At 51.9% G+C, this 140,915-nt stretch overlaps 2 protein-coding genes across 4 annotated transcripts; both read left to right on the forward strand.

Moving 5' to 3' along the window:
- The first annotated feature begins 69,658 nt into the window (after window positions 1-69,658).
- Window positions 69,659-118,845, forward strand: NFAM1 (NFAT activating protein with ITAM motif 1). 3 transcript variants are annotated; one of them, XM_031656233.1, is made up of 7 exons: window positions 69,712-69,862; window positions 74,109-74,178; window positions 90,141-90,470; window positions 92,331-92,443; window positions 104,382-104,480; window positions 114,725-114,814; window positions 116,595-118,845. In XM_031656233.1, the coding sequence occupies exons 3-7, from the start codon at window positions 90,176-90,178 to the stop codon at window positions 116,652-116,654; spliced, it is 657 nt and encodes a 218-aa protein (XP_031512093.1). In that variant the 5' UTR covers window positions 69,712-69,862; window positions 74,109-74,178; window positions 90,141-90,175; the 3' UTR covers window positions 116,655-118,845. The 3 variants fall into 3 exon arrangements, with proteins under 3 accessions (XP_031512092.1, XP_017800841.2, XP_031512093.1); XM_017945352.3 differs by lacking the exon at window positions 74,109-74,178 and having other exon boundaries at window positions 69,664-69,862; XM_031656232.1 differs by lacking the exons at window positions 74,109-74,178; window positions 104,382-104,480 and having other exon boundaries at window positions 69,659-69,862.
- A 14,407-nt stretch (window positions 118,846-133,252) lies between these two features.
- LOC110740583 (collagen alpha-2(IX) chain-like) lies at window positions 133,253-138,727 on the forward strand. The gene is made up of 3 exons (XM_031656122.1): window positions 133,253-133,286; window positions 133,994-134,434; window positions 136,558-138,727. The coding sequence occupies exons 1-3, from the start codon at window positions 133,253-133,255 to the stop codon at window positions 136,713-136,715; spliced, it is 633 nt and encodes a 210-aa protein (XP_031511982.1). The 3' UTR covers window positions 136,716-138,727.
- Window positions 138,728-140,915: the final 2,188 nt, after the last annotated feature.

Here is a 140,915-nt window from a genome sequence, read left to right on the forward strand (position 1 = left end):
GAGACCCGCGCGGCCCCGACACCCACGCGCACGCTCGGCTAACTCAGGGGCTCCTGGAACCCTGCGAGGCCACGTGCGGCCGCGTCCCGGGGCCCCTATCTCCCGGCTGGTCGCGCTCTCACGCCCCGGGACTGCCGAGGAAGGAGCTTCGACACCCAGGAGGGCGACGCGGTCGGCGAACCCTCCACTCCATCCCGCCCTCCTCCACAGTCCCAATCAGGTGGGTGGGCAGCAGGGCGCTCGCGCGAGGCCTCCCCGTGCCAGAGGAGTCTAAGGAGACCTGTTGCGGCGTTCTCACCCATCGCTCTTGTCTGGCAAATGCGCTGCCTTCACTCCCTCACGCCGGGCTAGGTCGCTGGAGAGGAGGGACGCCCGCACTTCCATGCGCTGCCTCTAGGCTGTCCCGCCGCGCCGCGCCCCGCCCCAGGCAGGCCACGCCTCCACGTCGCAGGCCCCGCCTTCCCACCGCCCTCCCTGCTCCCTCACAGGCGCCGCTCCAACAGCCACCGGCCCCACCCCCTAGGCTGCCCCGCCCCACCTCAGGCAGGCCCCGCAACTCCGGCAGTCCCCGTCCCCATTCAGAAAGCAGAGCCTTCCCACCGCCCTGCCAGCGCTCCCCGCGGGCCCTGCTCCCAAGGCCGCGGGCTCCTCCCCAGTAAGGCCCCGGCTCCTCCCCAGGAAGGCCCGGACTCCACCCCAGAAAGGCCCCCACCACCCGCCAGGCCCCGCCATCCCACCCACCTGTCCGCGCCCACCGGCTGGAACCCAGTAGGGCCCCGACCCCCGGGCAGTCCTGGAATTACAGGCACGCGCCACCAAGCCAAGCTAATTTTGTAGTTTTGGTAGAGACATGGGTTCTCCATGTTGGTCAGGCTGGTCTCGAACTCTCGACCTCAGGTGGTCAGCCCGCCTCGGCCTCCCGAAGTGCTGGAGATTACAGGCGTGAGCCACCGCACCCGGCCTGGTCAAACTAACTTTTAAGTATGAAAATAGCAGATTGTCAGGCCGGACTCAGTGGCTCACACCTGTAATTCCAGCAACTCGGGAGGCCAAGGCAGGTGGATCACTTGAGGTCAGGAGTTCAAGACCAGTTTGGCCAACATGGCTAAACCACGTCTCTACTAAAAATACAAAAACAGCTGGGCGTGGTGGCACACTATTGTAATTTCAGCTACTCAGGGGGCTGAGGCAGAATTGCTTGAACTTGGGGGGCGGAGGTTGCAGTGAGCCCAGATCTCGCCACTGCATTGCAGCCTGGGTGACAGAGTGAGTTAAGAAGAGAAAAAAAAAAAAAGCAGATTGTCACCAATGTGCAGGAACCCGGAGAATATTGTTCCCAAAGCCTTTCCTGAGGACTGACTAGAAAATAAGCTTCAGACAACCAAAGAGACTAAAAAGACATTGTCATTAGCCTGGTGTAAACATTAAAGATACATTTACATGGAGAACCAAGAGAAGATGAGGAGTAAAAGAGAAGATGTGTGTAATGGTGATGTTTGCCAACAATATAGATAAAGTAGAGCTATAAATAGGGGGAGAAAATGGTGTGGGCTTATCTTTAAAATGTTTTTTTGTTTGTTTGTTTGCTTGTTTTTTGGCCAGGCACGGTGGCTCAGGCCTGTAATGTCAGCACTTTGGGAGGCCAAGGCAGGTGGATGGCTTGAGGTGAGGAGTTCGAGATCAGCCTGGCCAACGTGGCGCAACTTCATCTCTCCTAAAATACAAAAATTAGCTGGCTGTGGTGGTGGGCGCCTGTAATCCCAGCTACTTGGGAGGCTGGGGCAGGAGAATCACTTGAACCCAGGAGGTGGAGGTTGCAGTGAGCTGAGATCACACCATTGCACTCCAGTCTGGGTGACAGAGCAAGACTCCGTCTCAAAAAATAATAATAATAAAATAAAATAAAATAAAATAATTTGAAACTGTTTTTAGTGATCATATGGAGTGGTAATGTTACATTTTTATTCTAAGAAGGTTTTCAAACATGGGACAAAGCAATTAGTAATTATGTGATATTCAAATTCTATCATCCCCAGTGGCCAGAGAACTGAATTCTTGGTGTAGGGAAAAGGAGTCACAGATGTGAAATAGAAGAGAATGAGTAACATTTTCTCTCTTGAATTTCAATCAGAAGTATCAGTATGTTTCATGAGGCATCTTAAAAGAACACACAAGACCGGGCGCGGTGGCTCACGCCTGTAATCCCAGCACTTTGGGAGGCCGAGGCAGGCAGATCGCGAGGTCAGGAGATCAAGACCATCCTGGCTAACACTGTGAAACCGTGTCTCTACTAAAAATACAAAAAATTTAGCCGGGCACGGTGGCGGGCGCCTGTAGTCCCAGCTACTCCGGAGGCTGAGGCAGGAGAATGATGTGAACCTGGGAGGCGGAGCTTGCAGTAAGCCGAGATCATGCCACTGCACTCCAGCCTGGGAGACAGAGCCAGACTCCGTCTCAAAAAAAAAAAAAAAAAAAAAAAAAAGAATACACAAATTCACATATACACACACATATACAAACACCTTGTAGCTGTGTGCTTTGAAAGAGGCTGTGTGCTTTGAAAGAGTCTTAACAAAAACATAAAAGCTTAATCTGATTAACACTCTATGCAATGATCAATTTACAGGAAAAAAAAAAGAAACTTCTTAACCTATAGGACAGGAATGTAACCAGCAAAATCCAGACTATGGGAAGTGATACAAATTAACCATCCCAAATTTTTCAATAAAAAATTGCAAGACAGAAAAAAGAGATTCTGGGGGAATCTACAGATTTAAAGAGGGCAGTACTACACATTTAGCAGCTTTTGTTTTTTCTTTTTTTTTTTTTAGACAGAGCCTCACTCTGGCCAGGCTGGAGTTCAGTAGTGCAATCCTGGCTCACTTCAACTTCCGCCTCCCGGGTTCAAGCGATTGTCCTGCCTCAGCCTCCCGAGTAGCTTGGGATGACAGGCATGCACCACCATATCCAGCTAATTTGTATGTTTAGTAGAGATGGGGTTTCACCATATTAGCCAGGCTCATCTCGAACTCCCGACCTTAGGTGATCCTCCTGTCTTGGTCTCCCAAAGTGCTGGGATTACAGGCATGAGCCGCCATGCCCGGCCCTTTTTTTTTTTTTTTGAGACAGAAGTTTCACTTTTGTTGCCCAGGCTGGAGTGCAGTGGCGCGATCTCGGCCCACTGCTACCTCCACCATCTGGTTTTCAAGCGATTCTCCTGCCTCAGCCTCCCAGTTAGTTGGGATTACAGGCGCCGGCCACCATGCCCAGCTAATTTTTTTTGTATTTTTTAGTAGAGACGGGGCTTCACCATGTTGGCCAGGCTGGTCTCAAACTCCTGACCTTGTGATCCGCCTGCCTCGGTCTCCAAAGTGCTGGAATTACAGGCGTGAGTCATTGCGCCCAGCTGTTTTTTTTGTTTTGTTTTGTTTTGTTTTTGTTGCTGTTGTTTGAGAGACAAGATCACCCAGGCTAGGCTGCCGTGGAGCAGTCATAGCTCACTGCAGCCTTGAACTCCTGGGCTCAAGTCATTCTCTTGCCTCAGCCTTCTGAGTAGCTGGGACTACAGGCCCACACCATTCATTACACCAAATTCAGTAGCTTAAAATAACACCCATTGTTAGCTCACAATTGGATAGGACTGTAATGGATTGAACTGTGTGTGACTCGTTCTCCCCACCAAATTCACATGTTGAAGTTCCGACTCCTACTACCTCAGAATGTCATCTTATTTGGGGATAGTTTCTTCTCAGAGGTGAACAAGTCATAATTAAGACATCAGGCTGGACCATATTCCAATATGACGGGTATCCTTAGGAAAATGGGAAATTTGCATGTACACATCCAGAGAAAACATCAAATAGAAATGATGTGGTTATTTATTTACTGAGTCGGAGTTTCGCTCTTGTTGCCCAGAGTGGAGTGCAATGGCATGATCTCGGCTGACTGCAACCTCCATCTCCCGGGTTCAAGCCATTCTCCTGCCTCAGCTTCCCGAGTAGCTGGGATTACAGGCGCCCACCATCACACTCAGCTAATTTTTTGTATTTTTGGTAGAGACAGGGTTTCATCATGTTGGCCAGGCTGGTTTCAAACTCCTGACCTCAAGTCATCCACCCTCCTCAGCCCCTCAAAGTACTGGGATTACAGGGGAGAACCACAGCGCCAGGCCCAGAATCCTTGTTGAAGTGGAGCCAACAGGATTTGCTGCTGGGTGTTGTGAGGGTGGGAGGAGTCAGGGATGACCCACGGATGTTGGCCCGAGTAGCTGGAGGAAGTGACTTGCCATGAGCTATGGGCACAGCCAGAGCTGGCTTTGTTGACTGTTTTATCTAATGCTGACCAGCCACTGGCCTACTCTTCCTACAGATACATTGAGACTATCACACCGAGGGTCCACGGGCTTCGCTGGTCTGAGACCAAGTGCCCTTTCTCTTGAAGTGTTTGCATAATGTCTGCTTCAATGCACTGTAGCTGGTGTTCACTGTAGAGTTTCACTCTCAGGAGGAAATTTATTCCACAGCTGTAGCTGCACATGTCTACCCAAAGATATTCACTTGCTGTGTTACTGACTCCTGGCATTCCTTATGACTGTATGGCTTTGAACTTCATCTGAGGCTTCTACACTCTGTGGCTTTGACTTGGCCCTCCTCTGCTACCTTTGGTGATTCTCAGGAGCTGGTACAATTCTTTTTTTTTTTTTTTGAGATGGAGTCTTGCTCTGTCACCCAGGCTGGAGTGCAATGGCATGTGATCTTGGCTCACTGCAACCTCTGCCTGCCGGGTTCAAGCGAGTCACATGCCTCAGCCTTCCATCAGAGTAGCTGGGATGACAGGCACCTGCCACCATGCCCAGCTAATTTATTTTGCATTTTTAATAGAGATGGGGTTTCACCACGTTGGCCAGGCTGGTCTCTTACTCCTGACCTCAGGTGATCTGCCTGCCTCGGCCTCCCGAAGTGCTATGATTATAAGTGTGAGCCACTGCACCTGGCCTCTCTCTGTGTTTTCACATTATCTTTCCTCTGTGTGTATCTCTGTGTCCAAATTTCTCCTTTTTGTAAGGACACCAGTCATACTGGATTAAGGCCCACCCTAACAACTTCATTTCAACTTGATGACCTCTGTCAAACTTCCGTTTCCAGGCTGGGCATGGTGGCTCACGCCTGTAATCCCAACATTTTGGGAGGCCTAGGCAGGTGGATCACCTGAGGTCAGGAGTTCAAGACCAGCCTGGCCACCACGGCAAAACCCCGTCTCTACTAAAAATACAAAAATGAGCCGGGCATGGTGGCTGGCACCTGTAATCGAGCTACTCAGGAGGCTGAGGGAGGAGAATCGCTTGAACCCAGGAAGCGGAGGTTGCAGTGAGCTGAGATCTTACCATGGCATTACAGCCTGAGAGACAAAAGTGAGGCTCAAAAAAAAAAAAAAAAAAAAAAATGAAAATAAAAATAAAAATAAAGCACCCCTCCAACAGAACCCAGCAGCAGTCACATTCATTCACCCAACACCACTGTTTTTTTTTTTTTTCGAGACAGGTCTCGCTCTGTCGCCCAGGCTGGAGGGCAGTGGTGCGATCTCGGCTCACTGCACGCTCCGCCTCCTGAGTTCATGCCATTCTCCTGCCTCAGCCTCCTGAGTAGCTGGGACTACAGGCACCTGCCACCATGCCCAGCTAATTTTTGGTACTTTTAGTAGAGACGGGGTTTCACCGTGTTACCCCAGGATGGTCTCGATCTCCTGACCTCGTGATCTGCCCGCCTCGGCCGCCCAAAGTGCTGGGATTACAGGCGCGAGCCACCGCGCCTGGCCTCATTCACCTAACACATCTTAACAGGCTCCCAGTGAACAAAACAGACAAGCCCCTACCGTCACGGAGCCTACACTGCAGTGATGGGACATAGACCAGTAGAAAAGACAAGGGAACTCCCGAGTGTGTTCCTTGGTGCTGTTTTGGAGAAAAATGGGAGACAAAGTGGCTAACAGGGTGCTGGGTGAGGAACTGCAATTGTTAGATAGTGGGGGTCAGGGAAGGTCTCACCAACTGGATGACATTCACATGTGATAAAAGACAAGAGGGGCTGGGCATGCTGGTTCATGCCTATAATCTCAGCGCTTTGGGAGGCCTAAACAGGACGGTTGCTTGAGGCCAGGAGTTTGAGACCAGTCTAGGCAACACAGTGAGACCACATCTCTACACAAAATTTAAAAATGAGCGGGCATGCTGATGTGTGCTTGTAGTCCTAGCATACTGTATTCAGGGGGCTGAGTCAGGAGGATTACATGTACTCAGGGGTTTGAGACTGTGGTGAACTATGATCACACCACTGCACCAGCTGTTTGACAGAGCAAGGCGCCATCCCCCCTACCGCACCCCCCCAACACACGCACAAAAAGGGCTGGGCGTGGTGGCTCACGCCTGTAATCCCAGCACTTTGGGAGGCCGAGGCAGGTGGATCATCTGAGGTCAGGGATTTGAGACCAGGCTGGACAACATAGTGAAACCCCTTCTCTACTAAAAATATAAAATTTAGCTGGGTGTGGTGGTGTGTGCCTATAATCCCAGCTACTCAGGGGGCTGATGCAGGAGAATCGCTTGAACCCGGGTGGCTGAGGTTGCAGTGAGCTGAGTTTGCACCACTGCACTCCAGCCTGGGTGACAGAGCAAGTCTGCATCTCAAAAAGGAAAAAAAAAAGGAAAGAAATCTGCGGACAGGATGTTCCAGGCCAAGGGAGTAGCAAGTGCTAAAGCCCCAGGGGAAGGTGCCTGGTGTGCCCAAAACACACGTAGCCGCCAGGGTTCTGGGGCAGAGCCAGCCATGGGAGGTCCGGGAGATGGTCAGGACCGCTATGCCAAATCAGGCACAGGCCACAAAGAGACTTGAAGGCCATCAGGACATGACCTTCACCCTGTGTGAGGTGGAAGCCATTGGCTGGGTTTGAGCAGAAAAATGGTGTGAACATTGTTCTAACTGGATCCCCGTGGCTATCAGGAGGAAAGTGGGCTGAGGGGAATCAGAGCAGGGAGGCCCGGCTAGGGGTGTCACTTCGACCGGTGTAGTAGGAGTGGAGGTGCCAAGAGTGGCCAGGTTCAGGATCTTTTTTTTTTTTTTTTTTTTTTTTAGAAAGGGTCTTCCTCTGTTGCCAAGGCTGGAGTGCAGTGGCATGACCTTGGCTCACTGCAACCTCCGCCTCCCGGATTCGAGCCTCAGCCTCTCGAGCAGCTGGGATTACAGGTGCATGCCACCAAGCCTGGCTAATTTTTTTGTATTTTTAGTAGAGACGGGCTTTCATCATGTTGGCCAGCCTGGTTTCAAACTCCTGACCTCAAGTGATCCACCTCAACTGATCCACCCTCAAAGTACTCAAAGTCCTTGGATTACAGGGGTGAACCACAGCGCCGGGCCCAGAATCCGTTTTGAAGTGGAGCCAACAGGATTTGCTGCTGGGTGTTGTGAGGGTGGGAGGAGTCAGGGGTGACCCACGGATGTTGGCCCGAGCAGCTGGAGGAAGTGACTTGCCATGAGCTATGGGCACAGCCAGAGCTGGCTTTGTTGACTGTTTTTTCTAATGCTGACCAGCCACTGACCTACTCTTCCCACAGATACATTGAGACTATCACAGTGAGGACCCACCGGCTTCGCTGGTCTGAGACCAAGTGCCCTTTCTCTTGAAGTGTTTGCATAATGTCTGCTTCAATGCACTGTAGCTGGTGTTCACTGTAGAGTTTCACTCTCAGGAGGAATCTTATTCCACAGCTGTAGCTGCGCATGTCTACCCAAAGATGTTCACTTGCTGTGTTACCAACTCCTAGGATTCCTTACGACTGTATGGCTTTGAACTTCATCTGAGGCTTCTATAGTCTGTGACTTTGACTTGGCCCTCCTTCTCTCTGCTACCTTTGGTGACTCTTAGGGGCTGGTACTTTTTTTTTTGAGATGGAGTCTTGTTGCTCTGTTGCCTAGGCTGGAGTGCAATGGCGCATGACCTTGGCTCAATGCAACCTCTGCTTCTCGGGTTCAAGCGACTCTCATGCCTCAGCCTCCCGAGTAGCTGGGATTACAGGTGCCCACCACCACCCCTGGCTAATTTTTGTATCTTTAGTAGAGATGGGGTTTCACCATGTTGGCCAGGCTGGTCTCGAACTCCTGACCTTGCGATCCACCCGCCACGGCCTCCCAAAGTGCTAGGATTACAGGTGTGAGCCACTGCACTCGGCTGGTACAATTCTTTACCTCTTTCTTCATAACCCCCCGTTTTTGTTGAGACAGAGTCTTGCTCTTTTATCCAGGCTGGAGTGCAGTGGCGCAGTCTCAGCTCCCTGTGGCCTCTGTCTCCTGGTCTCAGATCAGCAAAGCCCATGAGCCCTTGGTATGATAGTTCCCAGGTTCAAACGAGTCTGCTGCCTCATCCTCTCAAGTTGCTGGGATTACAGGCGTGTGCCACTACGCCTGGCTAATTTTTTTTGGTATTTTTTGTAGAGATGGGTTTTTGCCATGTTGGCTAGGCTGGCCTCAAACTCCTGGCCTCGAGTGATCTGCCTGCCTTGGTCTCCCAAAGTGCTGGGATTACAGGCGTGAGCCCCCATGTCTGGCCCATACCCTGTTTTATCACACAAGCATTCCCGTGCATGCACGTCCACACACACACACACACACACACACATAGCAGGTCACCAGAGTCCTCTGTCCTCCAAAGTCTGGCTCCTGGCCCCATCAATCTGTTAATACACTCCTATTAATACCACCTGTCCTGGCAAATGCCATCTCCAAACTTACAGCTGCAATAATGGTGGGGGCCAGATTCTTCCTAGACAGTCTCAGTTTCTAATATTCTGCAGCAGCTCTGTTCAACAGAAATACAATATAAGCCACAAATGCAATTAAAAATTTTCTAGGACCCTCATTTAAAAACATAAAAAGAAACAGGTGAAAGTAATTTTAATAATGTATGTATTTTATTTTACCCAACCTACCCAAAACTTTTTTTTTTTTTTTTTTTTTGAGACAGAGTCTCTCTCAGCCACCCAGGCTGGAGTGCAGTAGCGCGATCTCCACTCACTGCAACCACCGTCTCCCAGGTTCAAGTGATTCTCCCATCTCAGCCTCCTGAGTAGCTGTAATTACAGGCACCTGCCATCATGTCTGGCTAATTTTTGTATGTTAGTAGAGACGGGGTTTTGCCATGTTGGCCAGGTTACTGTTGAACTCCTGACCTCAGGTGATCCAACCGCCTCAAAAACATTATCTTTTTTTTTCCTTTTTTTCAGACGGAGTCTCACTCTGTTGCCAGTCTGGAATGCAGTGGCAGGATCTCAGCTCACTATAACCTCTGCCTCCTGGGTTCAAGTGATTCTCCTGCCTCAGCCTCCCAAGTAACTGGGACCACAGGTGCAAGCCACCACACCTAGCTAAGTTTTGTATTTTTAGGAGAGACGGGGTTTCACCATGTTGGCCAGGATGGTCTCATTCTCTTGACCTCGTGATCCACCCACGTTGGCCTCCCAAAGTGCTGAGATTACAGATATGAGCCACTGCACCCAGCAAAAAACATTATCTTTTAAACATGCAATCAATATAAAAAGTATTGGAATGCTTTACATCGTTTTTTTCCCCTTCATGTCAAGTCCTTGAAATCTGGTATTTTACACTTACAGCACATCTCCATTCAGACCAAACACATTTCACAGCTTAATGGCCACACGTGGCTAACTGCCACTGTTTTGCACAGTGCAGTTCCAGGTACTTAACTATCCCCACAGTGGTCAGGCAGGATCAGCATCCGTCTCAGCTGGAAGCTTGTTTGTAATGCAGAATCCCAGACCCACTCAGTGCAATCTGCCTTTTAACGAGATGCTCAAGTAATTTACACACACATTCCAATGTGAGACGCATGGGTGGATGGCCATTGTTTTGGTTTGTTCTGGAAAGTATACTTGCATTTTTCAGACTACATGTCTTAATTTTGGCTCTGAAAGCACAATCACTTCACCTATGATGGCATCTGTATTAGGGTCCTCCAGAGAAACAGAACCAATAGAATATATATAGAGAGATACAGACAGAGATTTATTTATTTATTGAGACATGGTCTTGCTCTGTTGCCCAGGCTGGAGTGCAGTGGGGCAATCATGGCTCACTCCAGCCTCGACCTCCCAGGCTCAGGCAATTCTCCTGCCTCAGCCTGATGAGTAGCTGGGACCACAGCGTGTGCCACCATGCCCAGCCAATTTAAAAAAATTATTTGTGGAAACAGGGTTTTCTTATGTTACCCAGGCTGGTCCAAACTCCTGAGCTCAAGCGATCCTCCTGCCTTGGCCTCCTGGGATTATAGGCATGAGCCACCGGCCCGGTCACCTAAATGATACGCAAATAAAGTTTAAAGACAAGGCAAAGAACTCCCCAGAATATGCACCCTATGTTCCAAAAACAACTCCCAAAAGTTTGGTCAGTGGCATTGCCGCTGACATCACCGCAAAGCCTCCTGGGACTACTTGGAAAGACCAGGCCTGTGCGGATGTGCACGCCGGCACCTCTTGGTAGGTGGCCCACGGCCTGTGGTGTCCACTGTTCTGCGAGCCTGGGAGAGTTGTGGTGCCCTCGGTCTTGAGCACAGATACACCTGTGTTTAGGGCCGCTTCGTCCTTCGACAAATGGTGATGAGAGATGCTCAGGGGAGGTGGGTTGGGGGTGAGCATGAGTCCCATCGCACCCCCGCCCCTTCACCCAGCTTCCCACACATTGGGACTCCTACTGTGGCCAATGCCACTGCCACCACCACTGCCCATTAGCTCGAGTGTGTGGCGCCGTCACCCCTTCTCTGATTTCCTTCATCTGCTTCCGGCTGGAGAGCTTTCTCGGACTCCATGGGGAGGTTTCCGGAAAGGCAACAGACCAGCTCTGTCCACTGAGATGGCAGCATGGGTGAGCACCAGGCCTGCCACGGCCAGAGCTTCAGGAGGACAAGAGGCAGGATGGGCTGGGGCATTTCGGCTGTGTGGGAGAAAGAGACTTGCTGACACCAGGACTGGTGCCCATCTGGGACACTGGCTGCCAGCCAGGGAATGGGCAGTGCTGAGATGTGAGTCTTCGTGTCAGCAATCAATTGCAAGGCGGTAGCATCCTACCTAAGTGCCACTTCTAGAACACCTGGACCAACCTTGCTGTTGGTTATTTTTATTTATTTATTTATTTTTGTAGAGATGGTATCTTGCTGTGTTGCCCAGGCTGGTCTTGAACTCCTGGCCTCAAGCAATCCTCTCACCTTGGCCTCCCAAAGTGCCAGGATTACTGACATGAGTCACCACACCTGGGCTGTTATTGTTGTTATTTATTATTTTATTTTATTTTACTTTTTTGAAATGGAGTCTCACTCTGTCACCCAGGCTGGCATGCAGTGGTGTGATCTCAGCTCACAACAACCTCCGCCTCCCAGGTTCAAGCGATCCTCCTGCCTCAGTAACTGCCTCAGTTACTCCTCCTGAATAACTGGGATCATAGGCATGTGCCACCACATCCAGCTAATTTTTGTATTTTTAGTAGAGACAGGGTTTTGCCATGTTGGCCAGGCTGGTCTCGAACTCCTGACCACGGGTGATCTTCCCGCCTCGGCCTCCCAAAGTGGTGGGATTAAGGGCATGAGCCACCACGCCCGGCCTGTTATTGCAATTTTTTTAAGTGGTGGTTGTCCATATAAAGTTTTTTTTTTTTTTTTTGAGATGGAGTTTTGCTCTGTCGTCCAGGCTAGAATGCAGTGGCGTGATCTCGGCTCACTGCAACCTCCACCTCCCGGATTCATGCCATTCTCCTGCCTCAGCTTCCCAGTAGCTGGGACTACAGGCTCCCGCCACTATGCCCAGTTAATTTTTTGTATTTTTAGTAGAGACAGGGTTTCACAGTGTTAGCCAGGATGGTCTCGATCTCCTGACCTCGTGATCTGCCCAGCTCGGCCTCCCAAAGTGTTGGGATTACAGGCGTGAGCCACCATGCCCAGCCCATATGAAGTTTTAGAAGGAAGGTTGATAGCATCTGTTTGAGCCTAAATAGATCATCCTGCTCCCCTACTGCTGTCCCTGTGGAGGGTTTGTGACTCTGCTTTCAACATAATTAATTCCTTTCCCGCTTTACAGCTTTTGAACGGTCACAGTGGAGGCTGCTAGTATGTTCTTCTCCTAAAAGACACCTACAAACTCAGACGCAGACCAGAAACAATGGGGAGGGAACTTTTATTTAAGGCTTGCTCAGTGGTTGGCATACCTCCTTTTCCTATTAAGGACAGCTCCTCATGTGCCTCCCTTAGGCAGCCAGTGCAAGTGCTGACTTTACAATCCCTGTGGCCAGCCAAGGTTGGACCCAGGGTGCTGGTTTCACAACAAGCCTAGGTGTCAGTAGAGGCACGTACATAGATAGCAGGATGGGCTTTTTCCTGTCTCCTTTGCTCCTAGAAAACTCTGCCTCAGCTCCAAATAGGATATTACAAACTATGTTAATGAGTAAATAAAAGATAGGAAAGCTGAGTGCGGTGGCTCACGCCTGTAATCCCAGCACTTTGAGAGGCTGAGGCAGGTGGATCACTTCAGGTCAGGAATTTGCGACCAGCCTGGCCAATGTAGTGAAACGCTGTGTCTACTGAAAATACAAAAATTAGCTAGACATGGTGGTGGGCACCTGTAACTCCACCTACTCGTGAGGCTGAGGCAGGAGAATCGCTTGAACCTGGGAGGTGGAGGTTGCAGTGAGCTAAGATCACGCCACTGTACTCCTGCCTGGGCGACAGAGCGAGACTCTGTCTCAAAAAAAATAAAAATAAAAATAAGGAAAGATGAACCACTGTCAACATGTGACAAACGTTCTTTTTAATAGCGGAGCCGGTCAGGCGCAGTGGTTCACAGCCGTCATCTAGCGCTTTGGGAGACTGAGGGGGAAGATCGCTTGAGCCCAGGATTTTGAGGCTGCAGTGACCCATGATTGCACCACTGTACTCCAGTCTGGGTGACAAAACCAGACCCTATCTCTAAAAAAGAAAGAAAGAAAGAACAGGTAGATGCCTATTCAGGATGATGCCTGTTGATGGCACCTGCCCAGGAGGCCCATGGCATAAGACTGAGTCTAAACAGAAAAGGAGAGTAATTTCATGGACTTTTATGAAGTGAGTCCCAAGGTTTGAACAGAATGCCCTGGTGAAAGGTTAGATCATAGACCCTGGTGTAAGTTGAACTCTTAACCTTGTGGAGCAATAATTGAAGGCCTCCAGATATGAAATGATTTGCTTGGTGTCTCCTGCCTGCAACCTGTACATTCTTCTTCTAGACCATGCCTATTGTATTCTTGATTTTTTACAAAAGACTATTTGGGGAAACAGTTTTAGGTTCACAGCATAATTGAGAGGAAGGTACATTTATATGATTTTTCAACCTTGGAGGAAGAGGAAATTTTTTTTTTTTTTTTTTTAAAGAGAGTCTCACTCTGTCACACAGGCTGGAGTGCACTGGCACAATCCCAGCTTACTGCAACCTCTGCCTCCCGGGCTCCAGTGATTCTCCTGCCTTAGCCTCCCAAGTAGCTGGGACTGCAGGTGCACACCACCACACCTGGCTAATTTTTAGTAGAGACAGGGTTTCACCATGTTGGCCACACTGGTCTCAAACTCCTAACCTCAAGTGATCCTCCCGCCTCAGCCTCCCAAAGTTCTGGGATTACAGGCGTGAGTGCGGCCTAAATTTTTTGTATTTTTAGTAGAGATGGGGTTTCACCATGTTGGCCAGGCTGGTCTCAAACTCCTGACCTCAAGTGATCCACCCACCTTGACCTCCCAAAGTGCTGGGATTACAGACATGAGCCACCGTGCCAGGCCTCAAAGGTAATAATTTTATTTATTTATTTATTTACTTACTTACTTACTTTGGGACAGAGTCTTGCTCTGTCGCCCAGGCTGGAGTGCGATGGCACCATCTCGGCTCACTGCAACCTCCGCCTCCCAGGTTCAAGCGATTGTCCTGCCTCAGCTTCCCAAGTAGCTGAGATTACAGGCGCGTGCCACTATGCCTGGCTAATTTTCGTGTTTTTAGTAGAGACGGGGTTTCACCATGTTGGTCAGGCTGGTCTTGAGCTCCTGACTTCGTGATCCACCCACCTCGGCTTCCCAAAGTGCTGGGATTACAGGCGTGAGCCACCACGCCCGGCCAAAGGTAATAATTTTAAATTATTACCAGTTGCCCCACATTTTCTGTAATTACAGTTATTAGGCACAAGGATTCTTTATTAGGCACAAAGATTTTGCATCTGAACATTAAAAAGAAATGAAACCACATATGCCTTGTATAGGTTGTCTACTGTGCATGACATCAGTGGGCTTAATGGTTTTCTCTCAAAGGTACTTAGCAAATATTTCACAACTCATAGTGGGAAGCTCGGCCTTGGTGAGGGTCCTGGTCTTAATTCAGGCCTGACTCCACCCTGACAAACCTGCAGAACTCTGAATCATACAAGTTAGGTCCAGATTTAAACAATCTCAGAAAGTTGTAGCTGCAAAGGGGATTAGGAAGACATGATTACGGTGATTTTTCTGGAGTTAGGAACCTTATATTCTGGTTTTGGAAGGACACTTCTAAATAGTTTTCTTTACCACTGGACATCTTTTCGTAGATCTTACTATTTTAAAAGTTTAGTTAATAGAAGAAAAGCTTTTCTTTTTCTTTCTTCTTCTTCTTTTTTTTTTTCTTTTTCTTTTGTGAGACGGAGTCTGGCTCTATCTCCCAGGCTAGAGTGCAATGGCATGACCTCAGCTGACTGCAACCTTCGCCTCCCAGGTTCAAGCGACTCTCCTGACAGCCTCCTGAGTAGTTGGGATTACAGATGCCCACCACCACGCCCGGCTAATGTTTGTATTTTCAGTAGAGACAGGATTTCGCCATATTGGCCAGGCTGGTCTTGAACTCCTGACCTCAGGTGATCCACCTTGGCCTCCCAAAGTGCTGGGATTACAGGTGTGAGCCACCATGCCCAGCCTCGCTTTCTTTTTTTTTTTTTTTTGAGACGGAGTCTCGCTCTGTCACCCAGGCTGGAGTGCAGTGGCCGGATCTCAGCTCACTGCAAGCTCTGTCTCCCGGGTTTACGCCATTCTCCTGCCTCAGCCTCCCGAGTAGCTGGGACTACAGGCACCCGCCACCTCGCCCGGCTAGTTTTTTGTATTTTTTAGTAGAGACGGGGTTTCATCGTGTTAGCCAGGATGGTCTCGATCTCCTGACCTCATGATCCACCCGCCTCGGCCTCCCAAAGTGCTGGGATTACAGGCTTGAGCCACCGCGCCCGGCCTTTTTTTTTTTTTCCTTTTTTTTGAGACGGAGTTTCACTCTTGTTACCCACACTGGTGTGCAATGATGCGATCTCGGCTCACTGCAACCTCCGCCTCCCAGGTTTGAGCAATTCTCCTGCCTCAGCCTCCCATCCTGCCTCAGCCTCCCAAGTAGCTGGGATTACAGGCATGTGCCACCACGCCCAGCTAATTTTGTATTTTTAGTAGAGACGGGGTTTCACTATGTTGGTCAGGCTGGTCTCAAACTCCTGACCTCAGGTGATCCACCCACCTCAGCCTCCCAAAGTGCTGGGATTACTGGTGTGAGCCACCGTGCCCGGCCACATTTTTTTTTTGAGACACCGTCTTGGTTTGTTGCCTAGGCTGAAGTGCAATGGTGTGATCACAGCTCACTGCTGCCTCTACCTCTTGGGCTCAAGTGATCCTCCTGCCTCAGCCTCCTGAGTAGCTAATTCTACAGGCACTGCCACCACACTAGGCTAATTTTTCAAAATTTTAAAAATCAATACAATATTTTTACATAGAGACATAGTCTCACTCTGTTGCCCAGGCTGTTCTTGAACTCCTGGGCTCAATCAATCCACCTGCCTTAGCCTCCCAAAGTGCTAGGATTACAGGTGTGAGTCACTGCACCCGGCCTTTTTTTTTTTTTTTTTTTTTTTTTAAAACAGTGTCTCACCTTGTCACTCAGGCTGGAATGCAGTGCTGTGATCACAGTTCACTGCAGCCTCGACCGCCCAGGCTCAGGTGATCCTCCCATCTCAGTCTCCCAAGCAGCTGTGACTATAGGCACATACCACCATGCCTGGCTAATTTTTTGTGTTTTTTGTAGAGACAGGTTCTTGACATGTTGCCCAGGCTGGTCTCTAACTCCTGGACTCACGTGATCCACCCACCTCGGACTCCCAAAGTGCTGGGATTATAAGCATGAGCTATCGTGCCCGGCCAAAAAGTTTTTCTTCACTTGAGTGTCTGATAATAAATACTTCATCTTTATTCCTCCTGGGTAGTGATAGAAGTAGAAATTATTGGCCGGGCGCGGTGGCTCAAGCCTGTAATCCCAGCACTTTGGGAGGCCGAGACGGGTGGATCACGAGGTTAGGAGATCGAGACCATCCTGGCTAACATGGTGAAACCCTGTCTCTACTAAAAAATACAAAAAACAAAACAAAACAAAACTAGCTGGGCAAAGTGGCGGGCGCCTGTAGTCCCAGCTACTAGGGAGGCTGAGGCAGGAGAATGGCGTAAACTCGGGAGGCAGAGCTTGCAGTGAGCTGAGATCCAGCCACTGCAGTCCAACCTGGGCGACAGCGCGAGACTCTGTCTCAAAAAAAAAAAAAGAAATTCTTGGGCCAGGCGTGATGGCTCACGCCTGTAATCCCAGCACTTTGGGAGGCCGAGGTGGGTGGATCACGAGATCAGGGGTTTGAGACCAGCCTGACCAACATGGTGAAACCCCATCTCTACTAAAAATACAAAAATTAGCTGGGTGTGGTGTGGGTGCCTGTAATCCCAGCTACTCAGGAGGCTGAGGCAGGAGAATTGCTTGAACCCGGGAGGTGGAGGTTGCAGTGAGCCGAGATTGCGCCACTGCACTCCAGCCTGGGCTGAGACAGAGTGAGACTCCGTCTCAAAAAAAAAAAAAAAATTTATTTACTTTGGTCTCCAATTATATACATACGTGTGTGTGTGTGTGTATATATATATTTTTTATTTTTTTTTAATTTTTTTTATTTTTTTTGAGACGGAGTCTTGCTCTGTCACCCAGGCTGGAGTGCAGTGGCAAGATCTCGGCTCACTGCAAGCTCCACCTCCCAGGTTCACACCATTCTCCTGCCTCAGCCTCTTGAGTAGCTGGGACTACAGGTGAGTGCCACCATGCCCAACTAACTTTTGCATTTTTAGTATAGACGGGGTTCACCATGTTAGCCAGGATGGTCTCGCTCTCCTGACCTCGTGATCTGCCCGCCTCGGCCTCCCAAAGTGCTGGGATTACAGGCGTGAGCCACCACGCCCGGCCAGTCTCCAATTATATTTATAGTAAAAGTCAAAAAAACATTTCATTCAAATCAGGTAGACAAGGACCTGCCCCAATTTTTTTGTTTGTTTGTTTGTTTGTTTGTTTTGAGACGGAGTCTTGCTTCTTTGCCCTGGCAGGAGGGCAATGGCACGATCTCAGTTCACTGCCACCTCTGCCTCTCAGGTTCAAGCAATTCTCCTGCCTCAGCCTCCCAAGTAGCTGGGATGACAGGCACGTGCTAGCACACCTGGCTAATTTTTGTATTTTTGGTAGAGACAGGGTTTCACCATGTTGGCCAGGCTGGTCTTGAACTTCTGACCTCAAGTGATCCTCCTGCCTTGACTTCCCAAAGTGCTGGGATTACAGGTGTGAGTCATCGCGCCTGGCCCCAAATTTATCTTAAGAAAAGCTTTTCTTTATAGTATGCAGTAGTTTAAAAGAACATTGTAAAAATATTTTGAAGTTATATTTTATTACAGTTTCTTTAATTCAGGCTTGTCACTGACTCAGTCTAGCTTCCCCGCCAAATGGCCACCTGACCCAATTCTTTCTGTCATCACTGTTGTCACCTGCCCAAAATGGCCAGGCATTGACTCCTGATCCAGTTAAGCGTAGATCAGTGATCCAATGACCCTGCTGCCTAGCAAGAAGTTCAGAGCTGGGCGCCGTGGCCTGCCTGTAATCCCAGCACTTTGGGAAGCCGACGGGTGGATCACGCAGGTCAGGAGACGAGACTCATCCTGGCTAACACGGGTGAACCTCCTTCGCCTCCTACTAAAAAATACAAAAACTAGCCGGGCGAGGTGGCGATGCCTGTGGTCCCAGCCATCACTGAGGCTGAGGCAGGAGAATGCATGAAGTCTCGAGGCATGAGAGCTTGCAGTGAGCCGAGATCGCCCACTGCACTCCAGCCTGGGCGACAGAGCCGGTGACTCCGTCTCAATAAAAAAAAAAAAAAAAAAAAAAAGAAGCCCAGAGCAAGTAATTCAAGCTCTCCACCTCTGTAATCTCTGCTGATTGGACCCTTTGGTGACTTCTGTTCCCTTGGGAACTTCATGCTGGAGACAGTGTAGGTATCCACCCCTCAAGCACTGGTGGGGGTTGCCAATGCTGTGCCCTAAAGGTACGACAGAGCCTTAAGGACCAACCCAGTGAGGACAAAAGAGGAGTGAGGGACAGAGCTCTCAGAACTTTGTAATTGTGTCCATCCTCTCTGCAAAGGGCAGGTTCAATGGAAATAAACAGAGGCGCCTTTAAAAGAGAAAGGGAGGCCAGACATGGTGGCACATGCCTGTAATCCCAGCACTTTGGGAAGCTGAGGCAGGGGGATCACCCCGAGGTCAGGCGTTCGAGACCAGCCCGGGCAACATGGCAAAACCCCATCTCTACTAAAAAAATACATAATCCTACCTGGAGGCGGTGCGTGGTCACCTGTAATCCCAGCTACTCGGGAGGCTGAGGCATGAGAATTGCTTGAACCTGGGAGACGGAGGTTCCAATGAGACTAGATTGTGCCATTGCACTCCAGCCTGGGCTATGGAGCAAGACCCTGTCTCCCAAAACAAACAAAACCCTAAAAACTACAAAAAAAAAATGTACAAACCCAGAAAGGAAATGAGCTATTGCAGAGAACAACTGTGTTTTGTGAGCAGGTCCCAACAATGCCATCACCGGGAACAGGTGCCACCCGCTCGGTCCCTGCAGAGCTGGGGAGCTCAGATGAAGGGGTGCACGTGGTGGGGAGGGACAGGCTGCAGACGTGGTGCCTCATTTTCTTTCCTTGTAAAGTGAATTCCCCAAAGGGTTCTGATGCTTTTGCTTGGCAGAGCAAGGGATAATAAGATATTTTAAATGGATTCCATTGTCTTTCCTGGTGACAGAGCAGCCTCCCCAGCGTGTTTCCGTGTCTCTGTAGCCCTGTGAGAGCAGTTGCTCCTTCTCCTCTGAAAACGCTGCAATAATGAGTAGGGAGAAAAAGTGCTTGTTGCCAAAGGCTGATTATTATAGGTCTCCGAGCATTCTGCATCCACCTGCTGAGGAAATCATGGCTTTTAGTGTGCAGAGATTTATTGCCATGCAAGTTCATTTGCAAGTTTAGAAGATAGGAACAGACTAATACTGAACGACAGAGGCAAAGATGCTAGAGTGTTTGAAGGGGTGCAACATAATTTTAAGATCCAGCCAATTCTTCCCCTCATCTCTGCTTCCCATCCCAAGGGCAATAGCATCCCACATGCCTCTGGCCACGCCCTGCATAGCTCTATGTAGCTGGCACGTTTCCTAGGACTTGAGCTAACTGGAGCCTGGGGTCCTTGGCTATGACAAGCATGATATGCAGGGCAGCTCTCATCTCACAAGACCAGCTGGTAGGAAGCCCTTCCAAGACGTGGGTGGCCCCGAGCTTGAGCTTAGCTCAGGCGAAGTGGTAGATTGGAAAGAGAAGTGGAGGCAGGCTGGCCATCTTCCTTTTCTCACATACCTGCTGTGGCCTTGAGGAAGTCCTGTAAACTTTCAGGGTCCCAGCTACCTCTTTTTCCAAATGTGCCCCTAGTGGCCTCCTTGGGCTCTTTGAATAGGGCCACAGGCCACAGCAACGAGGGTCCTCTGGGGAGGATGAAGTTTTAGGGAGCCCCAGGCAAAGCAGCACACAGTGTGAAATACCATTTCATAGCATGAGCTTGTATGTGGGTCAGTTGGTTGGTATAAAGATCAAGGCCAGGCATGGTGGCTCATGCCTTAATCCCAGCACTTTGGGAGTCTGAGGAGGGTTGGATCTCTTGAGCCCAAACTTGGCCAACATGGTGAAACACCGTCTCTACAAAAAGAGAAAAAAAAATTAGCTGAGCATGGTGGTGCATGCCTGTAGCCCCAGCTATTTAGGAGGCTGAGGCGGGAGGATCAGTTGAGTCAAGGAGGTCAAGGCTGTAGTGAGCCATGATCACACCACTGCACTCCAGCCTGGGTATCAGAGTGAGACTCTGTGTCAAAAAAAAAAAAAGATCAAACTCACATTCTACCCAGGGTTTCTAAGACGAGCACTTACAGAGGGACGTGGACCTGAAAGGAAGTATCTGGAGGATTTGAACGGCATTCGGTCTGCTTTGAAATTCTGTATGGGTAAAAATGGCTCCAGTTGCCATCACAGGTTGTGGGAGGGCTGGCAGGCAATGGGGAGGAGGGCAGCTCGCATGCAGAACCACGGTCAAGCAAAGCGGGTCTGAGAAGTTGGGTCCGGGTTCATGGAGCTCAAAGAGAGCGGGTGAGGGTGGGTGGGGGAGGCTGGGCCAGGGAGGAGACCTAGGGAACAGCAGGTGCTCTGAGTTGGAAAGTGCCCCCAAGAAATTCCTGGCTACCTGGTACCCGTGAATGTGACCTTATCTGGGAATACGGTCTTTGCAGTGTAATCAAGTTCAGATGAGGTCACACCCTCATTCAATGACTGGCATCTTTAGAAGAGGAACATTTGGACACAGAGACACTGTCCCAAAGGGGCGATGACCACATGAAGACAGAAGCAGAGGTCAGAGCGACGCTCCCACAAGCCTGGCACTGGCAATGACTGCAGTTGTCTTTGCTGTGGCTGCTAAAGAAGATACGGTAGACTGGGAGGCTCAAACAACAGACATTCATTTCTCACAGTTCTGGAAACTGGGAAGTTCGAGATCAAGGTGCTGGAAGATTCGGGTCAATCTAGTGAGGGCCTCTTCCTGGTTTTAAGGATGGCTGCCTTCCTACTTCAGACCTCACATGGCATAGGGGGTGAAGAGAGAGAGAGGAGAGAGCAGGGAGAGAGAGAGAGCAGAAAGAGAGAGAGAGAGAGAGAGAGATCCCCTGTCTCTTTTTTCTTTTTTTTGGAGATAGAGTCTCACTCTGGCTGGAGTGCAGTGATACGATCTCAGCTCACTGCAGCCTTTGGCTCCCAGGTTCACATGATTCTCCTGTCTCAACCTCCTGAGTAGCTGGGATTACAGGCACCCCCCCACCATGCCTGGTTCATTTTTATATTTTTAGTAGAGATGGGGTTTTGCCATGTTGGCCAGGCTGGTCTCGAACTCCTGACCTCAAGTTATCCACCTGCCTTGGCCTCCCACAGTGCTGGGATCACAGGTGTGAGCCACCACACCCGGTGTCCCCCGTCTCTTCTTATAAAGGCACTCATCCCATCATGGCATCAGGGGGCTCTACCCACATGACCTCATCTAACCCTAGTTACCTCCCAAAGATCTCACCTCCTAATACCATACCTAACTGGGGGTTAGGGTTTCAACAGATGAATTTTATGGGGACACAAACACTCGGTTCATAACAGCCAGGAACCACCAGAAGCTAGAAGAGGCGAGGAAGGATCCCTTCCTTGATGTGACACCTTCATTTTAGGCTTCTGGTCTCTGGAACTGTGAGAGGATAAAGTCTTGTTTTAAGCCACCCAGTTCATGGTCTTTTTACTTTAGCTGTGGTAGAAAGCACAGGAAGAAGTCTCCAGAGTGAGCTGGGGGACACACCTGCCCCTCGCACCCTTGGCTGTGGTCACCTAAGGGTTTCCTTTCCTCCTCGTGCCTCCTCCCTCTTCCACCAGGGACACGGGCACCATCCCCGTGCAGCCTCTGCAGGCGGGGGAGACTCCTGCACGGACTTCCTGCAGAGTCAGTTCTGTGATAGATACCACCTTTGCTTCCACTCAGTCCCAACACTGTCTACCTGGAGATGTCCTCAGGTCCCACAGGTTGAGGACTTGGTCCTACAAGACCTGAGCCCCACTCCCAAAACTGATCCCAAGCCCAGGTTATTTTGAGTCTTCTTCTTCTCCTTCTCCTTCTCCTCCTCCTCCTCCTCCTCCTCCTCCTCCTTCTTCTTCTTCTTCCTTCTTCCTTCTTTCTTCCTCCTCCTCTTCCTCTTTCTCTTCCTCCTCCTCCTCTTCCCCTTCCTCCTCTTCCTCTTCTTCCTCTTCCTCCTTTTTTTTTTTCTTTGAGACAGGGTCTCACTGTGTTGCCCAGGCTGGAGTGTAGTGGTATGATCTTGGCTCACTGCAGCCTCCACCTCCCGGGTTCAAGCGAATCTTCTGCCTCAGCCTCCCCAGCAGCTGGGACTACAGGCCTGTGCCACCATGCCACACCAATTTTTGCATTTTTAGTAGAGATGGTGTTTCACCATGTTGGCCAGGCTTGTTTTGAACTCCTGACCTCAAGGGATCCACCCACCTCAACCTCCCAAAGTACTGGGATTACAGGAGTGAGCCACCGTGCCTGGCCTATTTTGTGTTTGCTTCTGACCAACCAGCCGTAAATTGGGGTTCCCACAGCCCTCTCTTTGGGTTCAATTCACTTGCTAGAGAGGCTCAGAACTCGGGGGAGCACTTACTCAGGTTTACCGTGCAGGGGTGCAGGGAAAACTTCCCCTTTGCCCTCTGAAGGTTCACGAAAAATCAACTCACAAAAGGTAGATGAATAGGAGAAAATCATGTGCATTTATTTGATTATAGTTTTACCTGTCACAGAAGCCTTCGGAATGAAGACCCAAAGATACAGGGGAAATTGTCCATTTTCATGCTGAGGTTCAACACAGCATGGGCAGCTGTGGAGACAGGATTGGACAAAAGCGATCTGATCCAATGCTAGCAGATGGAGTGGGGAACCCAGCAGGGCCTGTCTGGCTAGATTCCTCCTGGCCGAGTTCCTTCCTTCTGGGTGTGGGGAGGACCCTCTCTGGAATGGGGTCTTATTATTATTTTTTTGAGACGGAATCTTGCTCTGTCGCCCAGACTGGAGTGCAGTGGCGCGATCTTGGCTTATTGCAACCTCTGCCGCCTGGATTCAGGTGATTCTCCTGCCTCAGCCTCCTGAGTAGCTGGGATTACAGGTGCACACCACCACGCCTGGCTAGTTTTTGTGTTTCTAGTAGAGATGGGGTTTCACCATGTTGGCCTGGCTGGTCTCGAACTCCTGACCTCAGGTGATCTACCCACCTCAGCCTCCCAAAGTGCTGGGATTAGAGGCGTGAGCCACGGTGCCTGGCCTGGAACGGGGGGGTCTTATGGCCTACAGTCAAACAAAGTAGGCCAGAGAATTTCTTTATGGCCAGTTTTTACACAGCTTTTACACAGATAGGGCACAGGGGGAAGTTAGAGTCGTTGTTGACTGAGATTGCGCTACTGCACTCCAGTCTGGGCGACAGAGTGAGACTCCTTCGCAAAAAAACTAAAATATAATGAAACAAAGTCTGTTAATTAGCAAACTTCATTTCATCTTTGACTTCATTCCCTCTTGCCATGTAACATAACATATTCACAGGTTCCAGGGATTAGGACATGGACATCTTGGGGGAGGCATCATCCTGCTACCACAGTGAGGATGCTACTTTGAACAGGGTGGTCAGGGAGAGCTTCTCTGAGTAGCTGGCATTGAAAGGAAGATCTGAAGCATAAGAAGGAGCTGACCACATCAAGTGGCAGAAGAGCTTCTCAGGCAGAGGGAGTGCCACGTGCAAAGGCCCCAGGGCAGAGAAGAGATAGGTGTGTTTAGGAGCAGGTGGGATCTAGAGTGGCTACAGTGCACTAAGGGGAAGAGTGACCCCAGGTGAGGCTCAGAGGGAGGCTGGGCTCAGACACTGCAGGTGCGCTGGTTTTCTCTCCCAGCCTAGGTCATCGTAATTAGTGTGATTTCCATGCCATTGTCAAACACAAGCTTGATTCTGTGTGTGAGGTGGCTGTGTTTTAACAATGTGTGATTCTTGTAGATTTTTTCATGAAGCTGTTTGGGATCTGGCTCTAAGACACAGGCAATTGCTACTCATTCATAAGGTCACTTTTTTTTTTTTTTTTTGAGACAGAGTCTCACTCTGTTGGAGTGACTGGTGCGATCTCGGCTCACTGCAACCTCCACTTCCAGGGTTCAAGCGATTCTCCTGTGTCAGCCTCCAGAGTAGCTGGGATTACAGTTGTGCACCACCACATCTGGCTAATTTTTGTATTATTAGTAGAGATGGGGTTTCACCATGTTGGTCATACTAGTCTCGAACTCCTGACCTCAGGTGATCCACCTGCCTCAGCCTCTCACAGTGCTGGAATTACAGATGTGAGCCACCATGGCCAGCCCCAGTCACCTTTTAAATTTACTGAATGGACTGATTCTTCTTTCACAGAGAAGGGATAGCCAGGTGCAGTGGCTCACACCTGTAATCCCAGCACTTTGGGAGTCTGAAGTGGGTGGATCTCTTGAGCCCAGGAGTTTGAGACCAGCGTGGGCAACCTGGTGAAATCCTGTCTCTACAAAAAATACAAAAAAATTAGCTGGACGTGGTGGTGCACACCTTTAGTCCCAGCTTCTCAGGATGCTGAGGCAGGAGGATCACTTAAACCCGGGAGGCAGAGGTTGCAGTGAGCTGAGATCGTGTCACTAAACTCCAGTCTGGGTGACAGAGCACGACTCTGTCTCAAAAATAAATAAATAGGCCAGGTGCAGTGGCTCACGCCTGTAATCCCAGCACTTCGGGAGGCCAAGGTGGGAGGATCACAAGGTCAGGAGTTTGAAATCAGCCTGGTCAATATGGTGAAACCCTGTCTCTACCAAAAAATACAAAAATTAGCTGGGCATGGTGGTGGGTGCCTGTAGTACCAGTTACTCGGGAGACTGAGGCAGGAGAATCGCTTGAACCCAGGAGGCGAGGGTTGCAGTGAGCCGAGATCATGCCACTGCACTCCAGCCTGGGCGACAGAATGAGGCTCCGTCTCAAAAAATAAAAATAAAAATAAATAAATAAATAAATAAATAAATAAATAAATAAATGGTAATATAACCCTCGTTTGCATAATGGTTTTGAGCTATGAACCTAGACTTAAAGGGAATACATTGAATAAATCAAATGACCATGGAGAACTAGATGAGACCTGTCGTAACCAAGTGGCTTGTTTTCTTATTTTGTGTATTTGGGTCTCAACTTCCCCAAATAAATTTACCCAGGTATGGCATGTAGTATTAGCAATAGCGCAGACATTTCCTTATCCAACCAATAAATAATATAGAGCAAATTCATCATCTAGTATCCCATGACTGGGATGAATTAAAGCCGAGTGAACACCAGTTCTATTAGGGATGTTGCCAAAGTCATCCACTAGGTGGCCTAAAGGATCTCTTAGGTCAGGTTCTGTCAAGTTATCAGCAGAAGCTGATTGTGAAGTTTCACTTGCATCATCATCCTGCCAAGTGGAAAAAATTGGCATAAGCAGGGACAAATTAAGAGGGACAAGAGGCTCTTGATGGGGACTCTTGTTCTGTTGTCTTGGGAAAAGCCACCCACAGCATGAAGCCATCAACTTCTTGTCCTGGTTTGCAGTTACAATGTCTCTGCTCATGGCATGGGGCAGTCCAGTGAGCGTTCTATGTGGTTCATATATCTATGTGGTTCGTATATCACACACAAGACTCATCCCTTTAAATTCATTTAGTTTCAACTTACAGTGCCTTAGAAACAGAGCAATTCCCATTCTTAGTATTCTATGGAAGAAAGTTGGATTGGAGGAACCAAAAAGAATTTAGGGTCAGCTGGGCACGATGGCTCATGCCTGTAATCCCAGCATCCTGTGCATGCCTCAACCGAGGTAAAAATCTTTATGCTATATGCAGGCAGATGTGCGCAGAAATAGAACTAAAAATGGTCTATAACTGATTCCCTTGAGCTTGCAAGTCCCCACTCTTGCTAATGGCAAAAGAGAGAAAGGAAATAACGCCAGGAACATGCTCATCAGAGCTAACTCAGCCTCTTCAGTCTTCAAAAACTCCCTTCCTCGTTAACGCGTCAAGATTGAAGTTCAAGTTCAGGTTCAAGTTCCCATCAAGTGTCTCTCCCTGCTCCTTTCTGAGATGCTGCTGAGGTGCGGGGGAACTAAGGCACCCTCCTGGCTCCTGCCTCTCAGCCATGGCCAGGGCGGTTCCTGGGCCTTCCATCCTGGTGCCCACAAGGTGATACCATCATGCATTATTCTCAAGCTCCAGCCCAGGGCTCCCAGCCTGGTCTCTGTACCCTAACCTCAGTCTTCTGATTCATCAGGGCCTGGGCTGCTTTTCTCACTCCACGCTGGAGACTGTAGGATCTGTGAGGCTACCTTCCAGGCCACCCGCCTAGACCCTTTCCTGGCCATTTCCAAACCATGCCCGAGCAACCTGTGTCGTTCTGCTGCCATGCTCACCACGGGCCTTGCCACCACTGTGTTAACCTCGAGGAGGGAATCGGGATACTGACATCTGATCTCCTGTGTCTTCCTACTGATGGGAACTTCCCTAAGTCACACCTTCTGACCCTGTGCACTGCTTATAATCCAAGTCCAGAATTCTGTTCTTTACGTATTAAAGCAGAGCTTTTGAAATTTAGAAAATCTGTTTCTTCTCTGAAAGCTCGGTTTCAAGACTATCGAATCACATGCACTTGGAGTCAGTCTTAATACTTAAGACCCCTTCTTTCTCATCACATTCCTACTATGAAAATCATAATTATCCTTGAGGCCAACGGAAGCTTCTGATTGAATAAGAGAAGGAAAAAATATTAATAGTTTAAGATAGTATCTGGCCGGGTGCGGTGGCTCATGCCTGTAATCCCAGCACTTTGGGAGGCTGAGGTGGGTGGATCATTTGAGGTCAGGAGTTCAAGACCAGCCTGGCCAACATGGTGAAACTCTGTCTCTACTAAAAATACCAAAAAAAAAAAAAAAAAAAAAGAGCCAGGCGTGGTGCATGGTGGCGCACGCCCATAATCCCAGCTACTCAGGACGCTGAGGCTCGAGAATCGCTTGAACCCAGGAGATGGAGGTTGCAGTGAGCCAAGTTCGCACCACTGCACTCCTGCCTGGTTACAGAGTGAGACCTTGTCTTGAAATTAAAAAAAAAAAAGATAGTATCCCTTTTTTACCTGTAGCATAGCACTTGTCACAAACGTACTAGAATTGTTCCATATCTGTCTTCCTAAATAGAGAGGAATTACTCGAAGGAAGGGCACAAATCTTACTCACTTTTTATGTCAAGTGCCTAAATATTGTGCCTGGCACTTTATATGCTCTCAGAAACTATTGGATAGATGGATAAATGGATGGATAGGTGGATGAGCGGGAAGAAGGGTGGGTGGATGGTGGATGGATGGATGGATATGTGAGTGGGTGGCTGGATGGGTGGAAGGATGGGTGAATGGGTGAATGGATGGGTGGATGGGTAAGTGGATAGGTGGGTAGGTGGGTGAATGGTTGGTTGATGAGTGGATGGGTGGATGAGTGAGTTGTTGTCTGGATGGATGAGTGGATGGATGGATGGGTGGGTGGATGGATGGGTGGGTGGGTAGATGGGTGTTGGATGGGTATCTGGGTGGACAGATGGAAAATAAAATGGGGATAAAAGGGATTGGAGACAGGCAAAGGAAGAGGTCATATTTTTTTCCTTGATGCCAACAATAAAAACTCTTAAAGCATCTTACGTGTACCATGACTTGCATCCAGACCACAGGAGACTTCTTGCCAACAGCCATGTGAGTAAACCTCCTTGGAAGAAGATCCTCCAGACCTAGTCAAGCCTTCGGATGACTGCAGCCCCAGTGGACACCTTGACTACAACCTCATTAAGATCCTGAACCAGAACCACCCAGATAAGCCACTCCCAAATTCCTGACCCACAAAAATTGTGAGATAATAAAAACATCTACTGCTTTAAACCACTAAGTTTTGGGATACTTTGATATGCATCAATAGATAACTAATAAATCTAGCAAACTTCTACCTGTATCTCATTGCCCAAAACTGTGTCACTTGGCCGCCCTGAGATACAGAGGGAGCTGGGAATATAATGCAATAGTTGTAGTCATTTTAAAAGGACCATATTAGAACAAAATCGTGGTTCTATTCTTAAGGAAGTGGGGGCAGAATGGATACTGGCTATGCTCTTGGCAGTAACAGCCAAAGGAGGTTGCATTTTAACCAAACCTCACAGGGTGCAAAGGAGAGGAAGGGCATTTGGAGCTGAAAAAACAGCCTAATCAAAGGTATGGAGGCAAGAGAGTTCCTAACAGGAGCAGGGAATGGCTCCTAGTAAATTCTGGGTAAATGCTAGCCCATTACTATTAACATACATAAGCAGAGGATTCTGTGGAAAGGATTTGTATTTTAACCTAAACTGTAAATAAATATTGCATTATAGAATGAGGCATGAAACTGACTCATAAATGTGAGCTATCGTTATTTCTGAATCTCTACTTTAGCTGTGTTCAGTTCCTTCTGTTCTTTCCTAACAAGCCCATACTCTCTTGCATTTGCTCTGCTGCTCTTGTCAGAGGTCTGCCTATTTCATGAGTCTTAAAGATCCAGCTGCAGTTTTGTGTATCCTCTATTCATTTTTTTCTTTGATTAATTTCTGTTTTTATCTTTATGATTTTCTTGTTTCCTTCCTTCTACTTTTGTTTTTGTTGTTTTATTCTGCTCTTTTTCTTACTTTTAGAGTTGGACACTTAGCTCATGAACTGGGAATCTTCTTATTCTTTTTTTTTTTTTTTTTGAGATACAGTTTCACTCTGTCACCCAGGCTGGAGTGCAGTGGCATGATCTCAGTTCACTGCAACCTCTGCCTCCCAGGTTCAAGTCATTCTCCTGCCTCAGCCTCCCGAGTAGCTGGGATTACAGGCACCACACCTGGCAAATTTTTGTATTTTTAGTAGAGATGGGCTTTCACCATGTTGGCCAGGCTGGTCTTGAACTCCTGACCTCAAGTGATCCACCCACTTCGGCCTCCCCAAGTGCTGGAATTACAGGCGTGAGCCACCATGCCCAGCCTTTTTTTTTTTTTTTTGAGACAGGGTCTCACTCTGTCGTGTCACCCAAGCTAGAGTGCAGTGGCACAAACACAGTGCACTGCAGCCTCCACCTCCTGGGCTCAAATGATCCTCCTGCCTCAGCCTCCCAAGTAGCTGGGACTACAGGTGTCCACCACCATGCCCAGCTAATTTTTGTAAAGATGGGGTTTCGCCATGTTGTTCAGGCTGGCCTCGACCTCCCCAGCTCAAGCAATCTACCTATCTTGGCCTCCCAAAGTGTTGGGATCACAGGCGTGAGCCACCATGCCTAGCTGAATCTTCTTATTTTCCGATGTGCGCAGTTAAGGCTATAAATTTCCCTCTGTATACTCCTTTAGTGGTATCCTTCGAGATTTATCACACAGTGACTTAATTATCTTTCAGTTCTAAATATTTTCTGATTTCCCGTATGATATCTTCTTTAACTTTTATGTTAGGCAATCCACTAATTTAAATTCTAAAATATATGGGTTTAAAAAATCGTTTTGTAATTTATTTCTAACCTGACTGCATTGTAGCCAACTACCAATTTATTGTACGTGTTGAGTGTGACACTGCAACCTGCTACACATGCAGTCTAAAAAAACTTTTTTAAAAATTTCAGTCTTAAAATTATTTCTTCAAAGACAATTTTGTAAAAGTACTATGTGTGCTTGGAAAGATACAGTCTCTAATTCTTGGGTATAGGAGTCTCTTATTGCCCATTCATATTTAGGAGAATATCTCCATTTTTGCCTGCTTGGTCTATCAATTCCTGAGAGATGGATAGGATGCAGATTATGGCTTTCTACTGTAATATTACATGTGGTGGCCATGGATTTACGCTGCTCGGATTCCCCTTCAAAGGGACCTGCTGCAGGGAGTGTGATCGGCCAACAGCCTTCAGACCACTGTGGTATTCAAGCCAAAACCACATTCCTGTCCCTCTGACCCCAGTTGCTCCCAGTCAATGACTAATCACCAAGGGAGTGCTGGAGCCTGACCACATTTGCCTGGTGTGAGACTCTGATGAGGAGTCGTTGCTCAGAGACTCACCATCTGCCTGGCCAAGTTGCTCAGAGTCCTGAGGTTTCCTTCTTCCCTCCCTCCCTCCCTCCTTTTGTATATGAACACCATGTTCTATGCATAAGAACGTTTACAGCAGGCTGGGCGCTGTGGCTCATGCCTGTAATCCCAGCACTTCGGGAGGCCGAGGCGGGCGCATCACCTGAGGTCGGGAGTTCATGACCAGCCTGACCAACATGGAGAAACCCTGTCTCTACTAAAAATACAAAATTAGCAGGACACATGTGGAAGGTGATCATGCGGGTGGGGGAGTCTGCCTGTAATCCCAGCTACTCGGGAGGCCTGCTGTTGTGGGCTGAAGGCTCTCCCAGCCTGCTACTTCTTTGCTTCTTTTTTTTTTTTGAGACAGAGTGAGACTCTGTCTCCCAGGCTGGAGGGCAGTGGCATGATCACTGCTCACTGCAGCCTCAACTTCCAGGGCTCAATGTGATCCTCCTGCCTCAGCCTCCCAAGTGGCTGGGACTACAGGCATGTGCCTCGATGCCTAATTATTTTATTTTTCATAGAGATGGGGTCTCCCTATGTTGCCCAGGCTGGTTTCAACCCCCTGCCTCAAGCAATCCTCCTGTCTTGGCCTCCCAAAGTGCTGGGATTACAGGTGTGAACCACCATGCCCAGCCCCTAGCCTGCTTCTGCACTCTCTCCCCTTCATCCCTCGCCAAATCTCTTGTGTATCTAATGCCGTCTTGGTGTTTATTTCTTGAAATCCAAACTAACACAGGGAATTTGTCCATTTCTCCTTGCAATTCTGACAATTCTTGACATATTTTGGGGTACATAAAAGCTCTACTTCTTATATATTCTTGATGAATTGTTTCTATTATTGTATATAATAATCCTCCTAATTCTTAATAGCACACTTTATTAAGTGTCTATGCCCCTGAACAATACATAGCTTGTTCTATATTTTTTCACCTTTAAAGTTGTTTTGAAGTATTCCTCTCCAATTTATGTTTTTGAGGTTTATTCATGTAGATATATGTAGTTGCAGTTTACTTTTACTGCTTTATATTAATCTGTTATGTGAACAAAATACAATCTATTTATCTGCTCTGTCACTGAAGGACACTTCACTTATTTCCAAATTTTCTCTATTGCATATAATGCTGCTGTAGACTATGCTTTCTTTTCTTTTTTTTTTTTTTTTTTTTTTTGAGACGGAGTTTCACTCTTGTTGCCCAGGCTGGAGTGCAATGGCGTGATCTCGGCTCACTGCAACCTCCGCCCCCCGGGTTCAAGCGATTCTCCTGCCTCAGCCTCCCGAGTAGCTGGGATTACAGGCAGGCACCCCCACCTGCATGCTCACCCTCCACATGTGTCCTGCTAATTTTGTATTTTTAGTAGAGACAGGGTTTCTCCATGTTGGTCAGGCTGGTCACGAACTCCCGACCTCAGGTGATGCGCCCGCCTCGGCCTCCCGAAGTGCTGAGATTACAGGCATGAGCCACCGCGCCCAGCCTGCTGTAAACGTTCTTACGCATAGAACATGGTGTTCATATACAAAAGTTTCTTTAAGATACTTGCCTGGCAATAAAACTCCTAGGTCCTAGCACATGTACATCTTCAATACAAAAAATGTCCAATTGCTCTCTACAGTGGTTGTCCTTATTTACACACAACTAGCATAGATATGGGTTTTCTTGTCTCCATATCTTTGCCTATACTTGGTAATATTAGGCTCTGATATTTTTGACAATCTGATACTATCTTATTGTGGCTTTTAATGTAGGTATGTATGTATGTTTTTGAGATGGAGTTTTGCTCTTGTCACCCAGGCTGGAGTGCAATGGCGCGATCTCAGCTCACTACAACCTCCGTCTCCCAGGTTCAAGTGGTTCTTCTGCCTCAGCCTCCCAAGCAGCTGGGATTACAGGCATGCACCACCATGCCTAGCTAATTTTTGTATTTTTAGTAGAGATGGGGTTTCACCATGTTGGCCAGCTGGTCTTGAACTCCTGACCTCAGGTAATCTGCCTGCCTTGACCTTCCAAAGTGCTGGGATTACAGGTGTGAGCCACTGCATCAGGCCAGCTTATTATTATTATTATTGGAGACAGAGTCTCACTGTATCACTCAGGCTGGAGTGCAATGGCGTGATCATGGCTCATTGCAGCCTTGACATCCCAGGCTCAAGCAATCCTCCCACCTTAGCCTCCCGAGTAGCTGCGACTACAGGCATGCACCATGCCCAGGAAACTTTATTCTATTTTTGTAGAGACTGGGTCTCACCATATTGCCCAGGCTGGTCTCAAACTCGTGAGCTCAAGCAATCTGCCTGCCTCCATCTCCTAAAGTGCTGGGATTACATGTGTGAGCCATGGTGCCCAGCCTGTTTGTGGTAGCTTAAATGTTCATTTCCTCTAATATCAGTGCAGTTGATGGCACCAGTGCCCTGTCTAGAGCAGCCACTGCCATGACGCCAGCCACAGTGGGGGAAGCATGGCCAGGGCTGCATGCTCAACGGAACTGGCAGGAGCTGGGAATGGGTGGAAGCCCCACCCCCTTCTGAATGGGCAGGCCGGGAGCCTTGGGCTCCCTGGGCACAGTTGCAGCTGTCCAAGCCACAGCTGCGGACCTGGGCATCCCTGTGCTCTTGGGGGCTGAAAGCAGGCAGGAGTCCCACCCTCCCAGGCACAGCAGAGGCCACCCAGCTCTGGCTGCAGACCCAGGCGTCTCTGCACTCTTGGGGCTCAGGAAAGCCTCCCCTGTCCCTGCAGGCTTGGAGGTGTCTGCTGCCACTGCCTGGCCTCTCCCTGCTCCCAGCACCCGCTCAAGTCTTAGAGCGGAATTGAGGCCAAGCCCAGAGGCTGTCACAACCAGCCAGGTGTACGCATGCTTGGGGCAGCACTTACACACCAGCCCCCTGCCACCTGGGCCCCTTCCAGACTTTGGACACCAACAAGCATGAGAGGGAGGCCAAGCGGGGTGCTAAGGGCAGCAGGGTGCTGAGATGTGTCTCATCACAAAAAGCCTGGGCGATGGCAGGAGGCAGACAGGCTTCTAGGCAGAAAGGGGAGGGTCCCTGGTGAAGCCCCACCTTCAAGCCAGGGATGGCCTGAACCCTCTGGGCTGGGCTGATGGACCAGAATGGGAACTTATGATGCTTTTTCCAGGCCCGCCTATAGTCGCCCATGGACCAATCAGCATGCAATTCCTCCCCTCTGAAGCCCATGAAAACCCCAGACTCAGCCAGACTCCAGGAGACAACAGGAAGACCTACCTGCAGAGAGGGGTTACCCACTCCAGGGTTTCCTCTCTGCTGAGAGCTGAATGCTCATTAGGACACCCTGGATGTGGAGAGGAGCTACCCACCGCAAGCCTCCTCTGAGCTGTTCTATTCCTCAGTAAATCTCCTGTTCATCTTGCTCACCCTCCACTTGTCTGCATACCTCATTCTTCCTGGGCACAGGACAAGAACTTGGGACCTGCCAAATGGCGGGGCTGAAAGAGCTATAACACAAAACAGGGCAGAAACATGCCCCTTGCTCATCATGTTGTGGATGACAAGAAAGAGAGAAGAGCTGCAGTGCTTCAGGGATCCCAGACCTAGGAGCTCCCCAGGCCAGGGCTGTGACACTCTCTTTGGGGCTCTGTGGTTCTTGACATCTCCAAGCTTCCAGGTGCCACTGTGTTCCCCAGTGTCAGCTGTGGAAGCTGCTTGAGGTATGCCTGATCCAGCCGCAGCCTCACAGGAAGTTGGCACCCATGCCAACCCTTGGAACTGCCTGCCCCACCACAGCCAGAATGCCTAGCTGTGTGCAGTGGCTGGACTCCACACTTGTTCGCTCCCACACCCCTTGGCAAGCATGGGATCCAGGCCAGTAGCGCCAGCTTAGTGCAGCCTGCCAGGCCAAGTGCGCCCAGCAGGCCAGAGCAAAACTTGGCCAGAGGCACCACTGGCCATGGAGATTTCCAGCTGGTGAAGTGACCCTCCTGGGTTCCCGTAACACAGTGGAACATCTTTTCATCTTCTCATTAGCCACGTAAGATTTCCTTCCTGTAATTTGGCTTTTGTTATCCCGTGCCAATTTTTCTAATAAACTGTTTGACTTTTTATTTCTGTGAATTATTTGTGTATATTGAAAATGAATTCCTTGTCTGTTACATATGTGTTCTATCTTCTCCTAATCAATGGTTTGTTAAATTTATCTTGTAATTGAGGCAGAAAGGTTTTTTTTTAAATGTAAATATAGTCAGATTTTTCACTCATTTAATTTACAACTTGTGCTTTTAGTGTCTTCTTTAAGAAATCTTTTGCTCCTCCAAAGTTGTAAAAATTTATCCTGGCCAGGCATGGTGGCTCTTGCCTGTAATCCCAGCAATTTGAGTGGTTGAGGATCACTTAAGCCTAGGAGTTCAAGACCAGCCTGGGCAACATAGCGAGACCCCATCTCCACAAAAATAGAATAAAATTACCTGGGCATGGTGGTGCATACCTGTAGTCCCAGCTACTCAGGAGGCTGACACAGGAGGATCGCTTGAGCCCAGAAGGTTGAAGTAGCAGTGAGCTTTGATTGTGCCACTGTGCTCCAGCCTGGGCAACAGAGCAAGACCCTGTCTCAAAAAGAAAAAAAAGATGGATCACAGTTGAGCCTCTGATATTTTTATGTATATGGTATGAAGCAGAAATCCAATTTTATTTTCTCCCATTTGTAAAACAAATAGTCCCAATATCATGTACTGAATACTGCCATTGTTTTTATACCCTAATTGTTGCTGTTAGTATTGTTTGATGGGGTCAGCGGTTGTTTGGGTCCATTCACTTTTTTTTCAGTGTCTTTGCTCACTACTATTTTCATTTGGGAATTCCTTCTCAACATTTTTTCACAAATTTATATTTTTTTTCAAATGCTGAAACCCAAGAAAAATAAGTTGAGAAATTGGGGAAAAGGATTACAAAACCCTATGAGAATTGAAGCTTAATCAAAATAGAAATGTTTCTGGTTCAGGCTGGGCACAGTGGCTCACGCCTGTAATCCCAGCACTTTGGAAGGCTGAGGCGGGAGGATCACCTGAGGTCAGGAGTTCAAGACCAGCCTGGTGAATATGGTGAAACCCTATCTCTACTAAAAATACTAAAATTAGCTGGGTGTGGTGGCTGGCACCTGTAATACCAGCCACTCAGGAGGTTGAGGCAGGAGAATTGCTTGAATCCAGGAGGTGGAGGTTGTAGTGAGCCAAGATCACATCACTGCACTCCAGCTTGGGCAACAGAGTGACTCTGTCTCGAAAAACAAAAACAAAACAAATTGCCCAGGTGCAGTGGCTCACACCTGTAATCCCAGCACTTTGGGAGGCCGAGGTGGGTAGATCACCTGTGGTCAAGAGTTCAAGACCAGCCTGGCCAACATGGCGAAACCCCGTCTCTATTAAAAATACATAAAAATTAGACAGGTATGGTGGCGCGCGCCTGTAGTCCCAGCTACTTGGGAAGTTAAGGCAGGAGAATCGCTTGAACCTGGGAGGTGGCGATTGCAGTGAGCCAAGATTGTGCCATTGCACTCAAGCCTGGGTGACAGAGTGAGAATCTGTCTCAGGAAAAAAAAAAAAGAAGTCATCTTTCTCACAACTGTTCCCGTGTTGTGAACATGGATGGCCCTGTCTGCTGCTGTAAGTCATTCTTGCAAATAAAATAATTATTAACTTGTCTATATGCATAATATACTTTATATAAACTCTATCATATCAATAGTGTTCCAAGAACAAGTTTGGGAATCAAAATAAGTCTTAGAATTGAAAATTTTGACATATGAAGTGTTATTTGCAGTGACTCATGAAGTACTATTAACCTTGCTAGGAAATCCAAATATTACATTATTTGAATCTCGCTCAATAATAGTCACTGGTGTTTCCTGCGTTGTAATATGCCCTATAGGCTACAGTTCTTTATAAATAGTATTAAGTTTAATGTTTTTTATTTGTTAAATATATTTTTAGGTGATTGGGTTAAGAGTATGAATCATGTTGGAAGCATTTTAGGAATAACTTATGATTTGGGGAATTCCCAAGAATTCCTGGGAATTCTGATTTCTTATTCCTGAATCCTAAAGTTTAGTATCTGTCAGAATTTGGAAACAGTTTTATCCACTTGAGGCAATATTGCTTACTTGAAAAGCACACTATTGCTTCTATTAAATTTTTTTTTTTTTTCTGTCAAAAGAGAGCTGCAGTAATGTCATAATGTTTTGAGACAGGGTCTCACTCTGTCGACCAGGCTGCAGTGCAGTGGCACAATGCATGGCTCACTGCATCCTCAACCTCCCAGGCTCAGGGGAGCCTCCTGACTCAGCCTCCTGAGTAGCTGGGACTACAGGCGCACATCACCATGCTCAGCTAATTTTCAAATTTTTGTAGAGATGGGGGTCTCACTATGCAATGCAGGCTAGTCTTGGAACTCCTGGCCTCAAACGATCCTCCTGCCTCAGCCTCCCAAAGTGCCGGGATTACAGCCATGAGCCACTACACCTGGCTCTCCACTACTGCTTCTCCAGTTGGTATAGCATAGTGTTTAAGAAAGTGGGCTTTTGGGATGGGCGTGGTGGCTCAAGCCTGTAATCCCAGCACTTTGGGAGGCCGAGACAGGCGGATCACGAGGTCAGGAGATCGAGACCATCCTGGCTAACACGGTGAAAACCCGTCTCTACTAAAAATACAAAAAAAAAAAAAAAAAAAAAATTAGCCGGGCGTAGTGGCGGGCGCCTGTAGTCCCAGCTACTCGGGAGGCTGAGGCAGGAGAATGGCGTAAACCGGGGAGGCGGAGCTTGCAGTGAGCTGAGATGTGGCCACTGCACTCCAGCCCGGGCGACAGAGCGAGACTCTGTCTCAAAAAAAAAAAAAAAAAAGAAAGTGGGCTTTTGTAGCCAAACCTTGACCTGTGACCAGGGCAAGTTTTAACCCCTCTGTCACTCAGTTTCCCCATCTGTAAAGGGAGTATGATAGTAATTGCACCCAGTTCTAAGGGTTAACATGAGAATTAAATAAATAAGAGGCTGGGCGTGGCGGCTCACACCTGTAATCCCAGCATTTTGGGAGGCCAAGGCGGACAGATCACCTGAGATCAAGAGTTCAAGACCAGCCTGGCCAACATGGTGAAACCCAGTCTCTACTAAAAATACAAAAATTAGCTGGGTGTAGTGGTGAGTACCTATAATCCCAGCTACTCAGGGGGCTGAGGCAGAAGAATCACTTGAATCTGGGAGGCAGATGTTGCAGTGAGCTGAGATTGCTCCATTGCACTCCAGCCTGGGCGACAGAGCAAGACTCTGTCTCGAAAAAAAAAAAAAAAAAAAAGAAAGAATTAAGGAAAGGTGCATACCACCACTACTCGTGGCTAATTTTCAAATTTTTTGTAGAGAAAACCTTAGAACAGTGCCTGGTATACAACAACCACTCAATAAATGAGACTTATTATTATTGTTTCCAAGTCTTTTCTTCCTCTGGGTTGACTCTTCTCTTTCATAAAGTACATTTTTACTAGTACAGCACTTCCAGTGAGCATGGCAAACAGCCTCTGTGTTCATTCTAAAATATATATATTTTTGCCCTCATCCTAGAACAATAATTAAGCTAAGCATAGGATTCTAGGTCGACAATTCCTTTGAAAACACTGCTTAGCTGCCTTCGGAGATTTTGGTTGCTGTTGAAAAATCTTCTGTCAGCAGAATTGTTACCCGTAGGTGAGGTGCCTTTTTTTTCTAGTTGTTCCTATGGTTGTCTTTTTTTCTTTTTTTCTTTTTCTTTTTTTTTTGAGACAGAGTCTCACTTTGTCGCCCAGGCTGGAGCGCAGTGGTGCAATCTCGGCTCACTTCAAGCTCCGCCTCCCAGGTTCAGGCCATTCTCCTGCCTCAGGCACCTGCCACTACGCCTGGCTCATTTTAAAAAATATTTTTAGTACAGATGGGGCATCACCATGTTAGCCAGGATGGTCTTGATCTCCTGTCCTGGTGATCCGCCCGTCTGAGACTCCCAAAGTGCTGGGATTACAGGCATGAGCCACCGCGCCCGGCCCATCTTTTTGTCTTTTGTAGTTTACAGTTTCTCTATAGCGAGCTGAGGTGTAAATTTATTCTTACTTATTGCTCAGAGCCGTTTCTGTTTCTTGAACTGGACGAATTAGGTCTTCCACCAATTCTCAAAAAACTGTCCGTTATGATTTCTTTGAATCTCACCTCTCCCTTTTCTTTTTTCTTGTTTTCTTTTCTTTTCTTTTCTTTTTTTAATTTTTTGAGACAGAGTTTGGCTCTTGTTGCCCAGGCTGGAGTGCAATGGTGTGGTCCTGGCTTACCGCAACCTCTGCCTCCCCAGTTCAAGCAATTCTCCTGCCTCAGCCTCAAGAGTAGCTGGGATTACAGGCATGTGCCACCACGCTTGGCTAATTTTTTTGTATTTTTAGTAGAGATGAGGTTTCACCATGCTGGCCAGGCTGATCTTGAACTCCTGACCTGAGGTAATCCTCCTGCCTTAGCCTCCCAAAGTGCTGGGATTACAGGTGTGAGCCACTGCGCCTATCCCCTTTTCTTTTAGAATTCCTATTAAATGAGCAGCATGCCTTTCGATTTATTCCCTGTGTCTCTTAATCTCTCTTGACTTTTTTTTTTTTTTTTTTTTTTTTGGTATATTTCTGTCTCCACTCTGCGTTCTGGATATTTTTTTTTTCTTTTTCTTTTTTGAAACAGAGTTTCACTCTTGTTGCCCAGGCTGGAGTGCAATGGCACAGTCTCGGATCTCGGCTCACCACAACCTCCGCCTCCCAGGTTCAAGTGATTCTCCTGCCTCAGCCTCCCAAATAGCTGGGACTACAGGCAGGCACCACCACGCCCGGCTAATTTTGTATTTTTAGTAGAGACAGGGTTTCTCCATGTTAGGCTGGTCTCGAACTCCCGACCTCAGGTGATCCACCCACCTCGGCCTCCCAAAATGCTGGGATTACAGGCATTGAGCCACTGTGCCTGGCCTAGATATTTTTTTTCATATCTTCTAGTTTATCAATTCTCTCTTCATTTGTGTCCAATCTGCCATTAAGCCTGTCCTAAGTGTTAAATTTCATTATTGATATTGTTCATTTCTAGAAGCTCTGTTTGGAGCTTTATGTTTTGTTTCATAATTTTTATTATAGAAAATTCAAATGTATATAAAATTAGAGACAATGGAATAAACTTCTGTATTTATTAACCTTTTTTACTTATTTATTCATTTATTTTTTATAGAGATGACATCTCTATAAAAAAGAGTTTGGCAGTCTCGAACTGATGGCCTCAAACAATATTCCCACCTTGACCTTCCAAAGCACTGGGATTATAGGTGTGAGCCATGGTGCCTGGCCCTGTGTAGTTATTATTCACCTTCAACTAGTATCGACCCATATCTCATCTTGTTTCATCCATGATCCTTCCTACAGCTCCCCACTCTGAGATTGTTTTGAGGCAAATCTCAGACACCACATCATTTCATCCATAAGTATTTTTCAAATCCGTCTATTCCAGCCGGGTGTGGTGGCTCACGCCTGTAATTCCAGCATTTTGGGAGGCTGAGGTGGGTGGACTGCTTGAGCTCAGGAGTTCAAGACCACCCTGGGCAACATGGAGAAACTCTGTCTCTAGAAAAAATACAAAAATTATCCAGGTGTTGGTAGCTTGCACCTGCAGTCCCAACTACTTGGGAGGCTGAGGTGGGAGGGTCGCTTGAGCCCAGGAGGCAGAGGTTACAGTGAGTTGAGATCGCACCACTGTACTCCAGCCTGGGTGACGGATTGAGACTTTATCTCAAAAATAAATCTATAAAATTAGCTGGGCGGCTGGGCGCAGTGGCTCACACCTATGCTTCCAGCACTTTGGGAGACGGAGGCGGGTGAATCACGAGGTCAGGAGTTCAAGAGCAGGCTGGCCAACACAATGAAACCCGGTCTCTACTAAAAATACAAAAAATTAGCTGTGCATAATGGCAGGCGCCTGTAATCCCAGCTACTCGGGAGGGTGAGGCGGGAGAATCACTTGAACTCAGGAGGCAGAGGTTGCAATGAGCCAAGATCATGCCACTGCACTCCAGCTCTGGTGACAGAGTGAGACTCTGTCTCAAAAAAAAAAAAAAAAAAATTAGCTGGGCATGGTGGCATGCGCCTGTAGTCCCAACTGCTAGGGAAGCTGAGGTAGGAGGATCGCTTGAGCCCAGGAGGCAGAGGTTACAGTGAGTCGAGATTGCACCACTACACTCCAGCCTGGGTGACAGAGCAAGTCCCCACCTCAAAAAAAGAAAAAAAAATGGTCTATTCTTGGTGTCATGATGTCTATCTTGAGAGTTTGAGTCTTTTATTTTGGCCTTTAATCATCACAAACATTCTTATTCGATATTCTCTTTTGGCCTGCTATTCTGTTATCTCAGAGTCTTGGCCTCTATTCCCTCTGTATGTACCGTCTGTCCATATGCTCCAGGTGACCCCTTTCCTTGTGTGTACTGAGATTTGATTGTGAGCTCATCTTCAGTGGAGCATGTTTTTCGCCTGGGAATTTCCTGCTGCTGGAGTTGTAAAAATGCCCCTCCAGAGCCATTTTGCAGCTGCTTCATCAGGTGGCCCAGGGTTATCGCCAGCCTGGTACCAATTTTCTTCTGGGATAGGAATCCCAGACCATGCATGAAGTACAAATTTGGACCTCAAACCCTCTCAAAGCACAGATATGAGGCTTGGATTTTTCAAGGGATCCTTTTGTAGCATGTCCCCCAGGCTTCCACTGCTCTATGCCCCTGCTATGATAAACAAGCTTTCTTGTTATCTCCCTGTGCCAGAGGGTAGGTTTTTTTCTAGCCCATCTTTCACTGAGAGATCTGCCCTCAGAGGAGTCTGGCTTTTGCAAGGAGGCATAGTTTCAACTCTGTACTCCTGTCAGCTGAAGATCTTATCTCCAGCCTCAACACAGCCACCAGAACCAAGGTCCCTGGTTGCTGGCTCTGATAACCCTTGCCTTCTCTTACGTGCCTCCTGGAGGCAGCTGTGGGACAGAACCCTGTGCTTACCATTCTGGCTTTTCTCTCTTTGTTTCGGGCCCCTGGGGATATTCCTTCCTTTCTTGCTAACTCATCCACGCACTGGCACTTTATTTATTTACTGAGATTTTATCATGAATTTCTATGTTTTTGTAGGGAGAGGTTTCTCCCATGACCCTAGTCAAATACGGTGTCAGACTGGAGTTCCTTTCATTGGTAAAGCCAGTTTAATTTGGTTTTATTTCTTCCTTGCAATTTAAAAAACCTAACTGATCAGTGATCACAGCAACAGGCTCAGATCAGACCCACCAGACAGCAAAACTGCTGCAGAGTTGCACCTGTCTCTCTGAGCCTTTCCTCGCTAAGGAGCCTGCGCTTGCACTGGACAGAGGCAGGCCTGCTCACAACCCAGGATTCACAGGTGACTCAGCACTTCAGTCTGAATGCAGCCTTTGAGGACGGAGCCTGTGCCCTTTATTTGGTCCAGACCAGCTGCGGTTTTGGCTGCAGGAAACTTGCTAGACAGTGCTCTGTCTTGCTCCCATTTTGCAGAAACTTCAGCATTCTGGATTTCGCTGTGATATGGCCGCTCTGTCATTTTTTTCTTTGTAAATAAGCAATATCATCCATAATACTGATTTGTAGAACTGCCACTAAATAGCCAGCCAGCAAAAAATGACCTGCGTCTTCATAACCTAGTTCTTTTCCTGGCAAAGAAGAATCTAAGAGATGGAGTATATTTCCCCCATCACTGCTATAAATCTTTAGCCCTTGTGCACAATCACTGCTGTGCAATTGCTCATGTTCTTGGCTCGATGAGGGCCCACACTTGTCCCCTCCAAGCCCGTCTCTGCTGTGCTGCCAAACTGGTGAGAGACGTAATTTGGGCAGGCCATGACCCTGTCAAAAACCCTCCTCAGAAGGGCTTTTCTGTGGGATGTCCTAAAGTTAGTCATGGTGACACAACTCTGTCAATATACTAAAACGCATTGACTTGCATACTTTAAGCAGGTGCATTTTACAGTATGTAAATTAAATCTAAATAAAGCTGTTTATTGGTTTTGAGACGGAGTCTCACTCTGTCAACCAGGCTGGAGTGCAATGGCACAATCTCGGCTCACTGCAACCTCCGCCTCCCGGGTTCAAGCAGTTCTCGTGCCTTGGCCTCCCAAGTAGCTGGGATTACAGGTGCACGCCACTACACCCAGCTGATTTTTGTATTTTTAGTAGAGCCAAGATTTCATCATGGCCTGTCTGGTCTCGAACTCCTCATCTCAGGTGATCTTCCCACCTCGGCCTCCCAAAGTGCTGGGATTACAGGTGTGAGCCACCATGCTTGGTCTGTTTGTTTGCTTTTTAAGTGCATGAGAATTACAGGGAGAAAACCTGCAGGGCACCCAAGCCCTGCTGAAGCTGGTCCTCCATGTGACCCTAATCGCTAGCCATAGCAAACTTCTTTCTGCTCCTCTCAGGCACCACCATGCTCCACGGCGCCCATGACCTTCCACAGGCTGTCTCATCTACCTGGGATGTTACTGCCGCCACCATCTCCCAGCCAACTCCTAGCTATCGTGCAAAGCCTAGCTCCAACTTCGCTTTCTCCAGGAAGTTTGTGACCCTCAGTGAGTTCCACAGTATCCTGGCTTACCTCTGCCACTGCTCCCATCACATCAAATTGACAGTTTGTCCCCTAGGACTGTCAAAGGGTCTTAGTCACCTCTGCCTCTCTAGGACCTGTCTTGGTGCCTGGTACCTCCAAGATGTCCATGTTTGCTCGACTGGCCCCAGCTGATCTCATGGGTCTCTCTATTGAACATTGAGCCTGCAGGTGCTGCATCCGAGGAGCGTTTAGGCAGCGCCAGCTCACCTGGAGCTACAGAAACATGTGGTCCTAATTCTTTCCTCGCCCTCCTCTTTAGCTTTTTCTTAACCTCTGATTTCGCAGTTACCAATTAGCAATTTATCAAGAACCACCTTCCTTGTCTTTCCAAAATGCGTCTCTGCTAAGGTACCTTTCCCTTGGGGTAAAAAACTAGGGGACTGTATGTACTAAGTGAATGGGGGAGGGGAGCCAATTAACATTCAGCTAAGAAAGAAAATGATTTCTCCTATCAGCAGTAAAAACTGACAGCTCTATCAGAAAATGAGCTGGGGGAGCCACAAAGCCTGGTAAGGCAGGGTAGGGAGGGAAGGCGTCTGCAGCCCTAATCAGGAGTGATAAAGATGGCTGAGGGCACAGTCCGCTGCTGGGAGCCAGGGAATCGCTCAGGCGTCCAAAGGAATCACCTCGGCAGGTGGAACCGTTGCCTTCCACCTTGTCCCTCCTGTCTGATCCGGCCCCAGGCAAGAGGACTGGTACTATTCAGGTTTTATACCTGAAACTTAGAGCTCCGACTCTCCTAACGGCCTCTCCCTATGCACTCGTTTCCTCTGACCTTATCATAAAAGGAGGCCACGTGACGTCTATTTATGGTAGCAGGATGGTCTGGGGAGAGGAGGCTCCGGGCGCGAATTCCAGGGCTGATGAAATTGCTCCGGCCCTCTGGATCTCTCCCCGCCATGAATGAATAAACAGGTTTGGGGGCAGGGCGGTGAAATCAAACTCCAGTGTTATCTGACATGCAAGTTCCTTCTTGAGTGCCACATAGGTAATTTGTTATAAATCAGAGCTTAAAAACCAGATCGGATTTCACAGAGCTCAATTCCATCGCTTTAAGATGACAAGACGTGCAAAGAGGAAGGATGGGAGAAACACCCCCATTCGGCCGTGCAGAGAAGATACTTAGCGTTTTAAAATGTAACCATTGATCTTCTGCTTGAAACGTAAGTGCGTTTTGCTAAAAAAGAGGATGTCAGTGAGATTGAGACAGGAAGTGGTGGAGAGAGACCAAAGGCTCGAGCAGGTTGTTTAATTGGAAACAGCGAGAGGCAGTTTACAGTCACGTTTCGTGTACAGTTCCAGGCCATGCGCCCTCTCTCATATACGATCGTGAAACATAAAGACACGGGAGCAAGTTCAGTGCCTGAGAGCGTGGACGCCTCAGGCATCTGCGCGCCCATCACCAGTATGTAGGGAAAAGGAACAGTCTCAGTGAGCCCGGCCCGTGTATAGATTGCGATTTCTCCAGATGCTTGTCTTCAGCAGACACTGATGGGGGAATGCAGAGAGGTCCAGGCCTTGCATCTTCAGAGAGGATAGCTCCGGAGCTGTGGTTTTCTGAATCACTCCCAAATGCTTTGGAACTGTTTTTTTTTTTTTTTTTTTTTAATTAGGTTTCTTGTCTTAAATGTTCTACCTTTTTAGTGTTCTTAGTATAGGAAGGATAACAAGGCAGTTAAGCATTTAATACTCAAGAATTGGGCTGGGCACGGTGGCTCTAGCCTGTCATCTCAGCACGTTGGGAGGCCGAGGCGGGTGGATCACCTGAGATCAAGAGTTCGAGACCAGCCTGGCCAACATGGCAAAACCCTGTCTCTACTAAAAATACAAAAAATCTCTGCCGTTAAATTTAGACCTTTTCTTTGCTTTTTTTTAAGAAAGGGTCTCACTGTCACCCAGGCTGGAGTGTAGTAGTGCGGAATTGTGGCTCACTGCAGCCTCCACTTCCTGGGCTCAAGTGATCCTCCTGCCTCAGCCTCCCCAGTAGCTGGTACTACAGGTGCACACCATCACACTTGGCTAAATATTGTTTTTTTTTTTTTTTGGAAATAGAGTCTCACTGTATAGCCCAGGCTGGAGTGCAATGGTGCGATCTTGGCTCACTGCAACCTCTGCCTCCCGGGTTCAAGTGATTCTCCTGCCTCAGCCTCCCAAGTAGCTGGGACTACAGGCGCCTGCCACCACGCCTAGCTAATTTTTGGTATTTTTAGTAGAGATGGGGTTCCGCCACGTTAGCCAGGATGGTCTCGATCTCCTGACCTGGTGATCCACCCGCCTTGGCCTCCCAAAGTGCTGGGATTATAGGTGTGAGCCACCGCGCCTGGCTAAATATTATATTTTTTGTAGAGATAGGGTTTCACTATGTTGGTCAGGCCTAGACCATTTACTTTTTATTTTGTTATTTATTTATTTATTTTTTTTGAGACAGAGTCTTGCTCTGTCGCCCAGGCTGGAGTGCAGTGGCACGATCCACCAGCCTCCACCTCCCAAAGTGCTGGGATTACAAAGTCATGAGCCACCGTGTCCAGCCTGAACTCATTGTATTTATTGTAGTTTTTTTAAAATAGATGGTGGAGTGTGTGTGTGGAGAATCAGAAATACACTACTTTTAGGCTCTTTTTTGTGGGGAGAAGTGGGGATAGGGTCTTGCTCTATTGCCCAGGCTGGAGTGAAGTGGCACAATCATGGCTCACTGCAGCCTTGACTTCCTGGGCTCAAGCGATCCCAAGTAGCTGGGACTATAGGCATGTACCACCATACCCAGCTAATTTTTTACATTTTTTGTAGAGATGGGGTGTCACTGGTCTCAAAATTGTGGGCTCAAGCAATCTACCCTCCTCAGCCTCCCAAAGTGCTAGGATTACAGGGATAAGCCACCGCATCTGGCCAAGGTTCTTATGCTTTATATTAAGCAGTATATTGGGGTGGGCACAGTGGCTCACCCTGTAATCCCAGCACTTTGGGAGGCTGAGGTGGGCAGATCACAAGGTCAGGAGATCGAGACCGTCCTGGCTAACACAGTGAAACCCCATCTCTACTAAAAATACAAAACATTAGCCGGGTGTGGTGCGGGCACCTGTAGTCCCAGCTACTTGAGAGGCTGAGACAGGAGAATGGCGTGAACGTGGGAGGCAGAGGTTGCAGTGAGCTGAGATTGTGCCACTGCACTCCAGCCTGGGGGACAGAGTGAGACTCTGTCTAAAAAAAAAAAAAAAAAAAAAAAAAGGACTATATTATCACTTAAAGGTAGACTGTGATTGGTGGGGCACAGTGGCTCACGCCTGTAATCCCAGCATTTTGGGAGCCCGAGGTGGGTGGATCACAAGGTCAGGAGTTCGAGACCAGCCTGACCAACATGGTGAAACCCTGTCTGTACTAAAAGTACAAAATTTAGCCAGGTGTAGTGGTGCATACCTGTAATCCCAACTACTCAGGAGGCTGAGGCAGGAGAATTGCTTGAACCCAGGAGACAGAGGTTGCAGTTTGCACCATTGCACTCCATCCTGGGCAACAGAGGAGACTGTCTCGAAAGGAAGGAAGGAAGGGAGGGAGGGAGGGAGGGAGGGAGGGAAAGAAAGAAGGTAAATTATGATTAATTGAAATACTTTTTTTTTTTTTTTTTTTTTTTTGAGACAGGGCCTCACTCTGTCACCCAGCTGGAGTGCAGTGCTGCAGTATCGACTCACTGCTCACTGCAAACTCCACCCTTCAGGCCCAGGTAATCCTCCCACCTCAGCCTCCCAAGTAGCGTCCAAGCACCTGTACACCACAGGTGCACACCACCACATCTGGCTAATTTTATATTTTTTGTAGAGATGGGGTTTTTCATGTTGCCCAGGCTGGTCTCAAATTCTTGGGCTTAGTTGACCTGCCCACCTCAGCCTCCCAAAGTGCTGGGATTGCAGGCGTGAGCCGCTGCCCTGGCCTGGGAATTTTTTTTTTTTTTCAATTTAAATTTGACTTAGAACGAAATAAAGCATTTACATGATGGCAAAGTCAAAACTGAAGAACAAGGTGTATTAAAGAGGTCTGCTTCTATCCCCTCTACACTGTACTGATTTTTTCCCTTGGTGTGGTCTTATTTTTTAGATTTTAGGTTCAAGAGATTCTCCTGCCTCAGTCTCCTGAGTAGCTGGGATTACAGGCACATGCCACCATGCCTGGCTAATTTTTTGTATTTTTTAGTAGACACAAAGTTTCACCATGTTGGCCAGGCTGGTCTCAAACTCTTGACCTCAGGGAGCCACCCGCCTCGGACTCCCAAAGTGCTGGGATTACAGGTGTGAGCCACAGCACCCAGTCCCTCCTCCAGACTCTTAACATTGATGCTGCTCTTCCTCTATGATGTCATGAGGTGGCAAAAGACACAGGTTCATTGTGAAGGGTCATGTTGACAGCCTGGTGACTAGGTTTATATACTTAGATTTCCTGAGTATTTTGAGTCCCCCTGATGTATACAGAAGGGTCACCATGGTCAGTAACTGAGTGCTTGCCATGTGCCAGCACCGTGCTGAGTATTTTATAGATGTCTATGACTGCGTAACAGGCCGGGCACGATGGCTCATGCCTGTAATCTCAGCACTTTGGGAGGCCAAGGTGGGCAGATCTCTTGAGATCAGGAGTTTGAGACCAGCTGGCCAACATGGTGAAACCCTGGCTTTCCTAAAAATACAAAAAAATTAGCCAGGCATGGTGGCAGATGCCTGTAATCCCAGCTACTCAGGAGGCTGAGATACGAGAATTGCTTGAACCTGGGAGGTGGAGCGTGCAGTGAGCCGAGATCGTGCCACTGCACTCCAGCCTGGGCGACAGAGTGAGACTCCGTCTCAAAAAACAACAACAACAAAAAATGATGTCTATGACTGTATAATAAATTAGCCTAAATCTCAGCTTACGCAGTACATATTTATCATCTCACAGTTTCTGTGGGTCAGGAGCCTGGGTGCAGCTTAGCAGGGTCCTCTGGCTGCGGTCTCTCACCAGGCTGCAATCGAGGTGTCAGCCAGGGCTGTGGTCACTGCGAGGCTGGACTGGGGAAAGAGCCACTTCCACCCTCACTCGTGTTGCTGGGTGCCCTTGGTTCTTTGCCACGGGGCCTCTCTCTAGGGCAGCTCTTGATATAGTATTAGGGTGAGCAAGTGAGCAGGAGAGAGAGGAGGAAAGAGTCAGAGACAGAGAGACCCAGCAAGCCCCAATCTTGATCACTTAGTCTCAGAAGCAACCCCCATCAACTGTGCCCTGTTCTCGGGTGGAAGCAGCCAGTGAGTCCAGCCCACACACAGGGCAGGGGGTTCCACAAAGCTATGAAGGCCAGAAGGCACGCGATCTTGGAGAGCCATTTTGGAAGCTGCCTAACACCGAGACGTTACCTCATTTCACAGCCCTAGCCACCCCGTGAGGGAGGTATTACCATCCCCACCTCACAAGTGAAGAAATTAAAGCACAGAGAGGGTGGGCATCTCCCCAGGGCCCCAGAGCTGGCCAACTGTAGAGCTGGGAGTCCACCCAGCAGCCTGGCTCCAGGCCCCACTCTCAACCCCAGCCTGGGAGGAGGAGGAGGAGTGGCAGGCGGCACTGGGGCCTGGGCAGGTGCAGCTGAGCCCTGCCACCTGGTGAAGCACCATAGGATTCCCTAGGCCGTGCATCAGCTCAGGCAGAGGTGGCCATGTCAGGACCATACTTGACTTCCATGAAAACCAAAATCCAAACCTAAGCAGCGTCAAGATGACATTCGAAAAAGCAGTCTGAGAGCAGGGGCCCCATCTGCCTCCCTCAGCCCTGTCCACCCCGCCCAGGCAAAGCCTGGCCACAGAAGGTAAACATTCACTAGCAGCTAGTCAGGAGAGTCCCCAACCCTGTCCTAGGCAGCCCCAGAGCTGGATTCCTTCCTTCCTTCCTTCCTTCCTTCCTTCCTTCCTTCCTTCCTTCCTTCCTTCCTTCCTTCCTTCCTTCCTTCCTTTCTCTCTCTCTCTCTCTCTCTCTCTCTTTCTTTCTTTCTTTCTCTTTTTCTTTCTTTCTTTCTTTCTTTCTTTCTTTCTTTCTTTTCTCTTTCTTTCTTTCTTTTTCTTTCTTTCTTTCTTTCTCTTTCTTTCTTTCTTTCTTTCTCTCTCTTTCTCTCTCTCTCTCTTTCTCTCTCTCTCTCTCTCTCTTTCTCTCTCTCTCTCTTTCTCTCTTTCTTTCTCTCTTCCTTTTTTTTGAGACAGGGTCTCGCTTTGTTGTTCAGGCTGGAGTGCAGCGGCACGATCATGGCTCACTGCAGCCTCGACCTCCGGAGCTAGAGTGATCCCTCCACTTGGGATCCTCAGCTTCCTGAGTAGCTGGGACTACCAGCATGTGGCATCACACTCCGTTAATTTTTTTAAGTTTTTTGTGGAGACGAGGTCTCACTATATTGCCTAGGCTAGAGAGCTGGATTTCTAAAGCCCAGATCTGACCACATCCATCCTTGCTCTGCAATGGTGACTCCCCCTGCCTAGGACCCAGTCTGAGCTCTGCCTGTCTGCCCCACCTTGTCACCCAGGGCCCCATCCTTGCCCGTTTTGTGCCTCCACTGCACCCCAGCTCACCTTTACATCAGCGCCACTCTGTTTACTCTGCCGCCATGGCCAACAGTGGCCCCTTTAGCCTAGGGACTCTGTCTTACTCAGCTTTATGTTTCGGGGACTGGGGTCCTGAGTGTGGAAACTGAAGCTCCCATAGCATCTGTGCAGAGTGGGGAATAAAGGGAAGAGGGGCTTCTGCTGCAGGGGATGGTGTGGGGAAGCCACTGCTCATCCTCTGTACATAGAAGAGGAAGGGGGGGATGAGGAGGAGGGAGGAGGGAGGAGGAGGAGGAAGGAGAGGAGGAGGAGGCCTTGCTAAGGCTACCAGGCCATGAGGGGGCTGCAGTGAGGGGATCTAAATCTTGGAATTTTTTTTTTTTTTTTTTGAGATGGAGTTTTGCTCTTGTCGCCCAGGCTGGAGTGTAATGGCACGATCTCGGCTCACTGCAACCTCTTCCTCCCAGGTTCAAGTGATTCTCCTGCCTCAGTCTCCTGAGTAGCTGGGATTACAGGCATGCACCACCACACCCGGCTAAATTTTTTTTGTATTTTTAGTAGAGACAGGGTTTCACCATGTTGGCCGGGCTGGTCTCAGACTCCTGACCTCAAGTGATCCACCCGCCTTGACCTCCCAAAATGCTGGGAACACAGGCGTGAGCCACCGTGCCAGCCCTAAATCCTGGGTTTTTCTCGAAATCTGGAAATCAGCTCTGGGGTAAGATGCCTGGAACCCTGGAAGGAAACACTGCAGATTATGAGTAATGACCTTAGAAATGCCCTCAGCACAGGCTCTGCTGTGTGCAAAAGCCACTGAACGCAAATATCTTGGAATCCCTCTGCTCCCCACTCAGATTATAGATCTCCAAATACCTGACTCAGCTTAGCTCTAACTCAAGTCTGCATTTTTCTGTGACTTATGTTCAGGTCTAGATTTCCATCAGGAAGCATCAGTCCCCACCAGCAGCATCAAGAGTGTAGAGAATCAGAGCTGATGGTGTTTCTGAAGGTCTAATTTCTGAGTTAACCCAAAAAGACAAAGCCCCACGCTTCCAGAGGTAACCTGCAGAGATGCAAGGTATTGAAAAATTTCTAGTTGTTTACATTAAATTCTATTTATTTTATTTTATTTATTTATTTATTTATTTAGAGACAGAGTCTCACTCTGTCGCCCAGACTGGAGTGCAATGGTGCAATCTCAGTTCACTGCAACCTCCGCCTCTCGTGTTCAAGCAAGGGGTCGCTCTGGCTTTCCCCATGGCAAAGAAACTTCCCAGGGGCACCTGCACACACCCCAGGCCTCCTCCCTGCCAAGGCAGGGATTCCTGTGCCACCTTCTGAGGAGGGCAGCCCAGCAAATGAGCCAGCCGCTTGGGTGGGAGTTGGTGACTGTTTTTTGTTTTCCACAATGGTTCATTGTTTGCATCAACTTGTTGGAGCCATGAGGTGCCCAGTATTTGGTTCAACATTATTCTGGGTCTGTCTTTTCGTGAAGGTGTTTCCAGAAGAGATAAGCATTTGCATCAGTTGACTGAGTAGAACAGGTGGCCCTCTCCAGTGTGGATGCGCCTAGTCCAATCCATCGAAAGCCTGAAGAGAACAAAAGACAGAGTAAGCTGAGTGCGGTGATGCACGCTGGTAGTCCCGACTACACAGCAGGCTGAGGCAGGAGGATTGCTTGAACCCAGGAGTTCGAGACCAGCCTGGGCAACACGGCGAGACTTCATCTCTACAAAAAAATTTAAAAAAAAAAATTAGCTAGGCGTGGCACACTTGTAGCCCCAGCTACTCAGGAGGCTGAGGCAAGAGGATCATTTGAGCCCAGGAAATCAAGGCTACAGTGAGTCACATTCACACCACTGCACCCTAGCCTGGACAACAGGGCAAGAGCCTGTCTCTAGGGAAAAAAAAAAAAAAAAAGGCCGGGTGCAGTGGCTCACTCCTGTAATCCCAACACTTTGGGAGGCCAAGACTGGTGGATCACCTGAGGTCAGGTGTTCGAGACCAGCCTGGCCAACACGGTGAAACTCTGTCTCTATTAAAAATACAAAAATTAGCTGGGCATGGTGGCGCGTGCCTGTAATTCCAGCTACTCAGGAGGCTGAGGCAGGAGAATTGCTTGAACCCGGGAGGTGGAGGTTGGAGTGAGTTGAGATTGCACCACTGCACTCCAGCCTGGGTGACACAGCGAGACTCCATCTTAAAAAAAAGAAAAAGAAAAAGTAAGATAGAATTCGCTCTGTCTGCCTGACTATGAGCTGAGCTGGGACACTGGTCTTCTCCTCCTTTTGAACTTGGAGTTGGACTGCAATGACACTGTTGGCTCTCCTGGTTTTCTTTTGCTTGCTGACTGCAGATCCTGGGATTTCTCAGCCTGAGCTGAGTCAGGGCTGCATTTAGGTAGAAGCAGGGCTCAGGGTAATTAGATGGGGCAGATGGGGCTCGCTCCCCATCTATTTTGGGGCAAGTCAAGCTAAGACATCTCCTTGATAATTGCTCTGCAGAGAACTACCCAACCCCAGGCAGTAAGAGGTGAAGCTGCCACGCCTTCACCTAATTCAGGAACAGTCTTTGCCTTTAGAAATTCCCTCTGCTGCCGGGCACAGTGGTTCACATCTGTAATCCCAGCACTTTGGGAGGCCGAGGCGGGTGGATCACGAGGTCATGAGATCAAGACCATCCTGGCTAACACGGTGAAACTCGATCTCTACTAAAAATACACAAAAATTAGCCAGTTGTGGTAGCGTGAGCCTGTAGTCCCAGCTACTCAGGAGGCTGAGGCGGGAGAATGGTGTGAACCCAGGAGGCGGAGCTTGCAGTGAGCAGAGATCGCGCCACTGCACTCCAGCCTGGGAGACAGACTCTGTCTCAAAAAAAAAAAAAAAAAAAAAAAAAAAGAAGCAGCAGCAGCAGAGGAGACACAGAGGAAAGAGGGCTGTAGGAAGATGGAGGCAGAGATGGCAGTGGTGAGGCTACAAGCCAAGAAAAGGATGCCTGTGGCCACTGGACGCCAGAAGAAGTGAGGGAGGATTCTTCCCTGGAACCTTCAGAGGGAGCACAGCCCTGCCGACACCCTCGTGTTGGACTTCTCACCTTCAGAACTGGGAGGAAGTCAATTTCTGTTGTCTTAAGTTACTCAGTTTATGTTATTTTGTTACAGCAACCTGGGAAAATGAATACACTGAATAAAACCCAAGTGAGCTTATTAGAAAGAATATTGAGGCCTGGCACAGTGGCTCACACTTGTAATCTCAGCACTTTGGGAGGCTGAAGTGGGTGGATTGTTTGAGTCCAGGAGTTTAAGACCAGCCTGGGCAGCAAAAATACAAAAATTGGCTGGGTGTGGTGACGCACACCTGTAATGCCAGCTACTCGGGAGACTGAGGCAAGAGAATCCCTTGAACCTGGGAGGTGAAGGTGTGAGTGAGCCGAGATCGTGCCATTGCACTCCAGCCTGGGTGACAGAGCAAGACTGTCTCAAAAAAAAAAAAAAAAAGAAACAATGTTGAACCTCCTCAAGAAGAGGTAAGCAATTTTAAACACTCTGAAGCCACACAGGGGCAACCATTTTACAAGCCAAGAGGAGGAGGAGGAAAAATTGAAGTAACTTTTTTTTGAGACTTGTCACACAGGCTGGAGTGCAGTGGCGCAATCTCGGCTCACTGCAACCTCCACCTCCCAGGTTCATTCTCCTGCCTCAGTTTCCTGAGTAGCTGGGATTACAGGTGCCAGCTGCCACACCCAGCTACTTTTTGTATTTTTAGTAGAGATAGGGTTTCACCATCTTGGCCAGGCTGGTCTCGAACTCCTGACCTCAGGTGATCTGCCCGCCTCAGCCTCCCAAAGTGCTGGTATTACAGGCATAAGCCACCGCACCCGGCCTCCATTTTTTCTTTTTTAATGGTTAAAAAATACTTTCAAATGTACACACAGTAAAATTCACTTTTTTTTTTTTTTGGTATATAGTTCAAATGCATAGAGTCCTATCACCATGACCACAGCCAAGATAGGGAACATCCCATCACTCCCAGAACGCCCCGTGCTGCCCCGGCAACCACTGCTCTGTTCTCCCATTGCTTTTCCAGCGAGTCCTGGAAGTGGAATCCTGCGAGTCCAGGTTCTTTCGCTGAGCATCATGATTTGAGGTTCACCCACATTGTCGTACGGTTCCTTTTCATTGCTGAGTAGTGTTCCACTGTCTGGATGGACTGTGGTCTATTTATCTATTCACCAGGTAAAGGATGTGGGTGATTTCCAGGTTTTTGATGATTATGAATAAGCTGCTGTAACATTCATGCACAGGTGTTTGTGTGAATAGAAGTTTTCACTTCTCTTGGGTGAATATGTGGGAGTGGGGTTTCTGGGTGCCGATTGGGTTTCTAGTGGTCTGTAAGTCAGACTTGCTGAGAGGTTTGGCTGGGGAGACGTTCACAGGCATGCTCAGCTCTCACGGTCCTTTCTGCAATGCGGGGATGTCGAGGTCACCTGACGAAGGGGCGAATGCCCGCTGGTCGCCCAATCTGCTCCTGTCCGTTCCTTTTCCCTCAGAAACTCATCGAGGAAAGTAAATTCGTTTTACTCTCATTTCCTTTCATTTTCATGAATATTAGGAAATGCCAAGATTAGTGAAAGAATGAAAAGATGAGTCAAAATAGCCTAGGAAAGGCTTCAACGGTCCTCAAACTGGATGATCGAATCTCGAATAATGGGGAATCAACAGTAATGGTCAAGTAAGACTTTTTAAAAATCCACCTTTTTTTTAAAAGAGATGGGGTCTCACTATGTTGCTCAGGCTAGTCTCAAACTCCTAGGCTCAACCAGTCCTCCTACCTTGGCTTCCCACAGTGCTGAGATTGCAGGTGTGAGCCACCCAGCCCAGCCCAAAATCCTTATTATATCCTATTTTTTGCTTTGCATGAAACATTATATTTATTTTCATCCCACCCTGAACATAACAGCAGAGGGAATCTCTTTTTTTTTTTTGAGATGGAGTCTCGCTTCATTGCCCAGGCTGGAGTGCAGTGGCGTGATCTCGGCTCACTGCAAGCTCCGCCTCCTGGGTTCATGCCATTCTCCCGCCTCAGCCTCCTGAGTAGCTGGGACTACATGAACATATCTCTTGGGGAGCACAATTCAACCCCTACATTCAGTAAGACTCTCTTAGACAGGGCAAGGCAACCTGGTCCTGCACTCCTTTGCCGTCCTCTGCTGTCACCTCGGACCTCAGGCAGGGCAGCCCCTCGCTCTCCCCTGTCTCCTCTGTCCAGGCCTCTGAAGTCACCAGTTCTCCATGACCAGCCGTGGCCTGTGGGAGGGAGCTGGGGGCGGTGAGCTGGAGCTGCCACTTAGCAGCAGAGTCACAAACTCACTGTTCCTAATGAAGCCCATCGCTTCCCCCCTCCTCTTCCTCCCAGCAATGTCTCTGGTGTTGCCTGCGATGAAAGAAGCTGAACCAAGACATGGGAGGGAGATGATTATGGGTTTAGAAAAGTCTCGACAAAAACATATCCTTGGCCAGGTGCGGTGGCTCACGTCTGTAATCCCAGCACTTTGGGAGGCCGAGGCAGGCAGATCACGAGGTCAGGAGATTGAGACCATCCTGGCTAACACGTGAAACCCCGTCTCTACTAAAAATACAAAAAATTAGCTGGGCGTGGTGGTGGGTACCTGTAATCCCAGCTACTCGGGAGGCTGAGGCAGGAGAATGGCGTGAACCTGGGAGGTGGAGCTTGCAGTGAGCCGAGATCATGCCACTGCACTCCAGCCTGGGCGACAGAGCAAGACTCCGTCTCAAAAACAAACAAACAAAAACAAGCAAAAGAAAAAAACCATATCCTTTTATGACTGGGGTGGTTCTGCCAGGTTCTGCTGGCCCAGTGTCCTCTCCACAGCCCACCCCAGCCCCAGGAACAGCCTCCTGATTTTCCTGTGGCAACTCCCGTCCTCTCAAAGTCATTAGTAGAGCAAGATTGTCCCTACCCCCAGTTCCCTGTCCCTCTGTCTTCTTTCCACTGCAGGCCAGCCAGCAGAACCCTGCTTTTCTGCAGACCCTGATCAGGAACTTGATTCCGCTTACCTGTCCGGCCCAGGCTGGAGCTACCCCACAGCTGCCAGGGCTGGGTCCTCCGGGCCACCTGCCCATAAGCCAGCCAGGTGAGCACAAAGCATGTCTCCCCCATCCCCTGTCTTGGGTCTGTAGGGACACTAAAATGTCTGCCAGTGAAAAGGGCACAGTGAGGCCAGGCGCTGTGGCTTATGCCTGTAATCTCAGCACTTTGGGAGGCCAAGGCAGGCGGGTCATTTGAGGTCAGGAGTTCGAGACCAGCCTGGCCAACATGGTGAAACACTGTCTCTACTAAAAATAACAAAAATCAGCCAGGTGTAGTGGCGTGCGCCTGTAGTCCCAGCTACTCAGGAGGCTGAGGCAGGAGAATCACTTGAACCCAGGAGGCAGAGGTTACAGTGAGCCAAGATCATGACACTGTATACTGCCGGGGGAAAAGGGGGGAGAATTTAGTCCCAAAAAAAAAAAAAAAAAAAAAGGGGGGGGCCAGGTACGGTGGCTCACGCCTGTAATCCCAACACTTTGGGAGGCTGAGGCGAGTGGATCATAAGGTCAAGAGATCGAGACCATCCTGGCTAACACGGTGAAACCCCGTCTCTACTGAAAATACAAAAAATTAGCCGGGCGTGGTGGCGGGCGCCTATAGTCCCAACTACTCGGGAGGCTGAGGCAGGAGAATGGTGTGAACCCGGGAGGCAGAACTTGCAGTGAGCCGAGATCACGCCACTGCACTGCAGCCTGAGTGACAGAGCGAGACTCCTAAAAAAAAAAAAAAGACAATGGCACAGTGCTGAGCCATGGATTTAGGATATCCTATTTCAGGCAAAACAAGTCCAGATTCTCCTGGCTGTGACTCCATGATTTATATGTTTGCAGAATCAGAAGAGTGAGGGACAAAGGTTACAGGTGAGCCTGCGAGAGTAGACACTTTTGGGGGAGAGATTGGAGGAAATGATTAGCTTTTTCTGTATACATTTTGGGATTATTTCACCTGGTGAACCCTGATATTTGCTCTGACGCCAGCCACCCTCACTGGGTCCTTGGTTCTGCCCTGTTCTGTTCCACCTCCTTCTTTGCCTGTGGGCTTTCTGGGTTTCCATCCTGAGCTCTGAGGCAGGGTCCAACCCAGCAACCTGTGGCCCTGAGGCCCGTAGGTCCCCACGTGGGCACTCTTGACCACCTAGGCTTCATTGACTTGCAGGCCTCCTCCCCAGTGACTCATGAACTTGGCTGAGGCACAGCTTTTCAGATCCCTGGGGGCCCCCTCTCTCTTCTCTCCCATGGGGTTCTTATGAAGCTCAAGGGAGAAAATGGTTGACAAACGGTTTTGCAAAACTAGGATTGGTTACCCAATGGGGAAGCTTATTACTGAAGACGCAGATGAGGAACATTCGAGCAGCGCCCCATCAATCTCCTCTGCTGTCAGGAAGGCTGGGGGAGGGGCGGTGGGACCCAGGCCGTCAGGAACGGGATGCCACCAAGTTCTCAAAGACCTTGTCCACCATAGCCCTTCCTGTCCGGCCTCCAGGGGGCACCAGATCTCCACCCAGTGTGTGACACCCCCCTCCCCAATCCCTCCACGAGATTCTAGCAGAGGGGAGAGAGCCAGGGGCCCTGGCGACCCAGGGGTGAGAAAGGGGCTGGCAGAGAGCAGGGCGTCCACCCAGGGTCAGGTTCAGGGCTGCATTGATGTGTGGTCAGGGTGCGACACAGAATTCTGCAAGATTCAGAACATCTCTCAATCACCACATTTTCAGAAAATGGATGAAAAGCTGATCAAACAGACGTTTGATGCCAGGATGAAGAGAAGCTGGATCTTGCACCATCGAGCTGGATGCAAAGTGCGGGCTGGAGTTCCCCACAGCTGGAGCAGGAGTCCTCTGTCATCCATCAAGTCTGAAGTGGGAAATGCAAGAAGGCTCATCGGTGCCTCCTCCTTGCAAGCCCAGCTGCTGAGAGCCTGGGGTGTGCGGGGGCGGGTTCAGGCCAGGGCGGCAGGACTCTGGAAGCTGGGCTTGCTGGTCCAAGAAACTTGGAACACAGTCCGGTTTGCAGTTCAGCTCAGAATCCTGATTCAGAAACGCCACCCCTTCTCCATGCCTGGGGAGATAGGTGAAATCCTAAACTGGGCTCCCGGGACCACCTCAGCAAAACCCTGAATGATGGCATTGCCCAGACAGAAGCTGACTGGCCTGTTAGCAAGACTAACCCCGTACTTGCCCATGCCCTATTCTAGTTCACACGGCACTTTTGTGGCGGGGGAATATGAACTATTCTTGCTAATGAGGATGGTGAAGCTCACAGGACCTGCACTTGTCCAAGCCCCCACAGTTAGGAAGCAGCAGAGCTGGGCCTTTAACCCAGATCCCCTGCCTCCAAGTCCTGGAACAGCTGTTTCAGAGGCTGAGCCTTCTGAGATGATAAAACTAACAGGAGTTTGGCTGCTGAACCCTCTTTGGGGCACTTTCTCTAGAACAGCCAAAAGTGGTCCCCAGACTTCACTTGCTTCTATGTTCCTGCTAAGTCAGTGTCATTCAGTAAAAAGAAAGTCTTTTTTTTTTCTGCTGAACTGCACTATGTAATTGCAATGTGTTCATATGTCATGTTTCTGTAAAGTTTGCAAAGGTGAGACATCAGTTAGTCACACCAAGCCAGCTTGGTGGCATAGCACATGCTTGTAGTCCCAGCTACTCAGGAGTCTGAGGTGGGAGGATGGCTTGAGACCTGCAGTTCAAGGCTGTGATGAACAAGGATTGCACCACTGCACTCCAGCCTGGGTTACAGTAAGACCTGTCTCTGAAAAAACAAAAAAAAGAATCCAACCTGGGCAACGTAGTGAGAGACTCCGTCTCTAAATATACATGTATGTCTATGAATAAGGTTTTTAAAAATAGTAAAAATAACTCAGTTAAGTCTCTTTCCACTCTGATTCCCCGCCTTCCCCCTTCCCATCCAGTTGGATGGTGTTGAACTGGCTGTGGGTATTTTGAGAGAAGGTGACATGGAAATAGTTCAGAATTCAGGGGTATTTCGTGTGGTTCACGGTTCTATCCATGTGTAGCTCAGTCGTTGCTGGCCGTCCAAGGGTACAGATGGCTTCCAGGAGCACTCCCACCGATGAATGAAGGAGAATGAATACAATGATCATGATGAAAAAAGATTTAAATTTCCTGCTGATTTGCCATAAAATATTGACACCAACAAAGACAACATAAAACTCAGAACAGGTCTCTGTGATGAGAGCATCAAGCCTTGCTTGGTAACCAGTGTGGTCCATCCAAGGAGCATTTAAGGTCAGGTCCCACATGAGAAAACTTGACACAGCCATGCCCTGAACTCTTCCTGCTACTGTATCAAAGAAATTTGATCAAAGTTTGTGTTTTCTCTATAGAATATGGCATTACAAAATCCTTGTTGTACAAGGAAGCGATCAGGGTATAGAAAAACGTAGGGAAGCCAGGCGCGGTGGCTCAAGCCTGTGATCCCAGCACTTTGGGAAGTCGAGGCAGGCAGATCACCTGAGGTCACGAGTTCGAGACCAGCCTGGCCAATGTGGTGAAACCCTGTCTCCACTAAAAATAAAAAAGCCGGGCATGGTGGGGCACCTGTAATCCCACCTGTAATCAGGAGGCTGAGGCAAGAGAATCACTTGAACCCAGGAGGCAGAGGTTGCAGTGAGCCAAGATCGCACCACTACACTCCAGCCTGGGCTACAAGAATGAAACTTTGTCTCAAAAAAAAAAAAAAAAAAAAGAAAAGAAAAGAAAAAAAGAAAAAGAAAAACATAGGGAATGCATATTAGAGGTGGTCGAGTCGTTGATACAAAATTGCCCTGTTATGTTTCTGAGTGGTTTGATGTTTATGATATTTACCAGCCTTCTAAAATCTGTAGTGTGATTGGTATTCTTCTTAGAATGGGCAGTTAAAATTCACTGTCGGCCGGGCATGGTGGCTCACACCTGTAATCCCAGCACTTTGGGAGACCGTGACAGGCAGATCACGAGGTCAGGATATCATGACTATCCTGGCTAACAAGGTGAAACCCCGTCTCTACTAAAAATACAAAAAAATTAGCCAGGCGTGGTGGCGGGCACCTGTAGTCCCAGCTACTCGGGAGGCTGAGGCAGGAGAATGGCGTGAACCCGGGAGGCGGAGCTTGCAGTGAGCTGAGATCCGGCCACTGCACTCCAGCCTGGGCGACAGAGCAAGACTCCATCTCAAAAACAAAACAAAACAAAACAAAAAAATTCACTGTCATGCCTAATTTTGGTTTTGTAATTGTGTTTTTTGTTTTGTTTTGTTTTATTTTGTTTTGTTTTTAAGTGAGAGTCCTCTTGAAACTGTGTAAGCCTCAGATACCATAAATCTAGCTTGGCCCCAGTGACCAACTCCCTCTGTGCTGTAAACAGGTGGTTTATAGAAAAAAGGGGGTTTGAGAGCCAGAGATATCTGGGTCCAAATCCTGGTTCAGCCTCCTCCTCGCCCTGAGAATCCTGGGTGACTTGCTTGTTGCAGACTCAAGTTCTTTGTCTATAAAATGGGGTTAACCTGCCTGACCAACGTGGAGAAACCCCATCTCTACTAAAAATACAAAATTAGCCAGGTGTGGTGGCGCATGCCTGTAATCCCAGCTACTCGGGAGGCTGAGGCAGGAGAATTGCTTGAACTCAGGAGGCGGAGGTTGTGGTGAGCTGAGATCATGCCATTGCACTCCAGCCTGGGCAACAAGAGTGAAACTCCATCTCAAAAAAAAAAAAAAAAAAAGGGATCATCTGAGCTCCACAGGGGGCTGTGAGGTCTGGTGTGTGCAGCATCTGGAGGACTCTGGAGTCCTTCACCTCTGTCATTCTTTGCCGCTCCCCTCGATCTTTCCTGCTCTGTGGCCCACCCTGTGGTCTCCAGGCCTTCTGATCAGTGCAGGGCTGTTACCCTGGCCAGGTGTCCTCGGGGAGAGTAGATCCAGAGCCTGATCATGTCTTTTTCTAAATCCAAATGAGTGTACAATCTCAGCTACTGAGAAAGGTGCTGGGATGAGGATGGGACAGAGGGGAAGGGCAGTCGAGGGGTCTTCCAAAACAGCTCCCTGCCTAAAGGTCACCTCAAATGGGTCCCTGCGGGGAAGGAAGGGCCTTGCCATGAGGGAGGCACAGGTGGTTCAGCATCACAAGACAACCATGTAGGGACGGCGCCCACATCTCAAGAGTAAGGAAGGGCCTCCTGGGGCCCAGAAGGGGCACAGCAGAGGGCTTCCTGCAGCTGGAAGGAAATGGGGGACCCGAAAGGAGCCAGGGGTCTCCCAGGAGCCATGTGTCCATGGGGAGGGGACCACAGTTCCACCGACCTCCATTCTGGTTAGACTCCATCTGGACACAGGGATGCAAGCTGGGGGATCCCCCATGGAGAAGGGTCTGGAAGCCATGTTGGGAGGACAAACAGGACCCCGGATGTCCTGGCCTGGAGAAGGGGAGGCTGGGCAGCCACAAACCCCCATCCACACCTACCAGAGATACTGGGGAGAAATTCCCAGGGAAAGGGCTGTTCACCAGGCCAGGCTGTGGGCAATGGGGGAACACAGCAGAGGGAGTGGTCAGGGGACCAAGCTGCGGGGCCTTGGGCGAACCAGGGACCCTGTAGGGAGGGGCTGGTGACCCAGGAAACCCCTCCTTCCCCTAGCCTGCCTCCTGGGCTTCCAGGCCTGCGTCCAGGTGGCTGGGCCTCGCCTGCGCAGCCCGAAGCAAGGGGATAGGAGGGTCCAACGGGGTCTCCTCTTTCCAGGTGCTCTCAGCACTTGCCCGGGTCTCCCTTAACACTCATGGAGTTGAACAAAAGAGAGAACCTGGATCTGAAGCCACCTGCCCTTTTTCCTCTGCCCGCTAGCCAGCACCTTCCTATCTAGGGCCAAACGCAGCCTGTCAGATTCTGACCTCCACTTTCCACAAGCCGGAGGCCTTGTGGAAAGTGGAAGTCAGGCCCTACTTATCTTCTATTAAATTTAGTAGAATCCACTGAGGTGCCCTTTCCACCTGCGCATTAAAGGAAAGGGCTCCACCTTCATGTGTTCATTCAAGAGATTCCTGGGATTGGGCCTAAGCACCTGCAGAGAGGAAGGGGGCCCTGCTGCAGGTCGCGGGGGCAAGTGAGGGGCTGCAGCGAGCTAGTCTAGCCGGGAAGCACAGACATTTCTAGAGGTTATCCCCAGGCAGTGTGCCTAATCCTAGGATTCGAACCCCAGCCCCACCTCCACTGGCTATGTCGCCTTGAAACAGCAACTTCCCTTCTCTGAGCCACAGATTCCTCATCCGCAAATTGCAGACACAATAGCACCTGCCTCGCGGCATGCCTTAGAAAACAGACTCAGCCAAGTGTCTGGCAAGTAATCCTTTCCTACCTGATGCCACCTCTTCCTCATCTTGCCCTCACCCTCACTCAGTGGCCATGCCCAGCAGCTGGTGGCCCAGTGCCCAGAAGGGAGTCGGAAGGCTGTGGCCACCTGGAGCCAGGCCCTGGGGTGGGTGACCAAGGGCCTCCTGCCCACTCCTAGGCCAGCTGCTCCTGGCAAGTGCCCAAGTCCCCATCCCACAGGCAGCTCAGAGATGGCCTGGCCCCATGCTCCCTGTGTGACACAAAGTCAGCAGACACTGGGAGGAAAGAAAGGAAAAGGGAAGCCCAAGAGAAACAGTGACTCAGGCACAGGCTCCCTTCCAGGCAGACGAAAAAGCCCAAAACACTTTCCTTTTGCCCCAGGGGAGTTTCCTGGGGAGGGAGCTTCTGACAAGTGAAGCCTTCGTGTGACCTGCTGGAAAGATCACAGTCCAGAGATCCAAAGGCGGATTTTCCCTTCCTCTGATTCTATTCCGATGATGCAGGACAGGCTGGGATTATTGTTGATCTGTGCACCCCTGGGAGATTTCTGGTCCTAAAACAGCATCTCGCCTGTATTCCCAGCTACTCAGGAGGCTGAGGCAGGAGAATTGCTTGAACCGGGAGGCGGAGGTTGCAGTGAGCCGAGATGGCGCCATTACACTCCAGCCTGGGCAACAAGAGTAAAACTCTGTCTCAAAAAAATTAACAAACAAACAAACAAAAACAAAGCAGTATCTCTTCAGTGTTGCGGGGCATTTTGTACAGAACCGACCTTCGAGTCCAGTAAGTGCAGAAAGTCTCTAACTGCCCAAGGAGCTGCCTCCTGGAGAAAGTCGCTCCCACTCAGAAACCAGACTATAAATGACGTCGGGCTACTAGGAACTGCCTGAAAGCTTCTGAACTCTGAATGCAGCTGCAAATCCGTACATGTGAAATGAAAACAGTAAAAATCGATACTAGTAGCAATACCAGTAATTTCTGAACAGAAAAAATAAATGGTTTTATGCATCTGACTGTGGCTGCTGGAAAGAGAAGACAGTTTTCATCAGAGGAGGCCCAGGGGAGGAGGGAGGCCTTCTCATTCCACTTCCCCTGGGTCCCTCTCCAGCCTCTGCCTCTCAGCCAGGAAGGAACACCCCAGTCACTCCTGCGAGCACTCTTGTCTCCCCCCGGAAGCTTCTTCTTCTTCTTTTTTTTTTTTTTTGACAAAGTTTCGCTCTTGTTGCCCAGGCTGGAGTGCAATAGCGCGATGGCTCACTGCAACCTCCGCCTCCCCAGTTCAAGCGATTTTCCTGCTTCAGCCTCCTGAGTAGCTGGGATTACAGGCGTGCACCACCACACCTGGCTAATTTTGTATTTAATTAGTGGAGACGGTGTTTCTCCGTGTTGGTCAGGCTGGTCTCAAACTCCTGACCTCAGGTGATCTGCCCGCCTCAGCCTTCCAAAGTGCTGGGATTACAGGCGTGAGCCAGCACGCCTGGCCTAAAACTACTTTTCTATCAACATCTTCCTGTTTGCAGAGTGCTCTCAATTCGATTACTTCCATTGTTCTTCACGAAACCCTCACAAAGTGGGTATTTCACCCCCATTTTGTGGATGCAGAAACTGCCCCCCACTCCAATGCCTGAGGAGACAAGGCTGGGATGCAATCTCAGCTCACACCAGATCCCCTGCGCTTCCCAGGACACAGCGCTGACCCTCCAAGGAGGAGGGAGAGGGGAGGGAGTGGGGAAGGAAGAAAGGTTGTCGGGAGGAAGGGGAAGGAAGGAAGGGAGGGAGGGCAGGTGGGGGGCAGAAGCGAGGGAGGAGGGAGGAAGTGGGAAGGAGGGCGAAGAAGGGAGAAGTGGGGGAACGGAGAGGGGGAGGGAGTATCAAACCGGTCCCAGATTTGGGAGGTGCTTCGAACAGTTTCTGAAGTGGGAGGGCCAGGGTCTGTTTAAATGCAGATTTCCTGGCCCTGCAACTCTCTGGGGTGGAACCAGCGTCTGCAGATTAGTGGCAGCCACATACCCTCTGCCCACGGGAGACTGAGGCTCTGGTCTCACAGAACCTGGGAACTGTGGGTGAGGAAGCATGAATAGCCTCAGGGGAGCTTAATTGCTTCCTTAATTAGCTAAACCCGCGCTGGGGAGCCCTGCCCGGAAAGTCCCAGGTGCTGGGAAGGATGGGACTGGCTTGCCTGGCGGCCAATAACCGTCTCCGCTGGAGGCTGTCGTAGAGGAGACTGTGCGGCGTTCCCAGCAGAAACAGCACGAGGGGAAAGGGCCGGGCCACCGGGGTGCCCAGGAAGGGATTTAAAGAGGCGAGCTGAGGCCCTGCAGCCGCCACGCCCTGCACCCCGTACCCACAGCCCTCCGCCGGCACATTCCTGGTTCTGCCTGCACCGGACACCCCCGGAACCCCCGCTGCCCTATCCCACTGCCCCTCAAGACCTATTCTGATCTTGCTGGGCGGTGGCCCCAGGGCAGCCCAGGAGCCCTAGACGGGGAAAAAGGGTCACGGAGAGGAAATCTCAGGTGAGGGCGTTCCCATGTCTACCACCAGGTGGCACCATCAGCACAGGCCAACCCTGGGGCTGTCCTGCGTGGCCGGGAGGGAAGTGGGTGGCCCCGTTAGTGGGGCATTTGGTGGCTCTGGCGTCTGCTGTCTGAGGGCCTCCTGGTTCTGTGCTCGTCTCTTTCAGGGACACGGTTGTGTCAAGGGCCCGAGCCTCCCAGAACCTTGGCACATGGTGGACGTGAAATAAATGTTGAAAATTGCGGCCGGGTGTGGTGGGTCACACCTATAATCCCAGCATTTTGGGAGGCCGAGGCGGGCAGGTCATTTGAGGTCAGGAGTTCGAGACCAGCCTGGCCAACATGGTAAAACCCCGTTTCTACTAAAAAATACAAACATTAGCCGGGTGTGGCAGTGGGCGCCTATAATCCCAGCTACTTGGGAGGCTGAGGCAGGAGAATCACTTGAACTTGGGAGAAGGAGATTGCAGTGAGCCAAGATCACACCACTGCACTCCAGGCTGTGCGACAGAGCAAGACTCCATGTCAAAAAAAAAAAAAAAAAAAAGGAAAAAGAAAAAAAAATCATGCCACCTTTTGTTTTTTGTTTCTTCCAGATCTTGAAGATTCCTTTTGGTGTGGCGGGGTTGGGCAGTGGGCATTAGCTCCTTGCTGCCTCCCGGAAACCGAGTATAGCAGGGGACCATGGTGTGTGCCCAGTAGGAAAGCCCTGGTCCCGTCTGTGACCTCAAGCAGGTGAGTCACTCTGTTTTTCTCCCTCACTAAGTATGTCAGCTGAGGTGTATAATATCTGCCCTCATTAAAGGACCAGGTGAATTGCAGGAGAGTACAGTGGTTAAAGCCAGGTCCCGGGAGCTGGAGCCCTTGTTCCACTGCGTCCTCGCTGTGTGGCCTTGGGCAAGTGGCTTGTGTTCTCTGAACTCCAGTTTCCCCATCTGCGAAGCAGGAACAGTCATAACACCTCCCATACAAGGTTTCTGTGAGGGCCGAAGTACAAGAAAAGCCTTTAGAACTGTGTCTGGCATCAAACAAATGCTTAAGAGCCAAAAATACAAGCAGCTGGAACTGAGAGGGGATTCTGGAGACAAGCCAGGCCAGGCTTCCAGCCCAGGCAGCCTGCGGGCAGATGGCCTCCAGGTGGGTCTGCCTGCCTCTGGTGGGGTCAGCACCACTCAGCTGCAGGGCCACTGTGGGGCACAAGATGGCCCCAGAGGCAAACCCGGCTGCTCCTAGGATGGAGGCTGCCCTTTTTGACAGTGGGGGTGTTTGAGAGAGAGGATGGATCAGCTCCCGAGTACCCTGCAACCCTTTTCGCCTCAGCGAAGCCAGCTCAGAGGGTCATTCTGAGGGTCCCCTCCTGCTGGTCAGCTCAACTCCTCTCGGTGCTGGAGTCTTTGGGGAGGAAGGAAGTGATTTCCGCAGCTGCAGCGGGGAGCAGAGGGGTCCCCTTCCCATGGCGCTTCTGCTTCCTGTGCAGAAAGGAACCATGAAGAGCCCAGGACCTCACTGTGTCCCGACTGGAGGCCCCTCAGCCGCCACTCACTCTCTGGGGCATTTGAAAATTCTGGATTGAGGCCAGGTGTGGTGGCTCATGCCTGTAGTCCCAGCACTTTAGGAGGCCAAGGCGGGCAGATCACTTGAGGTCAGGAGTTTGAGAACAGCCTGGCCAACATGGTGAAACCCCATCTCTACTAAAAGTACAAAATTAGCCGGGTGTGGTGGCAGGCGCCTGTAATCCCAACTACTCGGGAGGCTGAGGCGGGAGAATCGCTTGAACCAGGGAGGCAGAGGTTGCAGTGAGCCGAGATCATGCCACTGCACGATGAAGGGATAGAGCGAGACTCTGTCTCAAAAAAAAAAAAAAAAAAAAAAAAGCAAAAGAAAAGAAAATCTTGGAGGTGGTAGTAGGTAGGGGATCTGTTTTCCTCCCTAGACATGGAGTGCCTTGAGGGCAAAACCATGACTTATGTTTTGTCTGCCCAGTGCCTGGCATGCAGTAGGCACATAATAAGTGTTTGTGGAACTAAACTGAAAACAGAGACCGGCTGGGAGCAGTGACTCACATCTATAATCCCAGCACTTTGGGTGGTCGAGGTGGGCGGATCACCTGAGGTTGGGAGTTCAAGACCAGCCTGACCAACATGAAGAAATACCATCTCTACTAAAAATACAAAATTAGCCGGGCATGGTGGCACATACCTGTAATCCCAGCTACTCGGGAGGCTGAGGCAGGAGAATCGCTTGAACCCGGGAGGCAGAGGTTGCAGTGAGTGGAAATCGCACCATTGCACTCCAGCCTGGGCAACAAGAGCAAAACTCTGTCTCCAAAAAAAAAAAGAAAAGAAAAGAAAAGAAAAAGCAAACAGAGGCCAGTGACTGTGGTCTCATTTGGAAAGCCTTAGTCTTGGCGTGGAGGAGGCCTCTGGGGACTGCAGGGGATGCCTGGTCTCCCCCATTTCCCCACCTAGCTGCCCTGTCCTTCAGGGCTGTCACCTGCTCCATGAAGCCCTCCTGGGCAGCCACTCAGAAATTACTTTAACCTCCCTGTTCCTCAGTTTTCTCCTCTGTAAAATGGAGGTGATTAGAGTACCTGCCCCATAGGGCTGCAGTGAGGATCAAACTGTCAAGGAGAGCAGGTCCCCTGGAGCAGTGTCAGGCGCTTGAAAGCTCCCCGGAACTGCTCTGTCATTGCTTCACTCTGCTGAGGTTGCTGTACCCCTACAACAGGCGCGGGCTTCCCAGAGAGGCTGGGCTCTTTCACTTCTACGGCCTCTGTGAGGCTAGGGCCCAGGGCAGGGTAGGTGTTCAGTATACTGTGAGGCATAGATGCGCGGACAAATGGGTGGATGGATGGAGGCCTGGGCAAAAGCCAGTGTCTGAGAGGTGTGGTCCCCCAGGGACCTCACCTGCAAATTCAGCTGCCAAGGCCTAGCTTGAAGGCTGTGCCACTGCAGCTGCCCCTGGGATGCCCACAGAGCCTCCTTCCATTCCTCTGCTCCGCCTTCAGCCTTTGGGGCCTTTACTATTTATTCACAGCTCTGGCTGAGGGCACAGAAGAGGAAGCACATGAGAGGTGCTAGAAAGTTTTGGTAGAAATGAGGCTCCTGGATGCACTGCGGTTTTATTTCTATCCCCCTGGCTCCTGAGGAGGATTAGGGCCAGACATGAGGCCCTGACAGCACAGCCAGGGCTGCTGGGCTCTTTGCCAAGGCCTATCCCTGCCTCTCCCCAGGAGGCTGCACGGCTGCAGAGTGTCTCAGAAACTCGGCAATGAGCTGGGACCCTCAGCCGCTTCTTGTCCAGTCATGTCTGCGCTCCGCCGCCCAGGGCCTGCCTGGGGAGTGTGCAGGCCTCCTCTCACTCTGCCTCCCAGAGCCCTACCCCTGCCCCAAGGCTTCCTGTGCACCAGCGTGATGTTCGGCACCTGCCTTCACATCGAGCCTGGAGGAAGGCCTCGCCCTGCCTTACGCTCACCCATCCATCCATTCGTGTACCCCCTGGGCCAGGCTCAAGGAGGAGAGGGGAGGAAGACAGATAGCCAACTCAGGCAGGCAAGCGTGGAAAGCAGGTGTGCAGCAGGCTAGACCAAGACGCAGAGGTGGCAGAACTCCCAGGAGTCCGGGGTGCAGAGCTGGAGTGTGGGGGGCACCATGACGGGCTGAGGGGCTTGTCTAAGAGGCAGGGGCAGTGAGCTGGCACAGGGGCAGGAGCAGAGGCAGCACTGGTATTGGAAGAGCAAGCTCCCTTGTTCCAAGGCAGTTTGGCATTCAGCTGCCTCCCGGTGCCAAGTCGTAACGAGACTTGTGGAGGCACAGACCGATGCTTTTCCAGTGCTCCCTGTGTGCCCTGAGGCATTGACATGAGGTCTATCACCATGGCATCGAGGTGCTTAGACAACCTGCTACCCCCAGGAGCAGGGAATAGTGTGAAGCAGCCAATCTGCATCTCACTGTGACATATGTGAGCATGTATCACTGTGATGGATCAACAGTCAATACCACTGGGGTCCCCGCCTGCCCCCTGCACGGTAGGAAACGTCTCCTGTTCATATGTCTTCCTGCCCCAGTGGGTGGCCTCTGCTCTTGCCAGCCTCGCAGTGATCATGGCATTGGTGGAAACGTCTTTCGGCTTTCATTGTTCATGTTTGGAGCAGCCCAGGGAAAAGCGTGTGTGCAAAGAACTGAAATGGACCTCACGATGCCGTCACCGGGGTCTGCGGCCGGACACACCTGAGCAAGCAGCAGGGGAGTGGGAGGCTCGGACATCACACCACGGGCAGTTCAAATGCCCACCCCATGGGCCTGCCCTGATCCTGGGCAAGTTGTTTTGCCTCCTGGGGCTGAGGTCTTCTTTTTGTACAATTGGGATCATCATATTTATCTGGTGAGTGAAGGGACACCTGCAGAGAAGGGAGGTAAGCGCTCAGCACACGCTAAAACTCAACCACCTTCCCGCCTGCATCCTCCACGTACCAGGTGCCTCCAGCTCCACCAGCCATCACCACACCCCAGCCCCTTTCCTCTGCCACTCCAGACATGCAGGCAGACGTGTGGGTGCCAAGGGTGCCAAGGGTGAGAGGCTCCCAGTCTGCTGGGGAAGGGGGTCCCGGCAGCAAACAATTCCTGTCCCCAGCTGATGCTGCTAGAAGTGAGAGCAGGGGCTGTCACTTGCAGCCAATGGGGAAACAGTTCGAGGGTCTCACAGGTGGGAGGCTGAGTGAGCTAAGCTTTAGGGAAGCCACAGGGAGGAGCTGACGCTAGAGATGGACCAGGCAGAAGGCGTCCCCTGGACCTCTGCAGGGGACCCACAGAGACTCTCGCTGGGTGAATGATGGGCAGCCTGCCTTTCACCCGCCCTGGGTGTTTGGCCCTCTCTAGGGCTGGGAACATGAGGCTCCTGCCCTTCACCCCAGCCTCCCTACCGCCCCCCACCCAAAAACCTACTCTTTGGTAAACACATTATTAAGGGATTCTCGGAATAGTTTAGAGAAGTTTGTGTGAACATGCTTGTGGTCGTTTTAAAAGTGTTTCAGAAGTGAGAGGCTAAACCAAGGCCTGAAGTTCCTCGTGGAAATCCTGTGACCCCTCTGCACGGTTACCAGTGTCTGCTGGATGGGGCCCCCACTGGAAAGGGGCCGAGATGGGGTGAAGCCCACCAGGAGTTGGACTGGGGAGGCTTAGATCCCCATCTCCAGCTCTTCTTCTGGCCGCGTGGCTTGGACCAGTCTCAGTGCTAGGTTCTTCATCTGGCGGCCACCCGACCGGGCTGTTCCAGCCTTGCTTCTGAGCGGAAGGTCAGGGGCTGCCAGGGAGGAGCTTCGTGGGGAAAGCAAAGGGGAAGCTGTCAGCGCCCGCTGTCCCTCCTGTGAACTAAAGAGCTGCCGCGGACAAGGAGGCCCCCAGATGGAGAGCCAGCCTCCGAGGTGGCGGGCCCTGCCGGACCCCCCACGCCCTCCTGGGCCCCCTGCAGCCCCCCGGCTCCTCCTTGGCCTGCTGCTGCTGCTGCCCGGGACCCTACGACTGGCAGGTAGTGTCTGTCCTCCTCCTTCTCTCTACTCTCTCGCTCCAGAACATCAGAGCGGCTTTCATCCCGCCCGGCGCAGCTAATTCCCAGGGACCTGTCTCTGGGGATTTGCTGGTTGTCGTTTGAACGCTGCAGACTTCACAGGGGAAGCCTTCTGGGACCGAGAAGATGTTTAGCTAATACCTTGCCAAGGTGGCTTTTGAAGGGGAGAGGGACAGCGCTCTCCCCCTCGCTGCTGTGACAGCTTGCCCCCAGCAGTCTGGCCTCCTGGCCCTTAAACAAGGAGGGTGGGCACTGTATTGCTGGGGTTGGGGGCAGGGCCGTGGGGAGGGACAGCTCCCCACCCGAGGAACCTCATGTGGCTGCTGCGGTGGAGCCTGTGTTGAACCTGGCAAGTGGCGGGGCTACTCTCTGGGTTGTTGCTGGCATTGGCCAGGGAGGGGGGGGGATACCAGGGCCAACCACAAGGCGCTGTGCCCAGAGGCACAAAACTGTCAGTCACCAGAAAGGGTCGCACCTCCCAGTTCCTGAAATACAACCAGAGGCCAAGTGTTTTAGGATGCGAGTGTGTCTTTCCAGGCCAGCGGCGCTCCTTTCCTGGTCCCAGGCTCTCTCGAAAGCTGGGTGGCCAGGATCTGAGCCAGGCTGTGGGGTAGGTGGCCTCAGGGCCAGTTCATTAGGCCAGGGAAGGCCCAGGAGGGTCCCGTTCCAGGGCTGCCAGCACCAGGGCTCAGTGTTCTGCCAGATTCTCTCTGCTCCTCCTTGACCGGGCAGCAGCCAGCCCTCCCTCTGGCCAAAGGGTGGCCTCTACTGTGGAGACAGGGTGCCTTCCTTTCTATTCTCTTAGAGCTTATGAGGCTTCCAGGAGCTTCCCCCACCCTGTCCTGCTGCACCCCCTCTCATTACCGCGAATTAGGTTTTATAGAGCCCTTAGCAGGGCACACTGGCCACCCTCACAGCACCCCTTGGGGTCCCTATTGTCCTCACCTGCACCATTTTAAGGACAGGGAAAAGGAGGCCCAGGGAAGCCAGTTCATTTGCTCAAGGCCTAGCCGGTAAGTAGAGGCCAGGTTCGGCCCCTGGCCAGCCTCAGCCCTGAGCTGGGCCCCTCGGCCAGTGGGCTCAGAGGCTCTTCTTACTTGAAAAGAATGTTCTTCACCGAAACTTACCCTGGGGAGGCAAAGGCTGACCTGTGTGTACCTCCCCAGGCTGGAGCCCAGAGCCCTAGGACACCATCTCCTTTAATCCTATGCATGCCTCCCCCAACACCCCAGACAGTTGGTGCAAACACAGCCAGACCCCGGAAACGCAGCCTGTTAGTGTCAGTGTGTCTCAACTCACAGTCATTTTTAACTTAATTTCCCCCCGATTCCCATCCTTTCCCTTTGTGTGGGTCCTCCTCCCCAAAAGACACCCAGCACACCCTGGTAACCAAGCAGTAAAAGAGGCTTTGTGGGGTGTTACTGAGGAAAAGCTCTTTTGTAACAATCTCAACTACAAACAAAAACAGATTCCCAGCGCCATCCCCTCCCACCCGGTGTTGCAACAAACATTACATAAAAGAGAAACTGCTCTTTCACAAGAGGTGAAAACACCCTTATGGTGTCCTAGAATCCCTTGGAGCAGCAGACAGACCCCCACCCACGCTTTTTTTTTTTTCTAAGACAGAGTTTCACTCTTGTCACACAGGCTGGAATGCAATGGCGCCATCTTGGTTCACTGCAACCTCCTCCTCCTGGGTTCAAGCAATTCTGCTGCCTCAGCCTCCCAAGTAGCTGGGATTACAGGCACCCACCACCATGCCCAGCTAATTTTTGTGTTTTTAGTAGAGACATGGTTTTGCCATGTTGGCCAGGCTGGTCTTGAACTCCTGACCTCAGGTGATCCATCTGCCTCAGCCTCCCAAAGTGCTGGGATTACAGGTGTGAGCCACTGTGCCCGCCCTGTTTTTATTTTTTTGAGACAGGATCTCGCTCTGTCCCCCAGGCTGGAGTGCAGTGGCACAATCTCAGCTCATTACAATCTCTGCCTCCCTCACTCAGATGATATTCCCACCTCAGCCTCCCGAGTAACTGGAACCACAGGCATGTGCCACCACACCCAGCTATTTTTTAATTGTTTTTAGAGATAGAGACTCACCGTGTTGCCCAGGCTGGTCTCAAATTCCTGACCTTAGGTGATCCACCCACTTTGGCCTCCCAAAGTGCCGGGATTACAGGCGTGAGCCACTGTGCCTGATCCCCAACCCGCTCTTTGTCCTACCCCGTGCATCTCCCTTCATCTGTCTGTCACTCCACGTCACACCCTTGCTTTCTGGTCTCAGAGCTTTGAGGGTTTGCTGGAAGAAATCTTGCCTCTCCCACATCTTCCAAACCTCCCGTGACCACAACCATCAGCCTTAACCATCAGCCTGGTGCAACCAGCTCTGCCACTTGTCAGTACCAACCCAGCTTGCATCCCTCAGCTGCATCCACAGGGGTGTCACTGAAGGCCAGCGTCCCTGATTCTGCACTGTATCCCTGAACTTGCGATAGGGTGCTGGTTTAGGAGTACAGGCCAGGGGCATTTATCTTCAGTTTGAATGTTTTTTTTTTTGAGATGGAGTCTCGCTCTGTTGCCCAAGCTGTGGCACCATCTCGGCTCACTGCAACCTCCACTTCCCAGGTTCAAGCGATTCTCCTGCCTCAGCCTCCCCAGTAGCTGGGATTGCAGGCACCCACCACCATGCCTGGCTAATTTCTGTATTCTTAGTAGAGTCAGGTTTTCACCGCATTGGCCAGGCTGGTCTTGAACTCCTGACCTCAGGTGATCCACCCACCTTGGCCTCCCAAAGTGCTGGGATTACAGGCATGAGCCCCCATGCCTGGCCCAGTTTGAATTTGAGCTCTGCTACTTGCCCAGGCATCCTGGGCAGATTACTTCTATCGCTGTGCCTCAGCTGTCTCCTCTGTTAAACGGATGTGATAACACTGCCCACCTCATAGCACATCCTGAGGACTGAGTGCCCAGCATGATGTCATTAGTGCTCAGTGAGAGTCAGCCGCCTGCCAGCCTGGCCAGAGCCATGGAAACTTGAGGTGCAGTTGCTGAGCCCACGGCCTCCAGCTCATCCTGGGTGCCCACTCCTGCTCCCAGCCATCCTCCTCCTCCCACTTGAGCCAGGACTTGTGCCTGCCCTCTGGCTTCTTGACCCCTCTGCAAAGTCTGCTTTTCTCAAAGGCAGCCACTGGTGGTCTCCCCAAGAGGGGAATTGTTGGGGCTTGGCTTTTCCAGGAGCAGCTGCAACTCGGCTTCCATGGGCCTCAGTCCTCCCCAAGGACTTTGGGGCTGGACAGACCTGAGTTTCAGGCCTGCCGCCTTCTGGTGACGGCTGTGTGACCTCGGGCAATTACTTAAGCTCTCTGCACCTTAGTGTCTTCTGCAAATGTCAGTCCCCTCTCTCTTTGTGGCCTTTCCAGAACTCTGGGCTGTATTTATTTCTCAAATATCCATTGAGAAGGACCGGTTCTAGGCACCAGAGGGACCCAGAGGTGAACAAGCCATAGGCCCCACTCTCAGCCTGGTGGCACCATGAGCCTCGGCGGGAGTTACCAGAAAGGTTTGTTCTGGATCCAGGTGGCGGGTGCCTGTAATCCCAGCTACTCAGGAGGCTGAGGCAGGAGAATTGCTTGAACCCGGGAGGCAGAGGTTGCATTGAGCTGAGATCGTGCCATTGAGCTCCAACCTGGGTGACAGAGCAGGACTCTGTCTCAAAAAAGTAATAATAATAATAAAATAAAAGATGTTCAGGAGCGCCTGCCTGCTCCAGGCTGAGGCCTCCTGCCTCCCTTCCCGCCGCTCCGGACCTCTGTCAGGAGTAGCTTCTGTTTTTCATCTTTGTCTAATCCCAATAAAGGGCTTTCGAGGCACAGGCAGAGGTGGGCAGGGAGAGGCAGGGGAGTGCTGGAAAGGCTGCCCGGGGAGTGGGGACAGAGCGGGAGGTGGCTGAGGGAATGAGGGCTGAGAGCCTAAAAGGCAGGGCCAGGAGGGCCGGGAGAGGCTCAGCTTGACCACAGGGAAGTCTGACACAGCAGTGGGATGCAGACTGTGGTTGGGTGGATCACAAATGCCCCTCAGGTAGGGGTCCGGGCACACTCCCGGCGGGTCCTGTCTCACTGCTGTCTCCTCTGTCATCGTGAACTATCACACAGAAAAACGCAGTGTTGCGAGGTAAGCACTAGAAAACAAAGTCCTGTGTGACTCCCACCAGGTCAAGAAGGTCAAGAATGAGAACGTCCCAGTGCCTCAGAGCCCCTTCTACTCTCCTCGTCCCACCAAAGGTACCGCCATCCCAGCTTGTCGGGGGATCACTTCCTGGCATTTCTTTGTAGTTTTATCATTAGTACACATCCCTAAACCATATGGACTAGCTTCGCCTGTTTGTGAACATTGTATAGTTGAAGGATACTGTGTGTCTTCTCCTGTGAACCGTTTCTTTCATTGAGCATTATGTTTTTTAAGGTAGATCCAGTCCACATTATGGCTGAAGTTCGTTTTTGTTGCTATAGATAGAGCAAGAGTTGAAACCACGGCCGGTGGGCTAAACCCAGCCCACTGCCTCTTGTATGGCCTGTGAGTTATGAATGGTTTTTATATTTTTAAGTGGTTGAAAAAATCAAAAGAGACTGTGCAGACTCATGTGGCTTCTAATCCTCGACTCCCAGCACGGGGCCGGCACCCAGCGGATGCTCAGGAAATGGTGACAATCAAGGATGAATTAAGCTCTGAGCAGGGTGGAGACACGATACCACAGGAGGGGCGCCTGGGGGAGGAGATGGAAGGGCTGGGTAGTCGTCCTCTGCCCTCCCTCTGCCCTCCCTGAGCCCTGGCTCCTCTCCAGCATTGGTAGGGTAATGAGACCCCGTGTATAGTGAATGGTAGAGAGGACACAGGCATCCTGGGGAAATGTGGACCTCGAGGCAGGATCTGACCCTCTGCTTGCTCCTTGTGGATCTAAGCAAAGCCGTACCCTAGTGGGGACATGGGCAACAGGACCCAGATGGGGCTGAAGCCAGAGAAAGGGATGGGGTGAGCCTGGTGAGAGGGAGGGGAGGGATATGAACATGAAATTGGCAGGCGGGGCGCCTGGGCTCCCGGTGAGGTCTGAGCAGCCTGGATTTGGGTCCCGGGAGCCTTTGGCCAAGTCTCCGGAGCATGCTGAACCTCCACGAGCCCCACTGCCCGGGTGCTCAGCATCCTCCCAGACACAACAGGAAGGCACATCCAGCACCATGATGGCCTCAGGGCCTGGCACCTGGGACCCCTCAGGGAGGGTCTTTAAGGCTTTGGCTCTGGGGACAGGGCTCGAGGGCACAGCGAGAGAGGGGACTCAGTGCTCACCTTTGGTCATGGGTCGTGGGTGTCCTGCCCACTAGGCTCCTCTGGGCCCAGCCACCAGCCCTGCCTACTCCTCTGCACTCCGAGACTCGGGTCCTCACAGGCCAAGGGGTCACCATGGCCTCCCCAGTTCTCCCGCAGGCAGGGGTGATTCACTGTCCCTGGACACACTCAGGCCAGAGCCCTGATGGCGCCTTTGCCAAAACAGAGCTCCTGGAGGGCCAGGCCCCGCCCAAGCTGGTTCTCTGAGGCCGCGTCCAGCACACTAGGCCAGGCACAGAGGAGGGGCTGCAGAGTCTTGGCTGGGACTTGGATGTGCTTGGCTGCTGATGGTCTGTTTGATGAGTAGTTGCACCTGGGAGCTTCATTCTAGGGCTTGGGGACTGTGCAGGGTGCCCAGAAGAGGCAGAATGCTGACCCTGGCTGTTTCTGCTCCCCACGCACCCCACTACAGGTGCTGAGGTGGAGGAAGGGCAGGGCCTGGGCCAGATCTGTGCTTGCTGCTAGTGGGCCAGGGGCCAGGGGTCCACAGAGCATAACTGCAAACAGCCCCGCTGCCATCAGCAGGCCTCTAACCCTGGTGCATTCAGATAAGACCCTCCTCGGCCCTGGGCCACCCCTTCTTCCTGGGCGCCCACTCCTTATGGCCATTCCCACCTTTAAGGCTAGCTGGAGGCAGAGGACTCCCTGTCCCATGAAGAAACCAGCCACAGCCACTCCCCTGAACCTTTGCTTCTACACTGCTCCCTGTGCCTGGAGGGTATCCTCTCATTTGCCCACCTGGTGACGTCCAAACTGTCTGTCAAGGTCAAACTCATAGTCTCTTCTGTAGTACCCCCTCTGGCCCCTTCCCCGCCCCGAACAAACCCAGTCCCCTTCCCTCTCCCCCAAGGTGTTCACCTGCAGTCCCGGGCACACAGGCACTCAGAGGCATGTAGGGCATGACTGAGCTCGCCTGAGGCACGTGAGGCTGTGGGCAGAGCCAAGGAACAAGCATCCAACTTTAAGAGGCAGGCTGTGTGAGAAAAGCCAGGGACAGTGCAGAGAGAGTATGCAGGCTCAGGAAGCCTGGGGGTGGAGGGGAAGAGGAGGGAAGGTCAAAGAGAGAGGGTCTGCAGGGTCATGGTCAAGACCAGAAGCCTCAGGACCCTCCAGCATCTTTGCTAACCTCCTTGGTGGCAGCAGAGCCAGCCAGCTGAAAGCATCCCATAGCGGGCAGGAGGAGGCAGACAGGTAGGGAAGGAGGGAGCTGGCAGGGTGGAGGAAGTGGAAGGGGAGGGAGGGGAGGATAGAGGGGAGGACGGAGGCCTGGAGAGGTTGTGTGCCCAGAGGGTGAGGGATCTTATGGGAGGTAGAGATTTAAGAGAAATCAGGATAAAAGTGAGTAGCCAAGTTGACCAGCGGAAGGAGTCAGTGTGCTGACAGCCAGAAGCATACATATTTTAAAAGGAGGCGGAGGGCGAGAGTGCAACAGATCCCACACAAGGAATCACTAATACGAGGGAGACTGGAATTCTAGTATTTCTCTTGTCGTTGTTCTAAAATGCAAGTATGGGCGGGCACGGTGGCTCACACCTATAATCCCAGCAAAGACTTTGGGAGGCCGAGGTGGGTGGATCACCTGAGGTCAGGAGTTCGAGACCAGCCTGGCCAACATGGTGAAACCCCTTCTTTACCAAGAATACAAAAAATTAGCCAGGCATGGTGGCATGCACCTGTAATCCCAGCTACTGGGGAGGCTGAGGCAGGAGAATTGTTTGAACCTGGGAGGTGGAGTTTGCTGTGAGCCAGGATTGCACCACTGTACTCCAGCCGGGCGACAGAGCAAGACTCCATCTCAGAAAATAAATAAATAAGAAAGAAAGAAAGAAACATGATCATGGCACTTCCCAATTTAAAAGCCCTCAGAGGCTCCACTAGCTTTCCAGGGCAGTGTTCAAGCTGCTGCCTACCTCTGAGGCATCACCTTGTACCCTCCTCCCAGACACAAATCCTTCCTTCCAACTCCACCAAGGCACAGTGCCCATTTCAAGAATTTGAGAAGCTTCACCGGAGAACTTTCTTGCACTTAAAACCTCTCTCCACACCCCTCCCCCAACTGTCTGCCTCCTGCTCTTCTCTGCTTTCCAAGTTCAGCTTTGTAAAGGGATGGGAAGAAAGATGGCAAGATTTTCACAGCTGTGAGGTCAGGTGGCAGAACCGTTCAGCTGAACAAGTTCAGCTTTCTTCTTGAGATTTTGCTGTCATTTCTAGAATTTCTTTTTTTGTTGTTTGTATTGTTTTTGTTTTTGTTTGTTTGTTTTTTGAGACGGAGTCTCGCTCTGTCTCTTAGGCTGGAGTGCAGTGGCACAGTCTTGGCTCACTGCAAGCTCTGCCTCCCGGGTTCACACCATTCTCCTGCCTCAGCCTCCCAAGCAGTTGGGACTACAGGCACACGCCACCACGCCTGGCTAATTTTTTGTATTTTTAGTAGAGATGGGGTTTCACCGTGTTAGCCAGGATGGTCTCGATCTCCTGACCTCATGATCCGCCCGCCTTGGCCTCCCAAAGTGCTGGGATTACAGGCATGAACCACTGCGCCTGTTCGTATGTTTTCTTCTTTTTTTTTTTTTTTTAAAGAGATGAGGTCCTAGCCAGTGCGATGGCTCACACCTGTAATCCCAGCACTTTGAGAGGCCAAGGCAGGCAGATCACTGCCTCAGAGATCAGGAGTTTGAGACCAGCCTGGCCAACATGGTGAAGTCCTGAGGTCAGGAGTTTGAGACCAGCCTGGTCAACATGGTGAAACCCTGCCTCTACTAAAAATACAAAAACTAGCTGGGTGTGGTGGCACACGCCTATAATCCCAGCAACTCAGGAGGCTGAGGCAGGAGAATCACTTGAACCTGGGAGGCAGAGATTGCAATGAGCTGAGATCATGCCACTGCATTCCAGCCTGGGCAAAAAGGCGAGACTTCATCTCAAAAAAAAAAAAAAAAAAAAAAAAGAGGGATGGATTTCACACTGTCACCAGGCTGGACCGAGGTGGTGTGCAGTCATGGCTCACTGCAGCCCCAAACTCCTAGGCTCAAGTGATCCTCCCACCTCAACTTCCAGAGTAACTGGAACTGCAGGCGCTGCCACCTTGCCCAGCTAATTTTATTTATTTATTTATTTCAGAAACGGGGTCTTGCTATGTCGCCCCGGCTGGCCTTGAATTCCTGAGCTCAAGTAATCCTCCCACCTTGGCCTCCCAAAGTGCTGGGCATTTCTAGAATTTCTACAGTGAACATGGTTTCACTTTATTACTGGGAGGTGGCAGGGGTACCTAAAGAATTCTGATTTAAAAAACAAATAATGACGCACACTCCAAGAGTTGCCTTCCCAGGAACGCTTTGCCCCTCCCAGGCTGAGCTGGGGCTCCCTCTCTGGACTCCCGCAGCCCAGGGTCTTTCCTTTCTCCCACCTCTTTCTGTCTCCATCTGTCAGCTCCTTCCTGGTGGCAGGGCCTGGCCCTCCTTGTTGAGACTTTGGGTGAACACACAGTCCCTGCTGAAGGAGGCACTCTGGGGGATCTGTTCCCCTCACTTAATTTCCTTTTTTTTTTTTGAGGGAGTCTTGTTCTATCGCCTAGCCTGGAGTGCAGTGGCGTGATCTTGGCTCACTGCAATCTCTGCCTCGTGGGTTCAAGTGATTCTCATGCCTCAGTCTCCCAAGTAGCTAGGATTACAGGCACCCACCAACATGCCTAGCTAATTTTTGTATTTTTAGTAGAGACGGGGTTTCACCATCTTGGCCACACTGGTCTCGAACTCCTGATCTCGTGATCCACCCACCTCAGCCTCCCAAAGTGCTAGGATTACAGGTGTGAGCCACCGCAGCTGGCCTGTTCCCCTCACTTCGTATTGCCCACTCCAATTCAGAGACAAGAAGCAGACCCCAACCTCACCCTTTTGGCCCTATTGCCACCTTCCACACCATCCTGATGCCCCTTTGAGGGTAAAGAGGTGGCTGTAAAAAGAGAGGCTGAGTCCCCTGATGACCGAGACCACGCTCAAATGAGCTCCAAAGTTGGAGCAACTTGACCTTCTTTTTTTGTTTGTTTTTGTTTTGAGACAGAGTCTTGCTCTGTCACCCAGGCTGCAGTGCAGTGGCACGGTCTCAGCTCACCCTCCACCTCCTGAGTTCGAGCGATTCTCCTGCCCAGCCTCCCGAGTAGCTGGGGCTACAGGCGCCCACCACCACGCCCGGCTGATTTTTGTATTTTTAGTAGAGACAGGGTTTCGCCATGTTGGCCAGGCTGGTCTCGAACTACTGACCTCAGATGATCCGCCCGCCTCAGCTTCCCAAAGTGCTGGGATTACAGGCTTGAGCACCTGCGCCTGGCCTTGACTTTCAAAACAGGCAAAAAGGAGGCAACTGCTATAAAGACACTAATTGACCCTTGTGAGGCTTATTCCCGATTCAAACCTTGGACGTTCTGCACTTGGTTTGTGTCCCCAAGCGGCCACTGTACACCCTGGTTCAGGGGTCTAGAGGCATGAAAATGAGCCGTGGATGGGCTGTGGAAATGGCCACGTCTTGATGCATCTTTGTAATTTGGAGGTGTTGAAAGATGTGACAGTCTGTCCGATGGCGCCATTCCAAAGGCAACGGTGCTAAAAGCTCCGAAATAGTCTCTGTTCAAAGGTTGCCTTCCAAGGCCTGCGAAATGCCCCTCCCTCGCCAGCCACTTGGCCACACACCTTTGCATTTGATGCCTGTGTCCTGCCCGCCCGCTCATCTGTGGCATCCTGGGATTCGTGCTCAGGCACATGCCTGGGGCTCTGTGATAAAACCAACAGCCCCTACTGCAGCCTTTCAGATGGGCCTTTAAAAAGGCACAGCTCTGAGAGATGCCAGAATTAAATTGGAGGGCAAACCCCATGCCTAAAATAAAGACCGTGGGAACTGCTTTCTTCTGTAGCTGGGGAATCAAAGTGTTTTCCTTTAAAATCGACCTAACTCAGGATGGATACCTTTGATCAGCGTTGTCTGGGCCCTCACGCCCTTGGCTGACAACGCGTGCTTGATGCCATAGAAGGGATTGAGTTCCGTGCAGCGGGGAGCCGGGACCAAAGCCCTGGCCCATGACTTGGTGGTGAGAGGAGCCTCAGCAGCTGGAGCAGAGTATGAGGGATGGGGGAGATTGTGGGTGGCAGATTCTGGGGGTGAGAGGAAGCCATGGAAGCATTTTCTTCTTTTCTTCTCTTTTTCTTTCTTTTACTTTTTCCTTTTTTTTTTTTTTTTTTTTTTTGAGACACAGTTTCACTCTCGTTGCCCAAGCTGGAGTGCAATGGTACGATCTCAGCTCACCGCAACCTCCGCCTCCCAGGTTCACGCGATTCTCCTGCCTCAGCCTTCCAAGTAGCTGGGATTACAGGTGCCCACCACCACGCCTGGCTAATTTTTGTATTTTTAGTAGAGACGGGGTTTCGCCATGTTGGCCAGGCTGGTCTTGAACTCCTGACCTTAGGAGATCCACCCGCCTCACCCTCCCAAAGTGCTGGGATTACAGGCGTGAGCCACTGCACCTGGCCCATGGGAGCATTTTCAATAAGAGCATACCATGTTTTCCACAGTGCATTCCTTTCCCAAAACGTCCACCCCTGCTGCGGAACAGGGATGCCATCTGGCCCTTTGCAGCACTGGCCTTGTCACAGGGCCAGCCTGTAGAGGGCTTGTGGGTCACTTCTGTTTTGGGAGCCACAGGCTCTGCTTGAGCTGAGGTGACAATAACAGTCCCCCAGTGCTGCAGGGCCATTTCTGACTACCATTGTCCCCAGGCCCCTACATGTTGCTGGCCCTGTCTACCTATTAGATGACCCAAATTTAAGGAAACAGCCTCTGAATTTTTGACTCCCTTTAAAGAAGCATATTTCTTTCTTTTGAGAATGTTTTCTCTTGCTTCCTTTAAGGGGTTTGTTTGTTTGTAACGGAGTCTCACTCTGTCACACAGGCTGGAGTGCAGTGGCTCGATCTCAGCTCACTGCAACCTCTGCCTTCTGGGTTCAAGCGATTCTCTTGCCTCAGCCTCCTGAGTACCTGGGATCACAGGCGCCTGCCACCACACCTGGCTAATTTTTGTATTTTTAGTAGAGACAGTGTTTCACCATGTTGGCCAGGCTGGTTTTGAACTCCTGACCTCTGGTGATCCACCTGCCTTGGCCTTTCAAAGTGCTGGGATTATAGGCGTGTCCCACTGCACCTGGCCTGTTTGCTTTTTGAGACAGGGTCTCTCTCTGTCACTCAGGCTAGAATGCAGTGGCATGATCATAACTCATTGCAGCTTCGAACTCCCAGGCTCAAGTGATCCTCCTGCCTCAGCCTCCTGAGTAGCTAGGACTACAGGCATGCCATCATGCCTGGCTAATTTGTTTATTTATTTAGTAGAGATGGGGTCTTGCTATATTTCCCAGGCTGGTCTTAGTCCTGAGCTTAAGAGATCACCCAAGGTCAGGAGTTCGAGACTAGCCTGGCCAACATGGTGAAACCCCACCTCTACTAAAATTACAAAATTAGCCAGGCGAGGTGGCGCATGCCTGTAATCCTGGCTACACAATCCTAGATTGTGCCATTGCACTCCAGCCTGGGCAACAAGAGCAAAATTCCACCTCAAAAAAAAAAAAAAAAGACTGGGGTTACAGACTCAAAGGGACCCAGTTTAAAATCCCATGTCTACCACCACTATTTGGGCAAACCTCTTCCTTTTTCTGAGCCTCAGTTTTGTCATCTGCAAAAGGCGACACCAAACCCAGGAGACATTGGCTCTTCTGATCACGTGGCTTCACAGTGATGCCTGAGAGTCTGTGCTGGGCGGGGCAGCCAGACACACAGGAGTGGCTCAGGGAGGAAGTGAGCACGTCCTGGAGACAGGAGAGGAAGGAATGGGTAGGACATTCCACGCAGCCGGAACAGCACGGGTGAAGGCGCCAGAGTGTGGCAGGTTGACGTCTACGCGGGAGTGGGCGAGTGAGGGCCAGAGAGCAGCTGAACAGGGCTGTGCAGGTCCCGGGAGGCAAGAACTGGATCCACCAGGCCAGGGACTTTCCATTTTTTTTTAGCAGTGGCCCAAAGTTAAGAGATGCGTGTTTTAGCGTGACCCTGTCTGAACCCAATTGTATGAATGTAACTGAAACCAGAAGGTCACAAACGGTGCCCTTACTATGCATGAAATGCTTCGTGTTCTATTTTTTTTAATTGCTTGTCTTGACCCTGTAAATTGATTTCAGACTCCTTCCTGGGTCTCCTCCAGCAGGGAACCCCTGCTGGTTCAGGCAGGGTAGGAGCAGAATGAGTTTCTGGATCGCTGGGGGCTCAGAGCCACAGAGACAGCCCTGGCTGGGTAGGAGAAGTGACTGGATGGGAGCTGTTGAGGTGGAAGGATGGGGGCGTTGTGCTGGTGGTGGGCAGGTCTGATCCTGAACATCAGTGATCCACAGGAAAGCTGCCAGGCGGGCACACAAACGCATGGGGGCACACCCCACCAGGGACTCACTCAGCATGGGGTCCCTGCGCCAGGTGCAGGAGGATAGCAACTCCGCCCAGCTCTCAAACCCCAAGTTCGAGCAGCCACAGATTCATAAGAAGAACCGGAAAAGGAAGGACTCTGGCACCTGCGGGTGGTTGACAAACTCTTTCCCAACAAGGGGGGAGAAGAGCAGCTGGAGGCTGAAGGCAGAGGGTTGTTCGTGCCCCCAGCCCTGCACACAAGGGGCCTTCAGCCAGGCCAGGTCAGCGCCCGGGACAGGGATGGTGCCCAAGTCTGGGTCAGAGACAGGCCCCTGGAGGTCCTCCTGCGCCTGGACCATCAGGGCCTATGTGCCCTGTGCTGAGGGCGTGTCATTTAACCAGGCAGAAGGGTAGGGCTGGCATTGTCTTTTTTTTGTTTGTTTTAAACAGAGATAGCTCTTGTCACCCACGTTGGAGTGCCACAGCGCGATCTCGGCTCACTACAACCTCTGCCTCCGAGGTTCAAGCAATTCTCCTGCCTCACTCTCCCAGGTATCTGAGACTAAGGCCTGTGCCACTGCACTCGGGTAATTTTTTGTAGTTTTAGTAGAGATGGGGTTTTACCATGTTGGCCAAGCTGGTCTTGAACTTCTGACCTCATGTGATCCGCCTGCCTCGGCCTCCCAAAGTGCTGGGGTTAATAGGCATAAGCCGCCACACCCGGCGGGGATTTGCCGTTGTAGATCCCCAAGGAGGACTCCCTGCCTCATTCTTGTCCCCTGGGGAAAAGCAGCCTGGCCCTTGGCAAGTAGCTGGGTCCCAGGTCCCAATTAATCCCACCACAACCCCTTAAGGTTGGCATTGTTGCTCTCCCTGTGTTGTGGGGAGACGCGGAGGTCACAGAAGTAAAGCCACCTTCCCAAGTTGCACAGCCTTGAAGTGGCAGAGCCAGGAGCCACATCCAGGCCTGTTGCCTCCAGAACCTGGGCTTTTCCCAAACGCCCCCGCTCTTCGCCCCTATTTCTGGCCAGGCCCAAGGCTTCCTCACAGTGTGGGAGGGACTTCCCTGGAGCTGCAGAGAAGCGAGGGATGGAGGGTGTGTCACCCCCGAAAACACAGTCTCCTATAAAGTGGGGTGGGCAGACTGAGCAGGGATCCGTGGCGCTGCCCAGATGAGATGTCTGTGCTTGCAGTTGTGTGGGGGTGGGGAGGCACAGGAGAGGAGCTGAAGACTCAAAACAAACAGCCAAGCCCGGGGGCGGGGCCCTCCCAGACACAACCTGTGGCAACCCTGCCTCCGATAGCCTTGCTGCCCTCCTGCTTGACCCCTCCTCCCCCATGGTCCTCAGTATGGGTGCCCTCTCCCCTCTCCCTGCACCGTCCTGTCCACATTCACCAGTCTCAAGACGCTCCTGTTCAGAAAACTCCCCCTGGGCCAAACCCTCCCTGCCCCTGCAGACTTCCCTCCTGGCAGGGCAGGCCAGGTGCAGAGTTCAGGTCCTCACCCGCCCCTCCTTGCTGTCTGCCCCAACTCTGCCCTCCCTGAGCCTCAGGGGTGCTCCTTGCAGCTACCGGGTGAATCTCAAATCCTCCTAAATTCTCTAAATGGAAGAGGTCAAATCCATTCCCTGCACAGAAAACACCTGGGGCTCCTTCAGACGTTTCCTCTCTGCGCCCCAGGACCTGTTCCAGCTCTGCCTGCCCCAGATCCCATGGGACCTGGAGAATGACCAGAAAAGCAGCTGGGAGCGGCTCCTGGGCCCTCTAGACCCCTTGGTGTTGGGGGATTTCTCCCGGCAAAACTCAGCTCCTCTGGTCACTCTAAGTCAGAGTTCTATGGTCACCGAAAGTCACAAATGCGTCCCAGTTCTTCACATCTCTAACCCTGTGTAACAGACAAAACTTCAAACTCTAAGGCTGAAGTGGTTCCCCAGGCCACCTGGTGCCTGTGTGAGGGTGAGGGGCGAGGTCCCTCTTCTCTTTCCCACCCAGACCCCCTCCTCGTCTGTCCCCACCAGTCAACCTGGGTGGAGGCAGAAAAGACCTGCCTTATCAGGTGCAGGGGAGGCTGGCCCTGGGCTCTGGGTGCTTGCAGTGTTGGCGTGGAGTCCCTTGAGGCCCCCACAGAAGTAGGGGAGTGCTAAGTGGAATTCTGTGACTCTCACTCCTCAGCCCCCAGGAGTCTGGTATCCACCCTGGTCTTCCTCGCCAGGCCCTGGGCACCTCTAGGCAGCTGCATGAGCCGGTCTAGGAGGACACTCAGCCAGCTCACTGCCCCGACCCACGTTATCCCATGGGGATACACTGCCTTTGCCAGCAAAGGGACAAACCATGATGCAGGCACACCATGCCCTGGCATGAGATAGACAGTGGCCTAGTGCCCTCACTCAAGGGATACTGCTCCAGCTCAGCCAGGGTGGTCCCGCTAAAGCCCCTCTCAGCCTGGGGTGAGAAGCAGGCACCCCCAGGGCAGGCCGGATGCCCTGCAGCTCTTCCCAGCCCCCTCTACACCCACCCTCTCTGACCCCTGTGGTCTCCATGTGATCTTGGAGCCAAGTGGCCCCTTGTTGGCCATCTGGTGGTGAAAATTTGTGACGCCCACCAGGGTTCTGCCAAACCTCTTGTTAGTGTCTGATGACTACTGTGCCCAGTGCCACCATGAGCACCCCCTGCCATATCTGATGGCAGCTTCCCAGCGCGGGTGCTGGCTCTTCTTCCTCAACACAGCCAGACCACCTGGGGTCCAAAGCCTGGCCCCACCACTCATGAGCTCTGTGGCTTTGGGCCTCTAAGGTCCTCTGGTTCTTTGGTTTTGGTTTTGAGATGGGGTTTCACTATGTTCTCAGGCTGGTCTCAAACTCCTGGGCTCAAGCGATCCTCCTGCTTCAACTTCCTGAGTAGCTGGAACTACAGGTGTGCGCCACCACTCCCAGCTAGACCCACTACAGAACACGGTTGCAGTAGTTGCCTCATAGGATTGTCGTGGTGTTTAATTGACATAGGACCTGTGTCACACCAAGCCAGGTTACGATTTCTGTACTTTATCTTTTCCTTCTGTCTGTGGGCTCCTGCTTCCGGGTCATGAACGCCCTCTAGACTCCCAGGCCACCAACCCCGCACCCCACCCTCATCCCAGGCAAACTCAACGCTCCCCATACCAGCCCTTCTGCCCCAGGCTCCTTCAGCTCCTTCCCTGTTGGACTGGGGATGCTGCCAGGACAGGAGCCCCTCCTGGTCTGGGGCAGGGCCTGTGACCTAACCAGTACCCCTTCAATGTTTGTGGGAGGCACAAAAAGATGACAGCTGAAAAGAATTTGTGGACTTGGAACTGACCGTGAAACCTATCAGCACTGTGCCTTCACAGGGGACCGCTTCTAGTCGGCAGCCAGCTAGGGCCTGGATCTCTACCGCCTGCACCCGTGAAGGGGCCTCTGGGAGGCACAGGTCCAGGAGATGGGGTGGGAGCTGGGCAGTTGCAGGGATCCGGCTCTGGGGTGCTGATGCCCCATTGAAAGGAAGGTACAGGGGAGGTGGTGAGCTGTATCCGCAGGCCAGAACCGGAGGCCTTGGCTGCCACTGCAGACCTCCTCTCCTCCCCTGGGTTTTTTGACCTGATGTCTCCAGACTGGCTGTTGTTATTGACTGAGCTCGTCAGAGACGGCTTCCTCTCTTTACTTTTGGAGACAGCAGTTTCATCAGAGGTCTGAGGTTCTTGCTTCAAAGCCTCTCCTCGCTGTGGCAGACCTGAGTCAGAGCCATGCATTGTCATGAGCCTAACCCAGTGACCTTAAAGAAACGAATCCCAGAAGAACATAGAACAATGGATGTCTGTTTTTATAGATTTCCCTGGAATTGTAAAGATCGGCTTAATTGCAGTAGCAGAGTTCATCATTTTCTAGGATACCTCAGACAGGGAGAATTTTTAAAGAGAGTTGGTCTGAAGTCTTCCTGCCCAGGACAAACAGGAAGGTTTCGTGGTGCTGACAGTGTATGTGTCCTCCCCCTGGTGGCCTTTTAGATGCACTGTGAGGAGGAGCAGGAGGCCCCGGGTGAGCAGATGGAGGTCACAGGTCGAGGGGGGCCACAGGGTAGGTGCACAGAGCGGGCAGTGGCCCATGAGTGCTGTGCGGGACTGCTGGGCAGGGTCAGTGGTGATGTCAGAGCTGGCAGTGGCCTGTGAGTGCTGTGCGGGACTGCTGGGCAGGGTCGGTGGTGATGTCATTTGTGGTTCACCCTACCCCTCTTGTCTCTAAAAAATTTTTTTTTAATCAAAAAAATATTGATGCCCAGGCTGGCCTTGGTCTCCTGGCCTCAAGAGGTCCTTCTGCTTTGGTTCCTGAGTAGCTGGGATTACAGGCATGTTGTGCCACCATCCCCAGCCCACCTGGGACCCTGGGGGACGATGTAATGGCCCCCACCTCTATATGTCTACCCCCTGCCACATCTCGGATAATTCCCTGCCCTGAAGCAAGGCTCTTAGTTTTTTGACAAAACTAATGTAATGTTACCATTAAACAGCAGCAATCCTGCAGTAGAGTCCAGAGTTACAAAGACCAGGGTAAAATCCCTCCTGCTCCATCCACCAGAGGGAAGCCCGGGAGGGGGCCTGGGTACCAGCTCCCTGGAATGACATCTCACAAGTGAGCCTGTTACATCAATTACAAGTCGAACCCACTGTGACTGCCAGACATGTGAGTCGATTTCCTGGAACTGTCAGTGACTTTAGTTCTTTGAGGGAGGGAGTGTCTCTTTTTTTATTTTTTTTATTTTTTATTTTTGAGATGGAGTCTTGCTCTGTCACTCAGGCTGGAGTGCAGTGGCACAATCTTGGCTCACTGCAACCTCCACCTGCCAGGTTCAAGCAATTTTCCTGCCTCAGCCTCCCAAGTAGCTGGGATTACAGGTGCCCACCACTACACCTGGCTAGTTTTTGTATTTTTAGTAGAGACGGGATTTCGCCACATTGGCCAAGCTGGTCTCAAACTCCTGACCTCAAGAGATCTGCCCACCTTGGCTTCCCAAAGTGCTGGGATTACGGGCATGAGCCACCAGGCCTGGCCAAATTTTTGTTGTTGTTGTTGTTGTTATACAAATGAGGGCTTTCTGTGTTGTCCAGGCTGGTCTCGAGTGCCTGGCCTTGTCTCCTTATGCAACAGGACAACAGGCCTGAGCCACCGCAGCTCTCGATGTTTTGTTGTTTGTTTTTTTTTTTTGTATTTTTAGGTGAGACGGGGTTTTACCATGTTAGCCAGGCTGGTCTCGAACTCCTGGCCTCAAGCAATCCACCCACCTCGGACTCTCAAAGTGCTGGGATTAGAGGCATGAGCCACCCCGCCCAGCCTGGGGGTGTCTCTTTAGTGGCTCAACAGGAAGCTCAAAATATCAGCGCAGTCGGAGTTTTGAGGGATTAACTGAAGCTCAGGGCCAACTCCATCTCTGTTCCCACATCTTCCAGAAGGCTGGCCTCCCTTTGGGACCCCCTTCCCAGAGCTGTGGCTCGCAGCTTAACTGAAGAGACCCGGGAAGAGATCAGCCTGGCCTCACTCCAGCTCCACACCACAGGCGGAGTCCACGCCTCACTTTCCCCAACAAAATAAATCTTGCGGCTCCTCTGAGCCTCTCAAACACACGATCTTCTCCCGATTAACAACCCGGCCTGCATGTTCTTGGCTGCTGGCTGCCGACCTCAATTTAGAACTGTCTGCTGCTCAGCTGTTGGAGAAGGAGGGGCCTGGAGAACCCAGGAGCGCTAAAACCCAGGGGCCTACGCAGCCGAAGTCTGGGGCAGGGGATGGCTGCTGCCCCCAGCCCAGGATCCAAACAGCATCTCAGACGCCTGCAGCAGGGGTTAGACGCCCCCCAGGCAGGGCTGCTGCTTTGGGCATTTTCAAACTGTTTTCTGAGGTGCCTCTGATGAGTGGGGGGAGGGGTGGCTCCTGCAAAATTGGCTTTGTCATAGTCATTGACATCATGATCACAGCCGAAATGGCCCCACGTGGAGTACCTCTGTGTTGCTGGAAAAACCGCTCTCAGGATGTTGCCTGTTATACTATATAAAAAGCTGACAAATCCTCTCCGAACCCAGAGTCCAGGAGACGTTTGTGTCTCCCACCGCCTGCTTGCCTCCTTACTTTGGCACAGGGAGAACTGTGGGCAGACCTGCCTCCCTCTCTGTCTACCACCAGGAAACGCTTGGGTTTCTTTATTTTGTTTTCCTGCCTCCTTCTTTATTTCTCATCCATCACCAGCTTTCTCTCTTCTCAGGCCTGTGCTTTGATCCCAGGTGGCCTCTTGACATTTGGGAAGAAGAGGGGTTGGGAGTGCAGGCTCTGGTGTCCCCCAGCCCTGGATGGGATTGTAAGCTCTACTCTGTACCTGCTGAGGGATCCAGAGCTAAGTGCTTCAACTCCCTGACCCTCAGACTCTTCCTCTTTATAAAACAGGGGCTCTCACTTTGCCTTGGGCTGTATTAGGAGAGGTAGAGTGGTGTGTGTAATATGCTTGGCACAACTCCGGCACACAGCAAGTGCAGGAGAGGCAGGGGCTGTACCTGCAGATTAGGTAAGTGCACAGGAGGCACGAGACTTGTCTTTTTTTTTTTTTTTTTTTTAAGACAGACTCTTGCTCTTGTTGCCCAGGCTGGAGTGCAGTGGCACGATCTCTGCTCACTGTAACCTCGGCCTCCCAGGTTCAAGCAATTATCCTGCCTCAGTCTTCCGAGTAGCTGGGATTACAGGCATATACTACCACGCCCGGCTAATCTTTGTGTTTTTATTTATTTTTTTAATTTTTATTTTATTTTTATTTTTATTTTTTTTTGAGACGGAGTCTCGCTCTGTCGCCCGGGCTGGAGTGCAGTGGCCAGATCTCAGCTCACTGCAAGCTCCGCCTCCCGGGTTTACGCCATTCTCCTGCCTCAGCCTCCCGAATAGCTGGAACTACAGGCGCCCGCCACCTCGCCGGGCTAGTTTTTTGTATTTTTTTTAGTAGAGACGGGGTTTCACCGTGTTAGCCAGGATGGTCTCGATCTCCTGACCTCGTGATCCGCCCGCCTCGGCCTCCCAGAGTGCTGGGATTACAGGCTTGAGCTACCGCGCCCGGCCATCTTTGTGTTTTTAATAGAGACGGGTTTTGCCATGCTGGCCAGGCTGATCTCAAACTCCTGACCTCAGGTGATCAGCCCACCCCAGCCTCCCAAAGTTTTGGGATTATGGGCGTAAAAAAATTAGCCCGGCTAATTTTTGTATTTTTAGTAGAGATGGGGTTCACCATGTTGGCCAGGCTAGTCTGGAACTCCTGACCTCAGGGAATCCGCCTGCCTTGGCCTCCCAAAGTGTTGGAATTACAGGCGTGAGCCACCCACTTAATAGGCAAGTGGGTGGGACTGGGGCAGCCTCAAGTGACCTGTCGCTCTCTCCCTTTGCTTCCCCTCCAGGAGGACAGTCAGTAACCCACACCGGCCTGCCCATCATGGCCTCCCTGGCCAACACAGCTGTCTCCTTCAGCTGCAGGATCACCTACCCATACACCCCCCAATTCAAGGATTTCACAGTCAGCTACTTTCATGAAGATCTCCAGGGACAGAGGAGCCCTGAGAAGCCGACCTATTGCCACCCTGTACTGGGCACAGAGAACCAGACCCGCACCCTGGACTGCCAGGTCATCCTTGTGCTGCCAGGCGCGTCGGCCACTGGCACCTACTACTGCTCTGTCCGCTGGCCACACGCCACGGTGAGCAGCAGTGGCACCTTCATCCTGGTCAGAGGTGAGGCTTCCTCTGTGGCTCTTCTGGGGCAAAGGACCTGGAGGTTTCAACTGGCAGTTTGGGACTCTAGATCGGAAATAGAGAATGGGGCCAGGTGCGGTGGCTCACACCTGTAATCCCAGCACTTTGGGAGGCCGAGGCAGGTGGACCACCTGAAGTCAGGAGTTCGAGACCAGACTGGCCAACATGGTGAAACCCCGTCTCTACTAAAAACACAAAAATTAACTGGGTGTGGTGGCAGGCACCTGTAATCCCAGCTACTCAGGAGGCTGAGGCATGAGAATCACTTGAACCTGGCATGGGAAGTTGCAGTGAGCCTAGATTGCACCATTGCACTCCAGCCTGGGTGACAAGAGCAAAACTCTGTCTCAAAAAAAAAAAAAAAAAGGAAATAGAGAATAGTTTGCCTTGTCTGCCAGCATTGGCAAAGCAGGCAGAGCCACTTCAGGGAGCTCTGGCCTGTGGCTGTGCCAGGGCTCCACCTGGGTGTGGAAAGGGCAGGGCCTGGCATGCACATCTGCCCCTAAACGCCGCCGGCAGGTGACCTGAAAGAGCTCACTTGGACCCTTGGTCTCAGTGTGCCATGGGCATCATGGTGGGGGAACTTCTGCAGAACTCAGTATGTGCATGTATGTATTTGTGGGGGCCTCGTGTATGTGAGCACTTGGCTAATGTATAATACACCTTTCCAGGGACAGATTTTTAGTTTTCATCACATTCTGTTTTTTTTTTTTTTTTTTTTTTGAGACGGAGTTGCCCAGGCTGAAGTGCAGTGGTGCAGTCTTGGCTCACTGCAATCTCTGCCTCCTGGGTTCAAGCGATTCTCATGCCTCGGCCTCCCAAGTACCTGGGATTACAGGTGTGCACCACCACACCCGGCTAATTTTTGTGTTTTTAGTAGAGACAGGGTTTCGCCATGTTGGCCAGGCTGGTCTCGAACTCCTGACCTCAAGTGATCTGCCCGCCTTGGCCTCCAAAAGTGTTGGAATTACAGGCGTGAGCCACCACACCCAGCCAGTTTTCATCACATTCTCAAAGGAGTGATGATCCCAAAAGTTTTGAGTGAGCCCGTCACCAAAGCCCTGATTCTCTGACCTACCTCTGCGATCCCCTAGAAGGAGCTGGGGGCTTTGGAATTCTATAGACCTGGGTTTGAACCTCTGTCCTGCTGCTTGCCCAGTGTGATCTTGGGCCTGGTCTTCATGATGATCCTCTGCCTTCCAAGGACTTGGGTGAGGTTGAAGGAGATGGTGCCCATATGGGCTGGTGGCTGACGATAGGCAGTGTTGGCGAAATCATGCTCATGTGCCTGGCACGTGGTTGGCACTCCATGTGTTTTTGCCAGCCAGATGGATGGATGGATGGAGTGAGGGGAAGGAGAAATGAATGCCAGCAGGAGGGACTGGGGGATGGCTTGGTGGTGGGGGAGGTCTTGGCCTCACCTAGCCTGGGTGCAGCCCCCTGTCAGTCCCAGTATAAACCCGCCTCCTTCAGCCCTAGCCACATCCACCCATATTATCACCACCTCCCACAGGGAAAACAAGAGGCCCTGAGAAGAGAGACATCTCGCTCAGGACCCTATAAGCAGCCTGCAGGGGAACCAGGTCACTGGGGCAGGGGCACCAGAAGAGCAAATGTGGTGGTTCCTGTCCTTACAGAGAATCAAGGCAGTGAACATGAAAAGGAGCGAGGGTGACAATGAAGTCCTGAGGCCTGGCTCCCAGGGGGCCTAGTGGGGTGTGGAGTGTGTCGGCGGGGGAGCGTTGAAAACAGGGTCCTGAGTGAGGGAGAACATCATGTGTGTGTGCCCTGCTTTCTCCTGGGTCACTGACCCCTCTGCTCCCTTGCCCTTTCTCCTAGACGTAGGGTACCAAGAGCCCCCGCAGAGCCCCCGGAAGCTCCTGCTCTTTGGCTTCACCGGCCTCCTGAGTGTCCTGAGTGTTGTGGGCACGGCCCTGCTACTCTGGAAGAAGGTATGGGATCAATGCTCACAGCCATGCAGCCCCTCCACCTGACACACCACGGACTGGGGGTGCTTCCCGGGGGCAGGCAGGCTGCCTGTCTGCCCTATGCAGGGCGTTTGGTGGGCCCTGGTGAGGGCACATCCACATCTGTAACAGGTGGCCCTCCTGGCCCCTTGCACTGGGGCTGGGGGCACCCCTCCTGTGCCGTTCCCTGTGCTGCCGCGGGGCGCCTTTTGATCTTGTTGCAAGAAACCAGGGCTCTGCAGGCTTTCCCAGGTCCTAGGTCCCTCTGAGAACTTGGGAAAGGCCGCAGGCCCTCCTGCCTACCATTTCTAGCTCGGCAGATTAGGGAATCCCTGCTTAGGTTTTCTTGATCCCAGCAAGCTGGAAGCGATGAAGGGGCTATCAGTAGCCACTCGCACAGGTGCTCTCCCACTCACCCTCCCACACACGCTCCCACACGCCCTCCCACATGCCCTACAGCTATCCCCCGCCGGCCTCCTGCACACCCTCCCGCACACCCTCCTGCACACCCTCCCACTCACCCTCCCACACACCCTCCCACACGCCCTCCCACATGCCCTCCAGCTATCCCCCGCCGGCCTCCCACACACCCTCCCACACACCCTCCTGCACGGCCTCCCACACACCCTCCTGCACACCCTCCCACTCACCCTCCCACACACCCTCCACCATAGTTCCATGAGGAGGTTTTTTCCCATTTCACAGCTCTGGAAGGTCAGGCTCAGAGACGTTGTGATTTGCCCAGGGTCGCATAGTTAAGTGTACAGCAGTCAGGGCTAGAGTGCAGGATGGGGCGGCTTGGTCCGTCTCCTCACCTGGACAGCTCCTGCTCACACTGTGGGTGGCACCTGCCTGGGGAGAGAGCCTCTCTGCTGGGGATCCCCTCATGCTCATCATCGCCCAGCCCTGTGGATTCCTGTTCGATGCCAGCCCACCCTCCCTGCCTGGCAGCAAGTGCCAGGAGGCCAGAGGCCGAGGCAGTCTTGTTCAGGGGCTCCATGCCCAGCACATGGCGGTGCTCAGGCAGCCTGCTGAGTGAAAGGATGCAGTGCCCAGCGGGTACCAGGTTCTCCCAGGCTCAGGGTGCAAAGGTGATGGGTCAGGGCTCCTCAGAGGCTGCTGTTAGGAGCTCAGGCTACTGCTCCACCCTCCGGGGACCTTTGGGGCCAAGCCTGGGGGCAGCTGAGTCAGCGACAGCCCTGGGTGTGAGGGGAGAGCACTGGCACCATCACCAGGGTTTCTCTGGGTCAAAAAAGGCTCAGCCCCTGCATCCAAAGGCCGAGACCCTACCCACACCCAGAGAAGAGCTCTCTTCCACGGGAGTTTATGTGTTCATTCATTCAACAAACACTGAACACCTACAACATTCCAAGCCCTGTTCTAGGCACCAGGGATACAGCAATGACCAAACTGAAATCAAGAAATCTCTGTCTGAGGCCAGGCGCAGTGGCTCATGCCTGTAATCTCAGCACTTTGGAGGCCAAGGTGGGCGGATCACTTGAGGTCAGGAGTTCGAGACTAGCCTGGCCAGCATGGCAAAATCCCGTCTCTACTAAAAATACAAAAATTAGCTGGGTGTGTTGGCAGGTGCCTGTAATCCCAGAGGCTGAGGCAAGAGAATTGCTTGAACCTGGGAGGCAGAGGGTGTAGTGAGATTACTGTACTGCACTTCAGCCTGGGTGACAGAGCAAGACTAAGTCTCAAAAACAAAAAGAGAAATCTCTGTCTGCCAGGTATGGTGGGTCACACCTGTAATTCCAGCACTGTAGAAGACTGAGCCAGGAGGATTTCCTGAGCTTAAGAGTTCAATATCAGCGTGGGTAACATAGACCCCATCTCTACAAAACATTTTTAAAAATTAGCCAGGTATGGTGGCGTGCACCTGTGGTCCTGGCTACTTGGAAGGCTGAGGTGGAAGGATCGCTTGAGCTCAGGAGGTCGAAGCTGCAATGAGCTGTGATCACACCGCTGCACTCCAGCCTGAGCGACAGAGGGAGACTGTCTCAATAAAGAAAGAGGCCAGGTGGATGTGGTGGCTCACGCCTGTAACCCCAGCACTTTGGGAGGTCAAGGTGGGTGGTTCACCTGAGGTCAGGAGTTGGAGACCAGCCTGACTCACGTGGTGAAACCCCGTCTCTACTAAAAATACAAAAACATTAGCCAGGCGTGGTGGTGGGCACCTGTAATCCCAGCTACTTGGGAGGGTGAAGTGGGAGAATCGCTTGAACTCAGGAGGCGGAGGTTGCAGTGAGCTGAGATCACGCCAGTGTACTCCAGCCTGGGCGACAGAGCGAAACTCTGTCTCAAAAAAAAAAAGAAAGAAAAAAAGAAGGAAGGAGGGAAGGGAGGGAGGGAGGGAGGGAGGGAGGGAGGAAGGAAGGAAGGAAGGAAGGAAGGAAGGAAGGAAGGAAGGAAGGAAGGAAGGAAGGAAGGAAGGAAGGAAGGAAGGAGGGAGGCTGGGTGTGGTGGCTCATGCCTGTAATCCCAGCAGTTTGGGAGGCCGAGGCAGGTGGATCACCTGAGGCCAGGAGTTCAAGACTAGCTTGGCCAACATAGCAAAACCCCGTCTCTACTGAAAATATAAAAATTAACTGGGCATCATGGCGCGTGCCTGTCATCCCAGCTACTCGGGAGACTGAGGCAGGAGAACAGCTTGAACCCAGGAGGCAGAGATTGCAGTAAGTTGAGATGGCACCACTGCACTCCAGCCCCTGGGCAACAGAGCGAGACTCCATCTTAAAAAAAAAAAAGGAAAGACTGGGTGCGGTGTCTCACATCTGTAATCCCAGCACTTTGGGAGGCCGAGGCAGGCAGATCACAAGGTCAGGAGATTGAGACCATCCTGGCTAACACAGTGAAACCCTGTCTCTACTAAAAATAAAAAAAATTAGCCAGGTGTGGTGGTCATGCGCTTGTAGTCCCACTTACTTAGAAGGCTGAGGCAAGAGAATTGCCTGAACCTGCGAGGCAGAGCTTGCAGTGAGCTGAGATTGTACCACTGCACTCTAGCCTGGGTGACAGAGTGAGACTGTCTTATTAAAAAAAAAAAATAAAAGAAAGGAAATCTGTTTTCATTAAATTGATATTCCTGTTGAGGCGAGACAGACGATGAACCACCCAGTGAGTAGGTCGTATATCTCAGATTCGATAAGTGTTGGGGGAAACTCAGCAATATAAAGGGGGGTCAGCATGGGAATGGAGAAGTGCCTGGAATGAAGGAGGCAGTTGCACATCAGGGCTGGGCTTGTCCAGCGGGAGAACAGTGGGTGCAGGTGCTCTGAGGCAGGAGCAGGCGTGGGGTGTCCCAGGAGCCGCAGGGGGGGGCCATGTGGCTGGTGTAGCCTGAGCTCACGGAGAGTAGAGGGATAGGAAGTGGAAGGAGATGCACCCAGGTAGGGAGCATTGAAAGGACTTGAGCCCTTACTCTATGTGAGACAAGGGAGGGGGTGGGATCAGACCTAGATTCTGATGGACCCTCTGTCTGGGTGAGGGACACCCGGTGAGGAGCTACTGGAAAGTCCAGGCAGAGGTGACAGGAGCCGGGGCCAGGGTGGCCTCAGGGAAGTGGTGAGCAAAGCGGGTGAAAGGCTAGAAGCGGACCCAAAGGGACTCGGGGAACGGTTTGCTCTGTTCCCTCCAGGAGGCCTGAGCCTGGGGGTGTTTGGATCTGGGTCTGCTGGGCAGGTGTCAGGTGAGCTGTGGACTGGAAGAGCAGGCGAGGAAGGTCAGAGCGTGACTGAGCCAGAGCAAGTGGCAGGCCTGGGCCTGGAGCCCACGCCTTCGTTTCCCGTCCTTGTCTTAAGGCTGGGGGTGTCATCGCTTTTCCAAGAAGGCTCTGAGGTAGAGCATGAGCTTGGCCCCTTTCACCCCCAGGAGCCCTGGGGGCTGCATTTCCTGCCTTCTATGAGCCAGTGTCTAAGTCAGGGTCTCAACCATGATGCTGGCTCCCCTCCTTCGTGTGGGTCTGACACTGGCGTGAATGTTCCTACTTTGACGTTGCCCTGTTGAGGAGCTTCAGGGTGAAGTGAGCCGCAGGCCCTGGGTGCCACTGTGAAGTCCAGGAGGGCTCTGTGCTTGGCCTGGACTCCAGCCCAGCCAGAGGGACGAGCTGAGCCAGGAAGACTCAAGATGGGTGGGAAACACTTCCTTCAGCTTCCATGAACCCAGGGTTAGGACGGAGACCCGCCGGCTTCAGGCCGCCTCCCTCCCCAAGCCAGCACGTGTGTGCAACTGCCATGTGCCCAGCCTGGGCCTTTCTTGCACACCCCTGACTCTCGCCCTCAATATATTCCCTCCCTCCCTCCTGCTTTTCCCATGATGATAGCAAGTAGGGTATCTCTCGATTTATTCACTACTGAGCAGCCCCCAGGCACTCAAAACGAGGCCAGGGGAGGAGCTAAGGCGTGGACACAGAAACTGGGCTTCAGGCACAGGTGACAAGGGACTCCCCCCAGCCTGCAGACCCCCACCCAGGCTTACAGGAGTGACCTGCACAAGTGCCCTCTGTGTACACGAAGCACAGTGGGCAAGGGGCAGAGTGGGGCCAAGTGAGATCTTAACCCTGAGCCCCCCACTTGCTGAGCCCCCCAGCTCCTGCCCTACAAAGATGGGACCGGACCACAGGGACTGGATCACAGTATCAGGAAAGGAGGGAGCAAAGCTCAGAGCCCTGGCCTTGAGTTCTGGTCCCAGCTCCCTCCCGTCCAGTCTGGCCTCAGCAACTCCCGCCTTCCTCTTCCTCCTCCTCCTCTCACCACCCTGCCTGTGCTTCCAGGAATGTCTGCAAAGTGTCTCGTGTGTGCCATCACTAGGCTAAGTGCCAACAGCGTGAATGCAAGTCCTCTTGTCAAGTTTGGACCCTCTCTGAGCCTCAGTTTGTTCCTCTAGAAATGGGTATAAGGATAGACCCTGCCTATCAAGTGAACATGGAAGGAGATTCCACATTTTTTTTTTTTTGAGATGGAGTTTCACTCTTTGCCTAGGCTGAAGTGCGATGGTGCAATCTCGACTCACTGCAACCTCTGCCTCTCAGATTCAAGTGATTCTCCTGCCTCAGCCTCCCAAGTAGCTAGGATTACAGACGTGCGACACCACACTTGGCTAATTTTGTATTTTTAGTAGAGACAGGGTTTCACCATGTTGGCCAGGCTGTTTTCAAACTCCTGACCTCAGGTGATCTGCAGGAGAGCACTTCTGAGGCACCAGTTGGGTGCCTGACACACAATAGAAGCTTCCTGCTGCCCACATACCCTCTGTACCTGGGGAGGACAGCTGATGTGAGAGCCTGGGCTGGTAGGGAAAGAGAACGCGGAGGCCAGAGCAGCTGCTGTGTTTGCATTGCTAAAGCAGCCCTGGGAGCCCCAGGTTCACTGCTGATGCCCCTGATGGCAGTGGCAGAATGGGTTATGGAGACAGTCCAGGAGAAAGAGGTTCCCTCCAGGCACAGAGGGCCCAGGAGCACCTGCGGTGGTGGATAGATGAATTGAAGCTGGAGACTACCAACCAGAAGTGGCAGAGGGTGGACCCAAACCGCAGCTGGCAGCTTTGGGGACAGTGAGGACAAAGACAGAGCAGAGTGTGCGAACCCACTGGGGTGAGTCTAGAAGAATGGCATTGCCTCCCAGGGGCAGTGCCTGCACCTGAATTCTGCAAAGGCCAGGCAGGAAGGGCATGGAGTTCACACCCCCGGGAAGATGAGAGCTGGAGGGTGGCAAGAACTGAAGATGCATCAAGTCTGCCTGGAGGGGCTGGGGCGGGAGGGATGGGGGTGGAGCCCAGGAATGGATGACCCGCAGGTGGCACAGTCAGCCCTGCCCGCAGGCCCTTCAACAGCAGAGGCCTCCCAGGCCCTCCTTGTTCTCTGTGTTCCAGCACCTGGGATGCCTCCCAGAGATCTCCTCCTTTGCTTTCTGGACCCAGCTCCCATGTCCCCAGCTCAGAGAGGCCCTCCCTGACCCCATGGCTATCTTCCCTGACACCTCCCTTGCCTCTGCCCTCGTCATCTGCAGGTCGCCTGAGCTTACTCCATTTCTTCCTCAAGGCCAGCTCTGTGAGGCCGGGTACCTCTCAGCCTGTTACCTGCCCAAGCCCCAGCCTCTAGCACACGGCCCCCCACATAGTAGGCCCTCAATAAACATCTGCTGAAGGGCTTACCATTTATAGTGCCCTTTCACACCTGTCATTAAATTCATTCATTCAGGCTGGGCGCGGTGGCTCAGGCCTGTAATCCCAGCAGTTTGGGAGGCCCAGGTGGGCTGATTGCCTGAAGTCAAGAGTTCAAGACCAGCCTGACCAGCATGGCAAACCCCTACCTCTACTAAAAATACAAACATTAGCTGGGTGCAGTAGCGCATGTCTATAATCCCAGCTACTCAGGAGGCTGAGGCACAAGAATCACTTGAGTCTGAGAGGCGGAGGTTGCAATGAGCCGAGATTGTGCCATTGCAATCCAGCCTGGGCGACAGAGCGAGACTCTGTCTCAAACAAACAAATCATTCATTCATTCCTCAAATTGATGTTAGCTGAGTACCTACTATGTGTCAGGCCCTGTACAGAGGCGGGGAGCACAGCAAGCTAAACTCTCAGTCGGCTGGGGAGATCAGCTGTTACGCTGTCATGGCCTGTTCTGGCAGAAAGGAAGTAGGAATCAGCAGGGCTTAAAAGCACAGACTCAGGCCTTTGTTCAGTTGCAGTTCTACCACTCACCAATTTCTGCAAGCTGGGGCTGGGTGCCCTGGGCTTCAGTTTCCCCAGTGGGGATGCCAAACAGAGGAGCTGTGTCATGGGGTTGTAGAAGGCACAGAGGGGCCGCCGGTGTGGGTCTGAGGCGCTTTGAGTACCAGGAGAGGTCTCTCTCTTGAGAAGGCAGCGATCACCATGATTTCTGCCATGAGAGCAGGTTTGGAGGCTCCTGCCTGGCTTGAGGGGTCAAAGTGGTCTTCCCAGAGCAGGCGCCCCCTGCAGCTGGCCCGTCCCCATCCTCAACCTCTCATGGCGTTGGACACAGCAGGCCTCCCACCTCACAGCACCCTCCTCCTCTTGGTTCCAATATGCCATGCCCTCCTGGTTCTGTCCCACCCCATGGGCAGCTTTGCTGGGTCACCCCCTTCTCGGTGACATCTAAATTCTGGCACATCCCAGGCCCCTTCCTCCGAGCCCTTCCGCTGTCTGTCTGTGTTCCTGCGGTGAAAGCTCTGCTCTGCGGGCGGCATTCCCTGTCCACAGATGCTGCTGCTCAGACCCCTCCCAAAGCTCCAGACCACGGTCCACAGCCCCACGTGGGAGCCTGAGGGCGCCGCCACCTCATGCATCCAGAGCAGTGCTCCTCAGTCCCCAAGTCCTCTGCATCCCAGCACATGTGCTCCAGATGCCCAGGACCAAGCCTTGGAGTTGTGCTAGGCTCTTCTGTCTCCCCACACCCGCCCCTCAGTAAGCCCTGCACTCAATCTGTCCCAGAGCCAGCCCCTTCTCCGGGGCTTCCAAGGCATCCCAGGCTCAGGGCTCCATCACCCTCTCCTGGAATATGGGTCTCTGCTGCCACGCCCTGGCTTCCGTTACACCCTGGCTTCTGTCTTTATGCTGTCTGTCCTGCCAAAGCACAGCCCCTGCAGTGGGGGGGACTTAGTGTCCCCAGCGCCTGGGGAAGCCTGGCACGCAGTGCGTGCTTGTGGAAGGAATGACAGGATAAATGCACGCGAGGACCTGGAAGATAAGGCAGAAGTGGCCAGGGTGTGAGGTGGCAAAGGCACATTATCGCTCCCATTTTACAGAGGAGGAAACTGAGGCCCAGCAGGCTTTCTGAGCTGCTGATGGCAGCACCCCTGGTGTGTAGAGCTGGATCTCAGCCCAGGCCTGGTGACTCCCTGTCCCACCACCATCTAGCAGGGAGGGGAGACTTGGGCCACAGAGAGCTGGGCACAGTGGGAGAACCCACGATAGAGATTCATCTGAAAATCACAGTTGAAAGGGCAAATGTTGGCCCCGAGGACAGAGCGCTTGGTGGGCAGGGATGGCCAGGGATGGGCAGGGAGCAAAGCAGCCCCATCCCCTACAACTCACACGTAGTACAACGTGAGTTTTCAAGAAGGCTCCCTTACCACCCTGGCTAACACACGGTGAAAACCCGTCTCTACCAAAAATACAACAAAAATAGGCGGGGGAAGGGGCGGGGAACCGGCAGGACCGCCAACACAGAGGCCTAAGGCGGGAGATGGGGTGAACCCAGAAGGCAGAGCTTGCAGTGAGCCGAGATCGCGCCGCTGCACTCCAGCCTGGGTGACAGAGCGAGACTGTGTCTCAAAAAAAAAAAAAAGAAGGCTCCCTCTCTGCTCCACTGGACCCCTTGCCCTGGCCCAGCCACCCCAGCACCCCCAGGAGGCCTCTCTCCTGGAGATCCTGCCTCTTCCCCTTGCCAGCCCCAACCTGCAGTCCACCCTGCATCTGTGGCAGCAGAGGGAGGCTTATATAATGTAACTGCGGCCACTTCCCTGCCCTGGTGGCCAACACTGCCCTCTGGGTAAACACCATGGCATTTGGCCTTTCGTGGCCCCACCCGCGCTGGGCTGTGGCTCATCTCCTCCTTTCTGTCTAACTGTCCATTCTTCTGTGCGTCTGTGACACTCCTGCCCCCGAGCTGTTCACAATGCGTAAGACGCTTTCTCGGATCGGGAGAACTTTGAAGTTCCTCCCGTGTCTTCAGAAGACAGTACAAGATGATCCTGAGACGTCTGCTTCAGTCCCCTGCAGACTTGGGGCTCCTTCCTGGGACCCCGCAGTGGAACTCACTTCTCTGGCAACCCCATCAGTCTCACTAACAGAGCCTCGAGGCCAGGCGTGGGTCTTGCTTACCAGGGGGTCCTCCATGCCCAGCCCAGGTCCGGTGCGTAGGAGGGCCAGGGAGAGACACCAACAGCTATCTGAGCTCCAGGGACCTTGCTTTCCAGCCCCAGCAGGTCCAAAGATCTGAGCCCAGGTCAGCCTCCCGGGAGAGCCACTGCCCATGAGCTCACATCCTCAGCCCTGGCGGTGTCCAGGCCGGCCAGCTCAGCGAGGAGACAAACACTAGGTCCCCAGCTGCCTTGACAGGAGGAGGCACCGAGGTGCACTGGGGTGGACCACAGCCTCTGACTGTGACGGTGCCCTCAAGAAGCAGGTGGTGCAGGGGAGGCGGCCCTGGATTTGAGGACACATATCTGGGTTTGATCCAAGGACAGCCTTTTACCAGCTGGACAAGCCTCCACTTCCCCCTTCTGTGTTTGTTTTGTTTTGGAGATGGAGTCTCACTGTTTTTGCCCAGGCTGGAGCGCAGTGGCACAATCTCAGCTAACTGCAACCTCCACCTCCACTTGAGGTTCAAGCAATTCTCTTGTCTCAGCCTCCTGAGTAGCTGGGATTGATTACAGGCGCTCACCACCATACATGGCTAATTTTTGTATTTTTAGTGGGGATGGGGTTTCACTATGTTGGCCAGGCTGGTCTCAAACTCCTGACCTCAAGTGATCCGCCCACCTTGGCTTCCCAAAGTGCTGGGATTACAGACATGAACCACCGCACCTGGCCCCCTGTCTGTTAAACGGGCCATTCCATGCCCACTTCCTCTGGCTGTTATGAGAATTAAATGAAAATAAGGACAAGTCCCAGCAGACTTCGTAAACTATCAAGTGCTACACAGACGCCAGCACTTCTCTGTGTCTGTGAGGCTTACACGTTCTAACTAAGCAGAGCAGTGAAAACTCCAGCTCCTGTCTCGTCAATATCTTGGTGAAACACAGATCCGGATTCAAATCAAATCTTGCCTCTGCCACTTCCTGGTTGCATGGCCTCAGCAAGTCACCTGCCCTGTCTCAGCCTTCACGCCCTCATGTACAGAACAGAGAGGGTGGAAAGATTCACCTGCGGTGTGCAGAGGGCCTGTGAGAGAAGGCAGGTCAGGTGTTGAGAGCCCTACCTGGTTCCATGCTCTGAGCCATTATGAGCTGTGACTGGGGGTGGCGCCAGCTTCTGCCTGCGAGTTAAGTAGCTCTCAACGGCTAATCCCGCAGTAAATGGGCTGGGGGTTGGCAGGAGGCCAGGGTTTTTAATTAGCTTCTGCCCTGAGATGAGGCAGTTGTGGCTCCACTGTCAGCAGTGGCAGTGTGGTGCCTGCAATGAGGGAGGATGTCCAGGCCATCTCCCTCTGCCTCTGGAGGGCCGCCTGTACCGCCTCCTGACTCTCCCAGCCTTCACCTCCTCAGCAGGCCCAACCCAGCCTCCACCATGACCAGCGGGAGCTTTCTCCAGCACAGTTCTGACCCTGGCGTTCCCACTTCCAGTCCTCAGATGTTTCCTGTGCTCTTCACACAGCCTGCGTGGCCACGCCATGCCTGTACCTCCCAGGCAGAATTCCCTCTCCGGTCACACACTGACCTCTCTCTCTCTCTCTCTTTTTTTTTCTTTTTTTTTTTTTTGAGACGGGATCTCGCTCTGTCGCCCAGGCTGGAGTGCAATGGTGTGATCTCGACTCACTGCAACCTCCGCCCCCTGGGTTCAAGTGATTCTCCTGCCTCACCCTCCTGAGTAGCTGGGATTACAGGCGCACACCACCACACCTGGCTAATGTTTATATTTTTAGTAGAGATGGGGTTTTGCCATATTGGCCAGGCTGGTCTCAAGCTCCTGATCTCAGGTGATCCACCTGACTCGGCCTCCGAGTCCCAAAGTGCTGGGATTACAGGCATGAGCCACCGCGCCCAGCCTATGCTGACCTTCTCCAAGTGCCTCGAGACCTCCAGGCCTTGGCACATGCTGTTCCCTTTACCTGGGGCTCCCTCCTCCCTCTCTTGCTAAATGAACTTCTTGCCCTTGGGATTTCACCTTCAATATCGCTTCTGCCCAGTGGAGCATTGGTTTCCTCCTCATGTGCCAGAGGCTCTGTGCCTGGCGGTCAACCTGCATACCAGGTTTTGGCAAAACTACTGGTTCATCCTCCATCTTTTCACTGGTCCCTAAACTCCAGGAGGGTAGGGACGGTGCCTACCTCCTCACACTGCCTGGCTTGCCAGTGCTATCAAGTGTGTTGGTTGACCAAGGGCCTTGTAAGCACCACCTCCTAAGCACCAGGCACCGACTCCCTGTGCCCTCCTTGTATCTTTGCAACAATCTCACAAAGGAGGGTTATTGCTGAAGAAACCAAGACCCATGGCTGAGCATGGTGGCTCACGCCTGTAATCCCAGCACTTTGGGAGGCCAAGGTGGGCAGATCACGAGGTCAAGAGATCGAGACCATCCTGGGCAACATGGTGAAACCCTGTCTCTACTAAAAATACAAAAATTAGCCAGGCGTGGTGGCACGCACCTATATTTCCAGCTACTGGGGAGGCTGAAGCAGGAGAATGGCTTGAACCCAGGAAGTGGAGGTTGTAGTGAGCTGAGCGCACCATTGCACTCCAGCCTGGGTGACAGAGCAAGACTCCATCTCAAAATAGTAATAATAATAATAATAATTAATTAATTAATTAAAAAAGAAACCAAGGACCAGAGAGGGGAAGTGGCTCTCTCGAGGCCAGAGCCAGTGACAGCAGAGCAGGACTGGACACTGGACCTGGCTGGCACCACTAGGGGCCCACCCACAGCTGCTGGCTCGGTCCCTGGGGCCCTGCCCTACTGGCACTGGGCCCAGTAGCTTGTGTCCCTACCAGCCAGGTGCTCTGTCCAGGACACCTCGTGTGGGCCTTTTCCATTTCCTGTGTCTCCAGGTGCAGGAATGGCTTGACGCAGGTCTTGTAGGCATTTGCCATGTTGCCCTGGAGAGGGTGAGTGGGAGGGACTGAGTGACGAATCTCTGTGTGACCTCATGACAATCTGCCATCCTTTCCCCTGGTGGGATCTGTGCGAGGAGGAAGATGAGTGCCGCTCTTCCCTGGCCCTGACTCCTTTCTCCCTACAGAAGCAGATGCGGGGTCCAGGGAAGGACCCCACCAGGAAGTGCCCAGATCCAAGATCTGCCAGCAGCCCCAAGCAGCCTCCTTCAGAATCCATCTACACAGTGAGTCCCGGGGCCCCGCTCCCTCCACTTCTCTCAGGCCTGAGGCAGGGTCTGTCTTGTACCAGGGTCTGTCTGGCTCAGTCTTGTACCAGCTGTGTGACCTCTCCTAGCCTCAAGTTCCTCATGTGTAAAACGGGGACAATTCTCACCTCATGGAATTTCTATGAAGCTGAAAAGAGATGACATGTGCGGGGCCCCTGGAAGGCATATGAATGTCAGGTGCCCCCCAGGCCCTGTTCCCCTCCTTGGCACAGCCCCTCATTCTGGGACAAGGGGTAGTGAGGGCACAGGTTGGTGAGGAATGAAGGAAACTCCTTCATCTGACCAAACAGCCGTTACCACTTCCTCCTGTTTTTATTGCACAAACAACAAAAAATCACAAAAAGAGGAAGAGGTCAGGCGCCATCCCACGCCCTTAACACATCAGTGATTTTTAATTATTTGCTCTCCCTCCCCTCCTAGCATATGCAGACATTGTCTTACATGGTCACAGTCACAGCAGAGACACGTGTTGGGACCCTGTTTGTTCCACTCTCTGCTGTGTCATAGGCATTTTCCGAAACAATCTTCCTGGAGATGCGGGTGCATCTTCAGGAAGTGGACGGTAGGTGCAGCGTAGGGGCCGAGGAGGCCAGGCCACCCCAGCCCGGCCAACCAGCCAGCATGCAGCCCTACGCCCAGTGGCTGGGGCCTGGGAGGGCTGGGAACACTCTTTTTGCTGTGTTCCTTTCGACTCCACAAGCAACATATGCTCCAAGTAGAGCAAGTGAAGAACAAATGCCACCCAGTGCCAGCTGGGGTCCCCATCCCGTGAGATCTGGCACCACCAGGTGGGCTCCCCACTCCACGCCTGGAAGGCACACAGCCCTTCTGGGGCCCTGCAGGTTCCCCAGGTGCACGCTCCCTAGGTGCACGCTCCCTGGTTGTGTTGGCGCTTGGATTCTGCTCGTACGTGCTGCCATTTCTGTTCCCACAACAACGACTCACTCTAATAATGCCACAAAATGCCACACAGAGGACGTCCAGGATATGGCCTTGTCTGCTGAGGATGGGGCAGGTGGCAGCGAGGCCAAGGAAATGTCCCTGTGGGGCAGTGCCAGTAGTCCCAAGTGAAATGTGATGGTTCTCAAAGGGCTTTCAGCTTCCCCATCCCGGGGAGTTTCCGTCAGCCACGGCTTTGCACGCGGCCGGAGACTTCCTCATACTCTCTCCTGTCTCCCAGCATCTCATAGTGGTATTTTCCCTACCAGGGATTCTGGTGTCAACTGTTAGATGAAAATATTTCTCTCTCTCCCTCTCACTCTCACTTTCCCTCTCCCCCAACATACACATATGTGAGAGAGAGATATATATATATATGAAGAAAATAACCAGCATCCTAATCCCATCTTCTCCCAGGATAAATACTAGGAACATTGACTAATATATTTTCCAGTATTTTTTCTATAAATATATACAAAGAAACCCAGACACATTCACACATACTTCTTTTTTAATTGGAGTAATGCAGCTATTTTTTTTTCATGAACATCTCATGAACATCTTTCCACACGAATAAATATCCTTCTGTGAGATTATTTTTAGTTTTTTTTTTTTTTGAGACGGAGTCTCGCGCTGTGTCACCCAGGCTGGAGTGCAGTGGCGCGATCTTGGCTCACTGCAAGCTCCGCCTCCCAGGTTCAGGCCATTCTCCTGCCTCAGCCTCCGAGTAGCTGGGACTACAGGCGCCCGCCACCACGCCCGGCTAGTTTTTTGTATTTTTAGTAGAGACGGGGTTTCACCATGTTAGCCAGGATGGTCTCGATCTCCTGACCTCGTGATCCGCCCGCCTCGGCCTCCCAAAGTGCTGGGATTACAGGCTTGAGCCACCGCGCCCGGCCTATCCTTCTGTGAGATTATTTTTAATGGAAGAGCTCTTTTGAGCAGAGCTGCTTTTTTGCCTGGGTTTCGAAGTCTCTAGGACTCAGGCCGACTTCTCTGGAGTGAGGTGAAGAGACCTAACTGCCTGCAGGGTTGCAAGGCAGCTTGGAGAGTAGAGGTCATAGAACTTTGCTAAGCCCTTGACATAAGGGTCTACCAGCTGAGATTGGGCCTGGGCGGAGAAGAGTGACAGTCACAACAATAATGATGATATCAAGAGCCATTTGTTGTGGGCCTACTATGTGCCAGGGGTCATGGCAGGACTTTACGCCTGTTATATTTTATCAATCCTCTGGATAAGGTTTTAGGGTAAAGGTGTTGTCCCCATTTTCACTTTCTTTACTTTTATTTTCTCTTTCTTTCTTTCCTTCTTTCCTTCTTTCCCTTTCCCTCTTTCTTTCTCCTTCCTTCCTTCCTTCCTTCCTTCCTTCCTTCCTTCCTTCCTTCCTTCCTTCCTTCCTTCCTTCCTTCCTTCCTTCCTTTCTTTCTTTTTTTTGAGGCAGAGTCTTGCTGCGTCGCCCAGGCTGGAGTGCAGTGGCATCATCTCGGTTCACTGCAAGCTCTGCCTCCCGGGTTCACACCATTCTCCTGCCTCAGCCTCCCAAGTAGCTGAGACTACAGTTGTCAGCCACCATGCCCAGCTAATTTTTTTGTATTTTTAGTAGAGACAGGGTTTCACCATGTTAGCCAGGATGGTCTCGATCTCCTGCCCTTGTGATCCACCCGCCTTGGCCTCCCAAAGTGCTGGGATTACAGGCATGAGCCATCGCGCCCAGCCTTCCTTTGGATTTTCTACAAACCTAGTCATGTCATCTATGAATAATGCAAGTTTTACTTTTTCCTTTCCAATCCTCATTATTTTATTTTATTATTATTTTTATTTGTTATTATTATTTTTTTAGACAGAGTCTTGCTCTTGTTGCCCAGGCTGGAGTGCAATGGTGCAATCTGAGCTCACTGTAACCTCTGTCTCCCCTGTTCAAGTGATTCTCCTGCCTCAGCCTCCTGAGTAGCTGGGATAACAGGCGACCACCACCACACCCAGCTAAATTTTTTGTATTTTTAGTAGAGACAGGCTTTCGCCATGTTGGCCAGACTGGTCTCGAACTCCTGACTTCAGGTGATCCACCCACCTTGGCTTCCCAAACTGCTGGGATTACAGGCGTGAGACACCACGCCTGGCCTGTTTTATTTACTTATTTATTTTTTGAGACAGGGTCTTTCTCTGTCACTCAGGCTGGAGTGCAATGGTATGATCTTGGCTTACTGCAACCTCCACCTCCTGGGCTCCAGTGATCTTCCCACCTCAGCCTCCCAGGTGGCTGGGATTATGGGTGTAAGACACTGCATTTGGCTAATTTATAAATTTTTCGTAGAGAAGAGGTCTCACTATATTGCCCCGGCTGGTTTTGAGTTCCTGGGCTCAAGTGATCCTCCCACTTCTCAAAGTGCTGGGATTACGGGCATGAGTCACCGCACCTGGCCCAATCCTGATACCTTATTTTTTTTTCACTTTATTGCACTGCCTGAGGTCTCTGATATAACCATGGTGAATAGAGGTGATGATAGCAGGCATCCTTGTCTTGTTTCCCAGTCTCCGGGGAAGGCTTTTTGTAAATATATTCTTCCTTCTTTGGGCGGATACTTAAATAATGTCCTATCTTTCTTCTTTTCTAATTTCTGCACTTACAGCATGTATTTCCCTTTAATAGGGCTTTAGCTGCATCCCACAAGTTTTGATGTCATATTTTCATCATCTTTCGGTTTAAAATTTCCATTGAGAATTCTTCCTTGCCTCACTGGTTACTTAAATGTGATTTGCTTAATGTGATGTGGTGGCACACACCTATAATCCCAGCTACTCGGGAGGCCGAGGTGGGAGGATTGCTTGAGCCCAGGAGTTTGAGACCAGTCTTGGCAACGTAGCAAGACCCCATTAAAAAAATTATTTTAAATTAATAAGGATATGGAAGGCCGAGCGCAGTGGCTCACGTCTGTAATCCCAGCATTTTGGGAGGCCAAGGCAGGTGGATCATCTGAGGTCGGGAGTTCAAGACCAGCCTGACCAACATGGAGAAGCCCCATCTCTACTAAAAATACAAAATAATTAGCTGGGCATGGTGGCGCATGCCTTTAATCCCAGCTACTCGGGAGGTTGAGGCAGGATAATGCTTGAACCCAGGAGGCAGAGGTTGCGATGAACCAAGATCGCGCCACTGCACTCCAGCCTGGACAAGAGCGAAACTCCGTCTCAAAAAATAAATAAATACATAAATAAAAATAAGGATATGGAATATTTTATCAATATGATCAACAAACTTGAACTAATTCACATATATAGAGTACTCATTCAACCAGGCATGGTACATGTTATTTTCAAGTGCACACAGAATATAAACTGAGCCATAAAGCAAGTCTCAAAAAATTCAAAAGGATTAAAAACCACACAGAATATACTCTCTGATCACCGTGGAATTAGGTAAAAATAAAAAACACCACATAGCCATAATATAATTAGACATTCAAAACTGTTGAATGAGCACTCTCATTCATTAAGGATTAATAATTGATCCTTACTAATTAAACTTTTTTTTTTTTTTTTGGCTGGGTGCAATGGCTCAGGCCTGTAATCCTAGCACTTTGGGAAGCCGAGGCGGGCAGATCCTTTGAGGTCAGGAGTTCGAGACCAGCCTGGCCAACATGTTGAAACCCCATCTCTACTAAAAATAGAAAAACTAGCCAGGCATGGTAGCGCGCACCTGTAATCCCAGCTACTCAGGAGGCTGAGGCAAGAGAATCACTTGAACCTGGAAGGCAGAGGTTGCAGTGAGCCGAGATTGTGCCATTGCACTCCAGCCTGGGCGACAAGTGCGAGACTCTGTCTCAAAAAAAAAAAAAAAAAAAAAATCTGCCGGGCGCGGTGGCTCACGCCTGTAATCCCAGCACTTTGGGAGGCCGAGGCAGGCGGATCACAAGGTCAGAAGATCAAGACCACGGTGAAACCCCATCTCTACTAAAAATACGAAAAATTAGCTGGGGGCGGTGGCGGGCGCCTGTAGTCCCAGCTCCTCGGGAGGCTGAGGCAGGAGAATGGCGTGAACCCAGGAGGCAGAGCTTGCAGTGAGCCGAGATCGCGCCACTGCACTCCTGGGCCACAGTGCGAGACTCCGTCTCAAAAAAAAAAAAAAAAAAAATCTGAGTTTGCTTTGAGAGAGATGCTGTTTAGATATTCAAGTGGGGTTGACTCTGGTGTTCAGAGGATAGATGGTCTTCGGAAGCTTGTGGTTAAATGAGATCACCCAGCGAAGGGAGTGAAGAAGAAAAAGAGTCCCAGGATGGGCTCCAACTTTTACTCCAATCTTTACAGTTCAGGGTTCCACTGGTTCTGGAAAAGGAACAAGTGAAAGGGACTGAGGAGGTGTGGTGGTGAGGCAGGGGAGGATCAGGAGAGTGTGGAATGTTCTGGAAGCAAGTGAAGACAGTGTGTTGAGGAGGAGGGAGAGCTCAAAGGTGTCGATGCTGCTGATTCATCAAGGAAGGTGAGGGCCGAGAACCGTCCATTGGTTTAACAATGTGGAGTCAGTGGTGACTCTGAGAAGGAAGGTTCTGGTGAAGAGGGCCGCAAGCCTATAAAGAGAAACAGAAAGAAGAGGGAGAGTGGCTGAAGGTGAGAGGGCCCTGTCAACACTGGAGGAACTCTATTCTAAGGTGTTGTGGAGAAAGGGCAGGGAGCTGGAGGGGTATGTGGGCTCAGGGAATTTCGGATGGAAGAAATCATAGCATGTTTGCAAGCTGTAAACCAGTATTGTACTGTTCACCCTATTTTGCAGATTATGGAACTAAGACTCAGAAAGTGTAAGTAGCAGACCCAGTAAGCAAAAGGATAAGGCTCGGATGGGGGTTTTGGTGGGTCTGTCTGACCCACCCCGAAATCATGCTTTTAATATGTCAAGTTTTTTCTTTTATTTTTAAATTCATTTTATTTATTTTTATTTATTTTGTGACAGAGTCTCGCTCTGTCACCCAGGCTGGAGTGCAGTGGCGTGATCTGGGCTCACTGAACTTCTGCCTGCCGAGTTCAAGTGATTCTCCTGCCTCAGGCTCCCAAGTGGCTGATACTGCAGGCGTGCACCCCCAAGCCTGGCTAATTTTTGTATTTTTAGTAGAGACGGGGTTTCATCATGTCGGCCAGGCTGGTCTTGAACTCGTGACCTCAGGTGAGATTCGCCCACCTCGGCCTCCCAAAGAATAGGTCAAGTTTTTTAAAAAACAAATTGAAGTAGTACAGCTTTTTTAATTTTTTCATGTCATAATATGCCATGAGCACTCTTCCACATGAATAAAAAGCAAGAACTGACATAATTAAAAGGAGAAATAGACAAATCTACAATTATTCTGGCAGATTTTAACTAACTTCTGTTAAAAATTGAGAAAACAGACCAAAAAAATCAGTAAGGACCAGATGTGGTGGTATGCACCTGTAATCCCAGCTAATCGGGAGGTTGTGGTAGAAAGATCACTTGAACCCAGGAGTTCAAGACCAGCTGGGCCACATAGTGAGACCTCATGAAAAACATTATTTATTTATTTATTTATTTATTTAGAGACAGAGTCTTGCTCTGTTGCCCAGGCTGGAGTGCAGTGGCACAGTCTTGGCTCACTGCAACCTCCACCTCCTGGGTTCAAGCGATTCTCCTGCCTCAGCCTCCCAAGTAGCTGGGACTACAGGTGTCCACCACCACACCCAGCTAATTTTTGTATTTTTAGTAAAGACGGGGTTTCGCCATGTTGGCCAGGCTGGTCTCGAACTCCTGACCTCAGGTGATCTGCCGTCCTCAGCCTCCCAAAGTGCTGGGGATTACAGGCGTGAGCCACCACGCCCGGCCCGCTCCCTCATTCTTTCAGCTCTCTGCCCTAATGGGACCTTTCAGTGCAGCCTTTTCCTGACTTCCCTTTCAAAATTGCAGCCTCCCCTCTTTCCTGTCCCATCCCAACCTCCCTATCTTCTGCCTCTGAGTCTCTCCAGTGTCTTCATGGCCACCTTTTACTGTGATTATTGTCAATCTAGAGCCTCCTGGCGCCCAGCACACAGTAGGTGCTCAGGGGTCACCTATTATATGATGGGCAGAAGCCTGTTCTTACCTCCCATGGTGTCCGGGGTTCCATGGGGCCCAGCACAGGGAAGGGGAGACAGTAGCAAATGTGAGGCATCAGGATGTGATCTGTATCCTCCTTCAGCAGCAGTACTCAGACCCCCCACCCACCTGGCGACTCTGTCCCAGCCCAGCCTGGCCCAGCATCCTTGATCTTGCTGTCAGCCTCCAGTCCCTCCTGCTCCTGTTCCTGCTCCGAGCTGCCCCCGGAGGGACCTTTCTAACACACAACTCTGGTGCCTGGTGAGGAAGGCCTTTAGGGGCTCCCCATTGCCAGTGCCTGGTCTAGAACTGAATTGCTTCTCCACGGAGTGTGCTCCTTCCCGAACAACACCCCCAGATCTCACCCATCACCCCCAATGTCCAGGACCCTCAGACTAGGTCCAGGTCCAGGGACGCTAACTGGCCTGCCTGGAGGAAGGCCTCGGCATTGACTTCACACCTCTGCCATTTGGATGACCACTGGGGTCGGCACCATTGCCCACTGGGCAGCAGGAGGCAAAGGGCCTGGATCCCATACAAACAGCCACAGCCCAGCCCAGCCCCCAGCCTCCAACACCCAACCTAGCCCAGGCCAGCCCAGCTCCCAGGCCCCAACACCCAGCCCAGCCACAGCCCAGCCACAGCCCAGCCCAGCCCCCAGGCCCCAACACCCAGCCCAGCCCAGCCCAGCTTCTAGCCCCCAACCCCCAGCCCAGCCCAGTCCAGCCCCAGCCCCACAAGTAGCCCACTCCAAGGCCTGTGCAATCTCCCAGCAGATATACCTAAGGGAGAGCCAGGAGGGGATGGTTCAGGGGCTCAAAGGGTGTCCTGTTGCCAAGGCTGCACCCTGCATTTCACAGTCTGGTGATGCAGGTCATACCCTGCATATAAATGCACTCCAGCAGGTCAGGATTTGTCAAAGGCCTCACTCAGCAGCTGCTAATTGGTGGCCACCTCCACAGCCTCCCTTGCCCTCAGCCCTGCAGCTGCTCCTGCCCTGCCCACTGCACCACTGCCCACTCGTCTATTCTCCGACTGCCCCACTGTATGGGTTGGGGGCCTGCAGCGTCCCAGGACAGGCTAGTCTTCTCTGGCCCTGCATCGCCTGCCCTCTCTGGGCTCATATGTTCTGGGCAGCCTGGCTGAGCTGGACAGGAGGGAGAGGGAACCCCAGATCTGCTCCCCTGCCAAGACATGGGCAAGGAGGGTGCTCCCCTCCCTTCTGTCTGTGACCAGAATCATCCAGCTCAGAGAGACTGTCAGATCTGTGAGACCTCGAAGGGGCTGGGCCTGGGTGGGTGGAGGGTTGGGAGCACAGAGGAACATTCCCATCCTGGGTGCCAGGCCGTGGCTGGTGCTCCGGGCAGGCCTTGGAAGTTTCTCTCCACTGGAAATGAGGCTTCTTCCTGGGGCAGCTCTAGTCCCTTTCCTACAAGGAAGAAGGTTGGAAGCCCCTCTCCCTAGACCCAGCCTGTTTCTGGCTCAGAGACCCCTTGAACTCGTCCCCAGGTCCGCCCCACCATCCCCGTGTCTGATGCCCTTGAAGTGAGGGTCTCCCAAGCACCAAATGGTTTATTACTTGGATTTTCATGCCCAGCTGCCTCTTGGCGCCTGCCTCCCTCCCTCCTTCCCTCCCGCCTCCCGCCCTCCTCCTGCCTCTGAGCACCACCTGTCTCTCCAGCCTGCCTCAGCAACCCCTGCTTGCCTGTTGCCAGGGAAACCGCCTCCTTGGCAACCAGCCGGCATCCATATGACACGTACACTCAGAAAGGAAAAGCTTCTGCTCTTGCTTAGGCTGTTGGTGAGCTCTGCTCTGAAGCCCAACAGGTTCTGAGGGAGGGTCCGGTTTGTGATCCCAGAGAGGGGAGGTGGGCAGGCATCATGCCTCTCTTGACCATTCAACAGCAGCTTATTAAGCACGTACTACTTCCCTGACTATGTGCGTGGCCCTTTGTGCACAATATCTCATTTAATCATGCATTGAACCTGCAAAATAGATGTGATTATTCCCATCTTACAGACGTGGAAATTGAGGCATGGAGAGGTTAAGGCTGTCAGAAGTCAGAGCCGAGATTTGAACCTACTCTTGTCTAACTTTAAAGTCCCAGTTCTTTCTACCATCTTGAGGTCTCTGGCTAGGCCTCTCTTAGCTGGGCCAAGAGTGAATGGGCCTAGGACACAACCGAGTGATGGGGAAGCCCCCTCACTGTAGTTCATCTGGTGCTGCTCCCTTTGTGCCAGGCACCGCTGTATAATCAGAAACCTAGAGATAGACTAGGCATAGTCCCTGCCCTCAAGGGGTTGCCAGTCTGGTGAGATGCTGATGGGAGCAGGACTCTGACATAACCCAGTGCAGGAGCCATGAGGCCAGGGGCAGGGCCTCCAAGCCCAGCTGAGCTCGACACTGACCCGGGCTTCCTGGGAGGAGGCTTGAGCTGTGGGGGGCCTGTGGTCAGAGAGTGGGTGGCAGGAGCTTGACACCTCCAGGGAGGCGCATATGGATGATGACGGCAGCCCAGGTGGCCCGGGAGGTGTGGCTGAGGGACATGAAAGGAAATTGACAGGCAAGGGGGATGAGGGGTGTGCTGAGAACCAGGACCGGACTCTGGAATCCCCCAGCAGGGCACAGGCTCGATGGCCAGGGAGTGTGACCCCAGTGGGTGCCTGGGTTGTCCTTGAATACAGGCTGGGGTGGGGGTTGGGGAGAACTAGAGGGTGCGGGTGGGTGAGAGGAGAGGACCCTCATAGGGGCCGGGGCTTTGAACAGGGGGGTAAAGGCAGAGATCATGGGGGCATCCTGTTGGAGCAGTGGCCACAGGTATCATGCAGGGGGCTGCTGGCTGCAAGGCCCTTAAGAGCCTAGGGACAGCGGGAGGAGGCCTGGCCCTTCCTCTTGCCAGCCAGGTAGAAGCCTGGATAGAACCCTCCAGGTGGAACACAAGGCTCTACTGGAGGACCTTAAGGGGGGTTAGGGAGGTGGCTGAGAACAGAGAGGGGTCAGCCCTGTACAGGCAGGGAAGGGGCAAGGTGACTCTGGGAAAGGGGGTGGCAGGTGAAAAGATGTGGCTGGGCTTTGCCCTTGCCTGGGGTCCCACAGTGGGGTGTGTAACAGGCAGGGGGCCGGCTGCTGGGGCTGGGGACTGCCCTTCTGCACACTTGCCCCTGATCATGGCACCCCGTCTCCTGCAGGCTCTGCAGCGCCGTGAGACGGAGGTCTACGCCTACATCGAGAGTGAGGATGGCTGCCCACCCACCGCCAAGCAGAGCCCCCTCTCCCAGGTACGCAGGTGCTGGGACACCACGCCTGGCTTCTCACTCCATCTGACCCTCCCGTCACCGGTGAAGTGGGGGCGGGGGGCAAATGGGACATGGAAATGAGCCCCCTGCTGTGGAATCCCAGCCCTCTCTTGGTGGCAGCTGGCCTGCTGGTTAGGAAGACTGGTGGGCCTGAGTTCCTGCTCTGTCCCTTAGCCACTGTGCAGCCCTAGTCGAGGTGTCTGACTTCTCTGTGTCTGAATCTCATTTTGTGCAGACTGAGCAACCTAACAGTGCCTACCTCATAGACGTTCAGTGAGGGTAGAATGTTGTACTGAGAGAGCTGCCTGGAACGGAACCCAGCTGTGCCCATGCACTGTGAGCTATTGTAACTACCACTGGGCACAGTGTCCACACTGGCCAATCAGACAGGGGTGTTAGGCTTCCAGCTGCCCCCAGGTTGGGGTTGGCTAAAGTCTGGAGTTAGAGAGTGAGCTAGTAGAAGCTGGGCTGGCCTGGTCCGGGCTCTGTGATTGTCATGGTAGGGCCTCAGGCATATTACCCAATCATATTTTCTCTCTCTCTTTTTTTTTTTTTTTTTTTTTTGAGACAGAGTCTTGCTCTGTCACCCGGGCAGGAGGGCAGTGGCCGGATTTCAGCTAAATGCAATCTCTGCTTCTCGGGTTCAAGCAAGTCTCCTGCCTCAGCCCCCCGAGTAGCTGGGATTACAGGTGCCCACCACTATGTCCAGATAATTTTTTGTGTTTTTAGTACAGACAGGGTTTCACCGTGTTGGCCAGGCTGGTCTCGAACTCCTGACCTCATGATTCACCCACCTCAGCCTCCCAAAGTGCTGGGATTAAAGGTGGGATTAACGGGCCCACTGCACCAGGTACATACTTTCTCTCTTAAACCTGTTTGCTCATTGGTAAAGTGGATGAGCAATGATTTCCTGCAATACCAACTGCCCCTGAATTCAAACGTGTTCCAAGCTGAATAACATCTGCACCAGGGCTTTCAGCACTGTGAAGTGTGAGGTATTGTTCAGCCAGAACAGGAGCCCACAGGCCTCTTGGAGCATCCATCGGGGGGTGTGGGCGGCTGGCACTTGGCCTTCTCTGGCCCAGGCCAGCACTGTTTGTTAATCGCCTATTCTCATAGCCCTTTCTATACTCAGCCCTCAACTAGACCCTGAGTGAAAGCAGGGCTTCCCTGACCCTGGGATCTCCAGGGATACCTGGGCCATCTCAGGCAGTGCCCACCCTGTGCCAGGCCCCGGGGTGCTGGACAGGAGAACTAGGCATGTCCCTGCACTCTGGGAGCCATAGTCTGCAGGAACAGGTGACTGACCCCATGGACACACAGAGGCATTTGTAGCCCTGTTGTGAGGGATGGTCTTCTGGGAGGGACCAGCCAGGACAGGGAGAGAGGGGGTCCCTCGGACCCTACGATGAGCCCGCAGGCAGGATGAGTAGGAGGCAGTCATGGAACAGATGTGTCTTTGGGAGGAGGTGTATCCCACACAGAGGGCAGAAGGCAGAGGGCAGAGCTGTGGGGGAAGCTCTGAGGCTGGAAGGGCAGACCCATGTGGATGGAGGGCAGCGAGCAGGGGTGGGGAGCGTGGTGGGGGAAGAGGCTGGGGAGGTGGGTTTGGAGACAGAGGGCAGGCCCCCCATCAAAGCTACACAGGAAATAATCTGTTGCCCTCTGGCTAAAACTAAATTAGTGCAAGTTCATTGCTTTCCTACCTAATGGTCATTCTCTCTCTTTCTCTCCCTCCCTCCCTTTCTTCTTTTCTATCCAGGAGAGACTGCATAGATTCAAAGATGATGGCGAACTTAACCTGGTCTATGAAAATCTCTAGGATGGGCTCCACTGCCCATAGAGCTTGCCCTGGGTCAGAGGACGGGGCAGCCCCTGCCACCAAAGGACTTGACTTGAGTTGGGAGTAAGGCCCCCAGGGATACCCCATCATCTCACATTCAAGGCCCTTCCCGCCTTGGCATGCCCCACTGCCCCCATTCTATGCCCCAGCCGCCAAGGCTTTCACATCTTGCGGCCTTTGCCCAGGCTGTTCCTTCTGCCAGGCAGGCCCTTCTTCCCTGGCACAACCAGCAAAGTGCCCCTCAGTCTTCAAGGGCTTTCCTGGATGCCACTCTTGCCCAGAGCCCTGCTCACTGCCTCATGCTTACAGAGCAGCATGCTCTCTTGGCTCTCTTGGCACCAGACAGCTGGCACCTCAGCCAGCAGGGCAGCCTCTGAGCTGAGGGAGGTCCCTGCAAGGGCCCCTTAGCAGCGCTGTGTGGGGAGCCGAGGTGTGGAGGAGCTGGGGAGCAGCTATGCAAACCCCTACCTGCCCAGCTGGGCCAGAGGCACGAGGCAGCCAGGCAGGGTGGGAGCAGGGGCTGGCGTGGGAGGTCTGGGGGACAGACAAGGATGATGGACCCCACAGAGGCAAGACTGGGATCAGGGACACATCTGGAGGCCCAGGACATGGCTGAGAGGTGGTCAGCAGGCTGGGGGCAGAGAGGGCTTGAGTACAAGCCTGTGAGGAAGGAGATTATGGCATGTTTGGGATGAGGGCAGAGGGATGGATGAGGGGAGGAGGGTGCTGGCTAAACAGCAGCTGAATGAATGGCCTGAAGTTCCCCCTCCCCCAAGGGTCCCCGCTCCCATTGGTCTGGCCCTGTATGCGCACTGTGTCATCTCCTTGGTCACCCTCTGCTCCAGGCCTTCCCCACTGCAGGACCTCAGCTGTCCCTCCTTCTACCCAACGCGCAGTCCCCCAGAGTTCCTTCTGTCTGGCCTATCCTGTGCCCACCACCTGCGGCTTCATCCAGTCCTCCTGCTCTGTCTTTATCTGCCATAGGCCCCAGCTCTGGCCCCCTGTGGATTGAGGTCCCAAGTGGTCCAGCTGTGGGGTTTGGTGCTGGGACCCTCAAGGGCAGCCGGAAGGTCCCTCTGAGGCAGAAGCTCAGGCCCCATGGGGACAGTGGCTCCCTAGTGCCTGGCCCTGAGCCATTTCTGCTGTTCTAAGTGCCCATATCACCCTCACTTCCTCCTCACAGCAGCCCTGCACTGTGGCCAGAAACCCATCCACAGGCAGGCAGTGGCTGGGGTCTGGGTGGCCCCGGGCTGTTAGGCTCCGCTTCCTCCCTCCGCTCCCCCATGTCTCCCTGAGTTCTCCCACCTTTGCTCATTTGTGAAATGGGCAGGTCAATCCTCCCATACCCCGTGTGGGCTGCCCCAACCCCAAATGTGCCCAGGGAGGGTGGGGTACCCAAGGCACAGGCCCTGGCCCTGCCCCCAAGCAGCACTGGGCTACTGCTCGCAGAGGCACCTTTGGTTCTGCAGGTCACGCCCCTCCCTGCGGAGAAGGGAAAGCTGGTTGTAGAGGCTGGGCACAGATTGGCCCAGAAGAAGTCCCTGGGCCCTGCTAGGGTGGCACCAGACTTCTCTGGTCCCGCAGGACAGTCAGTGACCTCCCAGCTTGGTTCTGGGCCCCCGCCTGCAAGCACACATGGCAAGGAGGGCTTTTGCAGGCTCACATAACCAAGTGGCAAGGCCCCTGCTCCCAGAGGCTGGATTTGAATGAACTCCAGGCCTGTTTGGGGAGGTGAAGCTGCCAGGTGTGCACAGGGGCCTCCCAGGCTCCTGGCTCCACCAGCCTGAGGCGGGGACAAGGGTCAGAGCAACGGGGGACAATGCCGCTCAGGGTGCAGTGAGCTCCCCTGGGAATATTGAAGCCAGCAAGACCAGGAGAGCGCCACCTCACTGGGCCTGCCTCCCCCACCTCCTGGGCCTCTCTGACCTCAGCTCCTGGACCCTGGATCCTCTGGCTGGGACTCAGCATATTCCAGTCTTTTTCAGGGGTAGAGAGGGGAGCCTGGGTTGAACTTTACCACCATGCCCTGGCCCAGGCATCACAAACACGGCCTCCCTGTGGCTGCCCTGCCCCCGACAGACCCCGATTAAACCCACACCTGGCCTTGGCCCTCCCCTGCTCCATACCTTGCATGGTTTTTACCTCACTTGGAATAAAATTCCAACTCCTTCCTGTGGTCTAGGAGGTTCTTGGGGCTGACTCATCACCCCTCTGGTGGACACAGACATTGCCAGCGTGGTGGTCGTCTGTGCTTGGTTCAGGGCAAGGCTGGGAGGCAGTGGGTGCCAAAGTCTTCAGTGAGCAAGGAGAGAGGCTAGGAGGAGGAGGAGGAAGAGGGCACAGCGTGGAAGGACAGGACCCTAAAGGGCTTTGACCCAAGGGAGGGTGGGGTAAGAATGTTCTGAGACATTCTTGGGCGACAAAGAGGACTGAGCACCTGTTCCCCAGCTCCCAGGACTGAGAGCCTGCAGAGACAAGCTGGGGCAGGGCGAGGGGTGGCAGGGAACTTCAGGGTGGGAGGTGCATGGGGCAGGCGGGAGAAGGAAGAACAGAGAGGGCATGAATGGAAGCTCCTGGGGTACAGGCTTGCTTTCCGCTATGAATGGGTGGAGGAGGAAAGAGAAGAAAATTGCTTTAGAGAGCCACGCAGGCTGGGTGGCCCCAGGGCCTCCCTTGAATCCCTGCTCCATAAGGTGGACTTATGGACTTGTGGATTTGGGCGAGTCACTGCCCACCTAAGCCTCAGTTTGCAGTGACAGTTAAGACAGCTCATGCCGGGCTTGGTGGCTCATGCCTGTAATCCCAGCACTTTGGGAGGCCGAGGTGGGTGGATCACTTGAGGCCAGGAGTTCGAGACCACCCTGGCCAATGTGGCGAAACCCCGTCTCTACTATAAAATACAAAAATTAGCCTGATGTGGTGGCATGCACCTGTAGTCCCAGCTACTTGGGAGGCTAAGGCAGGAGAATCACTTAAACCTGGGAGGCAGAGGTTGCAGTGAGCCAAGGTGGCACCACTGCACACCAGCCCGGGTGACAGAGCATGCTCCGTCCAAAGCAAAAAACAAATAAACAAAAACGCCACTCAGTGTCTCAGAAAGGACAGACGGGGACTCCCTGGCTCAGGCAGAAGCTCAGTGGGTGTGCATTTCCTTCAAGATTCATCCTTCAGAAGATATAGGCTGCTGGGGCAGTACAGAGGGGTCTAAGTGAGAGGCAGGCCTCCCTGGGAGCTGGGGCCCTGGGCTCTGTGCAGCCATGCCTTTAAGGAGTGCCTATGGGGTAGCACAATCAGATGGACAGGCCAGGGCTGCCCAGAGTTGAGGGTGGGGGCAAGTTAAGCAGAGAGGTGAGGGGAGGAGGGTGCTGGCTTAGCAGGAGCTGAGTGAATGGGCCTGGAGGGGAAAAGCTAAGGGCAGGGGTGGCTTGAGTGGAGTCGGTGAGGCCCAGGTGAAGGGGAGCTGTGGACCTTCCAGGACCGATGGATGTGAGCAGTCCTCAGTGGGGACTGGGGTTAGGGCGGGGAAGGGAAGTTCCAGGCAGCCCTGCAGGCCCCTTCCCCTTCCAGCAGGGCAGCCGTGTCTCTGGGTCTCAGCTGATGCTTCCCTTCACCCACTGGCCCCTGGCCTAGTGGGATTTCCCGCCATCTCTCCGGGCCCAGCCTGCCCTGCCCTCCTAGGTCTTCCCAACCTCCCCTCTGCAGAAACATCTCAGCCATGTCTGGCACCCCCAGGCTTCCCTGCCCGCCTCTAGGAAATTGACCCCTTCAGTGGGTTTCAGCCTCCAAGCCCCCCTGCCCTGCCCCTGCCACTTGGCTTCTGCTCTATCAGCACTTGATTGAGAAAATCATCCTGGGAAACCAGCCTCTGGGAGCAGGTTCTGCCACGCTGTTCTGCGAGCCTGCTGAAGCCCTCCTTGCCATGTGTGCTTGCAGGCGGAGGCCCAGAACCAAGCTAGGAGGCCACTGGCTGTCCTGTAGGACCAGGGAAGTCTGGTGCCACCCTAGCAGAGGGCCCATGGACTTCTTCTGGAGGTCAGTCTGTGCCCAGCCTCTACCACCAGTTCAGAACTTGAAGTGGGTGTGGTAAGCTGTGGCCCCTCCTCAGCAAACATTTCCAGAGGATTCTGGCAGCAGAGTTTCCATGGGAACATGTGCCAGTGCTACGCTGAACCCAGTGGGGCTGGGGTTCCCTTTCAGCCAATATTGCAGGACCTGAGCCTGGTGGCCTCGGCCAGGGTAGGCAGTGCTCTTGCCACCCACTCTCACAAACCTGAACTCAAAGAACTCAAGTTACGGGCAAAACCTGCTTTTCCTTTTTCTTCTTCTTCTTCTTTTTTTTTTTTTAAAGCACATTCTAATTTAAAGGCCATGCTCCATTCTAAAGATGCCTCTGGGATTTCAGGGATGGATTTTTATGTAGCTCAATAGTTTTCTTGGCAGACAGCTTCTGCAGGAGAGGTGGGCCGTTGGCTCAGTCCAGCCAGGCTGAGTGGCGTCACTCCGTTCCTCGCAGTGCCAGGGGATGTCATTTGCCCACCTGAGGGGCTTCCCCAGTCTCCCTTCCCTGACCTGTGGTCAGAATGATGGCCTCAGCCTTGACTGAGAAGGGTCAAGCCAGACTCCTTGCACTTGGTGTTGGCGTGTGTTTTGTGTGTGTCTGGAGGTGACATATGTGGGTGACAGAGGCATATGTTGCAGTGAAACATTAAAACTACAGCAAAGTGAAACTCCCTCTGATGCACCTGCCACCTCCCAGCCTCCATACCCATCCCCTCCCCAGTAGTAACCAATCGGGTCATTTGGGAGTGTTTTCTTCATCGCTGCTTTTATGGCATCTAGGTGCCTACCTGTGAACATGTAAAATCTGGAGCGCCGTGTGGGCTTCCGAACAGCGGCGATGGATTCATTCTGTAGGTGTTGTTTGCACTTGCTTTGCTGATGCAGCCCCACGTGGTGGGATCTGCCGGAGACAGCACGCAGGAGCTGCCAGACTCCAATTACAGCAAAGGATCCTGCAGGACAGATGGATCGTAATTTAATCACGCCCCTATCGAAGGCCTTTTCAGTTGTTTATGATTTTTTCAACCTCACATAAGGGGCTGCAGGGAATATCCTTGTACACACACACATCTGCAAAACTTTCTCTATGGGAAATGAGGAGGGATTCCTGGGGCCCAGTGCATAGAAGTTCACTGTTCTAACAGTCCCCACCAAATCACCAGGCGCTGAGGTTGGGCTGGTTTCTATTCCTTGGACTCTTTATCTAGAATATTTCATTTAATCCTGAAAATAAGTCTGTGATGGTGGGCAGGGGTGATCTCCCCGTTTTACTGAAGCAGAAGCTACCACTCAGAGAAAAGGTGACTGGCTCCAGGTCACACAGCCCAGGAGGAGCAATGCTGGGCTGCTTTGGTGTGTGTGCAGTCCTGCTGTCCCCAAGGCCGGATGGGGGAGGTGATGGGGGAGGTGGAAAGAGTCATGGAGGGATGTGGTGGCCCCAGGACTAGGGAAGCCCATGGAAGGACAGATTTCCTTCAGAGATGGGCTGGCAGCCTCACATTCCTTATATCCAATTTCTCAGAATGTGTGTGTGTGTGTGTGTGTGTGTGTGTGTGTGTGTATAAGTTGGGGGTTCCTCCTGCCTCCCGGTATACTATCTCCGTGGGGAAATGGAGGTAGGTCCATAGAGCCCCAGGGATTGGGCCTCCCTGGCAGCCCACACCCGCTCTGAGGCCTGGATCCTGGCAGCCTGGATGCTCTGATTCCAAGTCTACCCTGGAAATTCCCAGGCACAGCATGCCTGGAGGTGTGAGCCGCCTCTTAGAAGCTTTATAATCCTGGATAATGCTGCTGTAATTGGCATTGTTTTGCCTTTACAATCCTCTCATTACCTGAAAACTGACTTTGCAAATGGCTGTATCTGGAATGGGTTTTATTTTACCACTTTGAGGACCTTGAGGGGCTGAGGAGTGGGGGCATTTTCTCTGTCTCTCCCTTGCCTGCCCCATCTCCATCCCCCAGTGAGCTCCACAGGCCCAAGTGGGCCAGATCCTGGCCTTGGCTCGGGACATAGCCCTGTACCTTGCTCCCTGCCATGGGCTGATCCAGGGATGTCTCTTCTCAGATGCCCCTTCTGTCCCACTACCATCAAGTCCACCCATAAGAGCCTCCCTCCAACCCCTCCTCCTCCCAGCCATTCCCAGTCCAAACAAGGCTCACCTGATCTTTCTATAGCACATATCTGACCACATCATTCCTCTCTCAAAAGCCTGTCATACCTTATGGTAATGGTCAGTTCTTTCCAACAAGGGTGCCACCATCATTTAATGGGGAACAGTCTTCTCAACAATTGGTGCTGGGAGAGCCAAACCTCTACATGACCCCTACCTCACACCCTATACCAAACTTCACAGTGGTTTCCACTGTCCACAGGATCAGGGCTCAACCCCTTCATCTCACATTCAGGGTTCTTACCACTCCTTCACTCTTTTTTTTTTTTTTTTTTTTTTTTTTTTTTTTTTGAGATGGAGTCTGTTGAGGCAGGCTGGAGTGCAGTGGTGATAAATACAGGCGCTGCAATCTCCACCTCCTGGGAGTTCAACCAGTTCTTCACCCCAGCCTCAGAGTAGCTGGGACTACAGGCACATGCCACCACACTCAGCTAATTTTTTTTGTATTTTTAGTAGAGACGGAGTTTCACCATATTGGCCAGGCTGGTCTCAAACTCCTGACTTCAAGAGATCCACCTACCTTGGCCTCCCAAAATGCTGGTATTACAGGTGTGAGCTACCACTCTCAGCCTTTTTTCTTTTTTCTTTTTTCTTTTTTTTTTTTTTTTTTTTTTTTTTTTTTTTGAGACGGAGTCTCACTGTGTCTCCCAGGCTAGAGTGCAGTGGCCAGCGATCACCAAGCTCACTGCCAAGCTCCACCCCCTGCGCCATTCTCCGCCTCAGCCTCCCAAGTAGCTGGGACTAAAAGGCATCCCTTCCCAGCCGGCTAGTTTTGTATTTTAGTAGAGGCAGGTTTCACCATGTTAGCCAGATGGTCACCGATCTCCTGACCCCAACTTGTGATCCACCATACCGGCCTCCCCAAAGTGCTGGGATTACAGGCTTGAGCCACCGCGCCCGGCCTTTCTTTTTTTTTGAGACAGGGTTTCTCTCCTATCACCCAGGCTGAAGTGCAGTGGCACAATCTTGGCTCACTGCAACCTCTGCCTCTCACTGCAACCTCTGCCTCCCAGGTTCAAGCAATTCTCCTGCCTCAGCTTCCCAAGTAGCTGGGATCACAGGTGTGTGCCACCATGCCTGGCTAATTTTTTGTGTTTTTAGTATAGACGGTTTCACCACGTTGGCCAGGATGGTCTCAAACTCCTGACCTCAAGTGATCCACCTGCCTCAGCCTCCCAAATTGCTGGGATTACAGGTGTGAACCACCATGCCTGGCCATCCCTTCATTCTTTTAACAACATTTGTTGCTCCAACTATGTGTCAAGCCCAGTGCTGTGGCTGGAATAAGAAATGGACAGTCCTGGCCGGGCGCGGTGGCTCAAGCCTGTAATCCCAGCACTTTGGGAGGCCGAGACGGGTGGATCACGAGGTCAGAAGATCGAGACCATCCTGGCGAACACGGTGAAACCCCGTCTCTACTAAAAAATACAAAAAAAAAACTAGCCGGGCGAGATGGCGGGCGCCTGTAGTCCCAGTTACTTGGGAGGCTGAGGCAGGAGAATGGCGTAAACCCGGGAGGCGGAGCTTGCAGTGAGCTGAGATCCGGCCACTGCACTCCAGCCCGGGCGACAGAGCGAGACTCCGTCTCAAAAAAAAAAAAAAAAAAAAAAAAGAAATGGACAGTCCTATCTTCATGGAGTCTACCAGCTCATTTCTGACTGACTCCTGCTGGCCCAAAGTCACACCAGCTCCATTCATGCTTCCATCCATGTCTGCTGTTCCCCAAGATGCTGAGCTCCCCACCTCTGAGCCTGGGCTCCTACCATTCTCCCTGCCCTGAGGCCCTGAACCCTTTTATTTGCCTGAGGAATTCCTGCTCAAATGCTACCTCCAACCAGGCACAGTGGCTCACGCCTACAATCCCACCATTTTGGGAGGCCAAGGCAGGTGGATCACCTGAGGTCAGGAGTTCGAGACCAGCCTAGCCAACATGGCAAAACCCCATCTCTACTAAAAATACAAAAATTAGCCGGGTGTGGTGGCACACACCACAGATATCAGCCACAGGGTAAGACTCAGTCTCAAAAAATAAAAATAAAAATGCTACCTCCACCCTGAAGTCTTCCTTAAAGCCCCCTCCCACACCAAGCAGTTTACTCGATCCTCTTATTTCTTTGACCTCTTCGAACTGAATCAATTCACACACATCCATCTCCCCCCAGAATTCCCGAGTTTCCCAAGCATGGCAAATACCTAATTTGTCTCTCTTTGTCTGTGCCTGACTCACAGTAGGGGCTTAGGAGCTGTTTGTTCAAAACATAAAGGAGTCTTTTCCTTTACTGGTGATTCAACACCTGTTCTTAGTGAAAAGGGAGAATTTTTTTTTTCGATTTCCAGGAAGTGATCTTTAATTAGTATGTGACCCATTTTACATATGTGAAAATTGAGACAGACTGTTGCTGCACCCACACCACCAGGAGAAGCAAGGCAATGAAAAGTGCAGGCTCTGGAAGGCCAGCAGCCTCTGCCTAATGGGGAGAGCTGGGGAGGCTCTATGCTGAGCTGTTGGAGGCGAGGCCAGGCACAGGGGAAAGGCCGGCATCCTCTCCCCCACCTCCCTTGGATTCCTGGTTGCCAAGGCTGTCAAGAGGCTCCGAGGACACGTGCCTGCGTCAGGGGCCATGAGCCCTGTTAGGGTGGTTCTGCTAATTGATCCCAGAAGCCCTTGTGACTGCCAGGGGATGCCTCAGCGGACTCAGCAATGTCCTGACCGCTACCTCTTGCCTCACCAGATGGCCTCCCTCCTGCCGCAGCTGCCTCTAGGCTAGGCCACATGTCCCTCACCATTTGGGGCCTGGGACTCCCCCAAGTACCCAGCAGAACTGAGCCCGGCCAGGGGTGGGTGACAGAGGTGTGTGCGGAGCACTGGAGAAGCTCCATTTTTTCTCTTTCTCTAACTGATTGGATGGTTTTCAAAAAAATTTTTTTAATTTGTTTTTTTGGTTGTTGTTTTTTGTTTTTGTTTTTGTTTTTGTTTTTTTGAGACAGGGTCTCACTCTGTCATCCGGGCTGGAGTGTGGTGGTGCGATCACAGCTCACTGCAGCCTCAACCTCCTGGGCTCAAGTGGTCCTCTGCCTCAGTCTCCTGAGTAGCTGGGATACAGGTGCACACCATCACACCTGGCTAATTTTTTGTATTTTTCATAAAGACTGGGTTTTGCCACGTTGCCCAGGCTGGTTGCAAACACCTGAGCTCAAGCGATCCTGCCACCTTGGCCTCCCAAGTTCTGGGATTACCGGCATGAGCCATTGCTGCTTAGCCAGCACTCAACCTCAAATGCCCCCGCAGCTTCCTCCAGCAGCCCCACAATCTCCTGCCCCTTATGGGTGGGGAACCGTGGCATGTCATGTGACGGCCGTGGAGCCAGGAGAGCTGCTGTCCTTCCTGACCCATTGGGACAAGTCTGTGCAGCTGAGTCTCAGGGATAAGGGTAGGACCCACAGCCAAGTGACCAGTTCCAGAAATATGGATGGTCATTGTGGTGCTCAAGACACCCCTGCCTTCTTCCTGGGTTCAAGCCTGGAGTTCAAGATTGCAGATTGCTTTAGAACTGCTAATGAGGGCCAGGCGCAGTGGCCCACGCCTGGCCAACACAGTGAAACCCTATCTCTACTAAAAATACAAAGATTAGCCAGACGGCCAGGCACAATGGCTCTTGCCCGTAATCCTAGCACTTTGGGAGGCTGAGGTGGGTGGATCACCAGAGGTCAGGAGTTTGAGACCAGCCTGGCCAACATGATGAAACCCTATCTCTACTACAAATATAAAACTTAGCTGGGCGTGGTGGTGGGCGCCTGTAATCCCAGCTACTCAGGAGGCTGAGGCAGGAGAATTGCTTGAATCCAGGAGACTGAGGTTGCAGTGAGCCGACATGGTGCCACTGCTCTCCAGTCTGGGCGACAGAGTGAGACTCCGTCTAGAAAAAAAAAAAAACTGCTGGCCGGGCACGGTGGCTCACGCCTGTAATCCCAATACTTTGGGAGGCCAAGGTGGGCGGATCATGAGCTCAGGAGATAGAGACCATTCTGGCTAACACAGTGAAACTCCGTCTCTACTAAAAATACAAAAAATTAGCTGGGCAGGGCCCAGCGTGGTGGCTTGTGCCTGTAATCCCAGCACTTTGGGAGGCTGAGGCGGGTGGATCACACGGTCAGGAGATCGAGACCATGCTGAAACCCCATCTCTACTAAAAATACAAAAAATTAGCCGGGCGCGGGTGGTGGGTGCCTGTCGTCCCAGCTACTCGGGAGGCTGAGGCAGGAGAATGGTGTGAACCTGGGAGGCGGAGCTTGCAGTGAGCAGAGATCACACCACTGCACTCCAGCCTGGGCGACAGAGTGAGACTCCGTCTCAAAGAAACAAACAAACACCCCAAAAAACTGCTAATGGGTATGGGGATTTTTCATGAGGTAATGGAAATGTTCTGGAATGTGACAGCAGTGATGGTTAGACAACCTCGAGAATATGCTAAAATTCATTGAATTGTACACTTTAAAAGGGTAAATTTTATAATATGTGAATTACATTTCAATAACACAAACCAAAAATAAACCAAAAAAATTTCCCTACTTAAACACCTTCTGTTGTCCCCTGTTCATTACCCTTAGGACAGAGCACACACACACTTCCCTGGGACATGGTTCAGCTTCTTCGTCCACCTGCCCTGCCCGTCCCCTTTCCTGCCATTCCTCCCTTCCTTCTACAGAAGGGCCCTGCTGGGGCTTCTTTCAAGGTCCAGGCTCTGGCACATGAAACTCCCTCTACCTGTGTGACAGTTAAATGGCTATTGAGTTTTTATCTGTGGTGGTAAGTAGGCATTGATCCCATTTTGCAGATGAGGAAACTGAGCTTCAGAGAGCTATAACAACTCGCCCAAGGTCACGTAGCTGGCAGATGGTGCAGTTGAGATTCAGACCCCAGCAGTGGCTTCAGAATCCATGATCTGAACCACTTTGGTTGGTGGCCTTCTGTGGTAGGCTGAAGAATACCACGATCGCCAAGATGTCCACATCCTAATCCCTGGAACCTGTGAATGTTGCCTTATATTGCAAAGGTGCTGCAGATATGATTAAGGATCTGGAGATGAGGAGATTATCCTGGATCATTACAATCACAAATGCCCTTATAAGAGGGATGCAGAGGGAGATTACAGACCAAAGGCAGAAGGCGGTGTGATGATGGAAGCAGAGAAAGAGGTCTGAAGATGCTACGCCGCTGGTTTTGAAGGTGGAAGAAGATGCCACAGCCGGGGAATGGAGCCCCAGAGGCAGGAGAGGGCAGGGAAACAGATACTCCTCAAAGCCTCTGGAGGGAACATGGCCCTGTGAACACCCTGGTTTCTGCATGTTGAAACTGATCCTGAATTTCTGGTCTTGAGAACTGTAAGAAAATAAATTGTGTGTTGTGGGTTTTTTTTTTTTTTTTTTTTTTTTTGAGACGGAGTCTCGCTCTGTCGCCCAGGCTGGAGTGCAGTGGCCGGATCTCAGCTCACTGCAAGCTCTGCCTCCCGGGTTCACGCCAGTCTCCTGCCTCAGCCTCCCAAGTAGCTGGGACTACAGGCGCCGCCACCACGCCCGGCTAGTTTTTTGTATTTTTTTAGTAGAGATGGGGTTTCACCGTGTTAGCCAGGATGGTCTACGATCTCCTGACCTCGTGAACCGCCCGTCTCAGCCTCCCAAAGTGCTGGGATTACAGGCTTGAGCCACCATGCCCAGCAGGGTTTTTAAAATATAATTCTTTTCTTTCTTTTTTCTCCCGGCTTCTCAATAGGGATAACGTGTGTTGTTTAAAGTCACCAGGTTTGTGGTGATTAGTTACAACAGCCATAGAAAATGAAGACACAGGCCAGGTGCAGTGGCTCACGCCTGTAATCCCAGCACTTTGGGAGGCTGAGGGCAGGTGGATCACCTGAGATCAGGAGTTTGAGACGAGCCTGGCCAACACGACGAAACCTTTCTTTACTAAAAATACAAAAATTAGCCGGGTGTGGTGGTGCATGCCTGTAGTTCCAGCTACTCAGGAGGCTGAGGCAGGAGAATCGCTTGAACCTGGGAGATGGCAGTTGCAATGAGCCAAGATCACGCCACTGCACTCCAGCCTGGGTGACAGAGCAAGACTCCATCTCAAGGAAAGAGAGAAAGAGGGAAGGAAGAAAGGAAGGAAGGAAGGAAGGAAGGAAGGAAGGAAGGAAGGAAGGGAAGGGAAGGAAGGAGGGGAGGGAGGAGGGAGGGAGGGAGGGAGGAAAGAAAGAAAGAAAGGCAAGAAAAGAAAAGAAAGAAAGGAAGGGAAGGAAGGAAGGAAGGAAGGAAGGAAGGAAGGGAAGGAAGGGAAGGAAGGGAAGGAAGATGAAAGAAAGAAAGAAAGAAAGAAAGAAAGAAAGAAAGAAAGAAAGAAAGAAAGAGAAAGAAAAGAAGGAAAGAAACTGAAGACACTTTCCCTCCTAGAAGAGCCTGTTCTGCCTCCGAGGCTGGACCCCTCTCTGAGAGGCTCTCCTGCCCCCCGGTCAGTGGCCCACCCTGTTTTGTGCTCCTTGGGGATGCTTCCTATGACCTCTGACCCTGGAGCTTGCCTCGGTCATGACCTCCGTGCTCACCCTGACCTTGGGCCTCTTCTCCGACTCTCAGCACTGACCTCACCAGGCTGTAGTCATTTTCCAGTTGCCCAGGGGCAGGCACCAGCTCTGGGGCAGTGTGGAGGAGGAAAGTGAGGCTTGGAGGGGGTCACTGAATGCTCAAGGTCACTCAGCTGGCAAGTGGCAGAGCCGCTGAATGTGTGGCCAAGAGATGACCAGGGCACCCAAGCCGAAGAGCTCGTGAGGAAAGAGGCCACACTGGCTGCCCACTGTCCCTAGGTTCCAATCCAGGCACCCACCTGGGCCCGCATAGAATTGGACCATTCTTGGTGGGCTCAGCTTTAGGAAAACCTGATAGTAAATTCCAAACCAATAAGAGCAAATAAATGAGGGGTGATTACCGACAATAAGAGAGGATACACTGCAGGGTGCCTCCAAATCGCATCTCCTCCAGTACGTTTTAAGTGCTTTATAGGTCATTAACTACTTGACAGAGAGAGCCTGACACTTAAAGCAAAGAATTTGGTACCTCTGCCAGGGAAAATCAATCAGAAATGAAGCTAGAGCATCAGTGGTGTTAAGATGTACCGGGTGGGCCAACGAGATTCAATTTACACAGAATTTTAAGACCCTCTCCATTGTATAAAGTAAGGCACACTGGTATTTGAAGCCATTTATAAATCCCAAACTAGAATTTAGAAACACTTAACCTCTCCCCTGCCATTTTTGTGTGTGGATTTTAATGAAATATTTAAAAGACATAGAAAAGTACAAAGATAAGCTTAAGCATCTAAGTCCCCCATCTGACTCTGTCAAATGAAATATTGCATCTATGACTGAAGCACCCCCTTGTTTTTTTTGTTTTGTTTTGTCTTTTTTTTGAGATGGAGTCTTCCTCTGTCACCCAGGCTGGAGTGCAATGGTGCTATCTTGCCTCACTGCAACCGCCGCCTCCCAGGTTCAAGCGATTCTCTTGCCTCAGCCTCTCACGTAGCTAGGACTATGGATGCATGCCACCATATCCGGATAATTTTTGTATTTTTAGTAGAGACAGGTTTTCACCATGTTGGCCGGGCTGGTCTTGAACTCCTGAGCTCAGGTGATCCACCCGCCTCGGCCTCCCAGAGTGCTGGGATTACAGGGGTGAGCCACTGCGCCCAGCCAACAGTTGCACCTTTAGAAAGAGGGTGCTTTGGATGGACGCAGTGGCTCCTGCCTGTGGTCCCAGCACTTTGGGAGGCCAAGGCAGGAGGATCACCTGGGGTCAGGGGCGCAAGACCAGCCTGGCCAACATGGTGAAATCCTGTCTCTACTAAAAATACAAAAAGTAGCTGGGTGTGGTGGTGCACGCCTGTAGTCCCAGCTACTAGGGAGGCTGAGGCAGGAGAATTGCTTGAACCCAGGAGGCAGAGGTTGCAGTGAGCAGAGAGGTTGCAGTGAGCGGAGATCATGCCACTGCACTCCAGCCCGGCAACAGAGCGAGACTCCGTCAAAAAAAAAAAAAAAAATTGGTGGCCTGTGGTGGCATGCACCTGTAGTCTCAGCTAGTTGGGAGGCTGAGGCAGGAGAATCACTTGAACCTGGGAGGTGGAGGTTGCAGTGGGCCAAGATTGTGCCACCACTGCACTCCAGCCTGAGAGACAGAGCAAGACACCATTTAAAAAATTAAAAAATAAGTGAACCTGTTTTTCCTTCCTGGCTTTTCAAATCCTTTCTGTCTTCTGGCTCTGCCTTGTCAGGGAGACCTAAGCTGACCACCCACCCCTGTCCAAGACATCACTCCTTCCTCTGAAATCAGACTGCAATTACTGCCTCTTTAATTAACTTGGCAATTAATCACCAGCTGCTTATGAAACAGCTTTTATTGTCCTTGTCCATCTTGGGATGTGGGTGGGAGTGAGGACCAGGGAGGAAGAGGGAGGAGGGGCGGGCAGGCAGGGCCCTCCTCTGGCACCAGGCTGGGCAGGGCTGGCTGAGAAGGCCTGATGTCCAGAGGGTCAGCTGCCTCCCATCTCTGTTTCCGCAGCTGCCAGGCATCAGGATCTGTGGAATCCCAAGAGAACAGTGGGCAGTGACAGGGGCATCCACCTTGGGCAGCCCTGGGGCCTCTGCTCTTGCTGTTCCCTTCTAATCAAAATGTTCTTTCCTCATTAAGCCTTGTTGAATTGTGTCCCCCAGAAAGACATGTTGAAGTCCTGACTGCCGATACCTGTGAATGCAACCTGATTGGGAAATAGGGTCTTTACAGATGTAATCATCTTAAGATGAGGTCATACTGGATTAGGATGGGGCCTAAATCTAATGACTGATGTCCCTGTAAGAAGGCCATGTAAAGACAGATGCAGGGAGAACTCATTCACCACACCATCAAGCCAGCTCCTCCTCTTCATGCCTCAATCTGGCTGCCTATGGGAGACAGGCTCTCAGACAGCATTTTTCTAGTTGATTAACCCTTCCCTGCCCAACTCCAGGAGAAGCTTCTACACCTTCCTTTGTCAGAGGAAGCCCTCTCCCCCATCCCATTTCATACATCATCTCTCAATCAAAAGGACCTTATTGGGGGGCCATCTCAAGGACCCCCTTCCCGTCAGAGAACAGCAGCCGGCAAGTCAGTCTGCTTCAAGATCCTTCCACGGGAAAATCCACCCCAAATGCCCCAAACTATCAAGAGTGGGCAATGCAGCCTGGGTTGAGCAGAGTGCTTCCAACTTCCCCTGTGATAGGGGTGCAGTGGGGGACAGGGGGTGGGTTCCCAGGAAGGGAAAGAGCCCGGCAGGTTACCAGGAATTTAACATGGAAGCAGAGGCTGTGTCATTCATACTGCCAAGCACAGTGCTGGGTATAGCATGCTCAAGCATGTTCATTGAAATGACACTTTTTTTTTTTTGAGACAGAGTTTCGCTCTTGTCGCCCAGGCTGGAGTGCCAGTGGCATGATCTCAGGTCACTACAACCTCTGCCTCCTGGGTTCAAATGATTCTCCTGCCCCAGCCTCTTGAGTAGCTGAGATTACAGGCGCCCACCAGCATGCTCAGTCAATTTTTGTATTTTTTAGTAGAGATGGGGTTTCACCATGTTGGCCAGGCTGGTCTCGAACTCCTGACCTCAGGTTATCCACCCACTTCAGCTTCCCAAAGTGCTGGGATTACAGGCATGAGCCACCGTGCCCTGCTGAAATAACACTTTTTTTTTTTTTTTTTTGAGATGGAGTCTCCCTCTCTCGCCCAGGCTGGAGTTCAGTGGCGCCATCTCGGCTCACTGCAAGCTCCGCCTCCCAGGTTCACGCCATTCTCCTGCCTCAGCCTCCCGAGTAGCTGGGACTACAGGCGCCCACCAACATGCCCGGCTAATTTTTGTATTTTTAGTAGAGATTTTTTTTTTTTTCTGTCACCCAGGCTGGAGTGCAAGTGGTACAATCATAACACTGCAGCCTCCAACTCCTGAGTTCAAGTGATCCTCCCACCTCAGCCTGCCAAGTAGCTGGGACTACAGGTGCACACCACCATGCCCAGAAAACTTTTCAATTTTTTTTTTGTAGAGACGGGGTTTCGCCACGTTGCCCAGGCTGGTCTCGAACCCCTGGGCGCAAGCGCTCCTCCCACCCTGGCCTCCCCAAGTGCTGGGATTATAGGCGTGAGCCACAGGGCCTGGCAGTAACAATCCATCTTCTAACCTATCTTGTGCTCTAACACAACACTCTTGATAAACGGGAAACTGAGCTCTGACACTGCACAGGGCATCGCTGTGTAGAGGATCTGAGATCCAGCGATGTAAGCATGTCCCAGCATCAGTTCAGCCATTCATTCCCAGGTGACCGAATTTCTCTGCGCCTCGGTTTCCTCATCCTTGGGAGAGAATAGTAATATCATCTCGTAGGGATGGGAGAGAATAGTAATATCATCTCGTAGGGATGTTGCCAACATTAAAGATAGCTCTAAACACCTGTATGCATGTTTTCCACTAATTCATTCAACTAACGCGTTTTGAGCGCGTACTGTATGCCAGGCCCTGGGGAGACAGTGGTGAGCAGCACGAACCCCATGTCCCTATCTCCAGGTACTGTTTGGTAGAGCAGGACAAGGAAATGCAGGTAGCGTTATGATAGGGAGCACGGAAGCAGAGAGGAAAAGGCCGCAGAGTTCAGAAAGGTCCGAAAGAGCAGCGGTCGCCGCCAGAGCGAAAAGGCAAAGAATGAAATCCACAAACCCCCATCCCCACGGCCTTAGCCTCTTCTTTGTCTCAGCCAATCAGACGTCAGTATTGCTGGCCGACCGACCAATCAAGAGCTGGAACAGGAGCCCTAGTCTCAGGCCCGATTTCCCGGGGGAGGGCGGCCGGAACCGGCGCGCCCCGCCCCTGCCCCGACCACGCCCCGCCCTCCACGCCCCAGACCACGCCCCGCCGCGGCCAGCGTCGCCCGCCTAGAGCCCGGTGGCCAGCGGCCGGCCGCGGGGCCGTTTTGTCCTGAGGGCCAGAGAAAGGGAGAAGGGGGTGGGGGGACAGCCACGTGGCCGCAGGAGGATTTACAACATTTTCTTTCGCCATCGACGATATCGCAAAATGTGTGAGAGTGGCGGCGGCGCAGCCCGGACCGGAGCGTGAGGGCGCGGGCCAGGTAAGCAGCCCCGGCAGTTTCGCCGCGGACGGGACCCGGGGGCGACCGCGGGCACCGGCCACGCGCAGCGGCTCCGCGGGATCTCGGCCGGGTCCGCGCTCTGAAGGGTCTCGAGAGCCATGGGTGGTGCAGGTGGGGCCCTCGAGCCGAAGCATCTCCGGTGACCCGGGGTTGCCGAGGAGGTGTAGACCAGCACAAGTGGTCCGGCGGGGGCGCCTCCGAATCCGGGGGTGGTCAAGACGGATCCCCAAGGCTGAGGTCGGCAGTCCCGGGGACTCGCAGCTGCTGAGCCTGTGGAGACGCGGACCCGTGACCGAGGCACCCTCCAGCAACCCAGGGGCAGGTGAGACCGTGTAGACGTGCGCTTGCGGTTGAACCGCGAGCAGGTGTAGACGCGGGCGGGTTCTGGACGCGGAAAGTTTGCCAGAGCGCGCTGAGCGGGCTGGCTGGGAGGACGGGTCTGGGCGTAGGCGGAGCCGCGCCTCCGAGGGGCGAGGCTCACATCTGGGGCGGGGACGGGACCCACCTGTGGGGTCTCAGTCGCCCCCCCCCCAGGGCAGAAGCTCCTTGGGCGAACTCCAAACTCCAGCCTCAGCGGCTGGAATTCGGGTGCCCCCTTCCTCGGGAGCTGCAGAAGCTGCAGCTGAGGCGGGAGAGGGATTTGGGGCGACAGAGCGAGACCAGAGGGGGCTTATTCTGAGTCTTCTAGACGGGATTACCAAGCGCTCACTCCCCCGGGGAAGCCTGAGGAGTCTCCACCTCACTTGTGAGGAAGCTGAGGGGCGGAGAGGCCAATTTGGCACCCGTCCCACGCTGGTAATAAGACCAGGGGACTCCAACCCCATTTGTCCTGGCTCCTCTTCTCCTTCCACCTCCGCCTCAGTGAGGAGAAAGGGTGCTAGCCATGGGGGTAGTGCAGGTGAGACCTGGGGCTGGGATTCAGGGAAGCCCTGGATTGAGACCCTTGGATCTGCTGGGGGCGAATCCCACTGCCTCTCTGTGGCTCCAGGTGACCCCGCAGCACTGGGTGAGAGAATGAACGCAGGAGGGAAGCTGGTGGCAGAGAGTACTGGGCAGAGGGTGCTAGTGCCCACCTGCTTTGTGCCCAGGGGTGCTGTGCCTAGAGCGCTTCGGGTGGGGCAGAGTATTTATGCCACACTCTCTCCTCTAGGGGAAAGAAGACAGCCTACCACAGAATCTGCCACAGGACAAGGGCAGAAGGTTTTCCCTTGGCTGGAGGAGAGACCCGCATTTCTAGGGAGGTTCTTGGGGAGGCTCAGCTTCATCTCCCATCACCTTCTGTCCCTTTGCCCCCGTTCCTACTCCCACATCCTCCTGTCCTGGGATTTCTCCCACTACGGGGCCTTTTGCACATGTCGTTTATTCTTTTGATCAACATATAGTCACAAATAGGCAGTGTAGACCACCACAGGTGGTCTGGCACACCTAAGTGCCGGCCACGCGCAATTCAGCAGTGACTAAGACAGGCCTGGCCTCTGCCCTCATAGGGCTTCCAGACAAAGGCAGGGACATAGATGAACAACAGAAAGTCAAGAAGGGGACCAGGGTATGGGGAGGGGAGGTGACCTTAGGAGGATATCAGAGAGGGACTCTGCAAGGATGACAGTGAGTCAGAACAATTAATACTCCTCATCCTTTGGGCCCCAGCACCAATGTCACCTCCTCCTGGAAGCCTTCCCTGACCTCCCTGACTTGATGATTCCACCATGATGGACTCTCATAGCATGGGACCACCCCCTCCATGGACACTTTTATGCCATTGATTGGTCAATGTTTAGCTCCCTCTATTGATTGTAAGTGCCATGAAGGCAGGACCCAAATCTCTTCTGGGTGGATGGTAGGCAGAGCGAATAAAAGATGGGTAGGATTTCCCCAGAAAAACAGGAGCGGCTCAGCCAGGTCAGGCATCCAGATGGCAGAAACTTTTCTTTCCTCTTCCCTGGCCCAAGTCCTGGGCTCCACACCCCATTTGCCGTTCACAGAAACAAAGTAAAAGAAACCAGCAGGCCTTGTGAAGGGAGAGGCCTGGCACAGCCTGGCCACTGCAGTGCCAAGGCTGGCCAGCTGCAAGGAGAGTGGACCTGCCAGGGGAGGCCCAGGGCAGGCTCTAGTCCTGTTCCCTGAGCTCAGACTGGCCTGTCTCCTCTTTCTTCTGTCCCATCTCTTGGAGACTTGTCTCCTTCAAGTGCTGCTCTGGGAGAAGGTGGTGGCCGACGGGGCCCCCAGAGTAGCTGGGATATAGGACCACAGTGACTGCCCGGCCTCCCCCATCCTGGTGGGCAGGGCCCTGGGCAGCACCGCTCTGACCCAGAGTCAGGTCTCCGAGCCAGCAATTGCTGCTCAGTTGACCCACAGCTCATTGAAACTCACTTGGAAATTAGGAACCTGGCTCAGGGGGACTGATTCTTTTTTTTTTTTTTTCTTTTGCATGGTTTCTATACACAGTGAATCCTCCCTCCCCTGGCTCCATCGGACCCGTGTGCCTGGCACCTTTCCTGGGGCAGATGAAGCCCTTGCAGATGCCTAACAAAGCTTTTCTTCAGTCTCGCACACCCCCCACTGCCCCACTTCAGGAGCTTCGAGTGGCCGCCACGCACAGCTAGAGAGACAGTCAACTTGCTTTATTCAGGCTCTGGCGAGGACAGAATAAGAGCAGCCTCCCCACCCACCCACCTGGCCAGCAAGCCTGCTGCCTGGAATGGCTGTAAAAAATTAATTTACAATGATTGACTCCCTTTTGTTCTGTGGGGATCTGCATTTTAAATATGTATTTAGATCAGATTCACAATTCACAGTTAAACCTCAACTGCCTCCCCCAACCCAGCAGAAAGAGTACAGGATTCAGAATCAGGTGAACAGAAGGTCAGGCCGAGTTCTGCTAATGATGAGCTGTGTGGCCTTGGGCAAATTACTTAAGCTCTCTGCACCTCCACTGGCTTCTTTGAAAACTGAGGTTAAGGATAATCCCTCCCTCACAGAGTGCTGCGAGGATTAAATTAGATAAATTCAGGAAGACCTGTGCAGTGCCAGACCTGTGTTTTCTTTTCCCTGTACTGGCTGTCCTCCTAATTAGCCTGGTGACCCTGGGCAGGCCACTCAGCCACCCCTGGCCTCAATGTCCTCATCTGTAAAGGCTGGGGGTGGGGATTGTGGTAGGAGATGAAGGCACAAATACCGCCCCCCAGCCCCTTCCACACCCCCACCTCCTCCTGCCCTCTCCCCACCAGAGACGATACTGTCCCCCGCCTCAACCACTTCTTGTTATCTGAGCTCTGGGTTTTAATTGGCGATGGCCCCTCCCCAGCTGCCTCTCCTCGCAGCTCCCTGTGAAGTCTCAGGCTTGCAGCCCTGAGGGGCCTGCAGTTCCTGGCTCATTTTCAGGGGCAATTAGCTGTGATGTCACAAGCCTAGGTGGTGGCCTCCGTGGGGCAGATGCTTAGCCAGGCCACCAGGAGGCCAGGACCCTGCTCCATCTGTGACCTGCGGGGCTCCCCCAGGCTCCAGGGGTCCCCATTGCCAGTCGCAGGGAGGCAGGGCTCCCAGGCAAAGCCATTTCCATTTCTGCACTTGATGGCTCCTTGAAGCCCAGTCTGCGTGTAAATGAGTTCTACCCTGTGCTTTTGTTGGCAACTGTCGGCTCCCTGGAAGCAAGGGGCTTTGTCAGGAAGAACAAAGCTGTGTGGTGTTTTTCTGATTTGGGGGGAAGCATTCTCTTGGGGGAGAGCTCAGCGCTTCTCAGTGTCGGTCTCCAGCCCTGATTCTCAGACTTGGTGGTTTTGTTTTGGGTTTTTAAGTCCTATGGCTTAAGAGTCACATATGTTTGTGTGTGTGTTGGCTGAGGGTTTTTTTTTTTTTCTTTTTTTCCTCCTTTTTGGCTTACATAGCGTTCCAGAGACTGAACTTCTCAAATCACTGCTTCAACAGCTTTTAAAATCTGGACCTAGTTACTCCTGTCATCCATGTGTAAAGATTTAGAAAAAAATCCCAAACCCAAGGGTGGGCAGCCGCGAGGATGTACAGCTCCTGGCACTGTGCGCTCACCGGAGACCTGAGGTCAAAGCCCAAAACGCTGAGCACCTCCTGGGAGGTGGGAGCACGGTCTGCTCAGTGCCAGACATCTGGATATTGAGAAAACATCTGGGTAGCTGGGGTTTTCAGGTTTCTGCCTGACATTTAATATCACAAACATTGAGCCTGCTCCTGTCCCCCGCCAGCCACGCGGCTTCTCCTCCCAAACACTCCCAGCCTCTTCCCCTGCCTTCCTGATGGGTAAGAAACATCCATTCTTTCCAATTCCCCAGCGTTTTCCCCCTACCGGAAATCTGATGGGCTTATGACATCATGGCTGGCTGCTGAGCGATGAAGTGGATGCCACAAAGAAATCCGACATATCAGATAGATTCTGAAACCGGTTTCCCTCCAGCTGTAGTAACAGGCGTGAAGTCAGGAGAATTTGAGCTTTGTTTAAAAAAAAAAAAAAAAAACCATAACAAAGTCTTGCCCTGTATTAAATGCAATTTTCTTAAAAACAAGCAAACCTTTTGGACATCATTTTATTTTAATAGAAATGCTGAGTTTTATGAAACTAAAGTGGCTAATAAATCAGACCTGAAGCTTTGTGTGAGCATTCCGTTTCTGTTGAGTGTTTGTGTCCTTATTCACTAATAAAAGAGGAGCTAGGAATGGTTTATCTCTCTTCATTATTCAAATGAGATAGCTTTTTTATTTTTTTAGGCCAATAAAATTCACAGGGTAAATTGCTGGTTTATGTTTTTCCAGGAATCCATTTTTATGAAGCGACCCTGGACCTCACCGGTCTGCAGACACTATATTCCCCTTGGCTGGTTTTCCTGGCTGTGAAGCCCTTAAGAGAATGCAGTAAAGGTTTTCAGTCTCCTAGCTGGGCTCAGGGGATGACCGGCTGTCAGCAGGGCGGGACCAGGACTGGTGGGCCAGGCACTTCTTGGGATGAGAAACCTCTTTGAAAGGAGAGAGTCAAGAGAGGAACAGAAGTAAAGGGACCTGGGGGCCAGGCGCGGTGGCTCATGCCTATAATCCCAGCAATTTGGGAGGCCAAGGAGGGCAGATCACTTGAGGTCAGGAGTCCAAGACCAGCCTGGCCGACACGGCAAAACCCCATCTCTACTAAAAATACAAAAAATTAGCCAGGAGTGGTGGTGCACGCCTGTAACCCCAGCTACTTGGAAGGCTGGGATAGGAGAATTGCTTGAACACGGGAGGCGGAGGTTCCAGTGAGCTGAGATCATGTCACTGCACTCCAGCCTGGGTGACAGAGGGAGACTCCATCTCAGAAAAAAAAAGAAGAAGAAGAAGAAGTAAGGGGACCTGGGACATGAAGCTTAGGGGCCTGGGAGGGGGAATACATTTTCTTCCTCCTCAAAAGACAGCGAGGACCTCAGAAATAACTCCAGGCTGAGGGGACCTCATTATTCACCTCTGAAATAGGCTCGGGTGCAAGATTTCACGTGTCGTGCCTGCCACGCACCCAGCACAGGGATGTCCCAGACCTGGGCTGAGGTCCCAGCTGTTCCAGAGGCAAGCTTCGGGGCCCTGGGCAAGTCACACCACCTTTCATCTTCTTTCCCTGGAAGTGGGCACAATGGCCCCCACCCTGCCTGTTGGGAGAACAGTAGTGCTGGATGTGTCACACCATGCCCGGCTCTGAGGGCATCTCAAAGGGCTCCGAGGCCATTCTCATAGCTGGGAGAGGCCAGTGTGGACTCTGGAGTTGAATCCCCAGCCTGGGCTTGACTCCTGGCTCTGTCACCTGCTATCTGCAAGACAACATTGATCTGTGTGACATTCACTGTGCCTTGGTGTCCTCACTTGTCAAACAATAATAATAATAGGACCGGCCTCATACGTGAGACTGCTGTGAGGATGAGTGGCCTCAGAAGACCTGGACTCACCAAGCATTAGCTTCATGAGTGTGTCCTGGGCCCGGGAGGCAGGTTGCTGGCTAGGACCCCCTGGCCTAGGATGGGAGGGGGTGTACCAAGCCGAGCACAGGCAGAGGCTAATCAAGGACTGACAGGAACATCTACTCCTCTCTCTGCAGAACTTTCCATGACTCCAGTCGCCCAAAGGGAATAAAGTCCTCTCATTTTCTGGGCCCCCGGCTCCTGTCCCTGAGGCCTCATGTGCTGCTCCCCTCTGCCGGTGATCTGTCCATCCTCCCAGGCAGCTTTGGATGCAACGTTAACAGGCAGTTGACGTTTATGGGGCGCCTGCCATCGTGTTGCTCGGCGCAGTTTCCGTGGATTAATTCATTTGATCCCCACACAAACCCATGAAGGGGGATAGTTAGCATTCCTGTCAGCAATGGAGACCTCAGAGGTTAAGTGTCTTGCTCACAGTCCCAGAGCCCAGATTGAAACCAGGGTTGGGCTCCTGCACCGTCCACTTAACCTCGGCTCCGCTGGGCCTTCTTCCTCCACTTTCTCGCCTTCCCAAAACACCCATCTCCATCTGCCAAGATTTCCACCACCTCGCCCAAGAGGTCTTCCCAGCTCCCCCTCCACAGTGCCACCCAAGAAATGCTGGTGGTGCCCCACGTGCCCCTCAGGGTGTGGCTCTCTATGATTGGCCCAGGCCCCTTGTATGCCTCTCCCGGAGGCTGGGAGCTGGGCTGTGGCCTGTAATGTGTCCCCTGCAGGCCCAATGAGCAGACATTTACTGAGGACCTACTGTGTGCAGGACATGGGGACTCACACAGCAGGTGCCCACACCAGCCTGGATTTCTCTCCCAAAACCTAGACCTGTCCAGCCAACAGCTTGTGCCA

Source organism: Papio anubis, chromosome 16 (genome assembly GCF_008728515.1).
Source record: "Papio anubis isolate 15944 chromosome 16, Panubis1.0, whole genome shotgun sequence".
Taxonomy (NCBI): domain Eukaryota; kingdom Metazoa; phylum Chordata; class Mammalia; order Primates; family Cercopithecidae; genus Papio; species Papio anubis.

What these genes read in the sequence shown, in the direction of transcription:
- NFAM1 (XM_017945352.3), top strand. Translation starts at nt 69,739, where the DNA reads ATGGAGAGCCAGCCTCCGAGGTGGCGGGCCCTGCCGGACCCCCCACGC. An exon ending in CGGGACCCTACGACTGGCAG is followed by an intron (nt 69,863 to 90,140) that starts GTAGTGTCTGTC and finishes CTTCCCCTCCAG; the next exon opens with GAGGACAGTCAGTAACCCAC. An exon ending in AGCAGAGCCCCCTCTCCCAG is followed by an intron (nt 114,815 to 116,594) that starts GTACGCAGGTGC and finishes TTTTCTATCCAG; the next exon opens with GAGAGACTGCATAGATTCAA.
- LOC110740583 (XM_031656122.1), top strand. Translation starts at nt 133,253, where the DNA reads ATGTCCCAGCATCAGTTCAGCCATTCATTCCCAG. An exon ending in GTTCAGCCATTCATTCCCAG is followed by an intron (nt 133,287 to 133,993) that starts GTGACCGAATTT and finishes ACGTGGCCGCAG; the next exon opens with GAGGATTTACAACATTTTCT. An exon ending in CTCCAGCAACCCAGGGGCAG is followed by an intron (nt 134,435 to 136,557) that starts GTGAGACCGTGT and finishes TTCTATACACAG; the next exon opens with TGAATCCTCCCTCCCCTGGC.